This window comes from Canis aureus, chromosome 4 (genome assembly GCF_053574225.1).
Source record: "Canis aureus isolate CA01 chromosome 4, VMU_Caureus_v.1.0, whole genome shotgun sequence".
In the NCBI taxonomy this organism is placed as follows: domain Eukaryota; kingdom Metazoa; phylum Chordata; class Mammalia; order Carnivora; family Canidae; genus Canis; species Canis aureus.
The window spans coordinates 83,689,686-83,833,864 of NC_135614.1; positions in this window are offsets into that span (position 1 = coordinate 83,689,686).

Consider the following 144,179-nt stretch of genomic DNA (forward strand, 5'->3'; position numbering starts at 1 on the left):
AATTACAAAGTGCACAGATTCTTTGAACTAGCAAAACTAATCTGGCCAAATTTTGCCCCTTTTTTTCTTTTCAATTTCTGTTTTCTTTTCAAATGTTATTATATAAATTAACTGGAAATATGCTTGAAAAAATATGTATTCAAGCATATGGTTTATCTATAAACTAATGCACAACTCAAATATTATCTTTAACTAATTGTAAAATTTATTTGATCCTGAGAGTCACAGGCTACTACCTGACCTAACCAAAGTTTTTATATATTATTTTTTTCTCTAAGTTGATGGAGATTTACCAGTCTAAATTTAAGTTCTATTGCCTGAAGTGAAGTTATAAACCCTTGAACTTAATTTTCTTTTAAAGAAAATATTTCCTCAATAGAGTTGAATTTGTCAATCAAATCTAACTTTTTTTTTTGTTTCTTTTTCCTCTGTCCTTGGAATAACTTTTCTTCTATAAGTATCTATAGAGCTATTGAGTCAAAACAGACCATCACTATGCAAAACTTTCTGGTGATACAAGTGATGAAGCAAAAGAAATATGCAATGTTATAATTCATTTTATTATAAGCCATATGGTATGATAGATTTTTTTTTAATATTGGTTTATACCATTGTTTTTTTTTAAGATTTTGTTTATTTGAAGGAGAGAGAAAGAGTGGGGAGCAGAAGGGGCAGAGGGAGAAGGAGAAAAAGACTCCCTTCTGAGCAGGGAGCATAACATGGAGATCCCACCCCAGGACCCTGAGATCATGACCTGAGCTAAAGGCAGATGCTTGACCAACTGAGCCACCCAGGTGTCCCTATACCATTTTTTAAAATTCTAAATCAGTAGAATAATATAATGAAAATAGATTGCTTAAATGTTAAAACTATAACCTCTTATAATCTGTAAAATAATTAAAATAAAAAAATATATGTGCCTCAGTACTTTCTGCTCCTTTATTTTATGGCCAGGAAAATCCACAGATAATACTTTGTTACATAAACTTCTAGATTTTTTCAATATAAATACATAATATATAAATACATAATTTCATTTGTAGAAGTGCATAACCACACATACAGAGACACACACACACATACCTGGAGAATTATGATAATCATGCTCTTCAAGTGGTCCTGAAGCTTTTTTTCCCACTGAACAGTAAAAATGGTTATATTTCAGATCAGTATACATATATGCATCTAATTCTTTAGTACATTTTATGTTGTAATGACAGATTATTCTACATTTTACTCAACCATATGCTTTTAATGTTCATTTTAGTTTTTTCCAAGTGTTTACAATTGTAAACAAAATCTAATGTATCCTAGGTGTATTTAAATTTTTGGTTTTTATATAGAATATAGATCTAAAATATGTTTCTTAGGTGTAATAATATGTACTTACTTAATATCAATTGATACTGTCAGTTTCTACTCCAAAACATTTGCATACTCTTCCCCAAGTCAGGTGTGTGTAAGAGTGGCTGTTGATCATCAATGTCTTCAAAATATAATGTTTATTGACCCACTAGAACAATGTGGTCTGCTTTTATCTTTATGCTTCTCTGATTATGGAGAATTTGAGGATCTTTGTTATAAATCCATTTGCCATATATCTTTCTTTTTTCATAAATTGATTTCTTCATAACCTGTTTTGGATTTTTATTACTAAATTGTGTTAGCTTTTTATATATTCAGCTTCATTAATTTTGTCTTCAAAATTATTGTCAGTATTTTCCCTCAGGATCTATTTAATTTTTTAAAAATGTCTTTCATTATATAATAGTTTATTTTAAAAGTTTTTATTATTTACTTTTATTTCTTTTTTAATTTCAAGTGTTTATTTAAATTCCAGTTAGTTAACATAGTGTAATGTTAGTTTCAGGAGTAGAATTCAGTGATTCATCACTTACGTATAAAACCCAGTGCTCATCCCAACAAATGCCCTCCTTAACACCTATCACTCATTTAACCCATCTCTCCGACCACCACCCCTCCAGCATAAATGTTTTCTGTTACCAAGTGGTTAACTTTAATGCCCATTATCTTAATCAAACACACATGAGAATATTCTTTTGTTTTGGAAAATGACTTTGGAATGTAGCCTTCTTTCCATTTCAAAATGAAATCTTCCTTCTTACAAAATGTCAATGGAGAAGGACAGAGTGCACAAAAAAGGCAAAAATATGTCTATACCCACAGGAACATTTGGTTAGAGGTAACCAGTTGTACCTTCAAAATCCCTCCACAGGGGATCCCTGAGTGGCTCAGCGGTTTGGTGCCTGCCTTTGGCTCAGGGCGTGGTCCTGGAGTCCCAGGATCAAGTCCCAGGATCGAGTCCCACATCAGGCTCCCTGCATGGAGCCTGCTTCTCCCTCTGCCTGTGTCTTTGCCTCTCTCTCTCTCTCTCTCTCTCTCTCTCTCTCTCTCTGTGTCTCTCATGAATAAAGAAATTCTTTAAAAAAAATCCCTCCACATACATATCCATGTAATATACATCTAGCAAATGTATTTTAAAATATGTATCCTCACCTGAAACTAATATAACACTGTATGTTAACTGTACTAGAATTAACATTTAAAAAAAGAAAAATACATAAAAAAAGGTAATTCTTCTGTCTTGTCAAAAAAAATATGTATCCTATATATACAATCTAAATTAAATAATTCTGGAATGCATCAAAATTTTGTTTATCACTATAAAACCTGCAAAAACTAAAATGGATATAAATCTTACATATTTGTTTATTAAATATTAAAATTTACAAGTCAAATTGAAAGGGAATCAATGTCTGCAATTTTTCTGAGCAATTTAATAAACCAAGAAAGACTTACAAGCACCCTTTCTGCTAAGCTGGAAGTTTTTGTGGGGTGTTATTTCCTGAAATATTTTAACATTAATCATTTTAGCACTGTTTGTTTTGCTGGTCTTTTCATTCAGCACCATTCCCTTTATCTGACGTTTTATCTTGGATTCAGTTTTCACATATTTTGTTTTATTTGCTGGAGTGCATCCTGTAATAATTTTTTCAGGTATTTTTGAATTCGGTAAATCTGAATCCTTATTTCTCTCTCTTTACCTGCCATATTTTTATTCACATATTATAGTCATCCTCATTACATGAAATATTCAGCTCATTACCATTGAAGTGGAAGGCAAATTATTATCTACCATGAGCCTCCTTATCTTCAGTTAGCCTATCACTAAAGCATACAAAGGAATTGATAGATATATAACATTCATCTAATGGCTGAGTTGAATGGAAATAAGGTCAATTTTATTACATCAGAGTTAAAAGTAGAAAAAATGCAAACTTACCCCCCCAAAGTTTTCTATTAGATCTATTTCGCAAAGCCAAATTTAGAAAATATGGTTTCATATCAAGCACACACTGCATTCATCATATAGAAGACATCAATTGGGTGGAAGCCCATGGCAAAAGTGTCCCACCATGAAGACTTCTGTCAAAGATATGGGAAAGTCACTAATGTCTTTTAGCACATTGTGCATTGACCCAGTGTCTATCGCGTGAAGAATAATGGGTGAAAGAATGACATTAAAGCAGAGGCATTTTTCTAGGCTAATTGGGGAATGACAGTGATTTAGTGAAATCCTCATCTTGACTGTGAAATTTCAAAGAAACTTTACCTTGGGACTTTTCCAGCTCTAGAGAAATAATGTACATTAGGAGAGTGGCACTGGCTGTCAGTTCACTTCATCCATGCCAAAGGAGGCATTTTTCAGATAAAATGTTGGGAGAAGATTCTGTAGGTGGCTGTGTACTGTTCAGTTATAGACACTTCACTACACATCCTCCAGGAATGCACCCACAAAGACCCTCGCAAAAGAAATCACAGCCCACTTCACCCCTCACCTTTCCATCTCTCCTCATGTGAATTCTCTCCACCTGCTTCTCTCACGCTGTTACTCCTGCACTGATAGCATAATCTGGCTCTATGTGAAATTATTAGTTCTTAGCCTTCTTTCTGAGAACATTCCATCGGTCGGCCTATATGCTGGTGGGTTTTGTTTGTTTGTTTTGTTTGAATGTTTGATCCTGGTGATCATTTCTGCCGTGTTTAATTAGTTGTTTTTCTTACAATCCGTTCCACTTTTATGTTCCTTAGTATGCTGGTAAATGTATTGTTTATTAAAGACAATAACACAAATGAGTTTTCCTTTCATCTTAGTTTTGTTTGATATTGAAGGGAAAATTACTGCTTCTCTTTGAAGGTGATTGCTTGCTTCTTGATTCATAGTTTTATATTTATCATTGAGTTAGAGGTTGCTTGACGCAGTCTCTGTTTTCTGTTTATAGAAGTAGAGGTATGCTCTGTCGCTGTGAGGAACATGATCATGGTTGATTGTTCACTTGGTACAGATGTGTCATTTTTCCTGCTTGCCTCCAGCCATTCGGAGCCCAGTCTCCCTCTTTGTCTCAAGATTCATGTCAGTTTCTCAAAACTAAGGCAAATATGATCTAGACTCTGGTGTTCTAGCAATGAAAATAGTGTCTAAAATATGACCAAATAAACTAGATGCTCCATATTTAATGGTCCAGATGAATATTGGTAGTTGCCTTCGGGCAACTTTTCTGATCTTATACCCACTATTAAGCAAGCTGTGGACACTTGGAACTCATCATTCCTTTCTCTCTCTCTCCTCAGCTGTGCATGATTTATAGAGTGGTTTTCCTCCATAGATTGGATTGGATTGTTTTCTGTTGCTGTATAACAGATGGCCATATACTTAGCCACTTAAAAATCATCCATTTATTTCTCACAATATTATTGTTCAGAAGTCTGAGTAGGTCTGACTGGATACTCAGCTTTGGTCTCACAAGCCTGACATCAGTATGGTAGCTAGGTCATGTTTTTTCTGAAGGCTCTGGGGAGAATCCCCTTCCAAACTCTTTCAGGCTATTGGCAGAATGTAATTCTCTGAGGGTTGGGGCTAAACTCCCATTTGCTCTTTGGAAATCATTCATGGCCATTCTTGGCTTCAAGGGATCACCTATATTTTTTGAATCATGACCTTCTTCATCTTCAAAATCAGTAATGGTACCTTGAATCTTTTTTTGTGCTTCATATCTCTTGGACTCTGTCTTCTGCCCCAAGAAAGAGAAAGTGTACTGCTCTTAAGGGTTCAGGTTATTGCAATGGACCCACCCAGGATAATCTTTTTATTTTATGGTCTGCTGCATCATATAGCACAGTAACGCAGTTATGGGGGTGATATCTCATCACTCACAGGTTCTGGACATGAAGACAGGACATCTTTTGAGTGGGCAATTTAGAAATTCAACCTACCATACTAACTTACCATGCTTTCTCACTTTCAAAAATTCTTCCTAATAATGGTTCACCAACAGGAACTATTCCTGTTTTTTTGGCATTGATACGGATACATTTAATTAGAAGTGGATGAGAAGGGCTGTTAACAGTTTGCAGCTAAATAAGAGAAGGGCTTATTGCCAAGATCTAACAAGGGAACTCTAACTTTTAGCCAAGAAGATGCCAGCAAAGCAAAATGTGCTCAACCTGCCACAGGGACACAAAATTAAATTATTTCTTTGGGCATTCAAATGTGAAATGTGATTTGGTATCATTTATATCATATGCTTGGTAATGAAGGGAAAAATAAAATTATTCTATTGACTAAAGAAGAGATGCCAATCACCAAAAATTTAAAATTCACATAAATTTAATATTTTTGAATATTAATTAGAAAATTGAATATTTTTAATCCTTAACTTTTTAATGGGGATGACCTTTGTTTATTTTTCTATCTGTCATTGTCATGATGTTTGGTTAAAATCTTCCATAACTTAAAAAAAATGTACAAATAATTAAAACACAAACAAATGTGCACACACACACAGAGGATAGTTTATGCTTCTTATCATTCTGTGATTTCCCCTATTCTTTCTACAGGCTATTTTAAGCAATAATTTTCTAAATATTGCACCTTCTCTGCTGCAATTCTGATAGGCTAATAAAGAATTGCATCTATAAAGTGGTATAATTCCACTTTAAGGCCACTGTCTTTATTTTCTTTAAAAAATGAATATCATCAAGTTAATCGGATGATAGGTTTTAAAAAAATGCAAACAGGAAATGTATGCTATTGAAAATTTACTCAAAGCCACACAGGCGACAAGTAATTGAAGCCATATTTGAAAAGCTATTTGAATTCTTGCCACCTTAGTATAATAAGAATATTATGAAAATTGAGAAAGCCCAGGAAACAGCAATCTTCTTGAAAATATTATCTCCTCAAAATGTTGAGGAAATTGCATTTATAGTTCTCATGATAGCAAATTATGTGAATACCTTGGTGAATGTGGCAGAAGGGCATGGAAGATAATCAATAAAAGTTTGCTAATATAACTTTGAAAGTATAAACAGGATATTATAAACATTTAAATTCAAGCCTTAAGACAATTATCTCGTCTTTGCGGATGCTACTTGAAACTGTAGCAAAAGGAAATGTGCTCTTCAAAGATTCTGATTCATATACCCTAGAATGGGAGGTAAGAAACTTGATTACAATATTATATATCTCAAATACTCTAGAAAAAGAACATAAGGAACCATTTTTGTTAAACACCAACCTAAGACAATTGAAGAAAACATTGGTGTATTCAATACCGCTCAAATGCAACCAAAGTTAATATAACATTTCCAAATCCTCAATGGTAACCAGGAAAACCTGATAAGGATGATGTTAGTGACCACAAATAAGTATAATTTTCACACTATTTATAATCATATAAATAGATATAGGTATTGATTATAAAATTATTTTAATTGTGAAAATAAAAAGAAATGAACCAATTAAGTTTTAAGTTCTTGAAAATAGGAGCTGGAGAAAATGGATGATAAGTTCTTTTTTTTATAAGATTTTATTCATTTATTTATTTTTAGAATGAGAGAGCAGGGGGAGAGGCAGGGGTAGACAGAGAATCTCAAGCAGACTCAGCACTGAGCACGGAACCCTACCAGGGCTCCATCTCACAACCCTGAGATCATGACTCGAGCCAAAATCACGAGTCTCACATTTAACTGACTGAATCATGCAGGCGTCCTGGATGGTGAGTTTTATACACAAATTATAAAATGTCTGTTAGAGAAATAAGTGTATTTGATAGAGGATACAGAAGCCTTGAGAGAGGAGAGAAAGAGAGAGATAGAGAGGAAGAGGGGGGGGCAGGGATAGAGAAAGAGAATCGCAAAAATTACAAAGCGCCCAGAGAAAGACAGACATTTCTAGAGAACTGGGATCTACTCACTACTCAATTGTTGGCAAGAATCGAAAGGAAGATAAAAATCCTCAGACACTCACCAAAGCTGCCTTAAGTGCAAACTTCAGTTGGGGGAATTCTGCTTAATGATGCATTTTTAAAAACCATTTGTAGCTTTTACCATAAACTTATTGAAAAAGTGGTTGTTGTTGCTAGTGGTGACGGTGATCGTGGGTGTGATAGTATTATATTCTCTTTTTGAACAAAGTGTCTTAAGGAAAATACATTAAGCTGTTTTTCACCCATTTCTCTCATTTCATTAATGTATTTAGAATCATACTTTTCTAAATAAGATCCCACTCTCATCATCAGTCTTTCCCTACCACATAGAATCTATATGTGCATTCTACAATATATATAGTATTGTGTGTGTGTGTGTGTGTGTGTGTGTGTGTGTGTGTGTGTGTTTTAGGGACACAGAGAGAGAGAGAGTGAGGGGTGAGGGGCAGAAGAAGAGGGAGAGAGAGAATCTTAAGCAGGCTCCATACCCAGCATGGAACCCAATGCAGGGCTCAGTCTCACAATCCTGAGTTCATGACCTCATCAGGAGTTGGACCTTAACCAACTGAGCCCCCCAGTTGGCCCCACTTTTCTTATATTGTAGTAAGTTATTCAAATTACGGAAAGGAAGGGCACCATACTGATGTACGTGACATAGTTTTATAAGGTTGCAGCCCTCAGCATACTTGCTTCTGATTATGGAAACATGAGTGCAGAGAGTTTCAGCTCCTCTTTTGATCCCAATGCTTTCACTCCTTCCAAGACTCAGGACAGAACTAGTCTCAGTTTCCTCTCAATGGTTTTCATGAGTGTTTCAATAAGGCTAATTCACACCAATTCACCCACAATGTTTCCAATTTAATATGAATTGTACCAGCACGGGTCAGTTGGCCGTGCCTCATCGCTGTGTTTTGTGTACCTTTGTTCACACAAAGAGCTTTTGTTCACTCCTTTCAATGGCTCTATACTACTTTTGTATATATATATAAAAAAAAAATCACACCATACTATTCGATTCTTTATGCCATGAATTTTAAGTTGCTTCCACGTTTGGTTATTACAGACATTGATAGCAACGGACATTTTGTTTATCAGAAATCTTCGGTTCTATACATAGCTGAGGATTTGCCATATCAAAAATGTGCACAATTCAACTTTACTAAATGTTGATGATAGGCCACCAAAATTATACATATTTATGCTTCCGTCAGCAGCTTATGACAGTTCACATTGCTACAGTCTCATGAAAATTTTATTTTGGCTGACTTACTTTTTTTTTTTTATCTGATGTGCAATAATATCTAATTTTTAAGGCTGACATTTTGCGGATTACTGATGAAATTATGTGTTTATTAGAAATTCAGGTTTCCATGTATATAAACTTTTTAAAGATTTCTTTCACGTTTTTTGTTAGTTTTCATTTTTCTAATTAATTTGAGGCATTATTTATAAATTATGAAGGCTCAGCTTTCACTGGTTATATATTTTAAAAATATCTTTTCTCTTTTGTGCTGGTCTGTTTTCTATGATTATAGTTTTAAATTCAGGACTATTCTGATTGGTCGATCAGATATTTCACCATCACTATCCTGAAAAATGAGATGTCACATCATTGGCAGGTGCAAAAAAAAAAAAATGCATGTAGTAAGAGCTTTAAAATATATAAAAAAAAGTTTTATAAAATGAGAATATTTGAGGAAGATATAAATGTAACAGTTTCCTACTATACTAATTTCCTGAATTTTAAAAATTCATTTTACACCAAAGAGTATTGAATATGCAGTTTCAGGATTTTTAGATTCGTGCTGAAATACATTCCCAAATTTAATCACCTGGTTAATATTTACTAAGCCCCTCTTACATCTGTCTTAAGAGCTGCTCTTCTGTTTTATGTTCAGTGCTCATCGATAAGGATGCAGTCATGCACCAATCATACCCAGTCCCTGTCTTCACAAAGCTAAAAGTCTAAGAGATGGCCTAATTAGATAGCATGAGAGATATTAATAACTAATCTCAGAAGTATATAAATATAAACTGAAGATCCTATGGGTAATACAAGATCCGGTTTATTTGTATTCATCATGTTTTCAAGGCAAACCCTAAATTCAAATACAAAAAAATAAATCATAGAAAGGTAAAACAACCTTCCCTTTTTCAAGCATATAGATCTTTGTAGGAATAATCAATTGCTTATAATCTTCTAAGTACCATTGCCTCATAAGAACAAAAGAAGAGCAACAGCAAAAAGAAAAGTAAAATGTTATAAAGAAAAATAAAATGAGTAACATCAGAATACTGTGGTAAAGTTTCATGTTCCAAAAATTTCATCCTTTCTTTTAATCAATTAAAAACCAGCAAAAGCCTGAGTGAATAGATATACTATAGCATTCCATTAAATCACGAATATTTTTTAACCTTTAATTTTTTAATAGAGGACACTCCAATTTTATTCTATATTGTTTGTCTTCTTATGAGGATCTTTAGATTTTTTTTAAGTTCAGGGAAATTATATTTATTTCATAGTACACTATAATTTTCTCCAGATGTCCCTATAAGCTATGAAAAGTATAGGAAGATGGTCCACTTTAAGAACATCTCTCTCTCTCTCTCTCTCTCTCTCTCTCTCTCTAGTTTTGGATGTTATATTTATTATTTTATGAGTTTAGATCACCTCTTCAGACCATCAGTCTTTTGTTTAAAATCCGGGAAATCAAATATAGCTGATATTTCTGAATGAAGATTTTTGTAAGTTAAGGAAAGGAAAATAATATAGAAGAGTGTGGGTCTCTACAGATGTCCATCCAGATGAAAGGTGTATTGAGATCATTGAGATCAACCCCAGGCATCTTCTACTGATTCCTTCAGCAAATATTTAATGAGCACTTATTATGCATCATGTATTCACCTGCAATTTAAAAATATGCAATTTATACAAATATATATGTACATTACATACACATATATGCAAATCTTCAGAGCTTGTCTTGAATACACATGTATTAATGGGCAAAAGAGACAATAAAACAGTTGTGATAAAATGGTGCATGTTTTAAATCGAGGCTATGTTATGGTGCTTCAATATATTGCAATGTAATATCTAGACATTGGACTAATGGGTACGATTCCTTAAGAAAGTGACAATGAATCCAGTGATAATGTGAGTTTGCCTGGTGTGGTAGATGAGATTATTGCCCCAAGTCTTCAACACCTTCTTGTAATAAAATTCTATGTCATTTGACATATGATTTTAAAGTGACCCCAGGAAAGAATGCAAACCTTAAAAGCCAAGTACCACATGGATGAAGGCTGGGCCAGATGATTACTGTGGCCAATGATAGGAGGTTCAGAGACATGGCATGAACTTCCACTTAAAATGTGCTTTTGTTGCTCTAAGTACGTGCTTCAGTTTAGCTCTTATCTTTCTACCATCTACCTTGAAAAGAGCACAACCCAAGGTGCTGTGAATCCCAGAATGAGTGACTTGTGGAGCACACCTAAACCAAATATGGACCCATAGTGAGAAAGATAAATGCTTGTAGTTGTATGCCATGCCGTTGAGATTCGGATTTGTTGTGAAACGTTATCATTGTGGAAATCTACTAAAAGTCAACTGTAACATCGATGTTACAGAAAATTCTGTAATAAATAATGTGGGGGAGGGAATTGAACTTTGTAAAGAAAGGGTAGGGTAGAGAGAAAAAATCAGATAATAAGTTCTATCATGAGATATGATAAATATAATGTTATTATTTACTGAATGCTTGCCATATGCCAACATAGTTTAAAGTGTTTTTACATATTACTAAGCATGGTCTATTTGTACTAGTGTTCTCATTACATATCTTTTTTCCACCTTATTTAACATATCTTAGATTTATATGGAAGTCATAATAGTTATAGGCAGCATAAAATTGCTTTCTTTCTAAATACACTACGATAACCTTTTTCTTTTAGTTGGTGGCTTAACTCATTTGAATTAATTTAATTCATTTATAAAATTACTCCAATTACTGATACATTTGTGTTTAAATGTACTGTTTTATTATTATGTTTGATGATTTTTCCCCTCCTTTCCTCCATTCTTTAGGATGTTCTATTTTTTTTTCCATTTTCTTTTTGGATAACTTGTTAGTTATCAATCATTTTACTTTGAGTTACCTTATTTATCTAAAATTGATAAGACACAATCTTGACTCATTAAAGATAAAATAAAATTAACACTTTTCCACATTGCAGACAATGCAAGTATATTAAAATTCTTATATATATATGCATTTAAAATAATATATACATAAATATAAATAAAGCTCCATGAGACAGGATTATTGTTGTTAATTTTTTGATCCACTGTCTTATCTGCTCAGCCCATCACTCCGCCTTCCTCTATCACCATGGTTCTCTCTGTCATTTTTTTCCAATGCCAGAAAATCTTCCTGGAGCATTTCCTTTATCAGAGCCTTACACAGCTGACTTCTCCCAGTTTTTCTTTCTCAGAATTTACTTTGTCTTCATTTACGAATGATATTTTCCCAGGGTATTGAATTCGAGGTCGGCATTTCAAAGATGTCACTCCATTGTCTGCTGCTTCTATTGTTTCTTTCAGGGAGTCTTTGAAGGCAATTGCCTTTTTACTGGCTTCTTTTATATTATTTTCTGGCTGCCTTTATAATTTTTCTTTTGTCTTTGTTTCTGGCAGTTTTGCTATGATATTTTGGTTCCTGCGCTGCTTTTTTTTCTCCTTTTTGGTTTGCTTTTAGTTATTTTCTTGTTGCATGCCTGATTATTTTTGCCTAAGACCCAGAAATTATATATGAAACATCGCATGACAATTTAAAACTCTAATTGTGTTTTCCTCCAAAAATGCTTGTTGAGAGACTCCGATGAACAGCTGCAGTTGACCTGAACCAAGACTGACGTGAACCAAGGCTGGCTTCGGTTACTCTGAGTCCTGGCCCACGTTCTGTTCATCACATCTAATGTATATCACTTTAGGGTCCCAAGTGAAAATTTGATGTTTAATCCAGGACCCTCCGCCCAGATTGGCCTCAAATTCCAATTTATGTTCTATCATCAACTGTCTGCAACTGTCCAAAACTCTGGTAAGTTCTTCAATCAGCTTTTTAGATTCCCATTCTCCTTAGAGTGGATCTTTGGATGGAAGAGTGGAGTCAAGAGGTTGCCTCAACTGCTTGGTCTTCCCTTCCCTCCAGGAGAGTGGACTGGTGGGAATTCAGGGACGCAAACTTCAAAATGAGGTATATTTAATAGTATATGCTATTTTGGGGCTGTTTCTGTCCCGTGCCTCATTTCCCTTTAGCTTTTCCCATACAAAACAACAAATCCAAAATGTATAACATTATAACATAGAGATAAGATAATGGTAGACACATGGTTTCTATGTTTTGGTGAGATGTGCATTATGCACTATTACGGAAGAGACGTTCTTTTCCATTATAAAATTAAATTCATAATAAAGTACGGGACTTGCAACGTGCTTTTAACATAGGCTACATTTAAAATTCTAGAAGATACGATAGATATTTAATGAATCATTGTTGAAATAATGTAATTTTAACTGAAAACCCACAAGATCCATACCTAGGCAAACTAATTTCACAGTCATTTGTTTCCAGACTAACTCTAATGCCAGACATCTGTTTCACAGAGGTCTTTGTCACAAAAGTATAGGTTAAATGTTATATCTGGCACAAAGTAAAGGCCTATAACTATTAATGTAATTAATTCATAGTTTTTGGTTAAATGTAGCCTCTCCTATTGCAAGCTTCTCATATCTTAGTCTCATGCCTTATTCTCAATTTATGGATTTAAGCTTAGTTCCCATTTTATGGTTTTGCCTATAGGAAGTGCTTAGTGTTAATTAAAGGAATCTGAGGATAATTTAAGTGAAAATACTAAGACTGTATTGTAGGGTATATTGATGCTTTGGTTTTAAGAAACAAAATTTGGTTTCCTCAAAATAAAATATTGGAATGATAGAGACTAGGAAAACCTTCAAAAATATAGGTATATTTTATTATATCTCCCTTCAGAAAGGACATATAAACTGTGTGAGAAAGGAATTTCTTTCTTTTAGGTACTGGGATCAAAGGGACTTTTCTTCAATGGCCTCCCACTCACATTCAGCTCAAACTCAGGATTCCCAGGACAGAGGGATAGAATCTGATAGTACACACTTGAATCCTGTGACTAGAAATAACATATGCCATCATATGTCTTGCACTGAAACTCAGGAATAGATTATTGTGGACACAGAATATCTGAATATACACAACCATCGTCTTAGTCAATTCTGGCTGTTATAACAAAGTACCGTAGACTAGGTGACTTACAAAGAACAAAAGTTTATTTCTCACAATTCTAGAAGCTGGAAATCCAAAAGCGTGGTACCAGATGGTCACTTTCTGATGACAGCACTGTCTTGGGTTGCCGACCTCTCCTTGTATCCTCACACAGGGGAAAGGGTGAGGGAGCTTCCTTGGGTCTCTTGTAAAAGGGTGCTGATTCCATTCATCGGAGCTCCATCATCATGATGAAATTACGTCCAAGAGGGAATCATGCTTACTCCATTAGGCATGGTCAGCTGTCTCCAAACTTTATTCTGCTTACATTCAAACTATTTTTCTATATAATAATGAGTTTTATTCGAATATAAGAGTAGCCTTAAGCCACCTACAATTAAGTCACATGGGGTGTCTTTTTAAATGTATGTGCCATGGAAATCTGTCTGGTAATTAATAGAATTGATAAAAAAAATAGATCTTAATATTCTGGGAAATATTTAAAATATAATCAATCTGTTCTGGAGGTGATAGAGGGTCACTGGAATCCTGAAATCATAATTCATACAAAGCTACTGGAATATTACTTATTTTCCTTAGACCTTATTTTCCTCACTTGGGAAATGTCACCAGTAATAAAACCTACACCAGAGAACTGTAGAAAGAATTGAGTGAAATACTATTTTTAAGCTGAATAATGTTTGGTATATAGTAAAAATGCATTAAGTTACTATAGCTAAGTTAAATATTTAACTTAATATGTAATTTAACTATCTTATCATTCCAATTAATTATTTATTTTTTAAAATATGCTTTAATTAGCATTTATTACTAGTATTGTTACTCCTTAATAGTGACAGTTTCTCTGGATACCGAATGATGCCATTGAACTCTTTTCTAATGGGAGTTGTGACTAACCAAATACACCTTACATTATAAATATCATGTTTGCACATCAGTTCTATGTAGTTTCAGGCAAAGATGAAATTCTGCAACGTAGATCCATCAAGCTGAGGTGTTTGATTCTCTAATACATGTACATGGATCTCACACATGAAATCGCATTTTCTAATTCTCTTCCTGGACAGTGCTATCACATGCTCTCATCATCAGACACCAAATAGACATTTATACTTCATGGAGTTTTTAATACATGTATGCTCCTAACAAGAGAGTGTGGCCCATATTAGGGCAAAATAGGTAGAAACAAGCTAACTATTAAATATCAAGAGCAGTTGTTTCTATAATGTGCAATGCAGAGAAAACGTAAAAAGATACCAGCTTTAAGTACAAGACCAGTATTTGAACTCACAATGAAGGTTCTAAATGCCAGTAACTCATTGAATCAGGTGGACCATTTGATATCTGACAACTTTAAGGTGGTGTTAAACCACAGGAAATTGAAACATTAAACTTTCTGGTAGTTACAAGCCATGATAGCCCTAACAAATCACCACAGGATATTTCAAATGACATGTAATAGCTCATAATTCGTACACCTGGAAGTAGAAGGAGCTGAGGCTTTTGTTGTTGCTGCTTGTGTTTTAATGGTCTGCATGTTCTCTTATCCTTTTGCACTTGTACAGAGAAATGCATGTAGCTACCGCATACTTAGTGCATGAGGAAGGTGGTTTTGAGACATTAATACACTAGAAGCCAAATTTGTTTTGTAATGCAGGTGATCTTGGGTGAAAAGTTATGCTTAAAAGATTCTTGGTTTTATTCTTTTTGGGGGGGCAGACCTAATATAAACGTGGTGTCTTCAGAAATCCACACAATAAAAAAAAAAAAAACAGATTTCATTTCCTAAAACTAGGTGCACAGATTTATAAATAAATGGTTTAGGAGACAATTTTTGTACAATAGTCATTTTAAAAACAAAAAGATGTTCTGTGCATCATCTCCGTCTACCACAGTAATGTTTCTCCATCTGAGTTCTTTATTATTGTTCTTTTAACATTAATAATAATATTATTATTATCAGCCCATCTTATATAGTAAAGCTTTATAACCAATGGAACTCGGGATGTTTTAATAGAAATCACACAGTCTTGTTTTATATCAATCACAGAAAAGAATGATTTATGCACTATATCTCATAATCTAATGTTTCAAAATTTCAGTAACTATGATTAGATCCCTATGCAAATCATGCCTGAAACTCAAAGACACTTTTCAGCTCAAATTATGTTACACCCTATAAAACTCATTTAAAGTATATTCTTCCTTCATTCTGTTGTTTCTTTCATATAAGACCTTGGGGATAATAACTAAAGAGTCTGTATTTATTTATTTATTTATTTATTTATTTATTTATTTATTTATTTCTACACAAGAGTCTTAGGATTTTAGAGTCTGATAATTTGGGGCTTTTTGACACTTATTCTAATTTTTCTGGAACTTAATCTGCTATGTAGCAAGAAAGAGATGTAGAAACAAGCTACTTTCAGAAAATACTTTGAGCGAGTAAAAGGAAATAGCAGGAGATATTATTTTTCATGATTGAAATTGGGAAGAGTTCACATCCAGACAACTGTGTGTACACAGTGAGAAAATATGTATTTAATTTTAATACTACTATTTGCAACATATTAATTTCTTATAATGAAGATTTTAGACTATTTTTATTCACACATTTAAAACCAAAAGTGTAATACACATTTTTGTGAGACAGAATGAAAAATATTGCCTCACAGTCTTCAATATGTCCTTGAATATTAATTTAAGGGGGATCTTTTAAAGAAGACAAAAAATAAAACATTCAAGGGTAATGAGTAATAATTTTTGTGGAAAAAAAAATACCACATTATTTTTAACCACACAGAGCAGCAAAGTACCATTTCTCAAAACAAATAAAACTTTAGGAAGGAGATTGCCCTTATAAATATTTATCAGCACACTTAATGAAACGTTTGTTTAATAAAAAATAAAATAGTTTATGTCAATGAATATGAAATATTTCAACTTTGCAGATAATTACATTTCAAAATATCTTAAGGTCAATCAAAGCACTTTCTGCAAAATCCTGTTGTCTATCTTCAGTCCCTAACAAATATTTCTGCAACCACTTAAAATATTAGCAATGCTTCTTGGATATAAATACTCACATAAAAATAAATCAATCAAATAATTGATTTTAGTGAAGGGGCTACATTTGAATAGTGCTAAATTCAGTACTAGCTTTGGCAGCACATATCCTAAAATTGAATAGTACAAAATTCAGCTCATGAGTATAAGAGCTCTTTTGTCATAAGAAATCCATGAGAAAAAAAAAAAGAAAAGGAAATCCATGAGAAACACACTACCCTGGGGCAAGCAGCTATTGAGGGGCATGGCCCTATTGAGAAAACAGAATTTAATCAGCTGGGATGGTTGTGTCCACCTGGGCATTTTGGAAGACCTGTGGCAGAAGAGGGATGATGGCTGGGAAGAGTGTGTTGGGTAGAGAATTATTTACAAAAAAAAAAAAAGTCCCAATTAAAACAAACAAACAAACAAAAAACAACTTTTATTCAAAGTAGCAATCACAAGATTGCCAAAGTTAGCAGGTTTCTAAGAATTATTTATGATGAAAATAAGAATTTCTGACGTAATTATTAACATATCTGCATTGGTGTTCGCCTACGATTAGACATCAACATTACAGAAGTCAAGAGTCCAGTTGGTTTACAAAGTCTAACTTGGGGGGAAGGTACCAAGCTGCATGGACCTATGTAGGGGCATCTAGGTGGCTCAGCACCTGAGCATATCTGCCTTTGGTTCAGGTCATGATCCTGGGGTCCTGGGATCAAATCCCATATCAGGTTCCCTATGGGGAGCCTGCTTCTCCCTCTGCCTGTGTCTCTGCCTCTTTCTCTCTCTGTGTGTGTGTGTGTGTGTGTGTGTGTGTGTGTGTGTCATGAATAAATAAGTAGAATCTTAAAAGGAAAAAAAAAAGACCAATGTAATTAGACAGAATAGCCTTGTATTCTCTTGTTTCAGGGTGCTCCTGTGGGTTTGCTGACTGAGCTACATTACACTTTACCATCCATAAAGGCAGCAAAGGAAGTTTTCTGGTTTTGTTTCTCCTCAGTCTCCCTTGCCTTGGCCTCTCTGGAGCCCTCACAGCACAGGGTCATTACTCCTTCTGGAACCACAGTGTTTCTTTCAGTTTCTATGACAACATCCCCTTCAATTAGCCTCTTACCTCTACCCACTTCTCTTCTGTTTTTCTTGTTTTTCTGTCTCTCCTGATCCATGAGTCTGTTTTAGCTTTTGTTTGGTTCTGTTTGGATTTTTGTTTTGCAGTTAATGAATTTTTGTTTGCTTTTAGGTCTCAATTCTCATCTAATGGGCAAACACTTCATGAGACATGGGCCTTGTTCTTTACATAAATGAAATCAAACTTATTTTGTCTTTTGCATCTGGTTCATTTTGTTCGATATTTGGGATATCTGCCTGTTTTGCTGCGTGCAGTAAGAGATCATTTGTTTTGATTGATATATAGTATTCCATTCTGGGAATAACTAGTCTATTTTACAGTCGGGTATTTGGAGAAGTTGCAATTTTTTTGGCTATTCTGAATATTACGCTGTGGACATTCCAAAATATGCCGTGGTAAACACGTGTTTTTACATGTGGATCTATATCTCCATGTGGGATTTCTGATTCATATATTCTGCTTTAGTAGATACAATCAGGGAGCCTTCCAATGTGGCTACACATCTACCCACCACCAAAGTAAGAGAATTTTGGCTTTTCCATCTCCTCCCTAAACTTGGCTTTGGCTCTCTTTTTCATTCTTTGGCACTCATATGAGTGGGCGGTGGTACATCCTTGTATTTTCAATTTGCCTTTTCCTCAGAACTATGTTAACCCTTTGTCCTTTGCCCATGTCCCTATTGGGTTTTCCATCTTTTTCTCATTCATTTGTTGAAATCCTTTGTATAGTCTGGATATACTGTGTTAGAAACAAAACAGCAGGGATCCCTGGGTGGCGCAGTGGTTTACTGCCTGCCTTTGGCCCGGGGCGCGATCCTGGAGATCCGGGATCGAATCCCACGTCGGGCTCCCGGTGCATGGAGCCTGCTTCTCCCTCTGCCTGTGTCTCTGCCTCTCTCTCTCTCACTGTGTGCCTATCATAAATAAATAAAAAAAAAAAAAAATTAAAAAAAAAAAAAAAGAAACAAAACAGCATCATTGTCCCCAAGTTATGCCTTACCTTTTACTCTTCCAGTTTTGTCTTTTGATAAGAAAGTTTAAACCTTAATGCAGTGCATTTTATCAATTATTTTTCTTTTCAGGTTGGCATTTTGTGTTTTCTGCTTAAGAACATTTTGTCTACTGCAGGACCATAAAAATATTATATTTTCCTCCCAGTCATCGTTATTTACTTATCACATCTAGGTCTAAATCCACCTGGAATTAACTTTTTTGTATATGGGATGAAGTAGTGGCCAAGGTAGGAATTTGTTTTCCTTTTTTTTGCCATATGGATATCTAATTGGCTCAGCCCTATTTATTGGAAACACCACCATTCCCTTACAGCACTACATTGTCACCTTTATCATTAATCAGGACTGACATATAGAGTCCTCTTCTTTAGAGTTGGAGAGTGTTGGTTTAAGAACTCACATTTAATTATGTCACAAAGTATAGTCTGAAGAGTAGATCTAATTGAGAAAGCACACAAGTAAGGGACCATCACCCACAGAGCACATAGCATGATGGTAATTGGAGTGAGATGGTGAGGAGAGATGGATGTTATGTATTTAAACCTCAATTCTAGTGTGATTTAAGAACACAGCAGATACAGGAGAGGAGCAAGAAGTGCAACAAAAAAAATGAAGCAGTGAGTAACTTAAGATTGGTACAGCAAAAGAGGAAAGTTGATTTTAAAATGCTTAATGAGCACGGTAAGTTTTATGTATGGTGTGTATAAGTTTCTTTCAATAGCGTAAGTGGGGTTGTCCCAGATCAATTTGAAAACACAATGCCCTGAACTGGAATTAGAGATCATTTCCGTAGAAAGGATTATTGAAGTTTTGAGAGTGGATGAAATTCTGAAATTCAGGACTAAATATAGTAAAACAAGAGCATCAAAATAACCATTCTTGTACTCATTCATTTTTCACAAATAATAATTAACATAGTCAAGTCTAACTCGCATGAGGATGGTTATACATCACCTATTAATCAATTAGGGATGATTTTATTTTCCATTTCATATTTGCCACATAAACCACTATGCATAGAGCAGTAGCCATGATTATCAAAGGGAGGGAGTTTATCTAGAAATCTAGCACATCACTTAAATTTCAAGTCTAATTCTATTTATTTCAACCTTGCCAGTAAAAAACACTACCACCAATAATGACAAAAAGTATTTTGTTTGCTATCATTCTTAGAAGAACTTGAACTCAAAATATTTCCATTCCTTGAGTGACTTGTAGCTTCTGGGATTGATGTGTGCATTATTAGAGGAGGCAGCTGCTCTATTAATGTGATTTAAAGAAATCTGAGGAAGTCTCTCTTGAATAAATTAACTCCCAGTTGGATCTTTTTAAATTTCCAGCATTAGTGGTTTTCCCTGTGGTCTTTTTAGAGGAGACGTATACAGAGAGTTAGGCATTACATTTCCTTGGAGAGGGAACACATTAGCTAGCTAATGAATTAATAGAGAACAATTGGTTGCATTTAGCATCACTATCCGTATTTGTACATTCGATGGCTGGATTCTGGAGGGAGTGCTAAAGGACAAAGCTGGGGATCCATAAGCAACAAGAAAAGGCAGGAAAGTCAGAGAGTTAAAAGGCAGAATTTTTCACCTGGATGTTGAAGTTACAGCAAGAAATGTGTGTTCACATCTGTGTATACACAAACACATGTGCACACATATAAATTTGCTTATAATTCTTTCATCTCATCCTATATACTGACACAAAATCTTATTTTTATCAACATATTATAAATGTATGATATTTATATCCACCTAAAATTTTGCAGTTTCTAAGTATGTATACATTAGGTACAATTTTTGCATATTTGAAAGTCGTGCACTAAATTGTAATCTAAAATATAAATTGGGGGTGCCTACTTCAGCAGCAAGCAATTACATAAATCTTCCCTTATACAATTTCACTTGATTAACTCTTTTGCTTTTTTATGTTTTTTTTTTTTTTTTTTTCCTTTAAATTCAGTGAAGCTTTTCAGCTCTGGTCGAATGCCCCTCCTCATAGTAATTCCATAGTTCACTTTAAAATAATACTCTGTTCAAAGAAAATGGATAGCAATTAATCGTTTAAAGGATTGGCACTTTTCCTTAAAGGAATATTATGACAAACTTTAAAATTTTACATCTGACATAAAATACCTCATTTTGCTGGACGTAGAAGAGATTTTCTCTTCTTTGTACATTCCTATATAGCTATTCTGAGAAAACAAAACAAAACAAAAACATTTGTCAGCATCATATTTTCCTATTGTTCCAATGGTAATTTATTATAATGTCTTTTTTTTTCTTATTTCCTCCTTCTCTGCTAAAACTTACAATTTTGAAGGACTAGGTTTTGGGTTTGGTTTACTACCCTTCTTCATCTATACTTTCTTCCTATAATATCTCATAAAGGCAAATGGTCTTAAAAGATCTTTGTTGATCACAACCTCCAGATGTATATGCTTACTTTTGAATTCCCTCTTGATTTATGAATATCTATCTCTGCCTATTTGAAATATCTACTTAGATGACAAAATCGAAGACTCCCTAGAGCTCTCTACTTTTTTCCATGACTTCAACTTCCACTTCAACTTCCTCCCAATCTTCCCCATTATAGTAATCTGCACTATCATCTTTCAAGGTGCCCTGCCCCCCCCATCAAATTTCTCTTTTAATACCCTATTACCTTTTTCCTATTTTGAATTAGTCAACAGTTCCTGTTGGAAAGTTCTCACATGAAAATGTTTCATCATTCTCTCTGCTTTTTCTTTTATCCAAGCCTTCATTGTATCCAATTGCAGTATCCTACTACCCATTGCATTTGTTTCACCCTTTTTTATGCAGTGGCATGATTCCAGCAAAAGAAATATAAATATATAGATAAATGTCTGACAGCAAAGACAATGATATTTGAGGGTAGAAGAATTAATTTTGTTATGCCATGGTGAAATATTTGGATATATCCCTACCTGTGTTAAGTTGAGAAGCAAATAATAAATCTTAAGCTAAGAAGAACTTGTAGCTCTGGGAGTAAATGGTGGAAAGCACAATTTTAGCACCATTGGCAACTACAGTCAATTCATACTACAAGGTACAATAAGAAAGGGGGACTCTGAGAATGAAAGAAAGAAACTGGGGGAAGAAAGAAAAAGAGAAAGAAAGAAAGAAAGAAGAAAGAAAGAAAGAAAGAAAGAAAGAGAAAGAAAGAAAGAAAGAAAGAAAGAAAGAAGAAAGAAAGAAAGAAAGAGAGAAAGAGAGAAAGAAAGAAAGAGAAAGAAAGAAAGAGAGAAAGAAAGAGAGAGAGAAAGAGAGAGAGAAAGAGAGAGAGAAAGAGAGAGAGAAAGAGAGAGAGAAAGAGAGAGAGAAAGAAAAGAAAAGGGAAAGGGAAAGGGAAAGGGAAAGGGAAAGGGAAAGGGAAAGGGAAAGGGAAAGGGAAAGGGAAAGGGAAAGGGAAAGGGAAAGGAAGAGAAGGGGGGAGGGAGGGAGGAAGGACCAGTTTGGAATCAGATATGATGGCAAGGAAGTAGAGTCAGTCTAGTCATTAAGGATTGAAAAAAAAGACTAATTCTTATCCTCAATCAGTAAAAAATTAAACTGAGAATGTCTTTGAACCTGTGACTCAGTCTTATGACAGGATCCAAAAATCATATGCCCATCATACCCACTGATAAGACTTCTGAATGGATTGTTCTCTGTAAATTTTTCTCTTTTTCTCTCTCTCTCTAGTATAACTGACTATGGCCAACCATATCCTTGTGTCAGGAGTAATATGAAAGAAATAATTTGAAAGAATTGACATTTGGGATTGTGGAACAGACTCTATCAAAATTTTAGCCATAACCCCATAACCCCCTTGCCATTACTATTTTAATACACCCTGGCTTATCTTTCAAATTCCAGCACCTCATCGGAGGCCCTGTAGCCTACTCGACCCCTGTGTGAGTCAGGCTACATGTGTGAAAACTAACATTTTCTCAGAACAGCCTACACACGACAACATACAGTGGTTTGCACACCAATGTTCCAAATTCCTTGGATGAATGACTCTGAAGATCATGTTGGATGCCATCTCTCATTTTTTTTTTTAAATGGGATTAAGCTCCAATTGTAATTTTCCCCATTAGATAGGCTTGTACTTGCTTCTTTCCTTACATATATCACTTATTCCCCTGTTGGTATTTCCCGGGAACTCCACCCCAATAAACTACTTCAATCTTTTCATCAAGGTCCACTTCTAGGAAATTCTAGACAATGGCAATTGGTAATAGGAAGTGATCCAAGAGATCCAAATGTCACAATAACATTATGGAATTTAATCTATGGCCAGCCAGATAAGAAGAAAGGACATATTGCTAGTAGTGAGTGAAGTGACAAATTCCATAGGATTACAATTACTAAAACGTCCCATGTGGTAAATTTACCACTAGCTTGTGACAAATTGGGTTCTGATCCACCCAGGTGGATATGTACTGGCTCATGCGACATGTCCAACGTTTGAGAAAAATAGGAGTAAAGTGAATAATGTGAACCTATTGATTTTTTTTCAAATATTTTATTTATTGTGCAGCCCGGGTGGCTCAGTGGTTTAGCGCTGCCTTCAGTCCAGGGCATGATCCTGGAGTCCCAGGATCGAGTCCCACATCGGGCTCCCTGCATGGAGCCTGCTTCTCCCTCTGTCTGTGTCTCTGCCTCTCTCTCTCTCTCTCCTGAATAAATAAAATATTAAAAAATATATTTTATTTATTTATTTGAGAGAGAGAGAGCACAAACAAGGGGAGGTACGGGGGAGAGGGACAAGCAGACTCTAATGAGTGTGGAGCCCCACTTTGGAGCCAAGGCTGGATGCCACAGCCTCAAGATCATGACCTGAGCCAAGAGGTGGATGCCTAACCGACTGAGCCACCAGGCACCCTGAATTTATTGATTTTTAATCAAATTGTGAAGTTAAGATTTTTAAAAAAGAGTAATATTGCTACTCTAATGATAGTGGATTCCTCCACAGAATTTTTGTGTTTGTCCTTGATTCTGCTAGGAAGTTTAGGATAAAAGCCAGCAAGTTAGGCTATAAGTAGACCAGATTCATCTGATTAGCAAGAGACATAATTGGGAATTTTTATTTCAGTCTTCATGTGAGTTTTTCTATTTCTAATTTACCTACCTTGTAGATTTTTAATTTGCAGTGTTCACCCAGGCATATTATTCTTGTTCAACTTTTCAACCACTCATATCATTTTGTAAATCAGTAAAGTTCTCCAGAGGAAACAGTGGTTGAAGTTATCTTTTACTTTCCATCTTTTGAAGCTCTTGATCCCTGAAGTCTTTATTGTTTCAGAAGCTCCCTGATGAGTTCAAAGAGATATTCTGTATATTATGTATAATATATAATTATACGTTTTAAATATGTATAAATGCTAAAATATAAGATTTATCATAGTTACACTATTTTTATAATTGTTATGCTTATTCAATGGGTATGAATACCTATACCTAATCCCTTTTTTGCAAGGTCAAGCAATTAATATCCAATATTAATCAAATTTCTTTCTTAACTAGGACATTTCAGGTATTTTTGAAAACAAAATTACGAGTTATATGTAAATAACTAAAATACATGTACATTTTTAAACATTTTATTGAACTATAAAAGTAATGAATGGATATAATATTTACCAAATAGAATATATGAACTTTTCCTTGAAAGTGTACTACCTGATGTTAATACCCATAAAGTTGTTATAGCAAAGGTAAACCTAAAAAACAAGATATATCTGGTATTATGCATCCTGTAGTTATAGCACTAAAGCTTATACTTTTGTGCCACTTCGGTTTTGAGTGCATCTGTCCCCCATACAGCTGAAATATTTTCCTTGTAAGAAGAAAGGATTTTTCTTTCAATTCTATACTTTTTAGAAATGACCACAGACTACACTGATAATTTTTTTTTAATTTGAAGTGTATGTCTGCATTCTTAGCAAAGCTCACAACATAATTAAAAAAGTAACTTGAGCTTCACAAATGACAGACCATCCTAAATGATCTAATTCTATAATTGGCTATTGTGAATTTTCCTTTCTTTTTACAAAAGTGACAGAAGTAGGACAATTCTGAGATTATTCTGATATTGTGTCTTGCCCTATGGACAAAATCCCAATTCTTCTGAATTTGTAAACCTAATTGCCTTTCAGAGTTGGCTTTCATTTAAAAAGCAAATCCCTATATATTCCTAAAAGAATCTGAGATTAGATTTTTTAGGTGAATTGGTTAGGTGTCATTAAAACTGAAATTAAGTAAAAAATAACCAAAATATTTATTTGCTATTCCATTACGTGAATGCAACCATATTAATCATCTCTTAAGTTAGAATGTTAACAAAACTTATCTTTTAACTACTTACATTCATTATTTTATTTTGCCTTGAAGAACTAATATGAACAAATAGAGAAAGTATTTGTTTAGAAATAAGATTTTGGGGGCCCCTGGGTGGCTCAGTATCCAATCTTGGTTTTAATCCCCCCCCCCAAGGGTCCTGTTATGAAGCCTCTTATCAGGCTCTGTGTTTAATGCAAAGTTCACTTGATATGCTCTCTCTCCCTCTCTCCCTGCCCCTCCCTCTGCTTGCTCTCTCTCTCTCTCTCTCTCAAATAAATAAATCTTAGAAAAACAAAATAAAATTTTCATAAATTGCCTTTTTACTACTACTGATTGATATCTGGAATAAATATGTGAACTTTAAAATTTTTATTTGAAATCTTACTGTAAATTATTCAAGTGGGTTTGATGAAAATACAGTTATCTTATATCTAGTCATACAATCCTGTTTCTTTTTTTTTTTTAAACAAAGAACAGGTTCTTTTTTTTTTTTAAAAGATTTTATTTATTTATTCATGATAGTCACAGAGAGAGAGAGAGAGAGGCAGAGACACAGGCAGAGGGAGAAGCAGGCTCCATGCACCGGGAGCCTGACGTGGGATTTGATCCTGGGTCCCCAGGATCGCACCCTGGGCCAAAGGCAGGCGCCAAACCGCTGCGCCACCCAGGGATCCCCAATCTTGTTTCTTATTGAAATTTCAGAGGTTGGTATTAAAAGGAAGTTATGAGGAACACATTTATATTTCATTATCTCTTTGTACTTTTGAGGCTTATCAAAGATACATATATTTTACTATTAATTTCTGTATACACTAATGAAGAGAAACATTAGTGGGAATCATATGCACTGAGGGGGTAAGCTTTCACTGATTCTCAGTTGACATTCTAAGACATAGGAATAGGAATTTTTTTTTTTAAATAGCAGGATCCTGATAGAATTACAAAAAAATAAATTATATAATGATAACTTTCATTTCTAAAAGCACTCCTTTTATATTTCTAATCTGTGCTATTTGAAGAAGCACCACCTGGCCCTTTACAAAGATCTATCATTATTAATTACTAGTTGAGTATAAAATCTGTAATTTCCTGAGGAGCAATTTGGGAGTCTCTATTATTATTATTAAAAAGAAATCAAATTCAGTGTTTAGATATTTTATAAGCATAATCAGAAATACTCATAAAGCTGTTTGTGTAGCGACACTGTAGGGTTAGTAGATAACATCCTGAAAATAAAATAATGTACAACAAATATGGATATATCTATTATAGTATATTATTAGTTTCCTGAGGCTGCTGTAACAAACTATCACAAACCATATTGTTTAAAACAGCATAAATCTACTCTCTCATATTTCTGGAGCCCAGAATTCCAAAATCAAGACACTGGCACAAATTGTTCCTTCCAGTGGTTCTGAAGGAGAACCTATCCCAGACCTTCTTCTGGGGGAAGCTGCAATCCTTAGTATTCCTTGGTCTGTAAATGTATGGTTCCTCCAGTCTCAGCTGCAGTCTTCACAATGCCTCCTTTTGTGTGTGTCTCCTTGTCTTCTCTCCTAGGACATGTGTCTCTGGATTTAGAGCCCACCCAGTTAATCCATGATAATCTCCTCTCAAGATCCTTAACAAAATGATACCTACAAAAAGACTCCTTTTCCAAATAATGTCACGTTCACAGGACATATATTTGGGAGAGGCTGTTACTCAATCTTTACAGATACCATATAATACAGCTTTTAAAGTTTTTGAGTAATATTAACAATATGGGAAAATAGGTACTGTAGAATGTTCCACTAAAAATGGACATTGATTATAAATACATTATGGAGATTTTTGAGGTACCAATGTGTATCATACACATTATGCAGTACTTTATATATAAATTATGGGACAGAAATACAAAGAATTGATAATGATAGGTAGTCTCAGTGGGGATAGGTAATTGTTTTCCCTTTGTGTTTTCCAAGTGTCCTCAGATGACCATGACTTATTCCTATAATGATATGTTATAAATTAATGAACTGCTATATGTCTTCAGTGTCATTCACTATACTTATTTGCTTAGTTTTCTTAATTTGAAAAATAAAGCAAACATTTATATAACATGGTATGCTTAATTGTAGTCACAACCAAAGTCACAATAAAACCACAAGAAAAGACTAGAAATGGAAATTTTCATTTGTCTTGGGACCACTTTGAGATATATTTGTCCCTAGAAAATTATTTTTCATTAAATGTGTCCTAATATTTTTAGGTCCTATTTGAAAATTAGAGACCTTGTTGTGGCTATTTGCTATCTATTTTTTAGTTCAACAAAAATACTGTATAGTGAGAGTCCAATAATACTTCCCACTTTGACCACATATTAAAACTACTTTTTATGATTTTGGATAACACTTGAAAATCTGACTTTTTTCTGAAAGAAGAATTTATGTAATATGAAGTTCCACTTCACTTCAATAATTTGTATGGAGTTTTACAAACCTTACATTTGTCTGAATGCCAATGATAAGCTGAAGACTTAAGCTCAAATTCATTTTTTATGGATTATAGGATATATGACCTTGGGTCATTCATTTCTTGATTAGTGAAATAGGGGTAATGTTTGTTAAAGTTTATGGGGCTCAATATGTGACATTATCCTCCAATTTGAATTCAGTAAAGAAATATGAGAGGAGATAAAGCTTGATGAAAATGTAATCTATAATAATGATAAAACTAACTGGATAAAAAGGATTGAGAAACTCTGTCAAACGGATGAGCTAACTACTTCTCCTGAATTAAAGTCAACTGTCTCACATCTTACAGGTCTCCCGAAAACAAAGCCTGTTTCAGCAAGTTTGCATCTTAGAAGAAGAGTCGAACATACCCTTTTAGGAAGTTGGCCGACATGAGAGAGAGAAGCTGGAAACATCTGCTAGAGGATGAGGTTCTCAGTTGGTCTCCCATCCTGGAGAAGCCTCTGGGGAGGCCTGTGTACGACTCCACTCTTGCCTTTCTTTCTCTTTTCTTCTATCTCCTTTCCATGGAAATATAAAATGAGCGCTATAAGCATTCTTCCTCCTGCAGGATTGGCTACTCTTGCCCCTGAGGTGAATGTGAGGCTCCAATAAGGGGTCAGTTTGCATTCCCACCACTCATTACCAACCATGGAAAATTGATAACAGAAATCCACCAAACTTACATTTCTAAAATATGCACTGTCCTTCAAAAATTTTGCTTTTGTTCATATTATGCTCTCATTGCTCCTGTTTGATTTTGCCCCCCCCCTTTTTTTAATTACAGGTTTGTCTGCTTTGTCCACATTATACAAGCAAAGTTAATTATTTTCCTTTATTTCCAGATAATCCTCTTTCCATCTTCGTAGTAGCATGCAGCCAATTAATATTGGAATTCTAAGCGATGATGGGCATTTATTCTGATTGGCCAGTACCCGCTGGCTAAATACTTTAAATATCTCCCCTACTTATTTCATTACACATTGTGATAGTTTAATAGTTAATTAATGTAATTAGAAGTACCTTAAGCCTGGGCTTTGATTTATATCTATATTGTATCTGCGGGTGTATGTCTGTATGTTTATGTTCATCATGTGCATAATATGCAAGTTATATAGTATAAAATGCTTCATGAAAAACAAAGTGATACATAGAAATAAGGCATTTAAACTCACCTGAAATTGAGCATTATTGACTATTTTAAAGAAAACAAATTCCAAATAGTATAATACATAGGGGATTTAAAACATTCTCAGACCTGGGCTTAAGGAGGGAAATATATATATATAAATATATTTACTTTCTATAACTTGTATTTAAATTTATGGAAACACATAAATATATTTAGGCTAATGACCTCCAATGGAAGAACCAGAAAACATTGCTAATATCTCTCTCTCTTCCATCTAATTTATTTCTAACAAATATCAGTAGATCCATTGCAATAGGTAAGCTGATAGAGTTCTCTCCTTTTTGCTTCTCTGTCTCAACTCACATATGCAAAAGTCTTTGCTAAGTATGTTTAACACTTTCTGAACTTATTTCCCTTCATATTATGGATAGAAGGTCTACTATGCTCCTCATCTGTTTTTCTAGTCCTGTCTCTAGTAGGTTCTAAGTGAGACAAAAACATCCTCTTCTAAATATCATACCGTGTTACCACTTTTACTACTCATGTCAATTAACAGAAGGATTTATACAAAAAATCAGTCTTGCTTTCAGAAATCCTGAGCAAGAGAAGTAGCCAGCAATGGGTACCAGAAGTGATGAGTGGAGGGATGGGTAGTATCTGGGGGTCCTTTTACAGACAAGATTTTATACAAGCCAGTTGTTTTAACTTAAATAGACCTATCACAAAGCGTTCCTCAAGATGTGACCCACTGGCCCCCTGCCGCATAATTGCCTGGGATGATTGCTAAATATGAAAATCCCTGGGCCTTGGTGCAAAACTGAATTTGGGGGATTGGATCCTGAGGATCTGCATTTTTCAGACTGCTCTGATTAATGTTTGTACTTAATTAAGTCTTAAAACCACCATTTGGTGGCACATTAGCCACTTGTTTCTCAAGGTTTCTCAAGGTTTAGTCTATCAGGCTGTCTTGAAATCCACTCTCCATTGTTTGTGAAAAGGATGACTTCTACATTCTGTTGATGATTCCAGCCTTTTATTTAATTTCAGTATAACTTGTTTTTGACAATGATGAAACTGTTAAAGTCTAAAAATGATTAATAAGACGTTTTCAAAAAGTAGGGGCTTAAAATTCTTGAACCAGATCTCAGTCTGTAATCCATTAGCTCTGTCTGGAACTTGACACTTGCTGAGCTTCCCGAAGGGATTTCCATCTCTGGGACTATCAGCACTTTGTTATAAATGAGTTGTGCTTAGGAAGATTTCTGAGAAAGCTTTCAACATTATTATGCTAATGTAAACCTTGGCCTACACATAGGGATTCTATCATTCTCTCTTTGGTTGTCTTCTTAGACTTTCCAAATAATAACATTTACTGTTGCTAGAACAAATGGCACTCACTGTGATTCAGGAGTCCTGTGCCCATCTTTCAACTGGTTACAAGTGTTATTTGGCAACCTAATTTGTCTTCAATCCAGTTTTAACATTATCCATCATAACGAAGTCTCAACACAGACAATAGTTTTAGCTCTGTTAACTCCAGTATTACATAGTTTCTATAAGGTATAGAATAGTTTCTAGTAAGTACAATTGTGTTGAAAAATATGACAACACAAGAAATTGCCCAAACAGACCCCCTTATCCATAGTTTCAGTTATCTATGGTCAATCGCCATCCAGAAACAGATGATCCTCCTTCTGATTTATTGTCAAGAGGTCAATAGTAGCCTAACGCTATCACAGTGAGGTCATTCACCTCACTCCATCTCATCACATAGACATTTTATCATCTCACATCATCACATGAAGAGTGAATACAGTACAGTAAGATACTTTGAGAGAGAAGACCACATTCACATAATTTTTGTTATATTGTTATAATTATCCATTTTATCATTGGTTATTGCTGTTAATCTCTTACTATGCCTAATTTAGGAATCAAATTTTATCACAGATATGTGTGTATAAGGAAAAAAAAAACAGTATGGTTACGGTTTAGGCATCCATGGTTTGAGCATTTAAGGGTATTGGAAAGTATCTTTCCCTGTGGATCAGGAGGTGAGTACTGTACAACTGTAATAAATAATTTAAGTGTTACATTCATTGTAAAATTATTCACATTCATGTTTCCAAGTAAAACGAATAATCTAAGGTAAGTGTTATTTTTTAAATGAATGGCTTATGGCCATATATCCATGTAGGGTTATGAGGTAAAAAATAAGCATACTAAAATAGACACTTCAATTATACCAACAACATTGTGTTAAAATGGTTAAAGCCTTAAAATCAAACTACACTGGAGAGTTATTACTACGTTAAAACAACACAAGAAGTCATTGCTAAATATTATGTTCTCTTTCTCAGTGTTTATCTATTCAGGAACACATTGTATAATGAAATTATAAGTTATTATTTTTTAAAAAGTTGCCATTTATGTTTTCCGGCAGTTCTTATTTTAACACTGCTTTTCTTTGTGAGACCATTGTGGCCAATCATGTTTGCCAGGATTTCGATGGTGCTTCACACAAAAGTCCTGGAAGGAAACAGCTGTAATGCATTATTGGTCCTTGTGTTGCAACGGTGACTGCTCTAGAATAAAACCTCATGTGGGTTCCAAATGTTCATCACTCTAAAGATGTTTTCATTTTATTGAAACTCCAGCTATAAAACTAGACACACTAAAGAACATCTTTTGGGTCCTGGGGCACCTGGGTGGCTCAGTGGTTGAGCATCTGCCTTTGATTCAGGTCATAATCCCAAGGTCCTTGGATCAAGTCTTGCATCGGGCTCCCAGCATGGAGCCTGCTACTCCCTCTGCCTGTGTCTTTGCCTCTCTGTGTGTGTCTCTCATGAATAAATAAGTAAAATCTTAAAAAAAAAAAAAAAAAAGAATTTCCGGTCCTTAATATACCACTTCATGAAAATGATACTTTCATTTTATTCTTTACGAGCAATAAAGTTTAGCTCAGTAAGTTTTTAAAAGAATACATTGAACCACATTTCTCCCCTTTATTGAATAAACTAGCAACTTTCAGGATAAGTTGACTATATCATATGTACACATTAAATCTGGATTTAAGTGATACATTGACTGTTTTCTTTCTTCCTTAAAACGCATTTTGAAGTTCGTTTGTATTTTCAGCTACAATAACAGTGAATTCTTAAAATGAAAGTATGCTAAAAAGTGAAATAATGTTTTCATTAAAAAGCTCTTCATTGTCTAATGAAGACAGCTGTACTATATGTCTGCCTCATACATTACTAATTTGGAATTTTTGTATAAAGAGATCATGTACATAATCGTAATATAAATAATACTGCAAAGAATATTTACAAGTAGAGGAAACTCAAGCTGTCTTCAGGAATTACTGCTATTATAGAAAACCCATTTAATATTATAACAATAAAAAATTATATGTAATTATAAAAAAGGCTGACCCCATTTCTATAACTATTATGTATCAGAACATAGAGATTAAATAGATGAAATAGATGTACATACGATAAGAAGCATTTTGTTATAAAAAGCAAGATTTCTGGATAATAAAAGACTATTTTTAAAATTTGAATCACATTATATTCTTAGTTTAACAGTATATATATGCGTTTTAACCTCTCCACAACAATTTCCAGGCAACAGTCCCCTAGTTTTTGTGTTGCGTTACAGATGACCTTCAGTAATTCATTGGATATCTGTGTTGCTTTCCCTAAAAGTACTTGAAGCACGTTTATTTTTCACAACGGCAGCCACTAATGGGATTTTGCCTTATTTGAATCCCAAGCTTTTTGATGACTTTGGGTACCTCGTGTTACTACAAATCCAAGTGATTTACAACTACTTATTTATAATTACTTATTAATTTATGATTATGAAAATAATTATACTTATTTTATTTAAAATGATTCAGATTTAGAATGATGCTATAGAATAAGTTTGCTTTAACAGTGAAATCAAAGAGACGACTAATACAAGATTACTATTACGTGGAATCGAGAGTCAACGAAGAAGCTATCCAAAGAAATAGTAATGGTGCTACCCCAGGTTTTGGGGTGAAAACTTCAGGTAATACCCTCCAAGTACTTTCAGAAAAGTTGATACAGTCACAAGATGTTTCTCAAGCTAAACCTTTAAATCCCAAGTTGATCTTGACATTGGATAGTCAGGTAACCTCAAGATGTATTAAGATGAGGACAAGTTACTTAAAAGGAATGAACCTAAAGAACCCAATTGTAACCTCAAAGAAAGGGCCTCAAATGTCTTTTCTGTCCACAGTGGTTGCAGCCGAGAAACATATAGCTTATGACCCACATGGTAGTTTTACACATGAAAGATGGGAGCAGTGAGTGTGCAACAGAAACAGGAAAAAAAGGCTTGCCTTCAGCAACTGTTGGCCTGCCTGTAAAATGGCAATCCACAAGGCCTTCCAGATCTTAAGTTTATTGGTACATCTTTATGGATGCATCATCCAAATCATAAATAGGAAAAATATGACAAATCAGATTTTCCCTACATCAAAAAGAACTTCAGGGGACACCTGGGTGGCTCAGTGGTTGACCACCTGCCTTCGGCCCAGGGCATAATCCAGGAGACTCGGGATCCAGTCCCACCTCAGGCTCCCTGCATGGAGCCTGCATCTCCCTCTGTCTATGCCTCTGCCTCTCTCTCTCTCTCTTTCTGTGTCTCTCATGAACAAATAAATAAAATATTTTTTTTTTAAAAAAGGAATCTCAGTATTACAATTTTTAGAAAAGAGCTAATCATATTGCAATATATAAGCTTATCAAATCAACACATTAGACTCTTTAAACTTAATGCCAAGAAAAATAAATGTAATGCCATGTTATATGTCAATTATATCTCAATAAAGCAGGAAAAAAAGCAGCTAATGACGTCAGTTCCACATTTTAATAATTATCTTTGCCATTTCCTGTTTGTTTATAAAGAAAGTGAAATATTGTTTTTATTATCTAAAATACTATAGATTTAACAGTTTATGAAATCTGACTCTTAGTTTTACCATCTGGTGATTATTATGACCCAACATGCCTTAATATGAAAATTCAGCCTCAAACCTATCTAAAACCCAGACCTACCAGAATCTCTTGAATTTTTGAAAAAGTTTTCATTTACAGATAAAAACTAACCTAGGGATCTTGTCCAATCTTTCAAAGTTGGGATATGTGATTTTATTACAAAGGTTTTCTCTCCAATGTGTGTGATTTTTTTTCAAATGTGTGAATTTATTAAGCAGTGTTTTATTTTTTTTAAATTTTTTTTTAAAGACTTTTTTTTTTAAAGACTTTTTTTTTTATTTATGATAGTCACAGAGAGAGAGAGAGAGAGAGAGGCAGAGACACAGGCAAAGGGAGAAGCAGGCTCCATGCACCGGGAGCCTGATGTGGGATTCGATCCCGGGTTTCCAGGATCGCGCCCTGGGCCAAAGGCAGGCGCCAAACTGCTGTGCCACCCAGGGATCCCTAAGCAGTGTTTTAATATGGGTTGTTATTCTCTTACTATGAAAAAGGGAGCAGCTAAATTTTATTATAGTGCAAGGCAAAAAAAAGATAGGGGTGTGCAATTTTTGTCCTGAATTTTAACAATATTTGCATACTTATAATTGTCAGCACAATGTTTTTCAACCTTTGTCATAGATTTATGCGCAAATCCAGGAAGACTTATTTATAAAGGTGCAGAGAACATCCAGTTCCCTGTAGATTCATTAGAGGTGAATCTCAGCATGTAACATGCCTTCTGGTGGTCTGAGCATCAGAAAATACTACTTAATTATACTACAGCCTCTCCTGAACCCTGCTATCCCCATGATGCTGATGACTCTTCTCACTGTTCTTACTGCTCTTTGGTTAGATCAGTTGGTTTCTGGGAGAAAATGTGGGGAGCTTTGAATCCTCTTACCTTCTCAAGAATAAGATTACATTTCAATAATTAAAGACTTTTGGAGAGAATGCAGATAAAACCAATTTTTAATCAATTCTCCTTATGCAAATAATAGTGTTTATCAACAACCAAGAGCCTAAAGAATGAAAAATACGAAGGCATGGGTTTTACATCAAAATAATTCACCTTTTAACTGGGTTGAAAGACCAAAGAGCTTATGTAAATATTTAAAATACGAAGTAATAATTGACAAAAATAAAAACTTGGGATCAAAAGTAATCCCCCCTAAGGTTTCAGGAAATGCATGTAGGTTGGATAGTACCGGAAGAAACCGAGTCTTGAGGAAATATTATTTCCTTTGGATATTGTGAAAAGGAAAATAAAACAAATTATGATCTGTTCTATTATAACCCTAGAAATAAAAATAACTTAAATCTTATAATGATTCGATGAGACCATTTTACACATGTTAAGACTTAAAACTTTTTTTTTAGTAATTTGAGAGCTCACAAAAGTGCCTCTAAAATAACAAGGATTACAAACAGTAGGATCACACTATTGGCTGCCAATTACCGTGCAGTGGTAGCGGCTTGTCTTGATGTGACACAGCATGAGTTTTTTTTTCCCCCAGTGGATAATAAAGGTGATTTTTTTCCCCTGTTTTTTGTTGGTGGATATATACAGTATTAACTCAGGATCTGTGTTGTGGAACTGAAAGTTACTTTGTTTTCAACCTCAATTTCTCTATAAGCTATTTCCATTCCCATCTTGTTTCCAAGATATTTAAAATCATAAACTAAAAATCTGAATTGCTTTCCTCTAATTACTGTTACTCTTTTTTTTTTTTTAAATAAGTCAAGGTAATATTGATGGTAATTGAAACTATTTCTTTACCTGAATATAATCACATTTATTTTTATGAGCCATTAAAAAAACAAAAAACTTAGTTGCTGGAATTAGCTAATTATAAAATGATAGAAAAACAAGTATTACACAATTATTGGGAATGTATTTGAGGAAACTCAGTAATGTTCTCAGTTATATTAAAATATAATGATCCTGATATTGTTTTTGTTGAGGAAAATAAAATTTCATGTTGGACATAAATCTGTAGTAAACTTTTAGATTAACAATCTAAAATGAGAATTTAATAAGTTGGATTAATGTTATTTCTATCTTAATAAGGAAAAAGAGATTAGTTTTAAAATAATAAAAACAATGAGGAAATTTTTCTGTTACCTATGTCAGTGGTCTCAAATTTTAACATTGCATCAGAATCCAACCGGTGGGATAGTTTAAGAAAAATTGCTAGGCCCCATCCTCAGGGCAACTTATTCAGTATATCTAGGGTGGTGCCCAAGAATTTGCATTTCCAAAATGTTTCCAGGTGAGGCAGAGACCACCCACACTTGGAGAATGACTGGTAGATGGATTACTTAAAAGATTATCTGCAAACAATAAACAAAACAACAATGGGAACAGTTTAAAATGTTATCCCTTGCTTTGCATTTTCACCCACACAATGACAATTCTAAACAATGTCAAAGTTAGATTAACTCTTCCCAAGGAGTTTTCATAGCTCCCATTAAGCAACACTTTTTCCCCCAGCTCCCACCCCGCCATTTTGAAAAAAAGACCAAGAAATAGAGGAGAGGACATGAAGAGAGACTGATAAAGACAAAGATAAATAGCAGGAATTTAGGTTTGTCTGGTGTACACTCTACTGTTTCCAACGCTGGCCTGTTTTGTGGAAAAAAAAATATGTGTACATATATCAAACATGACAGCTTGATTACACCATACAAATGGGTTAGGGTAAAATTCCAAATGGAGAATATATGGTCTTTAAAATCCAATATGCACCTCAGAGCATTGTGACTCCTTTCATGGTAGAAGTAAGATATATAATGATTGGACTGCATGGCCCAGACCATTGGCTTTCTAAGCATTTCACTGATATGACAGCCCCGAAACTTTGTAGGGTTCAGCAGCATATTTGTCCTATAAAGGCCTTTAATGCACTTGTCATTTCCTCCTCATCTGCTGTTTTGCAGTATGTCATCAATACATTGGGTCATTTGGGATGTCCAGACAGAACAACCATCTTCAACTATCTTTACACAAACTAGGAGAGTTGGCATAGCTCGAGAGCAAGATTGGATACTAACACCATTTACCTACCTGCATACATTTCAAGTTTTTTTTTTTTTTTTGATCCCCCTTTGTGATAAAGATGAAAAAAGAATATAACAAGGTTCACATACCGTGTATCTGAGTTTAGGATACTATTCTGTAGTGAAGATACCACATATACGGCATAGCGACCTCAATTAGGGATACAAAGTAGTTGAATCTTTGGTAGTATATTGTCATTCTCTTGTATCTGTCTGGCTTTTGAAGAGCCGGATAAATTCACTCAGGTTCTGGTTAAAGAACATCACCTTTGCATCCTTTTCAAATCTTTCAGGGTAGCACTATTACCTTTTATCTATGTGTACTAAAACTTTATTTTTATTTTACAGTCTTGGCAAAGCACTTCCAACTGTCACTTTGATCTTGCCCACTCTTGCCCCAGTCTAAGAAACCAGTATACAGCTTGTGCTATCTGCTAAGCTCACCCTTTAGGTACTGAGGGGGAAATAAATAAATAAATAAATAAATAAATAAATAAATAAATAAATAAAAAATAAAATAAAATAAAAACACCAACATGAGGGCCTATGAACCCAGTGAACCAAGGGTGAAGTAGAACTAGGTAGACTCAATTTATTACTCAGTTTCCATGTATTTCTCTTTCTAACAAAGGGCCTTGAGGATGCTCCATTTCTCTACTGTCAGTATCAGTTAAAACTGTATCATAGTCCACCAACGTATCAGGAATTTTCCTTTCCTGCCTCACAAAATGGCCCTAGCTCCCACTGGGGAAGAACTGAGGATATCATTACTATATATACTGGCCATAAAGTTTCAGGGCCATTCTTTTGAAGGAACTGGATTATTCTTCATAAAAAGGATTATGGGCCTAAAAAAATGTCTCTGATCTATAAACTGAGCAACAGAATGTGATTTTTTGTTAGTATGGCTTTGTGCAAACTCTGAATCACTCACAGCTCTTGGTTGTATAAATTGACCAGTTTCCTTGTTAGCTTCCTATCTATCATTCCTCTAGGGATGCTGTTTTTTGATTAACTACCTCTACTAGTTCTTGGAGGGTCAGATGGCCTTGGCTGCCACTCCAATCTCATCACTAGTAGTGCTTGTGTCCTCCTTGATTCTCTCAGTTAAGAACTACCACCCGGCTTCTGTAATTGTATCTTCCTTATTGTGATCAGTGAGCCAAGTTTTGAAATGGCATCTCCTACTTTGTCTCTCAAAGAATTGCAGGATCTAGCCAACTTCTGCTGCTAGGATCCAGGAGAACAAATGTAGGTCTGATCAAGGGTAAATGGGATATAAAATTTATCAAAGGAGATACAGATATAGGAATGGGTATGGAGACATAAATATAGGATTTACAGAATATACCACCCAGGAAAGGCATCTCATTGCAGATTGATCACTAAACTTCCCAGTGACACTGGGGACCCTCTCACCAGGACATCCCTTATTAATTTGACCACTAGAATATCTCCTGGGCCCCCTCTTGAGGACATAGTCACCCGGTGGGCAGTCCAGTCTTTATAATCATTCTGCTATCTCCTATCTCTGAACATTTTGATCTATACTTCCATTTTTTGCAGTGGAATAGCTCAGACGTCTACTTCACTTAGTATGGGCCATTGCCAGGCTGAGTTGTGAGGACATAGCACATTTCTACTGTGTCCAGGGTCCTCTCCTGGTCATGTGTTTTGTTAATTATGTATCTATGTATGTATACCTGTACTTCCTTAAGGGCCCCCTGTGCCCTTAATAGACTCAGCACTTCACCAGACATGTTATGTTTTGGCTTACTCCAATTATGAATATGACTTGAAAGGCAGATGGAGGAAGATCTACAGATTTTGAGAAGACTGCCTTGACTCTCAGGGCAGAGAGGTTTGTTTTTTTCCAGTAAGACTACTATGCACTTGAAGGAAGGAATGAGCCATTCCTTGAGATTCAGAAGACTCAAGCTACTGTGGGGATCCAAGAATATTGAATGCATTATCCCAAATATATCCATTTCTTATCACAGAGTCCCATTTTTTTCCCCATTCAGGGCTGGACCTTAGCAAAACATATATATGTTTCGAATGAGAATTTAAATCTCCCTAAAACTCAGTTCTTTCTATGATTAAGTTGTGAGCCTAGCCCTGAACTTTGTTTGCTCTCTAGCTGATGGAGATGAATGTCTCTTAATAAGCTGCCAAATTTATCATTGGCAATTACATAAAGACTTCAAGTAATGATTAATCATCCTCAGCCTTTTTTTGTCTTTCTCCTCATTAGCCATCCATTTCCATTGTCCTTATAATTACTATCTCTGATCTATTTCTCAGATGACTGATAGAGCACAATTGCTAGTGCATGTCCTTCTGATGGCATACCACCATATTTCAACACTGGTGAAAATTTTAAGGAATACACAGCTAACACATGCCAGAAACAAGCACCGTCCACGTTCGACCTACTAGTGATGTCCTCATTACCACCCTGCAAATAGTGACCCTGTTCCAACAGCCTATCTTAATGTCTGTTTTTTCAGTCCACTTTTAGAGCCATCACTGACTATCAGTTTCTAGATGAAAATGAACAGAAAATATATTTATTAGCCAGTGCTCTCAAGATCAACATGTAGGGGGAAGAAAAAAGGCATGATTAGACAGAGGGAGAAATTGGCTTTCAATGCAGTATAAAGAAGTATTTTAGCTGACCCTGCAGGGATATTGAAAATGGATGGCCCTTTAGGGATGTGTTACGTGAGACAAGAGACTAGATTTTCCACTTCCATAAGGATCAGTCACTGGATGCAGAAATGAGGGGGCAATGAGGGAACATAAATTTATGTAGCAGAAGGCCATTCAAAAGGAGGGCTGAAAGCCTAGACACATCATCTGGCTTCATTCCCAGCAGCTGGGAGAAAAATCTTCCCATGCTGAAGGATAATTTGAATGGTGCATTATAGTGTCCACTATTTTGGCACACGGGGGTATCTCTCTGGTCATGCTAAGGAGAAAATAATCAGGGTCCCAAAAACTCTGCTTCAGATGTTCAGGATATATTCTACCATTCTTGCTATGGCTCCAATACTCCAATTAGACAGTTGATTTAGTTTCTCAAGGTTGCTATAAATAAATCATTGAGGGACACCTGAGTGGCTCAGTGGTTGAGCATCTGCCTTTGGCTCAGGCCCTGATCCCAGATCCCTGGGATCGAGTCCCGCATGGGGCTCCCTGCAGGGAGCCTGCTTCTCCTGTTCTGCCTGTGTCTCTGCCTCTCTCTCTGTGTCTCTCATAAATAGATAAATAGAATCTTCAAAAAAAAAAAAAAATCTAAATAAATCTTTGAAGCTATCCAAAGGAGTTTTCTCTAACTTTATACTACCTTCCCCATTCCAAATCTGAAGTAAACAAGACTATGGTGCCTGCTTTGTCTTCCTTTACTTACTTAATAATTGGAATTTTATTCTTTTTTTCTGCTTACAGAAAATATTTTCACCTGAACAATGGATTGATTCTCTTCTCAGGAACCTTACCCTGTGAATTAACCATGTTTATAGTGGATAAATCAGAGCTTTCCATTTCTGCATAACAAATTATCACAGATTTCAGTGCCTATAAAGAGACAAATTTGAGAAAAAAAAAAGCCCACATATGTGTTATTTCTCAATATCCATGGTCTAGGAATCCAAGCGATGGTTAGCTGGGTTGAGATCTCACCTGAGACTTGGGGTGTTCTTCCAAGCTCACGCGACTGTTGTCAGAATTCAGTTTCTGTGATTGCGGGATGAGAGTCCCCATTTTCTTCCCAGCTGGTCTCAGCACCTGAAGACTGCAGTGAATTCTGGCCATGTGTCCTTCTCCACAGAAGCACTCATAGTCGGATAGTTCACCTTTTCAAGGAGGCAGTAGTGCAATTCTCTCTAAACTGCTGCAAAGGAGTCTTAGTGTAACGATTGGAGTGACTATCCTATCATTGTTCTATAACATAATCTAACAATGGGAATGACTCTCCCATGATATTGGCAGACCTCATTCACACGGAAAGGGAGGTGATTGTACAGAAAAAGTACTTTTCAGCACCAAAATTAAAGGGGTCAACTTATAATTCTACTTTGAATATTGTATTAAACTTGTCATGGTTTTCCTTAACCATCTCTTTTTGTGTGATTTTTCTTGTATCCATCTTTCCTTTACAAAGTTTTAGCTAAGACTACCAATCATATCCGTATTATTAAATCTGACTGCATTTACAAATAATTCTAATTACATCCCATCACAAACGGCCGTAAACCATCATCTTCCTTGACCTATTATCAGGATGCAATCTCTTGATCATTCCCGAAACACAACACTCCTTTAATTCATTAAAAAGATGTGTATTATGACACATTCTAAAGCTAATGGGGTCAATGGTAGGACAATACCTAATTATTTGTCTCTCTTTCCAAGCAATGGGTTAGGAGTTTTTCTCAGTATTAGGCAAAAAAACTTCAATCTAACCATACATTTGATATTTTTCACACTACTAATTATTTAGGAAACATATGAAGCTGATCCTTGTTCTTTCACATATGTTAGAGTTATGCCCAATTCTATAGCTTCAGTAGCTGTCCTGGGGTAGATACACATCCTTAAAATTGGGTCCGCTGGGACCTGGATGAACAAGGCCAGAGCTGTTGATAATAAATATGCTATTAAAGTACAATGCAAAAAGTTAAATATGCTTTAAAAAAAAGCTTTGCTTCAGAAACATAGAATCATAAGTGAAAGAAATATATTTGTAGAGATTGATTAAATAGAAAAACAGATATGAAAGATCAGTATATCTTTTGTAAAAAACATTTGCTTTGCCAGGGCTGTCTTAACAGATTCCATAAATCTTGCATATTTGCCTGATGAGCATGAGAAAATGGTCTCAAGGTATTTCTGTACCAAATTTTTATTAAGGTATATCAGAAACAGGCCTAAATTATTTATATAGCCTGATTAGCATTAAAATGATTAAATGTAAGTATATTACATTTATAAATATTACAAATATTTGATTTCATATTTATAATAATATGAAGGCATGCAAAAGCCTTACTAAAAGTGAATCTCCATAGCAAAAAATACTATTAGGAGAGAATTAAGTATATATGTTTTGTTGGGTTCTGATTTCTATTACTCTCTTCTATAACTCATTAGGTAATTCTGCATTCTACCCATTGAAATATTTGTATTTACACACTGCATAAATTACAATTACCGGACATAGTACAACTAATATATATGGTATATGTCCTCATTCAGACTGACCAGGGGAAATATTAGCTGAATTACCAAGTGTGCTAATTATAGTGTTATCACATTAAGCATATATAATTATGAAACCAGGCTAACCAGTAGTAGTCCTTAGAGACAATCCTTCATGTAAAATACTGACATACATTTTACAATTTAATTGCTAATATGCAAATGATAAACCATATCTACTTTTATAAGTACATACATGCAGGTAAATTTTAACATAACACAGAAGCCATATGAATTTATATCCAGAATATGTTATTGCAATCAATTATAGTTTTATTTATACAAAATATGAGGGTATCCATTGTTTATAAGTGTGGGTTAATAATTACAGATCAAATTGAACAATGTTTATCAAGTATGATTCTGTATCAAAAAAGATAAAAAATATCATTTATTATACCTTATTATTCTATGGCAGTTTAATTTCTTTAGGCACAATAGAAACATATTTCTATTCCATTCTTGGTTAAATTTATATTCCTCAGTGATGTGTCTAACCTCTGGAGTTATTACAGAGCTTCAGAAATTCAGAGGAGTTGAGGTGACATCTCAGACTTTAGTCAGAGGTTCTAGTGTCTCAGGATTTGTTTTCCTTTAGTGCCCACCATTCTTGGTCACGCTACTTGTAAGAATGAAGAGGTAGACCAGATGCAGAGTGGTGGGCAGCAAAGTGAAGTTTATTGAGTTATGGTACAAAGCTCCCAAAGAGGGAGGGGACCCGAGAGGGTTCCCACTGGAGTTTCTAAGTCTATGAAATCATTAGTAGAAGTTTTAATCTGATTAACTCCCCAACACCTGTCACCCAGGCAGATTTTTATCCTAACAGGTAGTATTGGGAAAGAGTGGATGGGGAATAACATGACGGGTCTTTTTCCTTTTAAGGATAGTTTCCTCTTAGGACAGAGGGCCCCTTGCCTTTGCCTCTTTCTTCTGGCTATCTTCCATAACTGGTCTGTAATTACTAGGTATCTGTTGCTCCTTCCAAGGCCACTATTTTCCCTTGAATACTGAGCTTTTTGTGTGGGCACAACATTGTGCCTCCAAAATTTGGAGTTTAAATTTTTTGTTTATGGTTTTCCTTTTGATCCTTGAAACATTTAAAATGTTTTTTTTTTCTTTTTTTTTTTTTTTTTTAGATTTTATGTATTTATTCGTGAGAGACACAGAGAGAGGCAGAGACACAGGCAGAGGGAGAAGCAGGCTCCATGCAGGGAGCCCATGTGGAACTCGATCCCAGGACCCAGGGTCATGACCTGAGCCAAAGGCAGACACTCAACCTGTGAGCCACCGGGGAGTCCCTAAAATGCTTTATTGAGACGTAAAATTTATTTGTAAAGAAATACAAGATGTTAGGAACCATATAAAATAAAAAGCATAAGCTTCTATGCTGATAAACATTAACAGTTGGAGCCTACATTTTCAGATCTTTTGTCTGTGAATTAATAAGTCAAATTATGGGCATTCTATATAGATCCTTTTATCACTTTTGTTCAATAATTCTCTATTTTTCTTCAAACGGTTTTTCAATTTGAGTCCACTGCTAGAACAATTGCATAACAAGATTCAAAGAAAATTTTAAAGTAAAATATCGTGTATCCTGTTCATTGCTACTATGATTTTTTTGGCCAAAAACATTTTATCTTACTGGGCTTTGTGTGTATAATTTCTCCAGTAAAACAAAAGGTAAAAAAAATTAAAAAAATTATATATTGTAAACATGCATAAATAATGATGATTTTTTATTCTATTGAGTAATGTAATTATTTTTGTATTATTTATATTCTTTCAAAATCTCTCCCCTAAGGTGAATAACAATAAGTATATGTTTATTTATTTATTCAAAAAGCATTTATGCTATTCATTTAGTTATTTTAATTATCATAAGTATTTCTGTTAGAGAAAAGTATATTCAGAATACAAAAAAATCAAAAAATCACTCCTTTGCTTAAAATTATAAGCATCCAACATTCACTTTTATTTTTTCTCATTATAAATTCATTCTGCCCACAATCATTTTTAAATCACTATCTTCCTTTTCCTGCTATTTGCTTCCAAACTTCTAAACTTATTACCCTTTCTTGCTTTTATCACACATTTACATATTCTATATTGGTATTAATGTGGAATGAGGTTTAAGATGTCTTAAATTCTCTATCACCTATATGCGTGTATTTATTCTATTTTAAATTCTCCCAATAAAATTATACCACCTTTTTGATTTCAATGTTCACTTTTTATATTATCCTGTCTGAGTAAATATTCAAATCTAAGACAGAGTATGATTACATTGCTCCTATTGATTTTTATTTTCTTCAATAATGCTTATAATTGCTTCATTTTTTTCATTTGATAATTTTATGTACTTATTACAAATCCATTTTCAAACATGGATATATATGAAAAATCTCATGACTTTCAAAGACAATACTTTAAGGTTTTCTTTTCTTCTTCCTTCTCCCCTTAGTTTTTTCCCTCTTCTTTCTTTTTTATTCTTCCTTGGGGCTACACCTCCTGGTGTCTTCCTTTGTCAAGCTCCCCAGCTTTGTTCCTGAGCATTTTCATTGTCCATCACTCTGACAGTTCATTTATTTCTATCTTTCGCTGGATCACCCGTTTGCAAGGCCAAGATTCCTTACCTTTCTCTTTCTTAGTTTACTTGCTCTGTTGGATCAAACACCTTTTACAGTGGCTTTTTGAGAACCCTCATGCTGGAGTTAATTAACGCTTTCCCATGACAGATGGCTTTACCACCTCAGTAATTCTTGATTGTAAAGAGTATTCTCTCAGAATTGTAAAGGCTTCTATTCTTTGACAGTCGGTTTCAGTGGTGCTTTTGATGTAGTTTTGGAATGTTGGTGAGGTCCAGAGCCAATGGCCAGAGAGAATTCTTGAGATGCCTTGGTGCAAAAAGGTGAATTATTAATGCATGGGGATAGGATTCCCGGGCAGAAAGAGCTACTTGCACTTGGATTGTGAGGAATGGCTGATTTATATACTTGAGAGGCGGGGGAGGTCAGGAAAAAGAGAGGTGTCCAAAAGGACTTACTGGATGCCTTGCTATATTGTCAGGCTAAGGTTGTTTTTCCCTCTAGCAAAGCATTAACTTGAAGACTATTGGGAACTTCCTGGAGGAGTGTTACACTCTCCTAACACAAGTCCTTGTCAATAGGCTGCAGGTCACACACACACACAAAAAAATTGACTTTGTTTACCTTCCCTTCTGCCTTTGTTTCTCGCATCCCTCAAGGAGGGGAGGGTGAGGTTAGGGCTCTGAGAAATGGAGTTCTGGGCCTCTGGAAGTTAAGCTATTGATAAGAATGCTTTTTTTCCTTGTAAATCACTAAGACATTAGTAAACCGATAGAGATCCCTGTCTTGCAGGACTGTGATCTCTATTAGTTAACCATTTGCTTTTCCTTTCCCTTAGTTTTAGGGCAGCCGGGAGTGTCTGAGGAACGTCACACATACCCCCCCCCCCCATAACTCCCGTAGGGACTTGGGGGGCAGGCATGGAGATTCCAGTCTGTCAGCTAGTGCTTTGTCCTCAGCTTGCCTTCTGCTCCCTCATCACTTTTGAGAAGTTTAAAGACAATCAAATTTCCCTGATTTGATCATTTCAAATTTCACAATGATGTGCCTTGATAGGAGATTGTAAATTCATTGTTTTCTCTTTAGTGGGTTGTTTATTTCTGAATTCTCACTCTATTTCACTGTGAATAGCTTGTATTCTTTAAGACAGCTTTCTTATTTGTTTTATTTTTATTTCCTCTCTCTTTTGTTGTGTTCTGCAACTCATGAGGATGTTGCAGAATGCTGACACTGTTAGTTCACTCTTACTTTAAAAATTTTTTTTTTCTACTCCATTGAGGATTTCCTCAACTTGTATCTCATCATATTTTGCATGTCTCTTTTCTCATTTTTAATTTTCAGAGAGATATTCGTTATTATCTGAATATTCTTTATGTTACTGCCCAATGTGTTTCTGAATTTTTCTATGACTCTAAGGAGATTTCTAGTTTGGATTTTTTTTCTCAAAGTATATGCGTTTTTTCTCTCAATTATTTCTTTCCCTATTATTTGTTTTGATATATGTCTTTCATTAGAGGCTTTCCTCCAATGTCTTGGGAATTTTCATTGTTATATCCGTAAGGATAACTACATTATACTGAAATAAAAAATGTCTCCACAATCTTAGCAATAAGGTAAAGTTTCATTTATGTCTCTTACTATCTGTTCATCAAAGTTGGCTTTGGGGATCTGCTCTATGTCATCATTATGTTCACTCGGTGACCCTGGCTGATGGAGTGGCAGTTATGGATCATAGCCCACGACTATGGCAGAAATAAGCTCTTAATGCGTTTGTCCAGAAAGAAAAAAAAATATCCACTTTACTCGCTGTGTATTGACCAAAGCAATCCTGGGCCATGCTTAAATTCAATCAGTAGGAAAAAGCAATCTTGCCATGTACCAAGCAGAGAAAAAACAAAATGGTTTATGAAAACATGAAACAGTTTTGCCTTCATAGTTAATAATGAAGCACACACAAAAATAAAGACCAGTGGGACTTACTTTTTAAATACAGGGGCCCAAATATCATTTTCTGGAATTCTTTCCCATTGGCAAATTAGCTTTTATAGAAATAAACCTTCCCAACTCTTGTGTTAGGATATGTAGTTAGGGTGTAGATCGAGTTGCAGACTTCCTGGCACTTGGCTAGAGCAAATTGCAGAGCTCTCATTTCTATGTGTAGATCGTGTTTTCATGACGGCATCACACCATCACTTTCAGTTTATCTGTTGCAGGTGAGTACAGAACATGTCTGAATCAACAATTCCACTTGGTTAGAGTTCTGATTGCATTGGGTCTATAACTAATGGAATCTATAACTTTTTCATCTTCTGCTTGGCACTTTGTTGGTGAGGCAGGAAAGAGCACCTGTGCTTCTAAATTCCTCCTTTAAAAAACCTTCAAGCAATCTTATTTTTTCAGCCTCTAGATTACCCAATAAGTACCCTTTCTATGGAACCCGCTAACATTTCTGTTTTCAGCATTTTTCTTACTCTTCTTATTTACATATGATTACATATTTTGATGGTGAATGTATGTGTTCGTTAGCTCAGGCTGCCATAACAAAGTACTATGGACCAGGTGGCCTGAGCAACAGAAATATATTTCTCACAGTCTGACAGCTGGGAAGTCCCAACGTCAGAGAGCTGGCTGACTCAGTTTCTGTTGCAGATGGCGGCCTTCTCGCTGTGTCCTGACATGGAGGAGAGAGTAAGCTCTTTGGTGTCTCTTCTTATGAGGGTACTAATTGTGTCATGAGGTCCCCACTCTCCTGATCTCATCTAACTTAATTAACTCTCCAAAGCTCCACCTTGAAATGTGGTCCCCTTAGAAATTAAGACTTCAACTTATCAGTTTTTAAGGGACACGGATATTCAGTCCATATACTATGTCAACTTGAGTAGGCCACAGGGTGGCCATGTATCTAGAAAACACCCTCTGTCAGGGTGTTTCTAGATGCAATTAGCATTTAAATTAGTAGACTGTGGACTCCTGGGTGGCTCAGAGGTTTAGTGCCTGCCTTCAGCCCAGGGTGTGTCCCTGGAGTTTCGGGATTGAGTCCCACATCAGGCTCTCTGGGTGGAGCCTGCTTCTCCCTCTGCCTATGTCTCTGCCTCTCTCTCCCTCTGTGTGTCTCTCATGAATAAATAAATAAAATATTATAAATAAATAAATAAATAAATAAATAAACAAACAAATAAACTGAGTAAAGAAAATTGCCTTCCATAATGTGGGTATCCCTCATCCAATCAGTTGAAGGCCTGGATAGAACAAAAAGGATGAATCTCTAATAAGAGGAAAGTCCTCCTGTCTGACTGCATGACCTGGACATTGATCTTTTCTGGTCTTTGGACTTGAACTGAAGCATCAACTCTTCCCAGGTCTGGAGCCTGCAGGATTTCAGACCAGCGCATAAATCACTAGCTCTTCTGGGTCATCACTTGCAGACTGCAGATCTTGGGACTTCTCAGCCTCTGTAACTGCATAAGCCAATTCCTTATAAGAAATCTCTTTCTATGGGATCCCTGGTGGCTCAGTGGTTTAGCTCCTGCCTTTGGCCCAGGCCGTGATCCTGGAGTCCCAGGATCGAGTCCCACGTCGGGCTCCCTGCATGGAGCCTGCTTCTCCCTCTGCCTGTGTCTCTGCCTCTCTCTCTCTCTCTCCCTTTGTTTATCATGAATAAATAAATAAATCTTTTTTTTTTTTAAAGAAATATGTTTCTATATCCTGTTCATTCTGTTGCTTTAGATATCTCTAAGTAATATACACATAAAATTACATAATTCTTACCTTGGCTTATCCCCTTAGATTTGGGGAGAGATCCAAAATTTGGAAGTGTTTATTTTGGACCATACATAGGAGATAGAATAAAATGACATTATGTCACTTTGTTGGAGGATGATTAAGTGACCTTGTGACAGGAATGCCAAATGAAACCATTTAATGCTCTCATTAAAACATTAATATAATTTTATTGCCTTGAATGATCTAATACTGCATCTAAAATATATATTCCCTGTGGGCATGTGCTACTGATAAGCTTAAAAATGCTGAATATGCAGTTATGCAAAATGTTAAAATTTGCTGAGAGTAGTTCAGATGGTAAGTCTGGAATTCTCCAATAAGGGCGGGCCATTAATTGGTGATACTCGTACAGTTGGAGCGATTTTAAAAACCTGATTTCAATTGTAAACGTAACACAATTTCATGAGCTATTCACACATGGAATCTGGGTAATCATGGCACACATAAATCTAGATATCACAGAAAGTTAGTTTAGGGAGTTACTGAGCTTGAAGAACACCCGCTTAATAGCATGAAAGTTATATGATGTATTTAAGTCAATTTGTCAATCACCAGCTTTACATGGAGAATGTCATTTTTATAAATCATTTTTAAGGTTTGAAAATTTTCATGGATACCTAGGTTTAATCAAAATATTGTGTTTGGCATTGTCTTCCATGTTTCTAAGCAAGAATTCCATCTCAAATATGTAGGCAGTATGTAATCCGGCATGAATATTCCCGGTATATTGAAGGCGTGATGAGTGTGCAGGTTATACAGCAACCTTCTCAAAGCTGCCAGTCACCTTTTTATATGGTTTTTTGATGCTGGGCCTAGTGTTCTCCATATCGTATTCCCCTTATGTCAACAGACTCAACCCAAGGCTCTTCCAACGGGAGGCGATACCAGGAACAGAAGGCTCTTTGCTCCCTATTTCTCTCAGCCTTACCTGAGCTATTGCTCTTTACCTGGACAATGACAGCTGTTTCCAGTAGTTGTCAATTCCAATTTCCTCTCTCTGCCAATTCACGGGACAATCTAATTTCCCTGTATACAAAGATGTTAGAACAGGTTGATCTGGGCTGAGGGGGAGCCTCATGAGAGGTCTGAGTCCCAGCTACCTTGACCTTTTAATAATCACCAACTTCTTTTTTTCCCCTGGCAGACCTAGGAATCCTGGCTGCTTCCTGCAGTTATTAAGTCTGTGGTAACTATTGGTTCCTTTTTTTTTTTTTTTTTTTGCCTTTTTATTCCTCCCATGCATGATTAAACACTTCTTTATAGAAAATCCTCTGTCTAAATAACTGGAATTATTTGTTTTTAAGGAGGTGAATAAGGATTTAAGTCATATAAGGCTTAATAAGGACTTTAAAAATTCAGTGCCCTTTGAAAAGTGATTAAGATTTGGTTGTCAGAGAAAAGAAGGGGGTGACGTGGACCAAGAAACAATGAGAAAAACAAATTAATTAGAACAGAAGACATGTATTAGAAACTAAATTGTACAGGTGTGACAGTTGAAAAGTTTGTTGATAACTCCTTTTATGGGACATATATGGCTTTATAATAAAACAAAGGACACCTGGGTATCTCAGTGGTTGAGTGTCTGTCTTTGGCTCAGGACATGATCCCCAGATCCTGGGATCGAGTCCCCACACCAGGTTCCCCGCAGGGAGCCTGCTCCTCCTTCTGCCTGTGTCTCTACCTCTCTCTGTGTGTCTCTCCTGAATGAATAAAATCCTTAAAAATTAAACTAAGTGACATGTATTACACAGATATAGAAGGCCTTGAAAGCTAGTGAGATGCCTCTTAAAGGCTATAATATATTGCTATTACAAGTTGATAAGCCAGCAGCAAGATTTGCATAAATAGAAGAAAAAAAAAAACCTTTATTTCTGAATTTCTTTGTAGCTATGGCTGTGGTTAGTTTGAGAAAGTATGAGTATAGAATATCTGACACTGAAATAAAAAGATATTGAAGATATATTATCTATTGAGACTGTAAGAAACTCAGCTGTCAAAAGTGACTTTATTACTTTAGCCCGCTATTGGAATTGCGGTACTACTCACAGAAATGAGATATTAGGTTGAAAAGTGATTCCAGGAAGACAGGAGATAGGAGGAATGAGGAGGTGAGGATTTGAATTTTGATTGTGTTGTGTTAGCAAGCCCTTTAAAAGGAACGTCATACAAGTTATATTCCTCTTTTATTGTAGGAGAGAGAGAAAAACGGGTGTGAAAGGATGCTAAAATGGAAGGCGTTTGTACAATGCTTGTGCGATAATGTGGACGGTGCTTAGAAATGAATCATCTTCTAGGGAAATCGAAGACTAGAAATATTTTCCCTAGAATTGGAAGTTTAGAAAAATCAAAGATTCATTAATGTGAAGAAAGTATAAGACAATATAGCAAAATACTACTATTTGCATGTATATGTAAATCTGTTTTATTGAAGTATCTCAACTTACATGAGTATCTATATATTGGTTTTATATTTTTGAGGTACAAATTTTGACTGTTTTTCATTTTCTTTTTCTTTTTTCTTTCTTTCTTTCTTTCTTTCTTTCTTTCTTTCTTTCTTTTTTTTTTTTCTTTTTTTTTTTTTTTTTTTGGTCACTCATTATGTTGGCAGGTTCCATAGCATTCTAGCCACTTCCCTTCTTTGAAATGTAGTCTCTGCACAGACTTGATTTGTGAACAAGTTACCTGAAGGGCAGAGAAGAGTATGTTCTGGGTTATGGTGAGCGCTCCTCACACTCCAACAGCTTGGCACCCTGGAGGATGTGTCTTTCCTGAAGGGAACTTCTCCCCCTTGTGTTCATTGGATCAAGCACTTCCAGTGTTTTGGGGGAGGAAGTGTGGGATAGGGGAGCCAGAGATTTTCTTCTATAAGTAGTCACTGCCAGGGGAGGGGAGTCTCTGGTCTTATTAGAATTTATTCTGTCCCCTGCTGGCCACTCAGGCTGTTTAGGTGGGGCTTTGTGCATCTTTGCCAGGGGTCACTTCAGCAGCCCTACCCCCTGCCTCCTCCTCTAGCTCCCTGGACCCTTCAGTATGTGGACATGGAAACACTAAGGTGTCGTTTAGACCCTCGAGGAACTGTAGAGAGTGGCTGACAGGTTTGGGTATGTGGTTTCCATCACACTTTTCCTCTCAGGTCCTTATACACCAGGATAATATGTGTCTCTTCTTCTTAAACCTGCAGACAAGTAATTAGGCACTAGTCCCTTCAATCTGTGTCCACAATACCAGGGGTCACATGTCAAGCTCCCTCTAGAAGTCTCATGCTATTGCTTCTTCGTGCTCAATTGCCTTGCTGGGGACGTTCTGAAACCCCAGTGGGCTTGGACCAGGGAGCAACGTGACAGACTCTTGCTTCACACAAGGACGGCTGCCCATGTCTGCAAAGGATTCTTCTAAACAGTCTGTCCTTACTGTTTAATGAGCAATAGTACACACTGAATCCCTTATATCATATGTCTAACTAGGTACAAGTTTCAAATTAAGAAAAATGGCTGTAAAATATATTATGTTCCCTTCTCCCACTGTGATAAATATGCCTTCATAAAGATAACTAAAACATCATGTGTAAAGCAACAGACCCGATCGCATGTTCCCTCAGCCTTTTTCCAATCACTTGGGAAAATCTTTGGGATAAGCACTGATTGTCTTTCTTTGGGGGGGTGGGGATGGCTCTTTCCATTTCTTCCTGATGCCTGATTGTTTTCCTACCTTTATCCTGCTTCCACCCTCACCCTCAGCGACATCAAGGACAGCACTCTCTCAAAGTTTCTCCTCACTTCAAGTCCCAAGCCAACCAATGTCTGACTCCCAGGGATCCCACAGGAGTCATCCCCTCTTACTTTTGGGTTTTGATAGGAATCTAGGACTGTAGGCTAAGTTTGAACTTAAAGTTTTCCTGCTCCTAGGAGTTGAAACGTGGCAGGGAGGAGACAGTCCCATCTGGACCAGGAGAAGCCATCTTCCTCTCTTACACTCAAGCTACTTCCAGCACTTAGAGGGCCCTCGTGAGTCTAAGAAAACAGCTTTGCGTGCAAAAGCCCTTCCAAAATACACAAGCTTTGGACACCTAACATACTTCAGCTTGTGCACCTGGCTCTACAATCTGCCCTTGGGAAGTAAACTGTTCATAGAGGTTTGGGGATTTTGTGCTGAAAATTAAATGGCTCCAGCTTCTTCAAATATGGTCAAGAAGGAGTCAGGTGGGTGTTCAAAAAATATCATTAAAAACAAAATATCTTCCCAATCAAGAAAATATCTCACAAGTGGTAGAAGAAGAAAGTTGAAGTACTGAATAAACATTAATCTGGGTATGATGTGCATCCCAAGCAACCCACTAAGAGATTGCAAAGGCAAGTTCTCAAGGTCAACGGTAACTGGTCCTCAAGTAAGAGAACTTGAAAGCATCATTTGTCACTTATAGTTCATCCTGAGCTCACTTAGCAGTTGTGACCATCTGCATTAGCTAATTGGCTTTTGCCAAAGGGGAAACAAACTTTTGAGAAGGGGTAGTTTTGCAACTTGGAGTAAGGCAACTACAGAAGTCAGGCTCCCACCCTACTCCAGAAAACAAGAGCTAAGGGTGCTATATTTCTTGATGACTGTATTTCAAATGAGGGTCCCAGATCCCTGAGAAAGATATCCCTGGATCCTAAAGCTGGAAAGAGGCTCATTTAGCTTTTAAAAAGATTTACACATATTTCAAAGAGACTAAGAACGTAGACTTTTTCTAAAGTATAAATGCTCCAAGAAAAGTGATAGGTATCTCCTCCCTTACTTTTAACAAGGAGAATTTCTTTTTCTTTTTTTTCTTTTTCTTTTTCAATTTGTATTTACTTCAAGGTTGAATTGGAAATGCTCCCTAGGCACAGACTCCAGGATCAGACTCCAGGGTGTGTGTGTGTGTATGTGTGTGTGTGTCTGTCTGTGTCTGTCTGTGCATAGGTGTTTTGGACACTGGGTGTGTGTGTGGGGGGGTGGGCAAATTACTTCAAGGGGGACCAGAGGAGACTCTAAAAATTACATGGCCTTCTGGGCAGACAACACACTTGTAGCTTAGGGACAGTACTTGCCTTTGGGGCTTCCTTCTTCCACTTGCTCAACCTCCATCCATTCTGGAGAGTGGAAGGAGTTGACAGCAATGCTCTGGAGAGTGTGTGGGACCCAAACCCTTTATTCTCATTTTAATTTGGCTGTGAGTCACAATGCAAGAAGGAAGTTCTCCCCCAAAATTCAATCGCATGTCCATAGAAGATAAACTGGAGGATTATCTTCATCCAGACTTGAACCATGTCCATTTCTGAAGAGTTGGTTTTTATGCGATGTTTCCCTTTTATTTATTTTCATGTCTTAAGAATTGACCAATATCTTTTGTCTTTTAAAGAAGCAAGGATTGCCATTCTAGAGTGGCAATTTTTTTTTTGGAGTGGCAAAATTTTTTTATTGAATTAAGAACCATTGGGAATTGTGACTGATACATTGACTAGCACATATGTATGTGTGTGTGTGTGTGTGTGTGTGTGTGTATTTACTTATTTAACCTAATGACGACCTAGGGCTGTGATAAGCAGTCTTTGATGAACAGAACTAAAAAGGGCTGTATTAAGCTCAGAGAAGAAATCAGAACAATTCAGTTGTATATGATAATTTGGACTGTTACCTCAGTGGAAGGGGGGATCTGTGGGGGCAGGTGGAAGAGTGAGAGAGACGGAATTTGTTTGGTAAGAGCATAGGGAGAAGTTTCTGGAAACAGATGTAGTTACCCGAGACACATCTTACTGTGTTTCTTACTAGAAAGTTATCCTTCATTGCTCAAGAAATACCCTTGAAATGAATAAATCTGCCCTTGCCCTTTTCTTCGCCTCAGGTACTTTAAAGCTAATCTGGTCCTCCTTAGTACACTTGGTTTCAGAAATGTTCCTTTAGGATTTGTTTTTACATTAATCTTCTTAGAATTCATTCGTGAAGAGTTAGACTTTATTTTTCCTGCTGCTATTTCTTTTAAACTGGTCTCTTCTTTAGGGGAAGGGCTAAAAATTCATAGCATTAATTTGTGTTATGGGAAAAAAATGTATGTGAAAATGGAAGTCACAAGTATAACAATAAGTTTTACAAGTTGTTACCATTTCTAAAATAATGAAATATTTTATATGTATTTTAATTACTAAAATACCAGTTTGGAAAATATAAGATTTAATATATCTCCTGTATATGTATATACATTTCAAAGACTTCATTTTTTAGTCTATTTTAAACTATTTTATTTTATAACAAGTCAAATATTTTATTTCACATTCTGAAATCAATATCTTTAATTAAATTGTGTTGGTCAAAACATTTCCACGATTCATGATAAAAAATCTTTTGAGAAAAAAAAATTAAGGAATTTTTTTTACATATGTAAATTAAACCAATAATTATTCTTCATTTATATACTGCCTCCATCCTTACCAACCATGCCACTTTGGGTGCAAGGGCCCTTGAGCCAGAATCAAATCGGATTAAGAAAGATGCTCATTAACATGTGCAGGATAAACCCTACCTCTCCACCAGAACTCCTGGCTATCAATTTTTCAATGCTGTTCTTTCAAATTCCTGACCAAATAGTCAGCATTTTAGCAATTGTTTATAGATCAGTAAAGATCAATACATCAGGCCACCTCTCCTAATTAAGTGGATACTTGGTTGTGTCATCTGAAGTTGTGGCCAGTGGGGACTGTTTTCCTTCCGCATGCTCTTTCTGGGTCATCCTACAGGTAGGATGAAGAACAGTAGAACCTATCTCTAGGTAGTGCTTGTTTACCATGCAGGGACACGTGGGAAGACGTGCAGATGAACAAGGTGGTGATTTTTCTCCTCACTTAATAAGTCATAGCAAACTCCCCCAGGAGGTTATAGATGTGAGATAGGGAAGATGTGAAGCAGTATGGAAAAAATGCGATGGGCAAGTTGGCTACCCCTCAAGCAAAGGCTTTTTTAGCTTCTACGCCTTCTCGTGCTGGTCCTGGCCAGCTGGATTTTAGTCTTTGTTAGAGCAGGCCTGCTTTGGTTGCAAGTATTGTCATAGGGTGTGTTCCTCTATCCTGTAGCTTTGGCCTTCCTAAACCTCACCTCATTGAATGTCTTCCTGCAGTCAGCCTGGACACCTAACAGCCTCAGCTCTGCTCCACCTCTGTTTCCACTGTTCAGTGCTCAGGTTCATAGGTGGTTTCTGCTGTGTTTTACAATCTTATGTGGTGCCTGCTGATCCTGCTCCCCAGCCAGGCAGCTGAGATGAATCTTCATGCAGACTTCTGGAACCATCTCCCTTCTCCCTCTCAGCTCCCTGTGCCATTCCACCTTTCCGTTTCGGTTACTCTGCCCTGCAAATTATACCTTCATCACCAGCCAGTCACTGGGATCTCTACCTCCCTAACTGAATGAGACGCCAGGTATTGCCTGAACTCCTCCAAATATCAGGTTATCCTAGTGCTTTTCCTTGCATTTCCTTCCTGCACTGTGTGTTGCTGAAAGCCTGTGACCACGAGGGCCTCAAGGTCTCCCTCAGCTGACTAAACCTTTAAAAAGATCCTTCCTGACTTCAGGCTCCTGTCCTTTGCTATGGAAATACATTTTAAAAGCCTCTTGCCAGTGTTATAGCCCAGGAATGAATATCTTTCTCAAGGAAGTAGGAACCATCTCTTTTGAAATGTCATCATCAAAGAAGATAGATCCTTTATTTCCCTATCTCACTAGGAGGGTAGAAGCCTAACTTCTGTGGGGAAAGTGGGGCACTTGGCTCAACATTGTAAAACTACCTACTGTCAGAAGATAGAAAAAGTGTATCCTCCCTTTGGATAAGCCAATTAGTGACCACAGATGGCCTAAATCTCGCCCTGCCCTCAGCTCTTAAAAGCCCTATTGTCGGTGGAGTTGAGCTCAGATTCTTTACTAATATTTCTCTCTTATTGCAGAAGCTTTGAATAATAAAGTGTTCCTTGCTTGCTTTTGTCCAGTATACTCTTTGCTTTGACATTTGAAAAAATGTGTCCCACATATTTCCCATGTTTACATTGTTTTCTTTGGGAGGGCTTAGACTACCATGCTTGAAGTGAAAATCTAGAGAGAAACTCTGAGGGGTTTTGTTCTACAGGAGGATATAAAATTTTGATTGGTAGCTCAAGGACATAGGTTACAGGAAGGTGCTTTTATTTTAAGCTGGGTATATTGGTATTACCATATCTTTGAATGGTTATGGAAATGATACATAAAAGGAAAAAAAAAAGATCACTCAAGAGAATGATGATTGCAAGTTCAAAGGCTTTGAGTAAAAAAGAAAGGTTGAGTTCTTTATAAAATTAGAAGTCTGGTCTTCCAGCCCAGAGATATAAGTTCACACATAAGCATGGCATATTGGTACAGGTACTGATATGTTGGTGGATTTGGCGGTGGAAAGCTGACTAGGTTCCCTACAACTATATATTTATTTCCTCCATAAATAGAAAAAAAAAAGTCTCTTTCTGGGAGTAAGGATGAAGGTGTTGGTATTGGAGAGCTGAAGCGATCGCCTACATGAGACGCATTGAGAGTTGGGTTTAATCGGGTTTAAATTTTGACTAGATAAGGATGATAATAAAACACAAAGACAAATGGTAAAGGTATATTCAAGGAAGAGACAAGGAGGTCAGATGATGTTAAAAAATAAGAGGGATAGAAGTGGTATAATCCAATTGTGTGTAAATCACAGGAGGAATAAGGGATAAATCATTTTGAGAGATAAGGAAAGACAAATAATCTGCTGGTGAGGAGCAAGTAGTATAACTAGTCCACATATAGACCCAGCATTTTGTGTGGCAGAGAAGGAATTAGGGGGGAAAAGTATAGTAAACCAATTAAGAGTACAGGATCGTGCACATACTGCCTGGGTTCGTAGCCGGGCTTTCCCATGCTGCATGGCATTGTGGCTGCTACATGAACATGAACTTGCTGTGGCTCAGATTTCTCATATATTAACTGGAAATAACAGTAATACTTGTCTCATAAGGCTTTTGTGAAGAACGAGTTATCTAATACATATAGAGAACTTAGAATACCTCATGGTGTTTACTATACATTCACGAATATTCAACAAAACTAGACAGGACGAGACAATTTGGTCAGAGAAGTCTGATGCCATAGATGATTGTTCTCAATGGTTAAGTAATGGGATCCAGAAAGTGTCTTGAAAGATTGAGAGAGAAGAATCTGGGGAGAAACTAAGTCTTACCCCGGGAAATATAGGAGTATGAATTTGGCTGACAGTGAATGACTTGAGAAGCAGGGACTTCTGGGACATGGAAGACTGATTAGAACTCTGTGTCAGGCATCTGCAAACATTTTCTATAAAGGGACAGATAATAAATATTTTAGGGTCGCAAAGTCTCAGTTCTCCCTTTTAGTGTGAAAGAATCCATAGATAATATGTAAACAAATTTCGGTGGGTGTCTTTCAATAAAACTTTATTTATAAATGCAGGCAGTGGGCCAGACGTGGCCTATGGGCCATAAGTTGTTCTATTAGTTACTATTAGGGCTATTGTAACAAAATGGCACAAAGTTAAGTAGGTAACTTCAACAACAGAACTCTTTTCTCACAGTTGTGGAGACTAGAATTCTGGGATCAAAGTGTTGGTAGGTTTGGTTTCTTCTGAGGGCTCTGAGGGAAGAAGTTATTCTGGTCAGGCCTCTCCTCTTGGCTTGGAGATGGAGCCTTCTCCTTGTGTCTCTCTCTTTTTTTTTTTTTTTTTTTTTAAGATTTTATTTATTCATGAGAGAGAGAGAGAGAGAGAGGCAGAGACACAGAGGAGAAGCAGGCTCCATTCAGGAAGCCTGATGTGGGACCCCATCCTGGGACTCCAGGATCACACCTCGGGCTGAAGGCAGGCGCCAAACCACTGAGCCACCCAGCCACCCAGGCTGAAGGCAGGCGCCAAACCACTGAGCCACCCAGAGAGACCCCCCTCTCCTGGTGTCTCTTTACATAGCATTCTCCCTGGGTACATTTCTGTCCCCAAATTTCCCCTTTATATAAAAATGCCAGTCGTATCAGACAGGGTCTCCACTGATGGCCTCATCTTAACTTGATTAAGATGATGAACAAATCTATAAAGCCCCTTCCCCAAATAAATTCATATTCCAAAGTACTTTGGCATTAGCATTTCTACATATGGATTTAGGGGGGCACGATTCAATCCATAATAGCGGCTGACTCTTGCTCAAAGATAAAGAGCCATATGCAGTTCTAATGATCACCTTCTCCTTGTTGTTGGTTGCGTAGGCCACGTAGGGACCAGTGATGTTATTTCTTTATAAAGTCTTTCCTTTTTTTTTTTTTTTTTTTTAAGTTTTAAGTTAGGAACAGAAAGTTAGTCTGTGTCAACGGTAGTACGGGCATCCCGATCCCTACGTTGATGTTGTTGCTTCACCTAGATGTAAATGGAACTTTGCCTTATGCTTTGAGTCTGATGGATGCTATTAGGAAACCAGGCCTCAACTCTAAGAAGTGGCTAGATTACAGAAATCAGAGTCACTGTGGCTGGCCAGGTCAAGAGATTCAGGGCTGCACCTTGGCCACAAGGACCATATACTTCATCCCTTTGATAACGGCCACCTGAGGAAGACCTACAGAACACCACCAGTTGCTGCAATGAAAATGCTCTGGTGCTCTCCTGAAGACAGCCACTTGCCCAACAGTAACATCCCCTGGGTGTGATGTCAGTGCAGCGTGATGGAAATGCAGAGCTCCGTGTGTTCCTCCTGCCACCTCTCCACTTCCTCCCTCTTCCCATGATGCCACCCCACCCTTCTCCTCCCCGCCGCCCCCGAAGAGACCATTTGCAGGAAAGACAAGTTCTATTTTTCTGAAGATGTGAACATCAAAGATGGGTGTGAAGAGAACTATGACAGGGCGGCCTCTGTGTGTGTGTGTGTGTGTGTGTGTGTGTGTGTGTGTAACACATGCATACCTGCTGTTTCATGGTTGCAGGTGAACATATGATGTTGACAAGGGTGAGGTCACATAGGGAAGGTGGGGAAGCCACAGGAAGTGAAAGACCAAACTCAAGACTAAAAGAGCTAAATTTGACTGCAATGAAAGCATCTACATTTTTGTCACATTTATGCATGCATTCAAAATTATGCAATTGTGTGAAGATATATATATTTGCATATACATATATATACACATATACGTATATATACATATATTTAAAAAGCTTTAAAAGGTGGTGAGGGGAATGTAAAGGTCTGGAAACTAAAGGAGCAGTTTTGCCTACTTCACAGTTTGCATCAGGCTATGTTAAGCATGCGGTTGCTTCGGAGAGTTCCAGGAAGCTTGTAAGAAGCAAAAATAGTTTTTCCACTTAACATTTTACTTGTAGTCAAATTTCTTCACAGTGTATTATAAATGATTTAGAGAAGTTATGATAATTTTCTTATGTAAGAGAAAAACTGCTATATCCTGATGCCCCCAATTGGAATTATTAGGGTATAAAAGCCAATGTTGGCAAGTTTACAACAATCATGTATAATAAGACCCAGCCTTTATTTAGCTCTTACTATGTGCGAGTGCTTTTGAAGTCATTTTAATGTATTTACTCCCTTAATCCTCTCAGGGAACCTATGAGGCAAATACTGTTTTTAACCACATTTCAGGATGCAAGAAAATTACATTTGTTTTCCAGGCTGGGCAACCAACTTCCACAAACTTAGCAGCTTGAAATAACACGAATTTATAATGTCCCCGTCTCTGAGGGTCGGAGTCTAAGCAGCACAGTTTGACAGGATCCATTGCTCAGAGACTCACATGGTTAAAATTACAGTGTTACCATGCTGTGGTCTCACCTGGAGCTCTGAGTCCTCTCGGAAGTTCACTCAAGTATTAATAGAATTCTGTTCCTTATGGTTGCGAGGCCAAGGCCTCCAGCTCCTAGAGGCTAACCCTCTCCAGAGACCATTTGCAAGATGGTTATTTACTTCTCCTTTACCAGGCCAAAAGGAAAATAGCTGTTGCTGCTCTGAATCATTTTGACACTTCTTTATTCTGACTTCAAGGTTACCTTTAAAATGGTTCACCAGATTCCATTAGGTCCACCCAGGATGACCCTCTTTTTTATTAACTTAACGACAACTGATTAATGACTTAATAATGGAAATAAAGTCCCATTATATTCACAAGTCTCTCTTGCACTCAAGGGGAGAGGGTTAAAGAGAACATCCATACCAAAGGCAGACATCTTAGATTCACGTGGGCCACAAAACCCATGGCAAAAAGGAAGTTATAAGTACCTGGAACTCAGGCAATCTGTATTTGTTTTTTTTTTTTTTTTAAGATTTTATTTATTTTGACAGAGAGAGCAGAAATGAGGGGAGGGGAGAGACAATCCCAAGCAGACTCCACCCAGATCTCAAGATCCTGAGATTAAAACCTGAGCCAAAATCGAGAGGGATGCTTGCCTCAGTTCCTACAAGGTGACACAAAGAGGGCCACAGGATATCTGCACCTGCATTAGATATTGTGTTACAGGAGGAGAAACTCTCATTTATGGAACCAGGTCTCTTGTATTGGACAGAAGTGTCCCTGATGTTTGCCACAAAGGGAGATAATATCTCTATAATACTAGACGGTAAGCAAACCTGCTCTTTTCTCCATAGGAAGATATTACCTCTATGTTCCAAGGCAGTTTACTATGCAGCCATCGTTGAAAAGATAGCCCTCAACACAAGCAGTCAAGGTTTTGTTTTTCAAAGTGTTCAGAAATGTGAGAAATGTGGGAAGAATTGTTGCCCAAACTATACACCTCTTGTATCTACACTATCTTGGGTTCTAATGATTTTTCCCACAGATACCTTGGTCTCTCTGATTAATCTTACTGATAAAGACTGGGGCACAAAAATAAAAGACTGGGGCAAAATCCACTCAATTTGTTCCATAAATTACTTAATAAATTTACTACCAATAATACTGCAAAGAGCAGGATGAAGCCAATCTGCAGTATTGGCCTCAAAGGTGTCCTGCAGGACTGTCAATCTCACCAACTGAACAAATTTCACAAATCATGAGGGCCGGTCTTAACAAAGCAGGTTAAGACCTGCTTCCTCAAGTTTTTCCGTTGACCTTCCCACTTCTCTATCAATCAAGGAAAAGCAGGATGTGTTAGTGATTGTGCAGATTCCAACTTATTTAGCAAGAAGAAAGTCTAAATGTTTTCTCTTGCCCATCACAACACTGGTCAGAGAGTTGAGGGTGACCCGAATTCCCTCTAAGGCCAAAGCGCTGTCTTGATCACTTGGGCTAAAGTCAAGAACAAATTCTTACAATCTTTTTCCAAATGATTGATTCCCATTAATGGAAAAATTGCTATAGCGTGCACATAAATGAGTCAGTTGTGCTCTGGAAGGTTCTCTGAGTAAGTGAAGATAGTTTGATTATGGAGAAATGTATGTACATTTTTTGAAGGCTTCAGGATCTACTGGTGATGTTTAATCAAATACTCGTAGGTGCTTCACAATTACTATTAAGGTGCAAGTCACTGTCTCTTCAGAAGGGAAGATAGTTAATATCTACCAACCACACAAGAAGCAGAGTCCTAGGGATGCACACAGTGACCTTATAAAAAAAAAAAAAAAAAAAGGTATCATTTAAAGGTGTTAAAGGTCACACACACACACACACTTCGTTTTTAAGAATGCCACCTTAATCCAGGACATCTGCTGCTCTATGTTCATAATAACATCTCACAAAGTTTTGCTTTTTTTCAATTTAAGGGCTAGGCGATTCTTCTGAGCTGTAGGGCTAATACTAAGAACTTAGATAGAATTCAGTTGTTCATTCTCTACTGGCTCATTGGGGCAGGAAGAGCTTGAACACAAATCAACTCTTACTCTATGGCTTCCCAAAGGACTTTTTCTGTCTCAAGGAAATCTCTCCTAAGAGCCACATATCCCTTATAGCAGTGACAGTCCACTGAAAAAAAAAAAAAAAAAAAAAAAGCGTGTGTGGTGGGGGACTTTTTTACTGTCATACTTGGAAGGATCTAAAGTGGCTTGGTAGAAACCAGGTGACCTGATTATGGCCTGCAAGAACCTACACAGTTCTTCTCACTAACAGGCAAGAGTGAAGAACCATTCATTGTACAATGGTGGACTATAAAATTTAGCTAACACATTTCCATGAACTTTTTCCAAATTCTGATAACTGGCTCTCAAATGCTCATCTCTTCTCTTCCAGAAACCCATGTCTCTACTGATTATTTTGTTAAAATTATCAAGAACTGTGAAAGATCAGATACTTCACCTACTTGAACTCTGAAAAGTTTGCCTTCACATTTTCATGGATTTTGGCAGAAAGCATGAAACTTCCAAGTCAGAGACAAAGGACGGTTTATTACATATACAACTGGCAGTTGCAGAGAATTAGCATTTCTGTCTATTATCTCCAGTTCTAAAGTGTTGGGTTGCATTACCAGGGAGGCGGACCCCAAACATAAAAAATCCAAATTTTTTATAATGGTTCAAGATCCTACCTGTCCTCTATTGTAGAGGGAATGATCACACTTATTATACTAGTCAGTAAACAGACCTGCTGTTTCCTCTAGAAAAGCGGTTTCCTCTCTATCTTTTAAGGCTATAGACTATATAAAATCCCCGAAAGACAATCCAGAATAAAAGCAGCCCACGCCTTTGCTCACCAAACAGGCAGAAAGATGGGATTCATGGAGATTTTTCTCCAATATTTTTTATTTCTTCATAACCACTTTCTTCTTTCAGTTAGAAATGTACTAACTTTCCTTAAGAGAACATAATTTTACACATAACTATATATTTCATAGTCACAAAAGTGCCACGTTTACCCTTTATCAGGCAGGCACTGATTTAGTTTTTTTATATATATATTTTACATATATTAGCTCATTTAATCTTTGCTACATCCCCATGAGGTAACCGTTATTATTTTAAGACCTGTAGTAACCTATATGATTGCAAGTTTATTTTTATGAAAAAGAAGCAGTTGAAATAAATTTAATATAGAGAGCAAAAACATGCATAAGGGCACTGGTGATTTAAAATATGTTTAATAAATGGATGAGTAAAAAAGAATACAATGAAAAAAGGAATATAATAAAATTTTGTGATATGTACTCATCTGTTAGGAACTTTATTTCTCTTTAATTAGAATTAAATTGGGTGATTATGGGAGGAATGAGCAAAATGTTGTATGAATGTTATTTAATACAGCTCCTCTTAAGGATAAAATAATAAATGGTAGCAAATATTTAGTGTAGTTCAAATAATTTCTTTGGGATTCTATAATAGAGTATTGCATTTGCTGTTAGGAATATACACATGAGTAAAACATAGTTTCTGGGTCCCCTGACTGGCTCAGTCAGTAGAGCATGTGACTCTTGATCTTGGGGTCATGAATTTGAGACCCACATTGTATGTAGACATACCTTTTTTTAAAGATTTTATTTATTTATTCATGAGAGGCCCAGAGAGAGAGGCAGAGACATAGGCAGATGCTCAACTACTGAGTCACCCAGGGGCCTCACAATTAGCTTTTATAAAAAAAGGGTTTTTTTAAGGTTTTATTTTAATTTCAGTTAGTTAATATAGCAGTGTTGTATTAGTTTCATGTGTACAATATAGTAATTTTTGGTAGATTACTTTAGTGGTTTCAAGATAAACAATTTGAAGAGGACAAATTGAAAAGCAGGTAGATAAATCGGGGGGATCATCTATTCATTTATACAGAAAAAGAAAAAAGAGCCCTGCTAAATAAGGGGATACAGAGTACAAGAAAAACAGATAGAGTTCTTTGAACTCTACATTATTCCAGAAAATCAAAAGGTAACAGAGAAGTCCATGTGTATTGTTTTTAATAAGTTCAAGGTACTATAATGGCAAATACGTGCTAACCTAACATAGACTGGTGAACCAGGGAAAGCTTGAGAGGAATGATACTTGTACTTAGACCAAATAAGTAGAAATCATGTGGGTGAAGCCTGAAAGTAAAATAGAACAGAGATTTCAAGGTAGAGGAAACATAATCACTACAAGCCCGAAGGCACAAAAGAACATGGTCCTTTGCAGTAATTCAGTAATTTTTAATTTTTTTTTTCTGCAGAAGTTCTTTAATAGTAGAATATAATTATAGAAATCCTCTTAAGAATTTAAGAATTCTTGTCATTTTATGTGGGGTATCATAAATTATAGGGAACTTTTTTTAATTAAAATTTGTATTGTGAATGTGTTTTAATAAAATAATTTACAGCAATATAAATACAATGTACTGATACATATTTTAGATAAGCACCTTTGAGCCATTTAAAAACAAGAAAGCATATTGTTGACTTTAAATAATTAAGAAAATATGAGAATAATTTGGTAACGAATAATATATTGGGCCTAGATTATCGCAGGGAGGTGTAGGACTAGCTATACAATAAAATGTAGACTGAAATATAATTATCCTTTATGGTGTCTAACATAGATAAAACGCTTTCATAAGCTGTTGTTTTTGCTTCTTGCATTTTTATTCTTTTTTGGCTAAAATAAATGAGTGTTTCATCTGAATGTTTACATTTGGTTTCTAAATAATGAGATAGTGGAGAGGTTGTTAGATTGCTATTTAAAAGCACAAATAGCACATTAACACCTCATAGATGCATACCTTTTATTGCCAAGAAATATATAAATATAATCACTGTTTTTTTCTCTCATTAACACTGGCATTGACTTTAAAAGTTAGGATGTATTGATATGATGTACCTGATTTTAATAAAATGAATGCAACGTATAGATATGACAGTCATTCTGTTGTTTAATTACACAGTAATTATTAGCTTATTATAATTCAAAATGATCATTGTTTATGCATTCTATCTTCAACCAGCTGTTCGATATGGAAATAAATTAAAATATATTAAAAAGAGAGAAATAACACAAACTAATATCTTAAAAAAGGGTACAGATAACAAAACAGCTCAGATGAATTACTAGGTCACTAGCAAGTTTATCCGAAGTCAACAAACCCTTACATAAGTTTACTTAATATTCACTCAGGTTGCATATCACTATATTTTTAAGTGGTTTTATATTATTTTTGAGAAATATAAATTAAGGGAGATATAATTATCATCCTTAGAAGCATGGACTCAGTGAAAGAAGTTTGCAAAATATCTGGGTGTGAGGAAAAACCATAGACTCAGAAACACTGGAATATGGAGAAATTGAACGGAATCCCATGATGTAGAGACAGAGGAAGGTGACAGAAAGCAGGAGAGAGGGGAAAGAAACTTAAAGCTTCTAGAGATTTTTTTTTTAATTCTAGTCTTTTCTCCTGTAACCGTAATGAAATTATGTAAGACATGAATCTGAAACTGGTATAATTAGCTAAGAATGAATACAAGAAGCTTTGAAAAATTTCAGGTAAAATTTGATGGAAGATAGACTTTTACACTGGTGTGGATTGAAGAGAATTAAATAGATTTTTAAAAAGTTTAGAATAAAGCATCTCTGTGATTGTTCAGATGTTAGAGAGAAAGGGATATCTAATTTCTGGGTTGATCAAGGAGATGGAGATTAGTGATGTTTTATGTTTTTTGGAAAAGGGAAGTTTGAAGGAGAATGTACAAGATGGAGAGTATTACTATTGAGTTGGTGGTCATGCTTATTGTTACTTTTTTTTTTTTACTTTTTATAATGGAATAGACTTGAAAATATATAAATGCTGATGAGAAGGGATGGATGCAGAGGAAGACACTGAAGTGGTAAGATAAGGAAATAGATGTTGCTATAAAATAGAAATTCATTTTATATAAGAATGTAACCATGAGATACTTTATGATAGCAATAAAATGAAAAAAAAACGGTATGGGGCATATCAGAAAAAAATTACGTGGAGCAACAATTTTATGCAAATAGTGACACATTGATACTATCTCCAAATAGCTTATATTTAAAGGTGTGGCAGGTAATGAAGTCAGAGAATAACATGTTGGAGATTTGAGAAGCATGGAGAGCATTTCCAAAATCCTTGGTAGCAAATATGAGACTAGAATTGCCTTGTTGAGTTCCTACTTGAGGTTGAAAGACCTAGAATTCGTTTGTGTACCACACTGCTTAATTGTGTGATTTTTCTCTCAGGCAGCCTTCAGAGGTTGAGAGGTAGTTGTGGAGAAGGTGGGATACCTGAGTGCCAAGAGTATAAATTTTGCTAAGACAGTTTGGCCACAGAACAAAGAGGCAAAATATTGGCAAAGTGATTCAAATGGAAAAAAAATTAAAAAGGCAAGCATTGTTGAAAGAAATGATGAAGCTCTGTAGTCTCTGCCACATATATTAGATCTGAGAATTATTTATTTTATTTTAATATCATTTTTTTTGGATCTGAGAATTATCCTAAAGTTGACAGAACCCAAGGACCGAGTGGGTGAATGTGTGTGTGTGTGTGTGTGTGTGTGTGTACAGATACTTCTATATCATGTGAGAATATGGCTCAATTAAGAGGAAGCAACAGAAATTAAATTCCACTCAAGGCTTATTTCTTGGATGGCTAGCAATACAGGAAAAAGAAACTCCAACTTTCTTGCCCTTAGATTATTAGTTTAATTTTGAACTTGTGAAGAAGGTGTAGGTATCTGTGGATGCATCATTTAGGGTTCCACTACAGGACAGAAACCACACTGTATTTGGAAAGGGTAAGATTAATACAAATAGCTTTTCTAGACCAAAGGTTTAAGTTCACAGGGAATATACTGCTAGGAAGAGAGAATCTGAAGAGTACAGGAATAGGAGATTCAAGGCTCATTCACTACATCATTACACCCAGATGGGGCTAGAGCACACATGGAAGAGTCTCTCTACTAAAATCCCCCATAGTGGAGATCCAGATCTCAATAAAAAGGGCAAGGCTTTGGACTCTTGGTATCAAATGCCAAAGGGATCTGAGGAACCGTCCTTGCAGAAATTGCTGGAAATTGGCCCTCTTTGGTTCTGGAGCAAACTGACCAGCAGGAGGTGCCATATGTTGGAACTCTTAACAAAACTATGCAATATTTTGCTGAGCTCAACAGCTGGCTGCCTCCCACTGCAGGAACTGGTGCGGAAAAAGCCATTTACTAAAGCAACTGAATGCCAGAGAAACTTCATGGCAGGAACCTGGGCAGAGAGTACCCTTGAAGTTAGATACCCATTTTTCCTTTGCTGTTCCACTGGTAGCTTCTGATAAAGTTCAAAATTGTGACAGCCAACAAAGTACAGATATTTGAAGGGCCCAGCTGTATTTTCAGAGGAGGAAATAAAGGGTACATTTGGGACTGAGATAATAATTTGACAAATGGCAACTGCACAGGATAATTTATTGTAGAATCAGTCCCCATGACTTAGCATTGAAGAAAACATAAAGTTGGAGAAAGGAGCATTGTTAATGTATAAGTGTTGGAATGAGAAAGAAAACCTGGCAAAAGAAATGGAACTGAGACAACTAAGATACAGAAACATAACTGGGAGAGTTGAAAAAGTCCAGGGTATTTTGAAATGAGAGAGTGGTCATCATGAAATGATTCTGAGAAATCCAGTAAAATGGAGAATGTAAAAAAAAAAAAAATGCCATTTCAGTTAGAAGACACCATGCTAATGGGCATAATGAGAGGAAGCCTGGTTTTACAGAAGATGCACGGGGTTTGCAGTAAGTGAGCTGATGCTCACATTCCCATCCTGCCATTTATCGCTGATGCCTTTGAAGGAGTTAAAAAAAAAAAATCTTTCTGAACCTCAGTTTTACCTGGAAAATAGAATGTTAAAATAGATGTTGCAAAGACCATCATTAAAGATCAAGTAATCCTGAAGTAGTGTTAACTGCATCTGAAATTTCTAGTTTGCAGCAATTGGTATTGTTTGTGATGGTGCCGAAGACTGAAAGCAAGAGTGAGAGCACATGGAGGCTATAAATGTAGAAGCGTATTTCAGGAAGTTTGACATTTATAGGAGGGAAAAAAAATCTATTTAAGTTAAGTGGGGCAGGTTGGAGGTTGGGGTTCCAGTAGCTCCAAGTTAGTGAGCAAGGCAAGTATTTAAAGCAATAGGAAACTTCTTTGCATAAATCACCCAGACCAAGAAGTACTGAATGCTATTTACATTTGTTAATCAGCAGATACTCAGAGTTTAAACTGCCATAGATAATACAGCATGCAAAACAGTTAACATACCCCTACCTAAATCCACTACTCTGAGCTTAATCATGCTATTTAATTGCCAAGCTTAATTTGAAAATAATTGTTCACAGCAATTAAGTAAATGCCCCAATTTCATTAACAGACTTTCTAATTAGAACCTACAACTTAAAAGTGCTAATGTTGCTTCATTAGCTTTGATTTACTGTTTCTAATACTACCTTTTTTTTTTATTATTCTCTTCTTCAAATCTGAAACTGTGTTTTAGGGTTAATTATGTCTGGTTCTTGCAAATATCAAGGGATAATTATTCCAGGATTAAAGTATAGAAATATATTAAAATATCATTTTAACTTTTCACATTAAACACATATTGGGATCAACATTTTAAAACCTCCTTATTGTAGAATAGTTTAAAGCAATTAGTGAGAATTGCATTTGGCTTGAATGGTAAGCAAACAGGTTTTTCAAAATTGAATATGCTCCTTCACATATGGTATCTGATTGTAAAAGAGAACAGTTAAAAAAAAAAACAAAACACGTTGGGTTGTTACATAGCCCACTATTGCAACTTTTTAAAATTGGCAGTTGAAGGAACTGAATGAAAGGTGACTTAGGTTAGTAATAATATTTTAATCTCAGATGACACCATTTAAAATCCTCAAATGTATTCACTACTGTCTTCTAAAGAAAAAAAATAATAAAGGATTGGTTAATTTTTCTCTTCTGGCTTCTGTCTTTGCTAAAAGAAAAGAACTTGGCTATGTTTTCAAACCATACCTGTTAACAGCCGGATTACATTAAACCAGAAAAAATGTACTGCTTCCTTCACTTGGCACTAAGATGCCAAGGCAAGCATTTAAAGCAAAAGGAAAAAAATAAAAAATAAAAAAAATAAAGCAAAAGGAAACTTTAATTATCAATAGGTTCTGATAATAGGGGAATCTTGAACATTGTAAGTAGGATTATAGTTGTACAGTGAGGGAAGCAGAGCCCAGAGATCCTCCGGTCCAACTCCATTGCCTATGGTGGTGAGTGTGCGTGCTTTATATGCCCTACTATAGGATGATCTACAATATGTGGGACACTTTGCTAAGTTACTAAGTCCTGAGATGCTGCAACAAACTATGCTGTGCAGTTGTCCCACTGTTGTGTAGATGGACCTGAAATGAGTGGCTACAATATAGATATTCTGATGCTTTTTTAGTTTCATCGAACTGTGTTTGTTGTCTTTAGTATGCATTGTAATTTTTTGGTTGTTGAAAGGCAGACATGATATTCTGGGTAAAAAAAAAAAAAAATAACTAGGGCAAATAGATTTTTAGTAATGTCGTGGTAAAGCACAGGACGAGAGGAAGCATCCTGAAGTCCTGTGATGAGACATCAGTCTTTCCGTGAGCCTGACCCCTGCACTGTGAACCTCGCCGGTGTTTCTCAGTTGAGTCCCTCTCCTCAGTTGGCAAAGACAGGATGACTGGAGCGGGCTAGAGTTGGGTATTTCCCCTTCCCCAGTTAGTTTAATTCTGATAAAGCCCCAGGAGGTTAGGAACTGTTAAAACAATTTCTCCTGAGGGAAATCCTTTTTTCAGAACAGAATCCTCTGGAGATTTCAAAATGCTTCCTCTTCCCTTCCCACTGTCAGAAATATGAAAAGATTTTTCTCTGAGAGTCACATTGAGGATTTTGTAGAGCTCCAGGAGGTGAAACTAACAAAAGTATGGCATGCCCCGATGACTGAGACTCCCTGGATGTCTAACGGTCAGACTTGTGCACACTGGGCCTCCAGTGATCCGTCAGGTATAGTTCAGTTTCCTATCCCAGCACTGGTTCCTGCGGAGGATTCTTCTGTTCAGGCATTTCTGCTCAGGTAAATTTTGATTTTCTATCTCTGCCCATCTGTCTCTACAATTTTGGGGGCAACACTCTACCCTATGGCCTCACGTGTCTGCTGGACCTAAGAAGTATTATCAATATCGTTCAGTTTGTCCAGTTTTCACCTGCTACTGGGATGGGGTGATGATTTCTAAGTTCCTTACATGCCAGATCAGAAATTAGAGGTCCACCTACTAAATTTAAAAACTCGACATAAACTCTAAGAGAGATCAAGGAGGAAGTCAGGAAGGGATTGTGATTTGTGTTGCAGGCTAAGAATGCTTATAGTGACTCAAAAGAATTGATTGTGCCCATCCCTTCCAAACTCTAAGTTCACTGACATCATGTGAGTTGCTTGAAATTGGTCATGTCATAAGCACTTATTATTTGCAGAAAGTGACTTATGCTACAGATCAACCCCCCACCCCCACCCCCCCACACAAACACATGGATATTTGACGTAATGGAATGCTTGAGGGTTCTTAGTGACCAGCTTTCAGGGAGACAGATATGATCTGTTCACATCTGCATTGCAATCTTTCCATTTCAAGTGACACAGAATTCAGTGCAATCAGGTTTAAGCAGGAAAAAAAAAAGTATTGGTTCAGAAACTAAAAAAATCTGTATGTAGTCCTAGTTTCAGATACCATCATATTCAGGAGCCAAATTTTGTCATCAAGGCAGTTTCTGTGATTCTCTAAACTCTGATTTCTATGGTATATTCTTTCGATGGTGGCTGAGCAAATCAATGTTAATAGCCTCCTGCATTCAGAGCCGAATACAAGGAAAGCTTGTGTGTATGTGTGTGTGTGTGTGTGTGCGTGTGTGTGTGTGAAATGCACTGGATAATTAGACTACGTCACATGCTTCACACTTGGGGCTAGAGACGTAGTCCCCCTCATGGCTCACAACCCTACTGTGTGGAAGAGAATGGCCCTGCAAGACAATTTCCGGTGCATCCATCACCTGCAGCAACATGTGGCAGGATACTGGAAAGAAAAGACACAACAGATGGTTACTACTTCCTACAATAGAGCAGACACAACAGAGAGTAGATAAGACATAAGAGAAAAGTCTACCTGTAAAGCAGAAACAAATGGAGCTGTGCTAACTTCTCCAAGAATTTCGTCAAAGGGTCTTTAAGGACGATAATTATTAGTGTGGCATTTGAATTATTTCCCATTTTGGCCCTAAATGGAATTCTTGCCAAACTGTATTGAGGTAGGAGTTGTGGAAAATTGAGAATTTGGTAAGAAATAACAATACTAGAAGTAACTAAACCCCGGCTTCCAGGTCCCCCTAAGGAAGCCTTGTGTCTGGTGGGAGAAGGCTGTCTCCATTAACAGAGCTTACTGCTCGATGCCAGTGGGGCTCTCTAAATCACCCCTCGGAGCTCAAGATAACAACAAACACCAAAGCCACTACAAAGGCCATCAGATATTATCCATATTTATTTAAGTGGCAGGAGTAGTTGCCCTACAAGTGCCAGTAGGGGTGTTATGGGGCATTGTCTCCTGAAGAGAACTCATGGAGGTGGAGCCTGAAATAGCATCTTAGAAAAGAATGAACTTCAGAGAGCAGAGCAGCACCCCGGCACCCGGAGGTGGAGAGCACTCCCTCTGCCCCACTCCTTGCTTGTACTTCCCTTCAGGTGCCAGAACAGTTGCAGATAAAAGGGTAAAATTCAGGCTAGGACTTTTGGCTCCAGTCCAGAAAAAAAATGGAAAAACCAACAATTTACTAAATGTGAGTTCCATTTTCAATTTTACAGTTAAGGGTAAACATGTGAAATTAAGTAAGTTCCATGTCTTTTCGTGTGTAGGTACTATATTTAGCTGTTTGTCACGTTAAATAAAACTTGTGCTTTATAGAGTTGACTGTGTTAAATATAATTTTTGAGGAATTATATTAGAAATGAGTTGGATGCATGCCCCTTAATGGACATCCCAATATATCTTTCTTCTTCTTCTTTTTAATCACTCTGCTTCCTCTCTTTCCTTTTGCTGTCTTAATGGCAATTAAATAGACTCTTTCATTTTACACACTCAATGATTTCTGCAGAGTAGACATTCCATCAATGTTTGGAAATAAAATTTAAAAGTGGTTTCAAAAAGAATTTTTTTTTTCAAAAAGAATTTTTAATGCAATTGTTAGAAGTCGATATCATAATGTATAACTTTTCATCTACTTTATTAATTTCAAAATCATGCTCCCTGATAATCAAACATTCGAAAACTGTTTTTTTTCTCTCTCTTTTTTAAATTTATTTTTTATTGGTGTTCAATTTACCAACATACAGAATAACCCCCAGTGCCCATCACCCATTCACTCCCACCCCCCGCCCTCCTCCCCTTCTACCACCCCTAGTTCATTTCCCAGAGTTAGCAGTCTTTACGTTCTGTCTCCCTTTCTGATATTTCCCACACATTTCTTCTCCCTTCCCTTATATTCCCTTTCACTATTATTTATATTCCCCAAATGAATAAGAACATATAATATTTGTCCTTCTCCGACTGACTTACTTCACTCAGCTCGAAAACTATTTTTTGACTAAAGCTTCTTGAGATGCTCCTGTGTACTACGTGTCCAAGCTGAAATAATCACTACTTAATATATGTCCCTATTAATGCTTCAATTATAATCATATCCATACCCCTAGAAGAGAATTCAAACTAAAGTTATTTTCACAATGATAAATACATAATGAGCAAAGTACTTATCAGATTAGGAATAATTAGCTTTGCTTGTGAACTTGTAACATGGAAATACATTTTAAATTATGGACTCGTAGGAAGAATTTCAGCTGAAAGGCATCAGTTACTTGACTAGATAATGACTACAGAGTGATTATGAAAAAGACAATGACTACAGGAAAAATACATACAATCTTAGCTGTAATATGAACTCCTATTAGATAAAAATGTGAATTAAATCTACCTGGTAGAAAAAAACTTTAAAAGAACATTTTTTGAAGAATATCTGAGAAATAAGTTATTCAACACAATTATTAAATAACCTAATTTGGTTCCTAACATGGCTCTAGTGGGTTTTCCTTATATGGAGCTGAAATCTACCACATATATTTGGTTTCATGGACACTGAGGAGCGTAGAATTGGTTATGTGATTGTTTTTTCTATTCCCAGGTGATATAACAAATAAAATGAGGTTCTTCTGATAATGAAAGTTTCAGTTAAGGAAAATAAAATCCCACAAATGTATGTCATAAGTCTGCAAAGCTTTTCTACAAAGGACCAGTTAGTAAATATTTTAGGTTCTGTGGGCTAAATCATCTCTGTCACAACTATTCACCTCTGTCATTGTAAACCAAAATGGTCAAAGACAGTATATAAATGAATGTGCATCCTTTGTTCTAGTAAAATATTATTTACAAAAAGTGGTTACTTTTTTGTATCAGTTACTTTGTTCTATTAGCCTTGAATCCCACCATCATTATTCTGTCTTTTAAAATTCTTTTTTGTAAAGATTTTGTTTATTTATTCATGAGAGACACAGAGAGAGAAAAAGACATTCCATTTTACAGTCAAAGGCCTCCAGAGGGAGAAACCGGCTGCCTGCGGGAAGCCTGACGCAGGACTCGATCCCAGGACCCCGGGATCATGACCCGAGCCAAAGGCAGAGGCTCAACCACTGAGCCACCTAGGGATCCCTAAAGTCCTTTGGATTATTCTTTTCTGAGAATAAAATTGGCATTGTCTTCCTATGGAATTTTAATGACACTTCTATAACTGACACTTATATTCAGAATATGGTAATAGATTTTGTAAGGGTAAGACCACCTAAAACATAATAGAAAATGACAGTAAGGAAATTTCTGGACAGCTTTTCATGAAAGAAGATATTGAAAATACTGTGACTTTTTAGCTTAAAAAAAAGAATCAAAATATATAATTTCAACTTCCTTTAAAGTGTTTAGGGACATGAGATAAAGAGAAAATGTAGTTTAGTTCTTCATCAATTAAAAAAAAAAAAAAAACTAGCTTCACTGGTCTCTAGTCCATTCACTCATAGGTGTGTGTTCCTCACACTCTCTTGGCTCAGCTCTCATGAGATGGAGACCCTCAGAGCTGTACTTTCTGAGCTCTCATGCCAGGTGGTCATTACTGGGTTTAAACAGGGAAGGCAGGACTATTTGGTGCATGCTTCTGCCATGAGTTCTCTCTTCCCTTTTGTCCTCTAGTTCAACAGTAGTTGCTTCTGATCTGTATTAACTCCTTGCCCTCCATTCATCTTGGATCTGCCATGACCAAGGTAACCCCTGCATTAAATTCCCACCGTTTCAAATATTTTCTCTATTCTGCTTGGAAGCCTCTGATTCATACACACGCACACAATAAAAAGATGAAAAAATTTAGTTAGGCATAACTAATTGCATATCTATATCTACTTGCATATATTGCTACTCAATATAGGGAAAGACTATCTTCATTGGAGCCATGTGAACTATCTAAATTAGGTTACCTTGCAACGGTGCTAAATAACTTAATTATCAGGAAGTCTTTTAAAAAGTGTGTTTATTTTTCTACCTGGTGGGTTAAGTTACTGCAGACCATTATTAGAAGCATAGATTTTTACATAAAATATTATTAAGAATTGTAAAACTACCTTAAAAATAAACTAAGTTTATAAAATTATCCGTATATTCTATACCATTTCTACTTTATTTTAAAAAATCAATTTATTAAAACATGATATAATGCTTTAGTAACCATAATATAGTTTTGTTGTAACGAACTCTTAATTCAAGATCACACTTTGCTGTGGTTAACTAACTCTGTTAAAAAAAAGCATTATGATCAACTTCTTCATAAAATATATGCAGGAGGCTATCACACAATTAACTTCTAGTGTTGTATTTCAGGAACAAGTTAACCCAATTTGATGTTACGAAGAGTAAGCTGCGTCACAGCCAAGCTGTCATAGATTGCATAGCTGAGTTTCTCTAAGCAATCATTTATATCTTACATAATATTAATAAGCAATGGGTGTATTAAATAATTAAATGAGATAATACATGTAAATCACCTGGCACAAAATTTAGTACTCAATAGATCTTGGTTTTCTTCCTCTAAAGCAGATTCTCTTGGTAATGGTAATTTCTAACTCGAAGTAATAAAAGTCTAAGTGTTGAATTTTTTATTCAACTAGAACTAACACCAAGGTTGTATTTGTTTGTTTTGCTCAAAGTAAAGTTATTAGGCAAATCACATAAGTCATTTTCAGATCAGAATGTACCGACATTTCTGAAATATGAAAATAGTCATTCTTGGGGGATTTTATTTAAATCATATCAAGTTTGTCTTATAAGTACAAAGTAAGCCTACAATTTCTGAAAATATTCTCAAAATATTTTTTCTGTGATTTTATTCTAATTCTTAGCTCTTGTAAGGTTATTTTAAATCAAGCAGATTAAACCTATATATAAAACATGTTTTAAAAAGGGAAAGTCCTCTGGACTTATTAAATTCTAAAATAAGCGCTGTAGGCTGCAGAACAGTCTACTGATAAAGATATTTTTTATCTAACATTTAATAAGTTTATTAAATGAAAGTTCTTTAATGCCTACTCTCACTTCAGTTCTACTCTATATAATCAACTCTAGTAATCATATTCCAAATTGGACATTTTTAAAAGAATTGCCATGGCAAATGTATTCAATAGCCACATGGCCTATATTAAAATCACATCATTATGCATACCCCTGAAGCTAGCAATGAGTCTAAATACAAATACATTTAATCAATAGGCATTTGGTACTAAGGGGAGGGTGACACAGAACTAGTTTCTAATTTTCTATCTCCTCCAAAATATTCCTGAAATATTTTTAAAAGAAGCAAAAATAAAAAAGACATTTTCATCAATGCTGAAACTAGGTAACAGTGACAACCACGTACTATGATATATTTATACAACATTTTGTAGAATTCACTCTGAAATGAAGAATACCCATAGCCAATCCATGGCACCCATTCACAAGAAAATGGGTCATGTTGTAAGAATTAATCATCAGCCATCTGAAAAAAATGTATATTTCCAATATTCTTCCAAATATGACTAAAAACCATTGTGAATTAAGAAGTCAGCTTCCTAGCTTTAGAACTGTAGAGACAGAGCAGCCTGGGTGGCTCAGCGATTTTAGCACCACCTTCAGCCCAGGATATGATCCTGGAGACCCAGGATCAAGTCCTGCATCCAGCTCCCTGCATGGAGCCTGCTCCTCCCTCTGCCTGTGTCTCTGCCTCTCTCTCTCTCTCTCTCTCTCTCTGTGTGTCTCTCATAAATAAATAGAACTGTAGAGAGAGACAGAGAGAAAATACACCGAAATGTCACACCAGTTTCCTCTAATCTGGCCTATTCACTGGAAGAATAGGTCACTCTAAATTAGACTTCTAGTCCTGAAGGTGTGTTGAGGAACACAATCAAGATTGTAAATTAATTAGATTTTGCAAAAGCAGACAAACTTATCCTTTACATCTCATATTTCTACGTTCTTTCTCGCCTCAGTAATTGTCCTCATCATTTTCTCAGTTGTTCGAATGAGAAAACATGTTGCTAGCTTTGATCCTTACCATTAGCTTATTCTATAGAACTTAGTTCTGATCAAATCCTATTGGTTCCACTTCTAAACTACGCCTCACGGCCATTAACATTGTTCCATCTCCCTTTGTTCTGGCATAATCATCTCCACAGCATTCAGGGAAAAAACCCTCCATCTGGTCTTGCTGTTTAAATATTTGCCTCCTCTAACTAATTGCTTGCACAAAAGCTTACGTCAATTTGAAATAAATAAATAAATAAACAAAAAAAACAAATAAATAAATTCCTACCTTCAACTTTATGGTCAATTAATATTTGACAAAGCAGGAAAGACTATCCACTGGAAAAAGTCTCTTCAATAAATGGTGCTGGGAAAATTGGACATCGACATGCAGAAGAATGAAACTAGACCACTCTCTTTCACCATACACCAAGATAAACTCAAAATGGATGAAAGATCTAAATATGAGAAAAGAATCCATCAAAATTCTAAAGGAGAACACAGGCAACACCCTTTTTGAACTTGGCCACAGCAACTTCTTGCAAGATACATCCATGAAGACAAGGGAAACAAAAACAAAAAGGAACTATTGGGACTTCATCAAGATAAAAAGCTTCTGCACAGCAAAAGAAACAGTTGGCAAAACTAAAAGACAACCTACAGAATGGGAGGAGATGTTTGCAAATGATGTATCAGATAAAGGGCTAGTTTCCAAGATCTATAAAGAACTTATTAAACTCAACACCAAAGAAACAAAAAATCCAATCATGAAATGGGCAAAAGACATGAACAGAAATCTCACAGAGGAAGACATAGACATGGCCAACACGCACATGAGAAAATGCTCCGCATCACTTGCCGACAGGGAAATACAAATCAAAACCACAATGAGATACCACCTCACACCAGTGAGAATGGGAAAAATTAACAAGGCAGGAAACAACAAATGTTGGAGAGGATGTGGAGAAAGGGGAACCCTCTTGCACTGTTGGTGGGAATGTGAACGGGTGCAGCCACTCTGGAAAACTGTGTGGAGGTTCCTCAAAGAGTTACAAATAGACCTGCCCTACGACCCAGCAATTGCACTGCTGGGGATTTACCCCAAAGATACAGATGCAATGAAACGCCAGGACACCTGCACCCCAATGTTTCTAGCAGCAATGTCCACAATAGCCAAACTGTGGAAGGAGCCTCGGTGTCCATCGAAAGATGAATGGATAAAGAAGATGTGGTTTATGTATACAATGGAATATTACTCAAGCATTAGAAACGACAAATACCCACCATTTGCTTCGACATGGAGGGACCTGGAGCATGTTATGCTGAGTGAAATAAGTCAATCGGAGAAGGACAAACATTATATGGTCTCATTCATTTGGGGAATATAAAAATTAGTGAAAGGGAATAAAGGGAAAGGAGAGAAAATGAGTGAAAATATCAGAGAGGGTGACAGCACATGAGAGACACCTAACTCTGGGAAATGAACAAAGGGTAGTAGAAAGGGAAGTGGGCAGGGGGTTGGGTTGACTGGGTAATCGACACTGAGGGAGGCACTTGATGGGATGAGCACTGGGTGTTATGCTATATGTTGGCAAATTGAACTCCAATAAAAAATAAAAAAAATAAAAATAAAGAAATTCCTATCTCTCTGCTTAAAACCCTTCAAAATTGATTCAGAGGGAACACTTCCAAGTTAGTCTGTAATGCCAAAATGACCCTGATACAGAAACCAGACAAAAACATTACAAGAAAGCTATAAAAATCTGATAAAGATCGATGCAAAAATACTCAACAAAATTTAAGCAAGTTGAATCCAGCAATGTGAAAAATCATTATATACCCTGACCACGTGGGTTTATCCCGGGTATGTAAGGCTGGCTCAATTTTTGAAAATCAAGTAATGTAAGTTATCACATGAATAGGATAAAGAAAAAAAAGTCATATGATCATGTGGATAGATGGAAAACCACAAAAAAAAAAAAAGCCAAAAACTACAAAAACAAACTAAAAAACAAATACAAAATAAAATGACTCGAGAAAACTTTTGTACATGACGAACATATCTATTGCTTTGATCGCCGTGAAGGTTTCACAAGTATATCTGTATGTCCAAACTCATCTATACATTATAGACACTAAAAGTGTGTAGTTTTTTATATGAATTATACCTCAGTAAAGCTTTTTCATTTTTTTAAAAAAAGGCACTCCAAGTCACTGTCACTTTCCTTATTACTGCCCTCATCCCAGCTAACTAAGAATCTTTGGCACAGTTTGTAACACAAATAAAGGACTCAGATGAGATTAAAAACAAAAACAGGCATTTGGAAAGGTTCAACATTCATGATAGGCGAGTGAACCAGGGATAGAGGGTATCTTCCTCAACTAAAGAGCTTCTACAAAACATGTTTTGAGACTATTCTTATATAATTTCCTCTTCCTTACCTCTACATTGTTATTTTTTCTAGATTTTGGCATAGTGACTACTGCGTTAAAGAATTCTATCGATATTTATTGAATCAATAATGAATAAAAGACTGAATATTATAGAACTGTTTTTGAAATTGTGTGTGACAATTCTATAACCTGCCAAGTTAGTATAATATAGAGACATTTTGAATATTTTCTAAAATAGGGAAGAGGCTGCATGTATAACAACATTTAGGGGATCCCTGGGTGGCTCAGCAGTTTAGCGCCGCCTTCGGCCCAGGGCGTGATCCTGGAGTTTCAGGATCGAGTCCCACATCAGGCTCCTTGCATGGAGCCTGCTTCTCCCTCTGCCTGTTTCTCTGCCCCTCTCTCTCTCTGTGTGTTTCATGTGAATAAATGAATAAAACCTTTAAAATAAAATAAAATAATAAAATAAAATAAAATAAAATAAAATAAAATAAAATAAAATAAAATAAAAAAGTCTACTTGATTGTGAGTTCTATTGGTTAACTGAGAAATTGATCATGATAAGAATCCACCATAGGAAAGTTTTATTAAAATGTATTTTTTAAAGATTTTATTTATTTATTCATGAGAGAAGAGAGAGAGAGAGAGAGAGAGAGAGAGGCAGAGACACAGGCAGAGGGAGAAGTAGGCTTCCTACTTCCTACACCCAGGTGTCCCTATTAAAATGGTTTTGAAAACGAGCATGGCAATCATTTAAATACAAAAATATATTCTAGAAATAGCTATTAAATATTGCTACAAAATAAATGATAAATTATGAATAGATAAGACAATGTAAAATAATAAGTAGAATCATTTTTTATTTTTATTTTACTTTTTGAGCTGTGAAGAAAAATTCAAGATCATACCAACAAAAGATGTGCCTTATAGGCAGGTGTTGGAAGGGTAAGTATCCAAAATATTTTTTTCATAAGGAGACATTGATACTGTTTTATTTTAAAATTTGACATTAATAAATTAAATGTCAATAAATTTTTGAAATTAATAAATTGACATTAATAGATTTACATTAAAGTATAAAAACAAGTACTGGTAAAATTATGATAGTTACGTTTTTCAAATCACTAGATGTGTGCAGAGTATATGGTAATATTAAAAAGCAAGGCAGATTCCATCAATAGTAGAAAGTAAAAATATTTAAAGAAAACCCTTAAAATAGAAATACAAATCAAGATGACAGCTATGACACTATAGGCACTATTTCTTCACTTTAAATTAAATCTATTAACAGTAGGGATCACTATAATGAAGTTAATATTCTGAAATCGCAAACAGATTTTACAGAGAAAAAGAAAGTTGTATTAAAAACCAATGAGAAAAAAACACTCTCTTTCTTCTTCAAGTAGGGGCAATTTGGCTTAAGAGTGAAATTTATGCCCTTAATTTGGGAGGGTATATGGGATCAATATTAAATATAGTAGGTATTTGGAAATGATTTTTAGAGGGAAATACATAATAAACTATTTTGTTTTATATGTGTATTTAACAGAAATATGAACTATTAATCTAAACCATATTATACACACACTAGAGAAAGTTTATTAGTACAATATAGACCATTCCATCTGTAATGCATAACGTATATTAAATACACATAAAGTTCATCAAGTTGATATTTTTCAATTGAACACGTGCCAGCCAGGAAGTTACCATGAGCAGTGAAGAAGAAGCCGCAGCGATACTACAGTCTTGCTATCTCACAACTGAGGTGACCCCAGACAGGGCTGGGTTTTGACCTATTGGAGCGTAAGCTAGCGAGATCCCCCTTTGAATATTGATTCCTACCATACAGCCATCCCGGGGTGAAGGTAAGGCCACCTGTGGTCTAGTTAGCTCAGAGTCAAGGCCAAATGTGGGAAAATAATTTGCAAGTAGAATTTAGACCTTGTACAAAGAATAATTGGAAGGGGTTGGGCCATGAATACAAAGGAGAACCTTCCAGCTTATTGCAGAGTTGCTGTTTAGCTTGCTAACAGGGTCCTAACCAGGAAAAGTGAACTGAATGGTGGTGAATCTCTTTTACCTACCTGTTGCCACTGCAAGCATCACCACTCGCAAGAAAGTCTTCAGTGGGGGAAACAGTCCTCCTCTTGGGATATTTGGAAGATGCCATTGAAATCTAGACTTGACGGGTTGAGCACTGGGTGCAAATCGAACTTCAATAAAATATGTATATAAGAAATGTAGACTTTGCACAGACTGGACTGTTCTTCTGGCCACTCCTGCTAAGTAGATGTCCCGAGTTTGCCTCAAGAAAACAAACTGGAGGCTTAACATGAACCACAAAGTTTGTGCTGTAATCTCTCCAGATCTATCGGATACTGCTCTTATCAATTGATTTGTTCTGAGTGGCAAGTGAAACAAAAGCCTGCTGTGCTGATGAAGTGGGGGAAGGTGTGGATCTCAGTGTCAGACAGATGACGGAGAAAAAAACAGGCACCACACTGGGTTGCACTCCCAGATTATCGGAGTGTGCATGAAATGGGGTAAGAGATTGGAGTTTCGGCCTCTTGTATATCCCTGAGCTCTTCACTGGAAGGATCCAACGTGCATTAGTTTTAGAGTTTAAAACCCAAAGTAAAAGAGAAGAAAGAACGATAGTTCTCCCAAACAACGGAATTGAAATAAAATTGTGGCTCATTAAACTTGAAAAATTGGGTATCTTCCTCTTTTTTGCCAGCTATGTGATCTAAAATCGATAGAGTATGCATTCAATTAATGATAAAACCATGATTTAGAATAATACATACATTGCGTTGGTTTGTGCCTAAGCAGCAATATAGGACTAGAGCTTTTATAATAACTTTCCGTTTGCTTGCTGAGAGTACTGCTTGCCCTAATAACATGTGAATCTATTATCTGTCTTTTCCATATTCAATTTATGCACAGATTTTCAGGAAAGGTATGTAAAACTTAATGGACTGCTTATAATCATCAATATATTCTCCAGGGTAATATCTGCAAATCAGCAAATTATTGAGTCTCTTCCAATCATTCCACTTACACTTTTGTCTAGGGATAAGTCTCACAGAAATGATTTATTTTTATCCGCTGCACCAAATACCAAGCTACTGCATGCCACCGCACTTAATGTTTATTTAATTCTCTGTTCATCATCTCTAAACATTAGGGAGTTTTATTTCATTTATGTATTTATTCTGACTGAAAAACCGGCCACCACACTGTACACATCTTCTGATAGATTTGAGCACCTCGTATGTAATATGTTATGCAAAATTTAAAAATTGGAAGAAGCTCAAGGAACTCTTTGACTGAATAGAAATCAGATTTATCCATGCATGGTGCTTTTTTTACTTCAAAGGGGTGCACACTACCGTAGCTATGTGCCTGGAGTTTTTCTGTTCTGCAATGTGAGATGCTTTGTGAAGTGGTTTTTGTGGTTGTTTTTTAGATAAACAGAAATGTCAGAGCATGAAAAGTTAGAATTAAGCTTAAACTGTGGAGAAGTTATCAAGGTTGCCTCTCTCAAAGAGATACTATTCTTTTTCATTTTTTTAATACTTCCAACCGAGGTGTACTTTCATTTGTCCTCATTCTTGGCCCACTTCTCTTTTACTTCCGCCTCCCTTACTCTGTTCAGTGGCTGGAGCTACTCATAAGTCATTGCAAAAGCTTGTTCGACGTGGAGGAAACAATGGTTGTCTACGTTATAATAATAGAAGGAATAGCTCTGAAAATTGGGGGTGCTACCTGCATGTACCTGATTAAAATTTTAAATATTTTTATAAATAAATATAAATATTAGGCACCTGCCTGTGCCTGATAAAATTATAGTTATTTGCTTCCTTGCTTTAGGCCAGACATCATGCCAAACACTGCATATGTATTACATGATTGAATTGTATCAATAGCCTGATGAGGTAGTTCAAAATTATCATTCCTATCTTATCAATAAAGAAACTGAAGCATATAAGGCTAAATAATTGTGACAGTTTACGTTGGGATGTAAATTCCCAATGTACTAGTTGAAGCAGCCGTGGTCACAAACAGGGGAGTCGTGGCTGGGAACACTGGAGCTCAGGTGAGGCATGCTTTGAGGCCCTGGTACAGTCATTTTCTACAACGAGTGGATAGGAGATTGTATCTCACTGAGGTATGAATCTGGTACAGGGCCTGGCCTGAGTCTGCAATACAAATTTCGTTGGGTTCATTCATCAAAATCAAAATATGGATGTTAAACCCAACATATTGCTAACGCCATGGTTTTCTTGTTTAATTCTTCTCCACGGTTGAGTATGGGAGGAATCATAACCAAATCAAAGCTGAGGATATCTAAAAAAAAATAAAAATAAAAAAATAAAAACCTGAGGATATAGCAGACATTAGAAAATCAATCAGATAAATATATTTATGAACTGTAGATACGTTTTTCAAAATAATCCTATTGCTAATCTACTCACCACAATGTCTAATTCCAAACACTTTGTAGTTACCACAACTGTGTACAAACACTCAGTAAAAATAGTTTAGCAAGTATATGGCCTTGTGTATAGGAGTAAGCGTTATTGATATGGATTTTGATGTCTATTTCAAGTGTCCCAGAGCACCTATTGCTTTTATGGTATAATTAGTTTGACACTCATTTCGGGTAGTTTCTTATGTTCATAAGGTATTATTTTGTTCAAAAATACTTTTGACTTTTAGAAAGTATTTTCGTGTACTCCACCTGCTTATACCTACCTGGTCAGGGCCCCAACCAGATCATAATTGGTACAACTCAGCTATATTAAAACATCTGGCTTTAAGTGAAATGACACATTGAGTCTGCTTTTGTGAGTTTCAATATTTGAATGCTGGGAGTCAGTCTCTCATACTACGCTTTTGTCATCTAAACTCAAGGGGTTAGGTATCGTCTTGAGGCAACAAATTTGAGATAAAGAACAGGGCACTAATAGTGCATTGCTGGTGAGCAGTAGCCCTAGTTTCTGAATCCAGAAAGCCAAAGTAGAACCATGGGAAATCTTAGGAACAACAATGATGAAAACAAGACAATTAAGGCAACAAGATACTCTCTTTAGGAGGCTTTTGCGCCTCCTACAGCTTGATCGAAGCTGAATCCCATGGAAAGTTCCTTTATTTAGGTGAGAGGCCTGGGTGGCCTGTATGGAAACAAGGCAAGACAGGCTGCCTTTGGCCCATTTCCCTTAGGGCTAAATTCAAATATCCCTCTCCTTTTGCTGATGGTGAGGGCAGGCGCGTGTGGCAAAACTCCCTGTGGAACAGGCAAGGCAGAAAGGAACTGCACCGCACCTGCAATCTGTGCTCTTTCCTCCTTTGGTTCATTCTCTGTGAGTGCAGCACAGTGAGAAGAACGAGCAGGGGTCAGAGCAGATAAAGAATGAAAAGAAAGAAGATTATTCTTCTGAACTTGAAATTAAACTTTAAGTCCTACTGGAAAGAGGCAGGACAAGAGGAAGAGCTGGGGGATTCAGGCAAGAGAGATGTTTAAAGGAAAGAATACTGAAGAGGAGAGAAGATGGAAATGAGGTCAAAAAAAAAAAAAAAAAGAAGTAGAGGCCAGACTGTCACAAGGGAATGCAAGAAACGGTCAGGACCTAAGCTGGGAAGTCAGAAGTTAAAAAGATGCTTTTCTTTTTTTTTCTCTCTCTTCTTCTTCTTCTTCTTTTTTAACATTTTATTTGTTTGTTTGTTTGTTTATTTATTTGTTTGTTTTAAGATTTTATTTATTCACGAGAGACACAGAGAGAGAGAGAGAGGCAGAGACATAGGCGGAGGGGGAAGCAGGCTCCCTGCAGGGAACCCGATGCAGGAATCGATCCCAAGAACCTGGGATCAGGCCCTGAGCCGAAGGCAGATGCCTAACCACTCGAGCCACCCAGGCACCCAAAAGGATGCTCTCCTTATTGGCTTTCTCTTAAATAAGTAACTGCTTCTGGAACCACCAGAGAGGTACTGCACCCCATGGCCTTGCAGATAAGGGTTTGGATCTGGCTCTGTAATTTATTAGCTCTACCTCCCTCATGAGTTGACTTGTTTTCTCTCTACCTCATTTCCTGTTAGAAATGATAGCAGATACAATTCAAGAGGAGTGTTGTGGATGTTAAATGGGGTAGAAGTTTTCCTGTCACCTAAGTGCCCAATAAATATTAGCTATTAGTAATATATTACTCCTCCCGCCTGTCCTAAATTCTTCTTTATAAGAGCGAGGCATCTAAATCACACCCTAACCTCTCACTCCTCTGCTCCATCGACACTCTGATATAACAAGAATGATTAAAAGCCAGTACACTACCTCTTCCAGGTTTTGGCTGCTTCCTTATTTTCCATCTGAAACATGCTTGGAGCACCTGCTCCTGCAGCATAAACCACTAACAATCCCCTGCAGGAATGTTGCTGCCCCCCATCTCCTTGCCGTGTTAACTATGTTGTGCTTGGACCTTTGCTCTTCTCCACATGTTTACTCCCATCAATAAACTCCACCATTCACTCAACATCTTGATCAATATTATTAATATTACATAAAAATCTGCATTTGTTATCTATTAACGCATAACAAACTACCAAAAAGGTAGCCACTTAAAAATTCCCCCCCACGCTGAATATCTCACAGTTTCTGTGGACTCAGCTTAGGGAAGTCCACTGCTCCCGGTCTTTGCTAAGGCTATATCAAAGTGTCAGCTGGGACTGCATTCAACCCAAGGCTCACCTGGGAAAAGCTCAGTTTTCCAATTCACCTGTTTGTTGACACAATTGAGTTTCTTTTTGGGTGTTGGAGTGGGTGTCTCGGTTTCTAGCTAGGTCATGGCAAGAGGCCACTCTTCACTCCTGGTCGTGTGGACCTCCACAGCACTGCAACGTGCTTCATGAAAGGCAAGAGGGAGCCTACTAGCAAGATGGAGGTTATGGTCTTCTTAAGACCTCTCTTTCTGGAAGGTCCCCTACTTGTCCAAAGGAGACAAAAGCAATTGAAATTGTTATGTTATTTTATAGCCCTTTGATGTGCATGTCTTGCCCCAGGGTTTGCAAGAAATCAGAGTCTGTGTCTTTATCCCTTTATGTTTGCAGTACTGCGATGAGCATAGCGTAATCACTGACAATATGTGTTTAATCAATCCAGGAATTAAATCTATGGATGGATAGTCACTCAATTTTTGATGAATGAAAACTATTTTTTTCTGTCACATAAAACAAATTCCCTTCAAGCACACAGAAGGGATAGTTTCAGTCTGTGCAGATGGTGGGTGTATATGGCATTGGACACCAACTAGAACAGAGCAGCACGGCTCTTGTTACAGAGAATGGCTTTCCAGGTCCAGCTGAGAAACCTTGAAGTGTCAATTCAAGGGCATCTAAACAAATGCGTTATCGTTGAAAGGAGAGTCTCAACAGATGCCAGCATTCAGGAATCCACTACGGTGTAGTGTCCACACAGAACTTTGTACAGAGTTAGGCTCTTGGTATTATGAGAACTGCGCTGGCACACAAAACATGCTTCTTGAACTCTGAGAAAGCATCTTGTGAAATATTGCTATTGAAGAGATAGTGAGAACCAGGAGTCAAAATGGAAAACCACATTGTGAGCATATACAGAGAGAAAAGAGTGTGACTTTTTCCCCTCTGTACTGTATTTCTGAGAAAGCGTCAACAGTTATAAATTGTCTTACAATGGAATTGTTAAATTGGATCACTTTATATAATTTGTCACTGAAATCCTTCAGAGCAATTACCAGCTCCTGTAGGAAAATAAGGGTAGCGATCACAATGTGTTGGATTTAACAATCAGTATTTATAACATAAAACTTTAGAGTTCAAGCTGAATGTCACAATTAGAGTTTAAAATTATTCCTATCTGAATAAGGTATGAGTTTTGAACTGTACAAAGATAATTATCTAGTTGGTTCAAAGACAGTTTTGAATTCTTACATAATTAAATAAGAAAGGCTGTATTTTCCCCGAACTATCTTAAATCGTTTCCATGTTCTCAAAACATTTTCTCTGACCCCCATGTAGAAAATTTCACTTGGCCCTGAATTAAACCTGAATTACCAGGACATATCAACCGACACCTTTTCCAAGTAAGGCTGTAGGTGCCATATTTTCTGACTCACACCATGTGTGTCCCCTTTTGAAAACCCATATGCCAGTATGCTTGAAACTGCTGGGGTTTCCCCTCTACTGTTGCTCCTCAGAGTAGCCTCATACCCTTGAAGCCTTGGAATTGGCCTCTCCCGCTTATCCCCTTTGAAGCAGTTTCTTCAGAATCTGCCTTCCTGTTGCATTTCAGACAAAAAGAGAGAGCTTTTAATTCTCCCCAAAGTCATTATTTTTTACTTGAAAAATATTTCATTTAATATTAAGACATAAAATTCAACTTTTTTTTCATTCCTAAAATAATTCATAGAAGAAGAGAACTTGGGCTACCTGGGTGTTTCAGTTAAGTGTCTGACTCTTGGTTTCAGCTCAGGTCATGATCTCAAGGTCCTGAGACTGAGACCCAAGTCTGGCTCTGCACTCAGCATGGAGTCTGCTTACCCCTCTCCCTCTGACCCTACCCCCTCTTGCAGGCTCCTTCTTGCTTCTTCTCTCAAATAAATAAATAAATCTTTAAAAAAGAAGAAGAAGAAAAGGGCTATTTGCCTTCTTTTTTGGAGGTTAATTGTTAAATACAAATTGGTGAAAAAGCAAAAAAAAAATCACCTTCTGTTACTAATCTGTTTATGAATGAATTTTATAATATCATGCGATTACAAAATGTGAATTATTTTCAAATGTGTTTTCAAAGCCTACAATTCTCCAGTCACATTTCCACAGTGGCACATTTTCCACTGTTCTGCAGCATTGTGTTTTAATTTATTTTCAATAATGTGTTAAAGAAGTGAAATAAATTCTTTCTCATTTTGCACCTGATTTCATACAGTGAATAATCCAGCCATCATTGTCACGGTGAAAAATAGTAATGCAGTCTATAGTTTCTCTAGAAAATCATGTCAGTCAACCAAACACAGGAATGTGAAATGCTTCTTCACCAAATGAATCAGAGTTGCAGCTGAGTTTCAATAATCTTTTAGGAATGAAATCAACTTTACAGATATTGACAGTACTCTAAATATTACTGCTTATTTCTCAGCTGTACAATCTAGATAGATATCATTTTGATGAAATAATCATCTAGATTTTAACATTTTAAAAGGAGTACTTTTTAAACAAAGGAAGATTTGGTATGTTGGTTTGTTGAAGGGAGAAACAAGAGTAGCAATCAAATTTGTTTTTATCAATGAGCTCAACAGAAACTCAAAAAATCAAATGATAGATAAAATCTGTATTTAATTCAATTTTGATACTGAAATATGGAATTAAACTTTAAAATTTATTTAAAGCTTATTTTGGAGGTTGAATAATTTTATGCCATCCTTTTTTTTTAAAGATATTATTTATTTATTCATGAGAGACACAGAGACAGAGAGAGGCAGAGACACAGGCAGAGAGAGAAGCAGGCTCCATGCAGGGAGCCCAACGTGGGACTCGACTCTGGGTCTTCAGGATCAGGCCCTGGGATGAAGGCAGACACTCAACCACTGAGTCACCCAGGCGTCCCTTATGCCATTCTTAAGTATAAGAAATTAGATTTGCTCAGTTATTAATCTTTAATAACTCAATCATTAAACAGAAACTATTATCAAATAGAGTAAAACCACTGATTTCTTACTATATTATTTTATTATTTGGAGTAGTATTTATCACACTGTAACCATTTCCAATGTGGGTTGCTTCTCTTTGTCACCACACACACACACACACACACACACACACACACAGTGGCCTTTGTATCTTTTTAATAGATTCTCGCAGTGTTTGTTTTTTTTTTAAAGATTTTATTTATTTATGTGACAGAGAGAGAAAACAAGCAGGAGGAGCAGCTGGCAGAGGTAGAGAGAGAAGCAGATTCCCTGCCAAGCAAGGAGCCAGTGTGGGGTTCGATCCCAGAACCCGGGGACCATGACCTAAGCTGAAGGCCGACACCCAACCGACTGAGCCACCCAGGTGCCCCTGCAGTGTTTCCCTTAGTGACTCCTTTAACCTAGGTGCTACTGACCAAATAGAAATTTTTCAGTATTCATTCTACACAATTTGCATGTTTATGATGATTTTATTAATTGTACTGACTTCCCATAAGATGTGCCATATTTTATTCTAATATATTGCCTCTCCTTAAAGTATTTACAATTATTAAACAAAATATTTAATTTTCTTCAGTTTACTTTGTTGCTAATTGATCAATTTCGAAAAGCACTGCAAAATAAAAAACAACATACCCAAACATTCAGACACTTAACTCTCTTATTTTGTATAACTATTTTTATCATCCAACTCAAAAGTTTAACAAGTTAAGAAATAAATAAGATTCTTAGAAAATATAAACTACTTCATGGTATTTAAAAATATATAGGTTTAAATAAAGGTGAGAATGTTCTACTTCTTGTTTCAGTGCATTAATTTTAAATTGTAGAGTTTGGAAGATATTTTGTGATTAACATTTTCATGATGTGTGTTATTTTTCAGTTGTCTGGTTTCAATTTCCACCTGAAATATGATACTGTTCAACAATGTCATTTTAAAGAAGATTAAGTATCCTAGTGTGTGACAAAGAGAACTCAATTTTTAAATTATGAACATTGAAATAACGAAAACAAAATAAAATGGAAACTCTATTTGTCAGGAACTAGCTACCTAGTATGTAAATCATTCCCAACACGCGGCTCCTTTTCTCACTACTCATTTTTTTGCATTTACTTGAGTATTTTATTACATTTAGCCATTTCTTAAGTTCTCTGTTTAGACGCTTAGTGCAGAGGCATAGCACAACTGGTAAATAACCACCTAAAATCCTAGCTAAATTTTATTTATATATTTGGTTGGTTTACTAGTTCAAGATACAAAAAAAAAAAGAAAAGAAAACAATAAACAAAAAAACAAAACCTGATGTGTCAGGTGGCAAGATTATCAAAATTTATTTAGGTCTCTTTGGTGCTTTATTTGAATCTATTTGGTGGATCTAAATTAAAGTCAGGTGTTGCTTCCCTTAGAACTTTCCAAAGAAAGAATTGTTTTCATTATTGTTGTTGGTGGTTAACAGCTATGTTTTATGACCAACAAAATAAAAGCAAAGCCTAATTTTATGCTAATAATTGAGTAATGATACATATGCCTTTGCCTAGGATATTTCCTTTTATGCCTCATATCCTATGACATGTTAAGTAGTGCTACCTTTATCTCAAAAGTATTCTGGCTCAGGTGATCAATTTTGTGCACCCTTGATAGTACTATTAACCAACGTCTCACATTTTCATTTCTAAGTTACCTCTCGCAGGAACACTTCTGTTCCTAACAAAAGGTCTTCAAAGTGACTGCTGTAATTCTAAATTATCCTTGGTGAAATTGTAACCTTTAGAAAGATATCCCCACAAATTGGAATTATAGTGGGATACATGCAAGTGAGAGGTGTCTGGCACAGGGGGAGCTCAGAGTTAGATTTATAGATACATCATTAGCATTGCACCAATCAAGAACAGTGGTGCTTGTCCAACATCACGTCTTTGGAATCTAATCCCGAGACTAGCCAAGACCAGTCAAAATCTCAACAAAACTCTTAACTCCTGACAGACACTGAGCAAGTAGTTCTCAGAGACACACAGACAAGACTGATGAAAGTGTGTCCAGGTGATGTATGACTAGACTTTCTTCACCAATTTAAGGGACAGACTTCTTGGCCCTTTGTTTATCTTCATAAACGCTCGTAGACTAGACCACAAAGTAACAAGAATATATGGGAATAAGACCTGTCTTCACCAAAGATTAAGTTTTCAAACTTGATAAAATGACCACACCATAAGAGGAAGCGATCCTATTTCCTAGGGAACAAAATTCATTTAGCATTTGGAATCTTGATGAAAATAATGCAAAATTCAGAACCAACGTGAATGTTATCCCACTCTCATCATGAGAAAGTTCTGTGAGGTTGAGGTCAAGTTGAGTTTGCGGTTTCAAAATTGAAGAAATTGAGCTATGACAGCAAGTCAGTCTCATTAATTTTGGCAAAACTGCATATTGCTGAACTTCCCCAAATACCACCAGACAACCTATGAATGAAACAAAACTAAATTTAATGAAATATATTCCACTGAATGAGAGAGAACATTGCTGCAGTCCTAGTCAGAAACTCTTAAGTCTCAGGATACTCTGAGAAGTGGGATATTCCTATAAATATAGGAAGGAGGGACTGGGATCAAATAGCTTAAAGGAGACTTTTCAGTCAAAGAGCTGATTGGGACAGGGCGAAGGTCAAGACAAAATTTAAGATGCGTGTGTGTCTAGTCAGAAGAGGTTCTTCAAGTGGAACCTAAGAAGTGAGCTATTGTTGACTGTGTTGGTCTGATAGAGTTGACATAACAAAATGTCAAAGACTAAGTAGCTTAAACAAAAGAGATGATTTGCTTACAATTCAGAAGGCTTAGAAACCCTACATCAAGGTGTTGGCAGGATTGTTTCTTCAAAGGAGCCTCTCTTAATTTGTAAATGGCCGTCTTCTCACCGTGGCCTTTATTCTGGGTATGTCTGTGTCCTAATCTCTTCTTACAGAGATGCCAGTCCTATCAGATTAGGGCCCATCCTCATAACCTCATTTGTCCTTAATGAATTAATGTATCCTTAATTAGTTCCTCTTAAAGGACCTTATCTCCAAATATAGTCACATTCCGAGATACTAAGGGTCAGGACTTGAACACACAAATTATGGGGGTGGGGGGACAAAAGTCCACCTACAACATTAATAAAGAAGCTGTTAAGTAAGCAGATTATTGTTTTAGATGAATTGACTTGCTGGCATTTTCTGAAGCAAATAGTTGTGTTTTGCAGTCTTATGTTTCCTGTGAAATGTGTTCGTGTGACACAGGTGGTCACCTTTCTACTAATTGATTTAATGTGTTTGGCTTTGGTGTTACTTGTCCATGCTTTTATTTCTGCCATCACATGGTGTGAATTTGGAGAAGTTATTTGGCCTTATGAAGCTCTTCTTTGAAGATATGAGCAACATCTATTTCATGATACAAATAACAAAATTCCTGCAAAGCTCTTAGCAGAGTATCTGACATTAAATGTAAGCTACGATGCTGCTGCTGACATTGATAATGGTGCTACTGTTGCTACAGAATTGTACATCTCAGAGTCAAGTTCAAAAAAGAAAATAACATGGGGAGGCTTTAAGATTAGGGCTTCCTCTTTTGGTGAGAGTGATAGATGGCAAACTGAGACTTTCTGATCTCATAATTTGATTTTGTGAAATCTGATATGATTTAAGACCTACTAACCAAGCAATTATTATATGGAGACTTATCATTTTATCTCTTAAATGAGTCAGTAAAATGGCTTATTTCTACTTCACTATGAGAAAAAAGGAAGCTCAGAGATTAAATTTAAACTGTTCAAGCTTATTCAAGTTGGGAATGAAAGAATCAGGAATTGAACCCAGACATGTCTAATTCAAAAGTCCATGTTCTTAGGTAACATTTTATTAAACCATCCATTTGACCAATACTTGAAGGGAAGCTATAATAATAAACTATTTTTATCCCTTGAGCTCACATTTGCTTTTTCATTAAAAGATATTTAGACTTATTTTAACTAGACAAGAAGCCACAAGAGAAACACCCAGATAAAAGTTTGACTGCCTGATTATGCACACGTGCAACATGCCATAACACTGGAATCTGGTCACCATTTCAAAGATGCAATCTGACACAGCATAGTAGCAGAGGGAATAAAAAATCCTTACCACTATGGAATAAACTCCCATCTTTTCTAAGGAGCCTGGGGGAGATGCATCTATAATTGATTATTCGAGTTCCAGCTGTTCTCGGAACTGTGTCATTGAAGTCATGAATTATTTGCTGAATCTAATATGTGGCTAACAGTTAAATCAGCAGAGTGAGTTTGTCTGTTGCATAATCTCTTTTATAAACATGCTTGTCCAAACAGAAGATATATATTCATCAAAGAAATTAGTCTAAAATTATTGAAAAAATATGAACAGTACAAAGCAAATATGTACAGATGTACATATGGGATAACATTATGAAATGGATGTCAAGACAGTTTCACAAAATTTTCAGAGACATTTGTTTGGAGGATACTTGTAAACATCTCCCAGATGACTTTCTTCACTTGGTTCACTTATCTTCTTAGGTGTTATTATTTTGAATCCAACTCCCTGAATTACAAATTAACTCTGAAAAAGTGAGTGGGGATTTGTATTCCCAACTGATGAGAGCAGTTCTTGCCAACTTTCCCTAATAAGAATTTCCTGCAGGCCTCATTATATATCTCTTTAGAACAGTACTTCTCACCTTTAATGTGCATGTGAATCACCCAAAGATCTTTTTAAAATTTAGTAGGTTTGGGGTCAGGGCTGAGATTCCACAGTTCTCTCAGGCTTCCAACTGATGCTGATACTGTTGGTCCAAGAACCACTTTTGAAGTAGCAATGCATGGACCTACACTGTCCAATAATGTAGCCACTAGTCATATGGCTGGTGAGGTCTTGAAATGTAGTCAGAATAGAACTGTATGATAGTCTAAAATAGATTTTGAATGCATAGTATGTGGGGCGCCTGGGTGGCTCAGCGGTTGAGCATCTGCCTTTGGCTCAGGTTGTGATTCCGGGGTCCTGGAATCAAGTCCCACATTGGGCTCCCTAAGGGGAGTCTGCTTCTCCCTCTGCCTGTGTCTCTGCCTCTCTCTCTGTCTCTCATGAATAAATAAATAAAATCTTAAAAAAACAAACTGTAGTATGAAAAAAGAACATAAAATATATTGATGAAAAGGTCTTTTTTTTTTAAAAGGTCTTTTAAATAATGACTGAATGTTGAAGAGACAATATTTTGGATATGTTGGGTTAAATAAAATATATTATTAAAAGTAATATCAGGGGATCCCTGGGTGGCTCAGTGGTTTAGCGCCTGCCTTCGGCCCAGGGCCTGATGCTGGAGTCCTGGGATCGAGTCCCATATCGGGTTTCTTGCAAGGAGCCTGCTTCTCCCTCTGCCTGTGTCTCTGCCTCTCTCTCTCTCCCTCTCTGTGTCTCTCATAAATAAATAAATAAATTAAAAAAAAAACTAATATCATTTGTGGATTTGTGGGTTGTTTTTTTTTAACTTGTCTTTGTAGCTAATAATTTTTAATTGAATATTTGCCTTGCATTAGGTTTCATTTGCAGACCACTGGTCTAAATAGAGGGCCAAGACTAAATTCTGATTCCTGTGACTGAGATGGGGTCACAGTATTGCCTCATGTTATTACTCATGTATTTAATGATATCAATGTATCAGTCTTTCCAACAAGATTGTGAATTTCCTAAACATAGGCAGTCTTTACTCTTATTATAACAAGCAATTAATAGTGTTACTGACAAAGAAAAAATTGTCATGTTGGTTAGATACTAAAACATACCATTTTGAAAGTACAGCCATGCTGTGATCATTACAGTAAGTGATGCAACGGAGGAAAAATATGTCTGGAACACTAGTCTCCTTAAATGTAATATCAGGTGACCTTAAACTAACTTTGTAAAAACTCATAAGGCTTCCTTTATTCTGGTGTTATTATGGGAACGTGTAAAGTCATGTCATAACCCCTGCTCAAACATATGATTATCTTACCTGAAACCCAAGGAAAGATAAAATGCAGTTTGTAGGAGTTTTGCACAGGGAATCTTGAGATGATAAAATGTCTTGTAATTCTCAGTTATGAATGACTCCATTGCAATGGAAAGTTTACTTTCCACAAAGTAATACTCTTCAAACACACAGGGACTTCTTTTGCTTCTCCAATCTATCATGAAATATACTGTATTATCAGGACCTGTGTAGCATGCAACGGAGCATGTCTTTATGTGTGCACAGGAACAATAGATTTGAGATTGCCCTGGAATAGTATTATTGCTCATTTATCAGATATTAAGTGGTCTCCAAACTTAAGTTTACAAACATTAGAAATAAGGCACTGTGGCCCTTCCTGTGTGTGAGGCTATAGAACGTAGAGAGGAAGATCAAGGTCCCTAGAGCCAAAATGCCCTATGGAATTTATCACTTTCTTTACCAGTTTTCCCACCTCTAAAATGAGGCTAATGATAATACTTATCTCACAGCGTTGTGGTGAAGATCAAGTGAGTTGAAACCCCTAGACTATATAGCACGGTTTGGCATGTAATAAATGTTATTGCTAGATACTGAAATGTTCCTAATTATGTTTTGAGCTAGTGACTGACAGAAAAGATTTAATGGCTCAAAACAAGATCCACATTGTATTTTAGGTACAGGAAAAGTGCATTTCTTTAGTTTTGTTGCACTTCCATTGATGAAAAAACTTGAGGACAACTGATACAGTCTATTGTTTTTAAGCAAATAGCATCGCGATATTTTCAAAATTTATTTGGAAACATTTCTTTTGAATGAAAACAATCTTAATGTTTATCATAGTTCAAGATAAAGCATCGAGTATCATTTCCTCCTATAAAATTGAAAAACAGTATTCCGTGTGTAAAAACTACTTTATCCGAATTTAGAAATATATTATCTTTGGATTTTGGAAAGTGTATTTATATTCTTTTTCAGTTTTAGCCTTGATATTGTTCAATATATAGGATTTCCAATGTAATCTTAAAGATAGGGCTCATGCATTATTTATGTGTCCCAATGTGTTAACACTTTGATAATCCGTTTTCCACCTGTGTAACATGCTTATTTTGTTTCAATATTTTAGCAGTCCAGTGTGTGATGTATTCTCTTATATTCCGTATCTTAAAATTACTAAAATACACTTGGGAAGGAGACACAATAACTAAATGTGATATGGCGTATTGGGTGGGATCTGGGACTAGAAAAGGACATTCGGTAAAAATTAAGGAAATCTTAATAACATATGGACTTTGTTTAATTATACTGAATTAATACTGGCTCATTATTTGAGACAATAATATCGTAGTGAGGTAACATGTTAATAATAGGAAACAACTTGGGCATGGTATACTCTATAATATTATTGCAACTTTTCTGTCAGTTTAAAAGAAATCTGGCCAAGTTTATTAACTGTCAAAAATACATTTCGAACTTCATGAAATTTCTAAAACTAAAACTCTTCTGTCTTCATTCTCCAGCTCCCTAACCCTCCACCCCACCCTCTCCTGTCCCTTACTGTTTCAATTATTATTCACTGCAGTATTCTTCTGAAGGAATTAAAATTATAAAATCGTAGAAGCCTACATTGTATATCTATATGTCTGAGTAAAAGTTTGATAGTGCAAAAATATAGAAGAATTATATTTATTTATAAATATACAAGCAGGATCTTATTTAAAAATAAAATCTGCGTACTTACGCTTACTCTCCATACGGGTGATACCTATAATGTTAAGAAAACAAAGTTTAATGGTCCAGGTCTGTACATATCTACAAATATTTCTAAATCTATGTAAATGACAAAATGATCAATGAAGGTGGCTTCTGGAATAGAAAAATAACATCTAGTCACCATGCTCATCTACCTTCCTGCCTTCCTAGGAAAGATATTTGTATGAATTGGAATTATAAATAAAGAATTTTTATCATGAGTCTTATAAAAGCTACTTCATAAAATTTAAGTAATTACGTTTACTTTATCTCATAAATTCAGTTACTCAATTTAACTATTTTATTTTCTTCTAAAAACGTATTTATTAAACCATACTACTTTGAGGGGTTTTTGTGTGTTTGTTTGTTTGTTTTACTTTTTTTTTTTTTTTTTACTTTGAGGTTTTATAGTCTTTTCTGACACATGAGCAAATTTTGATTCAGATTAAGGTCAAACAAATGCATTTTTGCAATTTTTTTGAAGAAAACCTGTAGTATTTGTCTCCTTATGCCAGGACTCAAGTGTTCTAACCATTTCCAATATGACTTTAAGAGAGAGTGGGGACAGGGTGTGAATCAGTGTATCTCAGGGAAATCACAGCACATCTGTGTTACTATAATGCCTAAGTTCTATCATGAAATTTGTCCATTTAATTTTGTACCTTCTCAAAAAACACCCAATCCATATCAAAGATTGTAGCACTTACTAACATTTAACACCCAAATACCATTACAGTGTAGTACGTAATTTTATAAATTTTAAAGTTATTTAAAACTTATGTTTGCTAATTTTCATGTTTCATATGGAGTCACACGGTCAAATGACACATATCTTCAAAAACTATATGTGATTTTTAATTTTTATCATCATACACTACAAAATTATTCCCTAATGGAATCACAAATGTTAGCCAATTTTCAGTCTCATACCAAATGATGGGCTGCTGAGGTACATCAAAAAGGTAGCAGTGACCCGTGGAAGTCAAAATTAGACCCTTGTAGAAGGGGTCAGATGAGAGGTCAAAGAGTAAGCCTGAGACAGGAAGGCACAAACTGGTCAGGACTAGAGCGATGAGGAAAAGCAATAAAAAAAGCAAAGGGACTGTGCTTCAAGTTGTCTTTGACTAGGACTGTTTTAGAGTAAATACATATGGAGCCTTCAAGCTCCGGTTAGCATGGCTCCCATGAAGGCCCATTCCGGCATCAGATCCTACTCTTGGCTCTAGTTGTTCTGCATTGCCTCTGCCTTATTTTCCCAATCTAGCTCTTTCCTCTCAGATCCTCTGAGGGCGATGACCTCTCGTCATCACTCCCATCCCCAGAAAGTCAAGAAGGGTTTCTGTCATTGGAAAGTTCATCCCTATTTTGGCACCAGAGCCGTAAAGTACGCCTCAGGCAAATCCCAGAAATGAGAGACTGTGGGTGTAATTTGTACCACATTTTTAAACACTGCTTTTTTGGTAAATCATGTAGATGTTTACTGTGAAACAAAATAATTACATTAGTTATTGACCCGTTCCCTTTTCTTTCTTGAGATGTGTGCACAAAACTATGCTTTCATACATAATGTATGTTACAAGATCACAGCTAAGAGTATCCTCCCCCCCACCCCCCAAAAAAGCCCTGGATCTAAAGACTTATTTGGATTTTCCTGGGAAGGAACATTCCACACAGAGCTTTGTAGCTCATTACCAGAAACGAAGTGCTCTTGTGTGACCTCAGAGAAAAAATACCCTACATAGCCTGTGCTGACCTCTATGGACTCCTTTTGGACTCACATCCTTTTCCTGCTGCTTTTATTCGTCCTTTGCTGTAGTAAATCTTAACAGTGAGTTTTACCTTCTACCTCAAAAAGTCCAACTGAAATGGAAATTTTCAGCCCCACCCCCAAAAAAAAAAATCAGGCCAGAAGTGACTTCCTTTGATTAATTGCTTTGCTACAGTTTGAGACAAATATGCTGTAAAGTTAAAAAAAAAAAAAAAAAGTGAATGAATTATCAAGAATTCATCTCTACCTTTTTCCCCACAATTCAACTAAGGTTGTCTTCACCTGCCAATTTAAACACAGTATTGATAGTGCATAATTATCCTGCAGTACAGCATAAAGAATAACAAATGTGGTGATGTCATACATGTACAAAGCCTAAATACATCCTCCTATCTTTGGCATAGAACTTACGAACACTCCTGGATAAAATTAACCAAACTCAAACTGATGTTTGTCTCTTATGCTTTCACACACAGAGAAAAGAAAAAAACAAGACATCTCAGGAAAATTCCAGAACATAACTATCTTCAAGAACACACAATGAGTCGCCACAGACCTATCTCTGGGAAATGCAAATTTTTTTAGCTTTTTAAAGACATGATATTAAATGTTGAGAAAATTAGTGCATTATCAATGTTGTGTTTGAAGCATTTAGATGATTCAGATGATTTATGTCTAAGATGTTTGCAGTATATCAAAAATGTGCAAGTCAAAGAGTGAAATACAAAAAAGGATAAGACTACGAGTTTTTTCACTGGGATTTTAAGTTTTTGGAAATGTTGACTGTTGATTCTCCACAAAGACTAAGGGATAATCCTGTTGATTCAAGCAAGGCTTAGTTAATTTAACCCAATGCCATAAAGAAGAACATCATTTTGTCATTTTCTTAAAAGAAAGAAATTGAAAAAAGTTCATTATTAGAATTTGGGGTCTGGGCTGCAGTGTTCTGAGATGAGTCTTTCAAAGGGACTAGAAACTAGCTGGTATTAAAGCAAATGTTATAAAATCTATGATCAGTAGACAACAATGAGGCCAGGGTCCTGAAACCAGACTCACAAGGCAAATAAGTCCCAGATAAGCATGTGGTTTTCCTACAGAAGTTTCGTATGAAAATTTCCTGAACTAGCACCGTTACTTATTGGCTAACCATCCTATCTTTCTGAACAAGAATTTTCTGGAACACTTAACTCATGTTGTCATAGGAAGTTTAAGGTCTCACTAGAGATATATAATTCATAGTAAAGATGACCTCTTACAGTAGAAAGTACTACGAGTCTTCAACTCAAACTCAATCATTCACAGATTTTGACGATCTGGTACATGGCACAGGCTGAGTTAGGTGCTGTCTTCTGCGTGTTAACATTAGAGACATAGCCCCTCACTTCACACACCTTAGAGTCTGGTGAATGATGCAGGCAAATAAAAAGGCAATTTGGTGTGGGGTGACAAGTGTTTGACAGCATTATATACAGGGGTACAATGGTAGCACATTGGAGGGACACATAACTCAAATTTAGAAGGTTCTCAGAAGCCTCTTGGGGAAAGTAATGGCTTGAATAAAATTTTGTAATGGAAGATGAGGGACTTGATATAAGGAAAGAAAATATAAGAAATATGAGAACAGAACTTTGGAGAAGGGCAACTTGTGAAATAACAGCACTTAACCACCGAACATTGATTGCTTTAAAATATAAGGAAAGTTAAAGCTCCTCATCCAGAAAATTTATATAAATATATGCATGTTATATTAGAAATATTAGAAACCTCTGGGCTGCCTGGCTGGCTCAGTCAGAGAAGTAGGCAATTTCTGATCTCAGGCTTTTGAGTTCAAACCCCACGTTGGGTGTAGACAGTGATTAAAACATAAAATCTTTGAAAACAAATAGAAATTTATTCCTGTTTCTCCCACATGTCATAACATTTATATGTATCATTATATATTTTTTCTATTCCACTAAAATCAACTTTATGATCTATAGCTATCAAAATAGTACACATAAAACTAAATTTAATTCTGCTTTGATTTAATTTTAAGTGAAGGCTACTGTTGTTTAGTTTTAATTCGAAGTTGGCATTTCTGAAGGGTCATTGAAGTGGCAGTGTGTATATCATCTTTTGAACCAATCAATTCATCTTTGATAGTCTGATAACACTAAAAATATATTAAATTCAAGAGATTCCCTTGCAATCCAGTGGATCAAACTTAAATTCAGGAATATTAAGATTCTCTAAGACAGAGTTAAATGCAAGTTGCATCTCTTTCTTTGTCCTCAATTCATTCAGATTATGCTTAGGATGGGCGGCATTTTTTATGCCATTGTGCCAACATGGAAACTAATAAGAATATGTTTCCTTATTGGTAATTTTTTCTAAGAACTCTCAGAAGAGTTTCTCAGTTTTTCTTAGTGATTATAGATTTTTTTTTGTAAAAACACAGACAAAGCTTTATTAATCTTAACCCAATTACATGGGGATACTTCCCCTAGCAATAGAAAATTCATATATTCATATATATCCATTCTTTCCTTATAGTTTAGTAGCTCTAATTTTAGAAAACTCTAATTTTTAGAAAATATTCCATATTAATGAGTCCCAGGCCTTTAATTAAACAAAATATCATCTTATCCTAATGTCCATAATACAGTCACCCCCTCCCCAGGCTGCCAAGAAATAAACTTATTTTTTGTCTAATTATATTGAATTTGAGTTTTTTTTTTCTTGCTCAAAGACACAACTCAAGAAAATTCATAATAATTTTATCTCAAGTTCAAAGACTGAAAGATTAATCTCTCTATAATCATATCTCTGTTGTATAGAACATGAATTCTGATTCATTATTTTGAACACTTTTTAAAATATTATTTTTCTGTTATAGATGACAATTTTTAGAAAAGAAGATGAGATTCTCTGAGGATCACCGATGATTTCTTAGATGTGGGATGAATGAATTTTGTTTGGAGCTTCTACCTTCACCAAAAGAGAAAAACTATCATCAAGAGTGTTCTGTGAGGAGAATACCAAGATTTTCTTTATTATTTTTAACTCAGTCTTCTTTTTTCTTCTTTTTTCTTGGCAGAGAAATGTGCCACCATATCAAGAGACATCTATGGCCTTTCAAGTATTTAAAAAGAACTCAAAATTTGAAATGTTTCTTTGATGCTGTCAGCATGCTCACAGTGGATGACAAGCAACTGGCTTCACTGAGAAATATCTATAAACTTCCACCCAAACGCAAGCCAGAAATGGCAGCAGTGATAATTGCTAATTCTTATGCACCTGTTTCAAAATATTAGTAGAAACAGTAAAGTTTCTGGAGTGGGACCCATTATCTGATGATAAAAATGGTTCAGTTTTTATTTTTTCCTCTCTTTTTATACCAAAACAACCAGGGCATATAATTTAATTATATGCCCTCAGATTGTGGTTGTTTATTTTTTTTTTCAGTAATATTAAGTAGTTGTTAATCTGCTTTATGAAGGAGAGTTTAGTTGGGATAGAAATGAAACTTCCTTTCCTGGTAAATGTATAGATTGTATAATATAAAGCATAAATGGTACATTAGGTCAAAGATAGAGGAAAGAAACATCAGACCACAGTTCGGAAAAAAAATTAAAAGCATTGCCAGCAGGGACTACACTATTAAAAGACTCCACTGAGCTTATTTACATGGTGGGCAGTTGAGATCTTTTTTTTTTTCCTTTCTTTCAAGTTTTTTTTTTTTAATTTTTATTTATTTATGATAGTCACACAGAGAGAGAGAGAGAGAGAGGCAGAGACACAGGCAGAGGGAGAAGCAGGCTCCATGCACCAGGAGCCCGACGTGGGATTCCATCCCGGGTCTCCAGGATCGTGCCCTGGGTCAAAGGCAGGCGCCAAACCGCTGCGCCACCCAGGGATCCCTCTTTCAAGTTTTTATTTAAGTTCCAATTAGTTACATACAGTGTAATATTAATTTAAGTTGAGATTTCTTTATAATCAATTCCTATAATCTGAAGATGGTAAAGCAAGTCTTGTATGCTGAAGAGTGGATAGGAAGTGAAAAACAGAAAATTTTCAAGAAGCCAGGAGAGAGATAAAAGGAGCTTTATTTGATGGAAACAGGATGACAGAAAATGTAAACCTTTATGATGAAAGAGAGTCAAGCCAGTTTGCAATAAGGAAGAACCAATGAAGAAGGAGATAACTAGAGAGATTAATTGTTGGAGATTTAAGATCCCTGGGATAAGGTTAAAATTTTGTGGAGTGGAGATGGTTTGAAATAGCTAATAGAGCTTGAGAGGAAAAATTAACCACACAAATATACAAGGATGGCCATAAAGTGTTGAAGATTTAATTAAGAGAAAGGAGCATATATTTATCATGGCATCAAATTTTGAGACCATATGTTTCTCTAATGATTTTTCTTTCATCACATATAGCAGTGTAGATATTGATAGAGAATGTACAGATATACACCAATTAGTATATTTGGATTCTAAAAATATACAAGGCACTGCATGGAGTAGAAAAAAAAAAGTCCTTGCCTTTATAGAATTATAATTCAGTTGAGCATAATTAGCTAAAATTTGTTGTAAATACACGGAGTTCAAAACAGCAATGAATAATTGATCTCCATATTCTGTACCTAGATAAAAGGAAATTCTGTGATTTAGTTTAGTTTTTGGACAAACTCCCTCTCCCCTCACTAATTTTTCATAGATAATTCTCCACTCTCAATAATGTATAAATGTACCTTCAAGTTTTTCAAAAGAAAAAAAAAATGCTTTCTTCACGTGTATGCAACAGTATTTACTGAAAACACTACTTTACCAAGAGGTTTTGTCTATCTGGCTTTAGTTGTGAGCCGGGTCCTTTCTGGCTAAGATCCAGATATAACCAGGTTGAGAGGGAGAGAGAGAGAGAGAGAGAGAGAGAGAGAGAAAGAGAAAGAGAAAAGGAGAGCAGGCACTCATGCGTGTGTGTGCTGGTGGGCAGGAAAGGCTGAGGGAGAGGGAGAGAATCTTAAGCAGACTCCACACCCATCCCCAGCCCCAAGCAATGAGGAGAAATCTTGGTAACAAAGGGCTCCGAGGTGGAGTTCTAGGTTACTACCATAAGATGGTGGTAGTATTAGGTGCAGAGCATTTAATCTCTCAGACTAAATCCAACCTGATTTAATCAAACTGACTTTTGAAAATAACTCATAAAAAATTAAAATAGAGTCTCCATGACTGTTATAGTCAGTTACCTACACTCTAAGAGTTTTTTTAAATTATTGAAATATAATTAACAAAGTATTATATTAGTTTCAGGCATATAGTGTGATGATCCAATGATTGTGTACATCACTTGTGCTCATCAAGACGGCCCTAAAGTATTAATGGAACAATGAAAATTCAGATTCTCTTATGCCTCTTATGCCTCTAAGTATTTCTTGCTGTTCTTGGTAACCACCATGGGTTGATTTATCTGGCGGTGCAAACAAGAATTTGGTCATCCCTACTTGCTCTATTATGGTTTTTCTTGAAAATTTGAGATTTGACTAAAGCCAGTCAAGTGTCAATGTGTTTCTGCTCTCCCAATGCCCTACTTAAACTGTTGGTTGTGTGTGTGTTTCTAAATAATGATCAGATCCTCTCTGTGTGACGGGAAGAATCTTTTTTAGAGCTCCAGTCAGATAATAGATAATGAAGTGGGTTTAACACTCTGTTTGCTTTTGTAAGACAGTCCTGTAAGGAAAATCCTGAAAACTGAATTAAATTCTCTTCACAAAAGGAGCCTTTAAGTTATGTACCTTTTTAATTCTTATAAAAACTTGTGTAATGCTATTATAATGATTTAATAAGTTAATTATATTAATAAAATATATTTTTGAACATTAAAATTCAATGCTAGTGTTCTCATACATATTTTGCATATATATGGGTGAATGCAAATATGTTTTGAAAATTACTACCTTATGTAATAGCAATAATAGTGAGCACTTACTATGTGTTTCACACTATAGTGTGTTTAAGTAATTAAATCTAATTTATCATTTACGTCTCACAGTAAACGGAAGGGGTCAGTTTTATAAGCCCCATTTTACAGATGATAAAATGGATGTTGAGCATGATTTTTGACGGTTATATAGCCAATGAAGGCCTTTGCTGTGTTTCAAACCGAGGTTAATCTATTTATGCTTCTGTGGGTGCTACTATCCTATGAAAACATGGCCTCCTCAATCTTCATGACCCTTTTTTGTCTTCTTGGTGGAGATGGCAAAGCTAAATATTATTCCATTCCTCATTGATTCCATGTCATTGTCACACAATTGAAGATCTCCTTATTATCATCTATCATTTAACACATACTATGTGTTCAATGTGAAAACAGTTGCTCACTGGGCCGCTCACTCCAAAATCTTCTCACTTTAAAGACTAATTTTAAATATAATTCAAGTTTCTTTTTTTTAATTTATTTTTATTGGTGTTCAATTTACTAACATACAGAATAACCCCCAGTGCCCGTCACCCATTCACTCCCACCCCCCCGCCCTCCTCCCCTTCTACCACCCCTAGTTCGTTTCCCAGAGTTAGCAGTCTTTACGTTCTGTCTCCCTTTCTGATATTTCCCACACATTTCTTCTCCCTTCCCTTATATTCCCTTTCACTATTATTTATATTCCCCAAATGAATGAGAACATATAATGTTTGTCCTTCTCCGACTGACTTACTTCACTCAGCATAATACCCTCCAGTTCCATCCACGTTGAAGCAAATGGTGGGTATTTGTCATTTCTAATAGCTGAGGAATATTCCATTGTATACATAAACCACATCTTCTTTATCCATTCATCTTTCGATGGACACCGAGGCTCCTTCCACAGTTTGGCTATTGTGGCCATTGCTGCTAGAAACATCGAGGTGCAGGTGTCCCAGCATTTCATTGCATCTGAATCTTTGGGGTAAATCCCCAACAGTGCGATTGCTGGGTCGTAGGGCAGGTCTATTTTTAACTCTTTGAGGAACCTCCACACAGTTTTCCAGAGTGGCTGCACCAGTTCACATTCCCACCAACAGTGTAAGAGGGTTCACTTTTCTCCGCATCCTCTCCAACATTTGTGGTTTCCTGCCTTGTTAATTTTCCCTATTCTTACTGGGGTGAGGTGGGATCTCATTGTGGTTTTGATTTGTATTTCCCTGATGGCAAGTGATGCAGAGCATTTTCTCATGTGCTTGTTGGCCATGTCTATGTCTTCCGCTGTGAGATTTCTCTTCATGTCTTTTGCCCATTTCATGATTGGATTGTTTGTTTCTTTGGTGTTGAGTTTAAGAAGTTCTTTATAGATCTTGGAAACTAGCCCTTTATCTGATATTTGCAAATATCTTCTCCCATTCTGTAGGTTGTCTTTTAGTTTTGTTGACTGTATCCTTTGCTGTGCAAAAGCTTCTTATCTTGATGAAGTCCCAATAGTTCATTTTTGCTTTTGATTCTTTTGCCTTCGTGGATGTATCTTGCAAGAAGTTACTGTGGCCGAGTTCAAAAAGGGTGTTGCCTGTGTTCTTCTCTAGGATTTTGATGGAATCTTGTCTCACATTTAGATCTTTCATCCATTTTGAGTTTATCTTTGTGTGCGGTGAAAGAGAGTGGTCTAGTTTCATTCTTCTGCATGTGGATGTCCAATTTTCCCAGCACCATTTATTGAAGATACTGTCTTTCTTCCAATGGATAGTCTTTCCTCCTTTATCGAATATTAGTTGACCATAAAGTTCAGGGTCCACTTCTGGGTTCTCTATTCTGTTCCATTGATCTATGTGTCTGTTTTTGTGCCAGTACCACACCGTCTTAATGACCACAGCTTTGTAGTACAACCTGAAATCTGGCATTGTGATGCCATCAGATATGGTTTTCTTTTTTAAAATTCCCCTGGCTATTCGGGGTCTTTTCTGATTCCACACAAATCTTAAAATACCAAGTAGGATTTATCCCCGGGATGCAAGGCTGGTTCAACACCCGTAAAACAATCAATGTGATTCATCATATCAGCAAGAGAAAAACCAAGAACCATATGATCCTCTCATTAGATGCAGAGAAAGCATTTGACAAAATACAGCATCCATTTCTGATCAAAACTCTTCAGAGTGTAGGGATAGAGGGAACATTCCTCAACAACTTAAAAGCCATCTACGAAAAGCCCACAGCAAATATCATTCTCAATGGGGAAGCACTGGGAGCCTTTCCCCTAAGATCAGGAACAAGACAGGGATGTCCACTCTCACCACTGCTGTTCAACATAGTACTGGAAGTCCTAGCCTCAGCAATCAGACAACAAAAAGACATTAAAGGCATTCAAATTGGCAAAGAAGAAGTCAAACTCTCCCTCTTCGCCGATGACATGATACTCTACATAGAAAATCCAAAAGTCTCCACCCCAAGATTTCTAGAACTCATACAGCAATTCGGTAGCGTGGCAGGATACAAAATCAATGCCCAGAAGTCAATGGCATTTCTATACACTAACAATGAGACTGAAGAAAGAGAAATTAAGGAGTCATTCCCATTTACAATTGCACCCAAAAGCATAAGATACCTAGGAATAAACCTAACCAAAGAGGTAAAGGATCTATACCCTCAAAACTATAGAACACTTCTGAAAGAAATTGAGGAAGACACAAAGAGATGGAAACATATTCCATGCTCATGGATTGGCAGAATTAATATTGTGAAAATGTCAATGTTACCCAGGGCAATATACACGTTTAATGCAATCCCTATCAAAATACCATGGACTTTCTTCAGAGAGCTAATTCAAGTTTCTATTATTTCAATAAATTAATATAGGGGCAGAGTATGATTTGATAGATTTAAAAGCCATTTTGTTTGCTTTTAATTTAAGCTTTAATTATCAAAGGACAGATGTTACAGAACCTCTGGGTACCATTTCTTAACACTGAACAATACAATACTGTTGGTGCAATAATCTCTATTAATCCTATAGATTAATATTAACAGGGTACAGTTTTATTAAAATATGTTTTGGTTTTCTATTTTTTTTAAAGATCTGTATGTTTATTTTAAAGAGAGAGAGAGAGCATGCACAAGCTGAGGGAGGGGCAGAGGGAGAGGGAGAGAGAATCTCAAGTAGACTTTTTGTTGCGCAGGGAGCTCCATGTGGGATTTGATCTTAAGAAACTGAGGTCATGACCTGAGCCTAAACGAAGAGTCTAACACTTAACTGACTAAGCCACCCAGGCACCCCAATGTGTTTAGTTTTCATAGTTTGGTTCAATATTTATATAAATTTCAAATTTTATAACTGTACCCTTTGGTCTCCTTTACCCATTTCACCACATGTCCCCAAAATGTTACTATATTGACTTCAACAGTTCCTTATAATTGTCATTTATAAATAGAAGTGTAGTTAAACCAGTTTAAATGCCTATTCAGCTTTAATTTTTGTTACTCTAAGCAGATCTAAATTGTGTAATTAGAGAGATTTCCAAGGTTAATATGTTGATTATAAATGTCATGTAATGAATAGAATGTGTTTTTATCTGATTCATGAGATAAAATTTCCTTGGGGAAGTCTAATTAGGAAAAGATTAATTGTTCAGATACATAAGAATACCAAAATTAAGCAATACAAATTGTTTCTAGGGAGGAGGCTTCTAGAGACTTAGATTCTTGGACATTCTAGCACATTCAAAGAAATGAGAAAAATGTGTATAGCTAAGGTTAGCATATTATGCATTATTTTAAAGTTATATGAAGCTCTTTTTAGCAGTACCTATGCTAAAATAAACTCTTGACAAGCCCTTCTTTTCTGATTCTAGGGACACAATAGTTTCAATGTGGGTATTTTGCAGATACAAATGTTATTCTGGATGAGGCATATTTTTTTTAAGTTTATATTTATTTATTTGACTTAGAGCAGGAAAGAGCACAAGCAGGGAAGAGAGGGAGAAGCAGGCTCCTAAGCAGGGAACCCAATCTAGGGCTTGATTTTAGGACCCCAGGTTCATGACCTGAGCCGAAGGCAGACGCTTAACTGACTGAGCCACCCAGGCGCCCCAAGGCATATATATATATATATATATATATTTTATATGATGCCTCATGGGTGAACAGCATGGCTTCATTTATTGTTATGATTTTTTTCTTTTTCTGGAAAAAGCACATGCTCTGATAATATCTAGCCAAAAGATTGCTAGGCCAGCTAGCCAGCTAGATTGATAGATAGATACAGACAGATATAGATGATACAGATATTAGTATCCCTCTCTGCGTGTAGGCCTACCTATGATGAGATGACCTGCTTACTCTGCTTTTTTTTCTCTTTCCTTTAAAAAAGCACTACTTTTGACACCCCAAGTGACACCTTCATATTAATATTCAGCAGGTATCATTCCTAACATCTGTGTCTGAGTTTAATACCCATTTAAATTTAAATTTAAATTTATTTCCTACTGGCAATGTATATTTTCCTTCTTTTGCTCAAACAGAAATTCCTAAAAGTCATTTTACTCTCAAGACTTTGTCCCGTGTTTTCTGCCTCTTTCATTTGTTTGCCAATTACTTCTGTTAGAAACCCATTGGCTATTTCTACCTTTTTTTTTTTTTTTATTTAAAATTTAATTATTTTAGAGAGTGCATGAGCAAGGAAGGTGGGGAGCAGAGAGAGAGAGAGAATCCTGAAGCAGTGTCCCTGCTTATCGAGGAGCCAGATTCAAGACTTGATCCCAGGACCCCGAGATCAGGACCTGATATTGTCAAATTTGAAACTTTGAGATTGAGCTTTTTTTTTTCTTCTTATGAGGCAAAGTGTGTGCGATTTTGTCCACCACACTCCCCAACCAGTGGGTCTTGGAGACTTTCTGGGCTCCACATGATTTTATGACTCATCTTTATCTTTCCTACCTACTATCTTTACATATTTTTTTTTAAAAAAGATTTATCTATTTGCTTTAGAGAGAGGGAGTATAAATTGGGAGGAGGGGCAGAAGGAGGGAAAGAATCTTAAGCAGGCTCCACACTCAGCTTAGGGCCCGATCACGGGCTTAATCTCACATCCCTGAGATCATGACCTGAGCTGAAACCAAGAGTTGGACACTTAACTGACTGAGCCCCCCATGTGCCCCTCTTTTGCACATTCTATATTCAGTTTCCACAACACCTAATTTCATTTCCTCAATTAGAAATTAAAAGATCTGTTTCCAGCAGTCTTGTACCATTAATTAACTCAGTGTCTTATAAATGTGACTTGTTTATTGGCTTTCTTATATGTAAATAAACATTGGACTAGGTCATTTATAGGACTTTTTCCATTTTTTAAATTATAGTATATATATGTGTGTGTGTGTGAAATATATAAGATAATTAATTATAATTGACTTTGATCATCAACCGTAAATAATGCATATTAATAATCACCCTTAAAAGTATTATGCATATAGTTAAAATTTGATTTGAATAAAATATCTTTTCTTCAGTTATATAAGAAATTGAAGTCTCTTCCAGGAGTGTTTCTCTTGAGCCAAAGGGATGAGGTAAGATGATATTATTTTTACTGTGTTAAAAATAATCCTTGAGTCTTCTGTTTAGAGGAAAAGAAAGCTTTGGATTCATTTTCCAAACTTTTTCTAGGACATTCTTCATTAAAATACTACTATAGTGTTTGGCAATATTAACTAATATAAGAGACAATTACTACATATAGTATTTCTCTGTAGGTTATGTTTAAAGTGATAATTTGGCTACTACAATAAAATATTCAATTATTTAAAAATGTTGTGACTACTGGGAGGCAGTAATATGATAGAAATTCAAAATTCTATTTAGCAAATTTTTGACATTTTGCATTTTTTTTTTCTGATACTTACAAGAATCCCCTGTGAAACAATCTCTAAACTAGATCTAGATTCTTCATTAAAACTTTACATAGGGGTGCCTGGGTGGCTCAGCCAGTTAAGCATCTGTCTTTGGCTCAGGTCATGATCTCAGAGTTCTTGGATCTAGCCGGGCATCAGACTCCTTGCTGAGCAGTGAATCTGCTTCTTCCTCTCCTTCTGCTATTCCCCACTAAGGCATGCATGTGGGCTCTATCTCTTGCTCTCTCAGTCATTTCTCTCTCAAATATAAATAAAATAGTAAAAAAATAAAACTTTTCATGAATCTTATGAATATCTACAGCTTATTAACATGCATATGTAAAATAATTATGCTGCCCTTTTTAACATGTATTTATTTATCTCTAAATAGTTATAATGCACATTTGCCATGTGTAAATATTTTTAAATGAAAACTTCCCAAGCTGCCACATAAATATTACATGCTGGCCAAATATCTCAGAAAAACAAAAGGAATCATGAAATATGTGATTGGAATCAAAATTGTAATAATCCATTCATCTGTTATTGTTAAACATCTGTATGACTCTTCTCTGTACTGTTGGTTATGGATTAACAGAAACAGAATTGATTTTTTTTAAGTAAGAAATAGACATCTTGGAATGCAGACATAATGATATCCCAGAGATTTTTCATCATCTAGTATTAAAAGTAATACACAAAGTCCACGAAGACCCAAAAACTAAAGTGAATGACATCTTTTAAGTCATAAAAATGAAATTACTGACATAAGGAAAAAAATCAGTCAGCAATAATATATATCCAAGGACAGTGAACACATAGATAAACAGAAAGAAAACCTAGTAAAATGTGAACAGTAAAATTATAGCTCTCACAAAATAGAGATGCAATGTAAAATGCATGTGAACTGTAATCATGATCTAACCAAAATAGAAATCCTCCTAAAATATAAAAATGAGAGACATTTATGTCATAGTTTGTCACATAAAATCATCAGCTCAAAAAAAGCATAAGGATATTTAAAAACTTTTTTTTTTGCAATTCCTTGGTTATAAATATAATTTGGTACATTTAAAATAAGTATTTGAAAGCCAGCAGGACAATTACACATGAAAAAAAAATGAGTCATATTAAAATGATTTGTAATGAAATAATACCACACCCATTGTGGAAGAAATGTGTTGCTATTTTAGAATCTTCAGGCAGGAGCTTTGCTATTTTAGGCTCCCCAAAAGGCAAAAGCGAGGTCATAGCACAGAAAGAATTAAAGGACAAACTGTATGATACCTGCATTTTCATGGCTATGCAGTGACGAGGTAGATGGCCTGCAGCTATGGCAGTGAAGCTAATCAAACATGTACATCTGATTAATTCTGATGTGTTAGAGGCATTTGACCTCCTGAAGAGAGAAGTCATGAATTCCATAATGAGACCCAAAATGGAACAAATATAGCCACAGCCCTGAGAATATTGTGCTCTGAAAATACTTTCCTTCTCGAAAAGTACTGTTTCTCTTACCTTTTGGCATTTATTTAAAATCATAGATTTGATAGACCCCACTCCATAAAAGATTTATCTCTTAAGTAATTTGAAGAAATAGAAGGAAATTTTTTCACCAAAAATGGAATATCAGTTGAAAGACTAATATATGACTTGCCCACTATAATTTACAACAATAAGATTGTTAATATATCATCCCTTCATGTCTAGGACAGTAATAGCTCTTGATGAATTGTCTGCTTAGGAATTCTTAATCAAATAGCTACATTCTCTATCTTTCCTCTTTCACAATTTTAGTTACTCAGAGAAAAAAAATACTCAAGTTGGTTATTATGAGAATTGTTAATCTATATAAAAACAAACATATAATTGTTAAAATTCCAGTATAGTTTTCATACATTATTAAGCAAATCTGAGATGTTTTAAATGTGCTGTTGTATTTACTACAGAAATTTACTTCATGGATGTTCTGGAATAAATGATGACCTCAACTGAAGACAGTTGTTTTTGCATTTTCCTGATAAGATAATTTTTTTAAAGTTTTGAGATACATTATTTAAACTTTTAGAGAAACATATTTATAGGACAAATGCATATGACAATTTTGTATTTACATAGTCCCATCTATATCAGTTCTGTGTATAAAACTATATGTATAAATTTAGCAATATTATTTTTATCTATTCACAAACTTCATGTAAATATTTTATACAAACTCTTTACATGAATCTTTGATACTGCCTTCTATTTTTACAGCTAATTTTATATCATGAAGTATTTTTCCAAAGCTTATAATCTTACTGTCATCCAAATTTCTTAAGAAAATATATAAAATATTTCTGGAAATGTTATGCGCAATATTATTGCAGGTTATTAAGATATATTATTGTTACTTATTTTATTTCTTTATTTTTTTAAGAGTTGTGGGGAGGAAGGGAGAAGGAGAAAGAGAAAGAATCCCAAGCTGTCTCCATGCCCAGCATTGAGCCCAAAATGAGGCTCCAATCTCACAAACCTGAGATCGTGACCTGAGCCAAAATTAAGAATCGGACCCTTAACTGATTGAGCCACCCAGGCACCCCAAGATGTATTATATTTAAATTTTACTTTGAGGTACATATTTGTGGTTGCTAAACCTTAATCACTTTCAATGTAAGGTTTTACTTTCACATATAAATTTAACTTCGTCTAAATGTATTTTTTTACATATTTTTTTCTGTTTTATAATGGTTTGCTAAGTTATATCTAAAGTCCTAAATTTTTAAGATTTTCAGCCAATACAGTTTGTTGAAAATAAGATACTGATAAAGTTTCATATAAAATGAGAAACTTAATAAAATTAGAGTTTAAGAAGATGTCCTTGGTTATAGGGGCTACTCGTCTTTTATGAGGATAAATGGCCCGTAGAAGAAGAAGTATAATGTTAGAGATAGGATAGAAGAGGTTTTATTCTTTATTTTTAAAACTTTATTATTTTAACCTTTGTTATTTTTTTCAAATTCATTTCTGTCAGACAAAAAAAAAAGAAACCCACACTGAACTCTGTATTTTAATTTTGTTTAATTTTCAAACTTTCACAATAAATATTTTATTTAGTATATCCATATATTAGATTCGATAAGATAATTTTCCTAAGAACCTATAATTCGAAACTGGGTCCTCTGGGGAAAAAAAATTATCCGGGATAATTTTTTTTTTATGACGAATGTTTGAATCATTATCTGTAGAGTGAAAACTAAAATGTCACAGAAGTAAATTTTAACAGTCTTAAATGAATGGAGAGCTATCCCATGTCCACACATCAGCAGTCTCAATAATATCAAGACTTCCAAGTCTTCTCATACTCAACACAATCCTATTTATGATCATACCTGGTTGATCTAGAGAAACTTACAAGATACCTTGGGAAAAAAATTTACATGGAAAAGCAAAGGTACTAGAATAGCCAAAGGAAATCTTAGAAAGAACAACAATGTTAGAGAATTCATTCTACTGGGTTTCATGCTTACCCTAAAAACTTTAATGATCAAAACAATGCGATATTGGCAAAAGATGAATATGTTGGTAAATGAAACAATATAAACTCCAGAAATGACTCACACATATATATTCAGTTGATTTTCAACATGTGTCAAGGTACTTCAATAGAGACAGAAAGGTTTTTCCAAAGACGGTACTGAAAGGAAAGAAATCAGAGAGGGAGACAAACCACGAGAGGTTCTTAACTATGAGAAAGAAACAGTTGCTGAGGGCAGGTGGGTGGAGAAGTGGGGTAACTGGGTGATGGGCATTAAGGAGGGCACTGGGCGTTATACGCTAAATCTACATCTGAAAATAATGATGTACTATATGTTGGCTAATTAATTAAAATTTAAATAAATAAATAAATAAACAAATAAATAAATAAGTACTGAGACAATTGGATATCTATATAAAAAAGGACTTCAACTATTTCTACATAATCTACAACTGTTAAATTGAAAATAAATAATTGCCAAAACATAAAAACTAAAACTATAAAACTTTTGAGGAAGATGCAAAGCAGGAGAAGAAAACCTTTCAATACTTGAGAAAAGCCAAGATTCTTAAACTGTACACAAAATATAGAAGCAATAAAAGAAAAAAAAAGTTACATTGAAACCTATCAAAATTAATTTTGTTTTGCTCTTCAATCATTTAAAAATGGAAAGGTTAATACCTTTCAATACTGGTTAATTTAAAAAATTTAATACCAAGTATTGGCTTTGGGGATCACCTAGAATTCTCATTCTTTGCTCATGGGTGTGCAGAAATGTAATAGCCACACTATTACATATTTAGAGAGTTGCGCATAAAGTTAAACCTACACTTATATTACATTATAGAGATTACTTCTAAATAGTTATCCAAGAGAAATTAAAACATATAACCCTATGGTGCACTTATTTGGAAAATATGATAGTAAATAAATGATATCTTAATAAATCTGACCTTAAAAAATCAAGAGAAACAATGGGAAATAAAAACATTCTTGAGAATAAATTTTAAAATGGAATGTAAGGCATGAATGTTAAAATAGCAATGTCACATGTGTTCAATGAATACAATTCTATATAGAGATTTATACAGAAGCTGGAAGATAGGAGAAGGAATAGCAGAGAGATTGTAATACTATTAGAAAAGAGTAAATAAAAAGCATGATAAAAGAACATGATGTAGAACACAGAAACATGTGGAAATGGAGTAGAAACTATGTTTAAGAGGTAATTTGGAGAATTTTCTATTACCAATGAAATAAATCAGGACATAGATTTATAAAATCCTATACATCCTAAAGTTATTTAACTACTTATCCTCTATCTTATAATGGTACAATTTTGTATAGCCACATGAAAAATAAGAATATTAAAATCAGAGAAAAAAATAATTTTATTTAACTGACAGCTGATCCTTCAAAAGGAACACTGGAATTGAAGACGATAGAATAGTATCTTTAAAATACTAAGAGAAAGTAATTACTGACACAGGATTCCATATTCTGTGTAAATATCCCTTAAGAATGAATGAGAAATGAAGATATTTCCTTTTTTTATAAATATTTTATTTATTTATTCTTGAGAAACACACACGCAAACAGAGAGAGAGAGAGAGAGAGACAAAGACACAGGCAGAGGGAGAAGCAGGCTCCATGCAGGGACTCGATCCTTGGTCTCCCAGATCAGGCCCTGGGCTGAAGGCGGCCCCAAACCGCTGGGCCACCTGGGCTGTCCGTGAAGAGATTTTCTAAAAAGAAAATTGAAATATTTCATCAGCATCAGACTTGCCAGTGCCCTTCAATACAAAAAAAAAAAAAAAAAAAGCACTTAGAAGCTCATTAATTTATAATAATCTTTTATAAATCAAAGGACTATATAGAGACTAAGGCCTTCACTAAAAAGCTATTTTCAAAAACTGTAAATTATGTACCAACTTCCAGCTATAAAATAAGTAAGTCACAAGGATGAAAAGTACAGCATAGGGCATACAGTCCATGATATTGTAATAATGTTGTAGGGTGACAGACGTTCACTACACTTTCCAGGGTCGGCTTAGCATAATGTACAAGATTGTTGAGTCATCATGTCGCACATCTGAAACTAACATAACATTGTCAACTATAATTTTAAAAAGTACTTGGTTATCTGGATTTAAAAAATGCAAATTATCAAGCTAATAGTAACATAAAATAGTAAAATATAATCTAAAAGAAAGGCAAAATGTTAGAATTTATAAAAACATACTAATTCAAGGAAACAATTAGGAAACAAAATGATTCTTTTCAAAGCTAAGTAAAGCATTATTTTCCTCAAATGAAATAGACTAACTGTGCCAAACAAAAGAGAAAAACAAGTTTTCAGATTGGACATAAAACATGAACCTACTAATATTTTCCTTATAGATGAAACATAAAATAGCAGAGTACAAGACTGAAAAGAAAAGTGTGGAAAGAGACATAGCACACTAACATTACTTAAGCACAACTGGTGTGGCCAGATGCAAAGATATTGAAGTTTCTGTTAGATAAAGCATCTTTCACCGAAATAACAAATAGTGTTAAAGCCAGTGGTTTGCCAAAAGTTTATTTCTCGAGCTTGCTACGTGAATCTTTATAGTCCAGGGCAAAAGAGACCCCTGGTATATCTTATGTTGTCAATTTAAAGACTGAGATCAGAAGCGATGATCTGATTACGGCTCATTGGCCAGAATTATCCCAACTACATTACATGGAAACTGTGAAGTGAGTATCTCAGATATCTGGCTCACTAATAGCTAACACATAAAGATAAAAAAAAAAATGCATAGTGTAGAATTTCCATAAATCTTTTCATAAAGAGTTCAAAAAGAAGCAAAATAAAATATATAGTTAGAAGATCAGTATAATGGGAGCTTTGTGTAGAAGAAAGGAAAGAAAGGATCACCTGGGTGTTCATATTGTGGTACGTTATTGAGTTATAATTTTATATTTTGTTCCTTTTATATGCCATTATATTTCAATAAAACTGTAACCAAAGGTTTTTTTTTTTTTTTTTTTTTTTTTTTTTTTTTTTTTTTTTAAGGAACAGAAGAAAAACAAAAACAAAAAACAAAAAAACCCACTAATGAATCAGACTCCGGGAAGACTGGGAAGGGAGAATGAAAAAAAGAGTTTCAGCAAAAGTAAAGGATATAGCCTTGCAGAGGACAGATACTCTTCTTAAGCATCTAATAAAATTTTCTTTGGAATGTAAATTTTTATTTTTATCAGGAATCATTTTAGTTCCATGCAAAGGGATGCAACCCCAGCTTGCTGAATCCCAATGTGAAAGCTTTGGTTCGTGGACGGCAATCTAGAGATTGCTCTGCATTCGGGCTCTGCCAGATGTCAGTACCCCAATCCTGCTATTAGCCATGGATTGTTCATTTCTATCTCTCAACCTTCATTATGTATGTGTTTCTTTAAATCTGCAGTCTCCCCCCTGATGGTAGGAAAGATGAATTTTGGAAGACTCAGAGATTCATGGTTCTTCTACTAGCTAATTTCGTAGGAGAAAAATCAATCTATCCGAAGAGCCTATAAGGATTACCCTTAAAGGATATCCTAACTGACTTGCTTGGACTACACTGTCACCCATATGACCAATGTACCAGAACCACATAGGTGGGAGGAAGATGTGGGTCCATAATTAAGGGGATGGAAGGAGACAAATATATCCCATTACATTTCCCATATAGCGACCGTTTTAACCTGATTCCTATTTGATCAACCAAGCTTCTTAAGAGAGTTCATGGTTCTTGTTGCAAATACACCCTTATCTCGCACTCTCCTCGTCCCAGATGATCCAGCTTGTGTTATCGTGTCCTCGTAGGCACTTCATTGCCAAAGCAATCAATGGCTCCATGTAAGTGAACTCAGAGACATTTTATTGTTTACTTATTTGAGTCTTCTATATTTCCATTTTTTTTTTCTAGAGGAAAAGAATTCTCTTGATTTCCTCAAGGATTTTTGTTGCTATTTATCCTCACACATTTGTGTCACCTCTTAGTTCTTTAAACGTCCTGCCTTTGGTTAAGGAGATGTTCACAATCCTCAGGAATCTGTCGTATTTGTTGAAACCCAATCAGGCTGACCCTTGTGTCTGGATGTACTTACCACTTGGTATTAATCAGTATAACTCAAGTTTGCCATTAAAATTTAGATCAGGTGTGTTCCTGTGAATCAAAGTTAGAAAAAGCCTCTGGTGCATTTTGGCGTACCCCTAACATAACACATACATGCCACTGAACTGGGATTACCTTTTTGTGTCTCTCCTAAAGCACTTAAATTACTTTCGTTTGGGGTCTATAAATGTTTGTGCCAACTTCCTGGAGAATGGGAGGTGCTCAACACCCAAAGCAAGAAGGAAAGGTGGAAAATTAAGAGTGTGCTTCTGTTTGACAGGCCCAATTTCATTTGTGTAACAGGGAACTCAGTCATCGATTGATAGAAAAGTCTAGAGCTAATTTAGAGTGGAGAAGACTTAGCACTTTTAAAAAATTGATAAGGAACAAAATCTATTCCATTGGCTCCTCCAATGTTCTCATTCCTGGGTCCTAGGCAAGGGCACAATGGCATGACCTTCACTGATACTCCTCACCGCAGGGGGAGAGGACCCCGGAGTGGGTTTGATCAGAGAGTGTTGAGCGGATGGACTGTTAGAGGATAAAGAACAAGATCGTGAGGGTTGAGGTGTCTTCCAAGAGAGTCATTGCACTGTAACAATGTAGAGTGGCTTGCTGAGAAAAACTGAACAGACGGAAGGGAAGGTAAAGACTGGACGACATGTTAATGAAGCCAAACCCTGTGAAAAAAAATGTAAGGGAAGAAAAAGACTAGGTTTGTTTTTCCTTTCATCTACCATGACATTTCTGAAAAATACATATATACTTGCTTCTCCATCTACCATTCTCCACCTACACTTATAAATTCTAATGTTTTTTTGAGATTTCATTTATTTATTCATGAGAGACTCAGAGAGAGAGGCAGAGACACAGGCAGAGGGAGAAGCAGGCTCCATGCAGGGACCCCAATGTGAGACTCGATCTTGGGACCCCGAGATCACGACCTGAACTGAAGGCAGACGCTCAACCGCTGAGCCACCCAGCTGCCCCTAAACTATAATATTGAATTTTTCCCTTGGAAATTTTCTCTCTTTTTCCATGCCTCGTTTTCCTTTCTGAATTGGTTCCACTCCAGTTACTTAAGAAAGGATCACAAGACTCCTGATAGCCGATCAGTGTGATTCTATCGTCTAGCCTATAGAAGTTACTCCAAGGAAGAGTATTTTTATCAAGTGGATGCAAGCTTAGGTGATGCTCAGGAGTTCATTAAAAAAAAAAAAAAAAAAAAAAAAAAAAAAGACAAAAAAAACTTCTTTCTAATGTGCGTGGAGTAGATAAGAATTATGTGAGCCTGGAGCTACTGGCGGGGGGCGACTAATTATAATCTGAAAACAAGCCAACTTTATTAAAAATGCAGCAGAAAGTAGGGCTAGAAACATCATAATGATGTTGTTTGAACCCATCACCAAACCCTGTTTGAATTTGGCAATAACTGTGGACCGTGCACTTATGTGAGCCAACAAATCTCTTTTGTCATTTAGGGGAAGTATATGTGGGGCTTTTGTCACTTGCAGCAGAGAGTAGTAAACATGAGTCTGACACAACCAGGGTCTTAAACAATTTTACAGATCCTACCTTTCTCAAGTTTTCTGTGCTTTTCATATATGACGATGTTTTGTATTTTCCTAGCACTGCTCATCCCATCCTTCCTGCCATCTGTTGTCAGGTTAATGTATCCAAAACCTCTGTTTTGTTTTGTTTTTAGCATTAATCTGCACAAACCTTGATGGACTCCCAGTGGGATTTTTTTGTTGTTTTTTTGGAGTTTTTTTTTAATTTATTTTTTTTATTTTGAGAGAGGGTGTATGTGAGTAGGAGTGTGGGGGTGGGTGGGGAGGTAAGTAGAGGGAGAGAGAAAGAATCTGAAGCAGACTCCACGCTCTGTGCGGCACCTGAATCAGGCTCCATCTCATGGCCCTGAGATCATGGTCTGAGCCAAAATCAAGAATCCAACTTAACTGAGCCACCCAGGTTTCCGGGTCTCTTCCAGGTTTATACAGAATGAAGAAGACAGTTATTTAGAAACCAAGCTCATTTATCGTCTCCCTTCCTTTTTGTCCTTCCACTCTTCCTTTCTTCTTTCCTTCCTTCCTCGCTCCTTCTCCTTCTTTTCTTTCTTTCTTTCTTTTCTTTCTTCTTTCTTTCTTTCTTTCTTTCTTTCTTTCTTTCTTTCTTTCTTTCTTTCTTTCTTTCTTTCTTTCTTTCTTTCTTTCTTTCTTTCTTTCTTTCTTTCTTCTTTCTTTCTTTCTTTCTTTCTTTCTTTCTTTCTTTCTTTCTTTCTTTCTTTCTTTTTCTTCTTTCCTTCTCTCTTTCTCAGAAATGTCCATCTTATCCTCTATAATAATCCTAAAGGAATGTTAATAGAATATATTCCCATTTTCCATACAGTCCACCCTCTGTCTTGGTGTTTAGGTATTCCCTGGAACATAAATGTCCTTTCTAGTTGTGCCATCTCCCCATTCATTTACTCAGAAATATTTAGAATTTACTCCATGTAAACTTTCTGTCATTTTTTTTTTAATTCTTAATTTGTATGATGAGATTTTAACAATGAGGATCTGGGAAAAGTTGATGTTAGTTATAAGAAGCAGTTTCTTTAAAAAAAAAAAAGAAATATGTTATTTGTTTATTTGAGAAAGATAGCAATAAAGGAACACGAGCAGGGGAGAGAGGGAGAAGCAGGCTCCTGCTGAGCAGGGAACTGGGTGAGGGACTCAATCCCAGGACCCTAGGATCCTGACCTGAGCCATCCAGGTGCCCCCAGAAGCAGTTTCATTTGTTCTTGATGATAATTATACTTCAGGAAAAAGAGAGAAACACGTTTTACTACTGTTCAAATCTTTATTTTATTTTTCTGAACATAGTTAGAATCTTTGCAATTAGGCCTTACTTTCATCATCCTTAAATCTAATGATTATGATATTCAGCTTCTCCTTTTAGGAAGTCCTGTAATTCCTGCCCACGAATAAATTAAGACTAGGGTTTTAAATATGTTTTCATCTCAAACTATCTATCTTAATTAACTTGATACAATTAAAATAAGATTAGTTGGCCTCCATCTTATCTTAACCCAAAACCAAAATCAAACGCACAAATAAGATCACTGAAATTGCATACTAGCAGCATCTTATTATCTTTAATCAAATGTTCAAGGGCATGCTATTATTATTCTTCATACAAAGAAATGCAGAACGTTAAAACATTTAAAACATTTTTTCTGTGGTGTTGCCAACCTTGGTTTGAAAAAACAGAATCGGCTTAATACTGTTTCATATCATAATTTTAACTCCTAGATGTCATGAACCAATTTGATGAGATGGATTTTTATCTTTATGTAATAGGCCTGCTTTGTCTTTTTTTAAGTTTTTAAGTGAATTTTTGGAAAATTTGTGACTTTGGGCAAGTTTTTAAAAAAGAAGTTTGTGTTCTCTACATTTATATAGTGGTTGCTTGGAAATAGCAAAACAAATGTATCAGGTTGTCATAGATTCCAACTAACAGAAAAACTACCACGCAGATGATATAGCAAGAAAAACATTACTATCTCACTTAAAAAGAAGTATTTCTTTTCATCTTGCTGCTCTTTCATACCAGATGTTGACTGATTTTCAGGGCTGCTCACTTCACAATTTATTTTATATATTTTTTTGTATATTTTTTTAATTGGAGTTCGATCTGCCAACCTGTAGTATAACACCCAGGGCTCACTTCAAAATTTAAAGACGGCTTCCCCTGTAACCACCGCAAGTCGACAAAGCAGCCTAAGGCAAAATAGTCTTTCTGGAGCATCTTTTTTAAAATTTTAATTTCTCAGTAATATTCTAGAATGCATAAGGCTCGGCAATTAACAAAAAAGACAACCTAACTAGCTAAATTTCCGAACTCATTGCATTTATTTTCAACTTATGACTTTTTTCAGACCACGGGTTTAGGTATTCTCCTCATATTCAGACATAATAATTAAATAAGTGTTTAAGTAATTTTGTGATTTATCAAATGGCAGATGTAGACATAGAGGGGGAAAGTAATCATCCTTGATTATGGCAGTTCTGAGAATTCTTTCACTTCTTTGAATCTTTAGGCAAATGGTAAATCAGACCTTATGGGTCTAGGTTCACTGAATATAAGGGATAAGTGTGGGAATCAGACCATTGAGTCTTTTTCTCTGCACGTAGAGAAAAACTATTTCTAATAAGCCCTTCAGTGTAATGTCTCCTCTGCCGTATTATTTGCCTCTTGAGAGGAAGTTTCTTCTTTTTCCACGAGGAATCCAGATTCCTTATTCAGTAGTTCTCAACAACATAGTCTTGGCCTTAATTGCACTTCTCCTAAATTTCTTCCCATTATTCCTAATTGCACTTCCTTGATGAACACTGAGTAACTGCTGGCTTTCCTTAATGTTTCTTATAAACTTTTTCATCCTGTTACTTAAGCAGGAAATAAAATTACCTAATAATCCCACACTTATCCTATTTTAATAATATTTTCTTTGAATTCACTTTATTTAGATGGTAACTTTCAAATATAAATATTTTAATCACATCAAATACCTATAAAAAAAGTCTTTTATAAATATAATGTCATTTGTTTCACTTACATTTTGCTAAAACATTGCTTCTATTCTGTAACAAACCCTACTTTTCTTCTATATTTTTCTGTTCCATCAATCTAAAGATAATTGATATCTGCAATTTAAGCCAAGAAGCTCAAAATGAATTATCAATTTAAGAAATGAATGTGTTTTCTCCCATTTCTTATACATTAGGAATGTTTCCTGTCACTTGTATAATAGCTTCTACTCTAATATGATTTAGAAATTACATTATAAATCTTTTTTTTTTTTTACTTATAAAGCATCAGAAAATGTAAAAAAAAAAATCCAGAATATTATTCTGATATTACCACTCTGGATAAAAAAAATCATATTATTCCTTATATGTATGTGTATAAATACAATCATATTCAAATAAAATTTGTTTAAGGATTTATTGCCAACTTTACTTGGCTTAATTTCAGTGTCCAATTAATAAATTAGTTTTGTTGAAGTGCATATATACATTGTTTGGATTTTAGTCGTGGAAGAGTTTTAATTCTACTTTTCCAATATGCAAGTTTTTTAAAATAATGTTGCCCAGTAATTCTGACTATGAATGTCTGGATGCATATTCTTGAAATTGGATCTCAGATACTCTTTCATTGACTTCTGTCCCATATATGTAATAATCCTCACCCCATCCCATGCTTACAATAGTCTGTGTATACTGTGTATTTGAGACATTGTTTCATTTAAACTACTGTATATTGAGGTAGGTTATGCTATCTACAGATTTCATTTCAGGATAATAAAATAACCAAAATAAGTCTTTGGATCTACACCATTAGTGGGTATACTAATAATCATTGGACCTGCTTGCCAAATGTAGCAGTCCCAATTGTTAAACAGAGTCAAGAGTTTTATATGCTTACATCTACTATCGATCAGAATGGTATCTATAATTCCTTAGTACATCTATTCTCAAGGTTATTACCTTGGAGGCTGGATAAACATAAGCTCAAATATTTTATTTTATTTGTGCTTCAAATGCATATTTCTAGGAGAGTAGTCCTAACTTGGACTCTCGTTACTTTAAAGTTTTAATTTACCCAGATTTTAGCTATAGAATAAATATAATAGTGTGCCAAAAATGTTCCTTTACAATCTGCTCTCAATTTCTCTTTCCAGATGCCTGACTACTTCCTACACCCACCCAATATTTCAATGACACTGGATTAGTTGACAGTCTTCAAATAGCTAAGCAATTTCAATCTCTACAATTCTGCTGCTTCTTTCTCTTGGAATATCTTTCACCACTTCCTTCAACTGGAGAAAAACTCTTTTTTAGATAGTTTTTAATGTGTCTGGCTTACAAATGAAAATGCAAGTTCCTCAGTCATTTGCAAGATATAAACACACAAAAAAATCCCCAAAATGTAGATATTTGGAATTGCTTACAAAAATAGGTACATATTTTTGACCCCCAAAAGACCCCCAAAATTGCTCTCTTATTTGAGCTTTCCAAATTCTCAGGAGTTATTATTTACTAAAAATAATTTTCTAAAATAATTATTTTGTTTAAAAAGATTTAAAAATTACTTTTGAGTTTGTTATAGATACAAAATAAAAAAAATTGCTGCAAACTTTGAGAAGCACAAGTGTAGGGGGGTACATTATTAAGGGAGATAACAGGAGGATTACTTAGAGAAACAGGTGCACACTTTATTCCCATCTACCATAGTGACCTCTGTGGCTTTATATGCCCATTCTGTCCCATGATAATACGCCTTTCCTCACGTGTAGAATTGCTTTCTTTAACTCTCATTCCAGAAATAAGAAGTATATATTCTGGAAAGTGCATCTTAATGTCACTTCTTCTGGGGAAGCTTTCCTGGGTCATTTTCTTGGCTAATTTAAGCGTTGCTCTTCTCTGTCCCTTGCTGCACCTCTTCTATAGCTTCCATCTGGTTTTTTAGTAGAAAAAAACTATTCATTGTCTTTTCCCTCCTACATTTTGACCTTCATAAGGAAAGTACTTTTAATTCACTTGAACGTTAGTAGCATAACAAGTAAACACTTGTTTTGTGGTGGTGGTGGCTGAACAAGGAAAACAAATCCTACAACAGCTCAAATTCTGCTAGAATGTGAATTTCACAAGGGCAGGCTTTGTGTGTATTTTGCCAGCTATGTTTTGCACACACATACACACACACAGATTGCTTGGGATTCACTAATTGCTTTGAATGGATAATATTTTGAAGGATTGAGTAATATGATTTTATTCTCAAGATTTCGTACTATACTTATGCATTCTTCTAATCAATCATGGAGGTATTCTGCATATATTACCTCAAGTAGGACAGTGCACAGAAAGAAAAATTCAAAAAGAAAAACATATGAATTGAATAATTCTTTCTGAAACTTTTGTATTTCCATATCATTAAACCCCGAGAGAAGCCAAAGGCATCATACACCAACAACAAAAAAAAAAGGTGGTTATAGAAACACATGTGAAATTTTTAAAAATAACACACTTTTAAGCCATATTGCCAAGATGAAACATGATTCCCAAGATCAGAGAAGAAAAAAGAATATACATGGATGGGAGAGGTCTACCATATACGTGATAGATCTTGGGAAGAAGATCTAGGTCTTGGTGAACTTCTGTTGTCACTTCTACATCACTAAGCAGAGTGCAGTCAAGATCCAGGAGCCATCAGGTCACCATGTTGCATCCATAGACTTTCCGTTCGAATACTTGAGTGGGCCTGCTTTCAGGAGTTGTCCCTGGCAGCATATTACATATTGACTTCCTGCATAATTAATGCCCAACTTGTTCCCTAAAAAATTAATATAGTTTCATCCAAATTCCACATGAACAAATTCCTTTTCAGAAATGGAGGATATGTATCCCAAATTTAGAGCTACAGAATTGATTTAGAAGAATGATTATGATACAAAAAAGGAGATCATCAAATTACAAATTTAGTTGGGAGGAAATCAATGGAACCAACTCAATATCTACTCCAGAACTAGAGAAAATGTAAAACACACCCAAGTCTACAGTAGAATAGACAAGTCAACAAGCCAACAAATGATTGTATTGTCTATGTGGTGTTCAGTGCTATGAGGACAGAAAAAAAAAAAAAAAGTATGGAAAAAGCTAATCAGAAAGGCAAAGACAAAAAGAGTCAACCAGTCAGAGTTAATTTTAAATTTGAATGCACATTAATGTAGGACATAATCTAAAATGAACAGAACAGTGGGGAGTATGTTAACCACTCATTCCAAAAAAATGTGTTCTAGATAGAAGTAATAATGTGTCATATTAAGTTCCCCAAAAGTAATCTTTGCAAAAACACATGGGGTTTGCTGCACTGAAAGATGACTGCAACTTAAAATATCATCTTGAAATCTTAATAGAATGATTAAAAACAGATTAGCTTAATGAAGGTAAATAAAACTATAAAGTACACCCAGAGTTCACTTTGGTGCATTTTTGTGTTTCTTGTGTTACAAGTTATAAATTAATCTAAGAATCCAAACACACAATGTAATAAGCAGTTGTAAATTAGATTAAATATTTAAGGGTTAAAGAAAAGATGTACCTAATGAGAATTATAAGTGATCTCTAAAAATAGTGGTGGGGCACCTAGGTGGCTCAGGGCTAAGCATCTGACTCTTGATTTCTATGCTGGGCATAGAGCCTGGTTAAGATTCTCTCTCTCCTCTCTCTGCTCTTCCCTTGACTCATGCTTTCTCCATATAAAATTAATTAATTAACTAATTAATTAATTAATTTAAAAATCTTCTTAAGAAATAAGAAACATAGTAGTAATAGGGGCACCTGGGTGGCTCAGTGGTTTAGTGTCTGCCTTTGGATCAGGTCATGATCCTGGGGTCCCGGGATCATGAGTCCCACATTGGGCTTTCCATGGGGAGCCTGCTTCTCCCTCTGCCTATGTCTCTGCCTCTCTCCATGTCTCTCATGAATGAATAAATAAAATCTTTAAAAAAAATAAACATAGGAGTAACAAAATCCTTTTTAGAATAGTAAAAGCCAAAATATGACTTGACTGCCAAAAATTTGCAATTTTTGTCACCTAAAGTCACCTTAAAAATCAGAATTTTATCACAACTCTAAATTACTTTCCACATATATACAAAGAGTATACATTATCAATACATAAAATAATTTGATAAATCAGTATTTGTCTCCTAACAGAAAAGGTCAACAAAGCCCATAAAACTCAATTCATTAAGAGTTTGATGGTGGTGATGGACCAACAAACAAAACAAAACAGACAAAAATCGTATTTACTCTACTAACAACCAGATAATTAAAATTATCACATAGTATGGTGGCATTTTTTTAACCTTCCAAACTGTCAAAAAATTAAAACATGGCACTCCATGTTATTGAGACTTCTGAGAAATCACTATTAAAAATATTAAAAACAGGTAATTAATTAGCAGTGATCAAATTTTAAAAATGTATTAAGAATATTTAATTGTGGATACAAGGCAGCCCGGGTGGCTCAGCGATTTAGCGCCACCTTCAATCCAGGGCATGATCCTGGAGACCCGGGATGGAGTCCCATGTCAGCTCCCTGCATTGAGTCTGCTTCTCCCTCTGTCTGTCTCTGCCTCTCTCTCTCTCTCTCTCTCTCATGAATAAATAAATAAAATCTTTGTTTAAAAAAAGAATATTTAATTGTGGATGCAAAGGGAAAAAAATAAATCCTAGCAGATCCTCAAAATGTTTTCCATAATAACAAAAATGCAGAAACATAAGTGAAACATTAGGGTGGAAGTTAAATATATTAAAGTGCAATTTTTATGTGATGAATTATATCATTTAGTCATTCATCATCAATTTATTTGCTATAAGGTGATTACTATATGTCAAGCTCTGTGCCAGGCATTAGAGATACATCTTGAACTAGAGAATTACTGCTCACAGTCAACTGAGAAAACATTAGTAAACCCCCCCCCCCAAAAAAAAGAAAAGAAAGAGTAAGATAAGCTGACATTGATTGGTGCTATAAAATAAAACACTTAAGTGCAAAAGGATGAGGAAGGAGAATATGAAAAAGAATTTCTCCATTGAGAAAAAAGGGGGAAAAAACTAGGTCAAGAGAAAAGACCTGTAGACAGTAGCCTTAAGATAATCCACTATAAGAAAGCCAGTTCACCTCCTTGTGACTCCACAATCATGGCCTCCAGTGAGTAGAGCTCCCCGACCCTTATACACAGAGCCTCCAATCAGTTCCAATCCATTTTTAAGGGCCTCACTCTTTTGTTCTAACAAAAAAATGTACAAAATGTTCATTTTGAAGCAGGGGAAAGAGTGAATGTTCATCAAAAGAGGCTCCTTTTTCTTTGCAGAGGGCTATCGTGCACAGCTTGGGGCCTAACCACTCGTGCCTTACTGGAGTGGTCTACGTTGCTCCATGGCCAATGCCTCTCTCCACGCATGCCACTGACATATTTACCCTGGACTACTCACTATGCTCCCAGCCACTGTCTCCTTGTCTGGGTTTCTTCTGCACCCATCTCCAAAAAGGCAGTCAGGGAGTTATTCTAAAACACCTATCTAATCATGTCACTGCTTGGCTCAGAACCCTCCAGTGGCTACCAGACTCCTATCCATGGCCTATGAAGCCCCGTGCCTAGCCTTCCAAGTACAGCTCCCACTCATATCCCTTTCACTGATTCTATTCCAGGTAAGGGGCATAGGCCTTTTTATATCTTGAAAAGCCTGTCTCAGAGATTGCACCCTTGTTGTTCCCTTCTCTTGCCTGGGCTTTTCCCCCAGTCCCCCCCCAAATTGGGGCTCCTTTTCATCCTTCTCTCATCTTGTTAAAGTGGCTTTTTATTTTTCTTAAGATTTTATTTATTCATGAGAGACACACACACAGAGAGGCGGAGACACAGGCAGAGAGAGGGGCGGGTTCCATGCAGGGAGCCCGATGCGGGACTCTATCCTGGGTCTCCAGGATCATGTCCTGGACCAAAGGCGGTGCTAAACCACTGAGCCACCCAGACTGCCCTTAAAGTAGCTTTTTAAAACTCGTCTATAGTAATTCTTCCTCGATGCTAAAGTTTCATCTTTTTGTCTTCACACTGACCATGATTTGCAATGACACAATTTTTTTTCCTTGAGTTACTGTCCATTCCCCCATTGACTGTAAGGACCACTGGAGCAGGATTCACTATGACATTCACTGCAGAATGCCCTGTGTCTGGTGCAAGGGTTGGTCCAGAAAGGGCCTTCCAGAAATGGCTCTGAATGAAAGGGGATGGTGGCATCAGTATTAGGGTACAGAGTACTTGATGTACATACAGTGTGTCTATGTGTGTGGTTGGGGTGAGCAGGGGCAGGCTTATGGACAAATAAAATCTGAGTGTTTCTCTGCCCCACTGTCAACTCTTCTGCCTTCCCTCTGTAGCATTTCTATCCCCTTGCCCCACCTCTGAGTCTCTGGGCTGAGCACTACAGCAAAGGCAGAGAAACTGGATAAAAGGGAGAGGACTGTGTCCTGTGTATTGAGCAAGGTTCCTGGAGAAAGCAGGAGACCAAAGGGGCTACAGAGAAAGAATACCACCTCACACCAGTGAGAATGGTGAAAATTAACAAGGCAGGAAACCACAAATGTTGGAGAGGATGCGGAGAAAAGGGAACCCTCTTACACTGTTGGTGGGAATGTGAACTGGTGCAGCCACTCTGGAAAACTGTGTGGAGGTTCCTCAAAGAGTTACAAATAGACCTGCCCTACGACCCAGCAATTGCTCTGCTGGGGATTTACCCCAAAGATACAGATGCAGTGAAACGCCGGGACACCTGCCCCCCGATGTTTCTAGCAGCAATGGCCACAATAGCCACACTGTGGAAGGAGCCTCGGTGTCCATCGAAAGATGATGGATAAAGAAGCTGTGGTCTATGTATACAATGGAATATTCCTCAGCCATTAGAAACGACAAATACCCACCATTTGCTTCCACGTGGAGGGACCTGGAGGGTATTATGCAGAGTGAAAGGAATCAGTCGGAGCAGGACAAACATTATATGGCCTCATTCATAAAAAAATAGTGAAAGGGAATAAAGGGAAAGAAGAGAAAATGAGTGAAAATATCAGTGAGGGTGACAAAACATGAGAGACATCTAACTCTGGGAAATGAACAAGGGGTAGTGGAAGGGAGGGTAGGCAGGGGGTTGGGGTGACTGGGTGATGGGCACTGAGGGAGACACTTGATGGGATGAGCACTGGGTGTTATGCTATATGTTGGCAAATTGAACTCCAATAAAAAGAATTTTTAAAGAAAAAAAAAACATTAGGAAGGATATAAACAAATATTTTCTACAAGAACAAGAGGAAGATGGCTTCTCAGACCTAAGACCATCAAAGGGAAATGATCTTGGCAACTTTTAAGCCTGCTAAAATCTTTCTATGACCTTGATCATATTTGAAATGAGGAGCCCACAAGAGATTTGGCATATAACCAGCAGGTGAACTATTACTCCCTATGTAGTCATTAAAATGATGATAAAGAAAGTTCACAAAAGATTAATGCATTTAAAATTTAATGCAAACCATAACGTAAGGTATAGTTCTGTTCTAGAATAGAAGCTTTCTATTAAGTTTGTGTGCCATTATCTAAAGTGAGGTACATAACCTCTACACTAGCTTGCAAAATACATGACTAAAACAGAGGGTTTTTTCTTTTTATCTCTATCTGATCATCCAACTCCAGTCCAATACTGAGTTTGGGGAGATCAACAAAATATTGGGAAATTATAGGATACTTTGAGTTGGGGTGTTAAGGGAAAAGGTGGATAATCAGACCATTGAGAGAACAAAATAGGTTTCCTCTAGGGATTGAGGGGTGCAGAGGATTGTCCTGAGTGACACTTGAGGAGTCCAAAAGTGAAACTAGTTGTACTGATACCACACTGTCAGAGACATGGCTGACTGAGGGTGGAAAGGATGCTTGGGAATTTTTGCATGAGTAATTGGATTAGAGCTTCCCATTGATCATGCGTGGGCCATAATCAGGAAAAGAAAAGTGGTTTGGGGGTTGTTTCAGCTTCTGTTCCAGAAGCCCACTCACCTGAATGGGCAAAATGATGCCAATAGATATAAAGTGGAGGTGCATCTAAATGACTAAGGTTGGAAAAAGAAGACGTGTATAAATGTAAGGCACCCTTAAAAGAATTTCACTGAAAGATCTTCAATAATAGGGACAAATTCCTTAAAAAAAAAAAAAAAAAAAAAACTATTCAAATATCTGATAAACATGCCAGCCTCCACCATCACAATGGTCCCACCAAACTTCTGTGAGTACATACTGAGTGAGCAATTCCATTAGTTCTCAGAAAACCTTCCATCTTTGGCTTGCCGTGAGGTCAAGGAAATGTATTCTTCTAGGAGGAGAGGGGAATGACCAGGAATTGTTATTGAATAAACAAAGCTTTAGTACCTATGTGTTTTTTATCAGTAAAATGTTCATTTTCCTTCATATAAGGCAAGCAGCAGTCTTTGGTTAAAAAAAAAAAATATATATATATATATTTCTTAGCTTTCCTGCTAGATATTTAGTACCTATTATCCTCAGCTGATTAAGCCCCCATAAAAAAAATCTTGAGCAGGAAAATTGTTATATATGTGCACACACATGCTAGTGCACACGAACACACACATACTTCTTATTAAAATATATTCCCATGAGACATATTTTATTTTTGGTCTCTTTCCCTATATTACCAGTGTCCGGCTCATGGTATACTCAATAAATGCCTGTTGAATGAAGTTAGCCAAGGTTTGCTCCTAAAACATTCTCAACTAAATTAGGAACAATATAAGAAAACCCACAACTTTTACCAATATTGTTACTAATACGGTTAGGAATTTATGACAAATGTAACTAAACGAGAGAAAGGCAGAGCACATCTCTATTTCTAACTTCCTATTTATATTTTTATGGCAAAATGGCACACATTTAATTTTGCCAATTATATGTATACATACTTAGAAAAAACAAAGGAATCAACTAAAATATGAGAAATAAAAAAACTCATCAAGGTGATGGATTAAAAAAGATATTTATGTATAGTTATAAATATAAATATATATAAATAATATAAATATAAATATAAATATAAACATAAATATGAATATAAATATAAATATAAATATAAATAAATATATTAATCCTGTTAGTGGGGCACCTGGGTGGCTCAGTCAGTTAGGTGTCTGACTTCGGCTCAGTTCATGATCTCAGGGTCCTGGGATTGAGCCGGATGTTGGGCTCCCTGCTCAGCTTACCCCTCTCCTTCTGCTCCTCCACCCTTCTCAGTTCTCTCTCTTAAGTAAATAAATAAAATCTTTTTTAAAATCTTGTTAGAAATAATATTGGCATTCAAAAATAAGCTACGTAGTTAGCCTTCTTAGTAGTAAACAGCACAAGAATCAGGACATCACTGGGGTCCCCTGACCCCCTCTACTCCACTTCATGCCAATCTCCTCATCTCCCTCAGGCTCCTAAAATCAGTGAATTCATCTCCAGGATCTTTGTAGGGACCTATCCTTCTGTTACAAAGGTGTTTTATATTTCCTTTCATCCATTCACCCATGTTTCATTGAGTTATTGTCTGCTTAACTTTCACATTTCAAGGAGGGCTTTCCTGATTCTCTTAGGCCATATCAGGTCAAACTGTTGGATGGCTTTTTTTGGTTCTTATTGTTTTTCTCAACATGAGAATTCCTTTCATATTAATGGGTCTTCACATTCGTTATGAAATGTAAATTTGCATTTATGTGATTATTTGACCAGGTTATCTCTACAACTGGAAGCAGACCACAAGAACAGAACTATCTGTAAGTAAACAAATGAGAGCCCAGGGCTTAGCATAGCACCTACTGTATACTGCACAATAGAGATTTAATAAATATTGGGAGAATGAATGAACACATGAACTGATACCAATGAATAAATAAATGAATCAATGACAAACCATAGTAGATAAAAGACCAGGAGTGAGAGTCCTTCCAGAGCATTAAGAATACCAACTGAGACAGAGGGGGTACATCAGTGGTCACATGGGAGGATCATTAGTTCCATACCCTGGCTAGGAATATACATGGCTTGAATGGCCACCAAGTCTATGACCGATAAAATTTTATTTTATTTTTTTAAAAGATTTTTTAAGATTTATTTGTTCATAGAGACAGAGAGAGAGAGGCAGAGACACAGGTAGAGGGAGAAGCAGGCATCTACAGAGAGCCTGACGTGGGACTCGATCCAGGGTCTCCAGGATCACGCCCTGGGCTGCAGGCGGTGCTAAACCACTGCGCCACCGGGGCTGCCCAAAATTTTAAACACTTAAGCCAACTTTCATGTGAAATATTTCTATTGATCCAAAATGAAAATGATACAAAAGATTTGCTGTGAAAAGCCAACCAAAAGGAAAACAAGCATAGTACTTGGATGTTTTTATTTCTGCACTGCATGAGAACTGAGTATCTTTGTCTTTCATAGTAAGTTTCTAATTCAGTTATTCTGTTGTATGATATTTTATGGTTGGACTAATTGAGATAAAACATAGACCTCATGCTGTATGTCCAAATGATATATAATTTGAATGGTTCAGAATAGCTTGTCTTTTAATGGCAACATTAAATGCAATTCTTATGAGGCTTATAATAATTATCTAATTTAGAAATTGCTGAAAATGTAAAAAAAAAAAACAATTTCTTCATCTACTTTTTTTAAGACTGATTTTTAGAAACTTTAACAATTTTTTTCCCAGATATTTCCAAGTTATTTTATTTACTTCCCAGAAAGGCTGCCTTTACCAGAATAAAAGTTGACTGGTATTAATCACTAGGGATCATTCAGTTTCATAATTCTCACTATGCCTTACTAGAAATTTCTCAACTTAAAAATAATTTATTTTTCAGATAGTTCCTTGAGAGCTGACATTTTCTTCATTTTAATTTGTTATGGTACATCACTTTTATTGACTGTCTTTATATGGATTACAGGTGAAACATAAAATGGAATTATATTTTACTTATTTTTGAATGAGAAAAAAATATTGTTTTGTAATTAGAAAAAAACCCTACGATTTTTGTTAGGATTAAAAGAAAATCTCAGCCTGTCCTCTTTCATCTTCTTACACCAAGCAAACTCAGATAAATTGACTTAAAGTACAAAAGAATGAATAATGTGCAGCTGGAATAATCCTCTATAAGATGAATGAAAGCTGACAACTTCAGTTACAATTTGAACTGTCTCTTTGTGTATGAATGTGATTTAATGGAAATCTGATATTCAATAAACCTGACTTTCTTTATGATTTATAATAGCTAGCCTTAGGTTACCCGGATACATTTTATAGTGTAAAATGGCACAATGCCCTCTTCCAGTGATATGCAAAATTTTCTATCAACCAAGAATCAAAGTATATTTTTTTTATCAAAAAGAGGCATATGGGTGACTCTATTGAACTGAAATTTTACTACACACTCTGATCCCCACCCCAGAACCCTCTCTTTTATTTATTGAAGCAACACAAAGAATCTGTTGACATCTTGTCCAATGATTCTTCTGCATCCCATTTAATGTCTTCCACCTCAAAGTGTTTAAGGCAGAATGAAGAGAAATATATCCTAAGAAACATTTTCCTGAAACCTGATATCTGTACAGATGACCCAACCTGGAAGTCATAAGTATTTTTCTATCCTACTTAAGGAAGCTTATTACAGATTAAGCCTTCTTCAAAAGCCTAATTAAAGCGTAATGCAGGTTAAGAATGTATTGGAACCATAACTCTAGAAGTATTTATATGCATATTTTTCTCTGAAAAAAAAAACTATTAGAAAATATTACAACATGTTATGACTTTATCTAGCTCCAAGATAAGTACCATACTCTGAATCTATATCCAAAAAAAAAAAATCCATTCTCATTTGATTTAAAAAATATAAAAGAAGATAAATGATAAGTGTTCCAAGAAGGACATTCAGAGATTAACATGATTCATCTCATGACTTTTAAGAGCAATGATGTTGGCACTTACTATTACCACCATTTTAAAAATGAAGATTTTTAGATTTACAGAGGGTAAATAACTTCCCCAATTTATATAATTAGTGAGTGATACTATCAGGATGCAAACTAACATCTCCATAATAAAAGATGGCTATATACATATTATATTTGGAGGACAAAATTATGAGTTTGTATAAGATCTTGATTTAATTCAACTTGGTTACTGAGTATTTGCTGAATAAGTATCTGGCTGTCTATGATTACAGGTTGTTTTCTGGAATTTGACTGTGACACTTAGATTAGCATGCAGAATGTTTATCGGGGTATGCTTTTAGGAACAAAACACATGGAGAGGAAAAGAAAGAAGTGTGACAGTACCCTGATATCTACGGTGTGGGAGTATCCTATCCCTGGTGTGAATAAGGAGAAAATAACTCAACAGTGGTGGTTGAGATGGAGAACTATCACTGCTTTGGCACTGCCTGGACCTCTCACAACCATTATTCTGAAGGTTGGTGGCAATGACAAGCCTACTTTCATATCACTTTCATGATTAAATATACCTTACAGAGGGGCTGAAAGTCAGAAACACCAGAGATGTTGACGGATGCTACAGAAGGAAGAACAAACAGCTTATGCTGTGTAACTACACTGCATACACAAGAATTCTCAGAAATTACAATGACTTATAAATACACGCAGGCAGTCTACAATGTACTTCCAGGTAGATAATAGTGCGCCTCCAGCCTCCTCCTCCTCCTCCTCCCCAAAAAAGCCATATAAAAAGAAATCCTGGATCAGTCTAACCTTTCTTGCCCGTTCTCCCCATTTGCCTCCGTTCAAGTCATCACCATCACTTCCTATTCAGTGGTGTAATTTTTTCTTCCATTAACTTTAATAGGCTTTATACCAATGTTAAGCAATGGGATCATTTTACACTGACTGGGTTGATGAGAAATACCTCCACTCAATTAGTTTCTCAATACTGGAATATTTTGAAATGAAGAAGGAATAGGCAATCTGAAAACCCTAAGCTGAAAATGAGGTAAAAGTTTCACTCTCCTTACATTCCATGAGGTTTGAAAAAGTTGCTATATTTCTACGGTAACAATGGGGAAAATGTATTCTGTAAACTCCGGAGAATAGTAGATCATGAACTGTCTTTCACACATGGAATATTTGTGAAAATGCACAAGCAATTTAAAAAATGTTTCACTTCGCCTCGGATAAAGTTCCATATATTTGGAATTTTGTATTTTACCGTAATGGTTTCTCTCACACTCAGGGAAAATATTTTATCTAATGTAAAATTGAGATCAGAATATCATTTAGATGTATTAGTTTACAGGAATTGTGCTCATTCTTGCTAAAATGTAAGCTTCAGGTATTTCTTACCTCTAATATATTAAAATATTGTTTGAACATCAGTTGTATTCCAATGTTTATGAAAATCGATCACATTAGAAAGAGTTGAATGGGGAAAAACAAAGCCTATTTTTAGCCATTGTAGTCCAAAGCTATATATTAACCTTCAACTTCTCAAGTAGGTAGAGGTTTGTAATATTGCAAGAAAAAAGAATATGCAGTAAATTTTACTGGAGACAAAAGTGCTCATTTAATATAAAGTATATTAATTTCCATGTCACCAATTAAAAACATTTGTTATTCCTATCTATCTATGTACACTGCATATTTATGCTCACATACCCACATGCACACAAACACAATTACAAAGTTGGATGCATTCAATAAATTTGCCCAAGTTTCAGTGAATCACTCTGAATATCTGTATGCTCCCACTTGATTCAAGTGAATCAAAATGCCAAAGAATTCTTCTTGAAAAGCTGGGGATGAGGGAGATTGCTCCATGTTATATTACTTCCCCATGAATAGGATGAAAGTATAATCATCTATACAGGTTTCCTGTAGGTAATAGAAATGTGTTTTTTAAAATTCCACTTTGTATGGTATTCTCATCTTTCTATGTGTAATAGGTAAATGGTAGAAAAACGGAGTAGAGAATATTAATGTCTTATCTTGGTTGTTCAGAAATTATAAAACATAATTTTTTATTCTTGTGCCTTACTTCACACGGTTTTAGAGAAATGATTCTACATCTACAAATCTACAGGTAATGGGTCTGACAGTTGAAGGAAGACTTCATATCAACTATTTATAAAGAAGAAGAAATCCCAAAAGCAAGGTGAAAGAACAACAAAAACTTAAGAAGAGAAGTTGCAAAAGAGAATGATGAGTTTCTAAAGGGGGAAACTATTAGAAGCTATAGTATCAAAAGAGAATCATCCTGTATAACCTCATGGCCCTCACCGTCTCATTTACCACACAAGGGTCAGACTACACGATCCCTAAAGTCAGTTCAGAATCTGGTACCCCATTCTCTGTCTAATCATTTCAATATCCACAAAACTCTTTTTTTTCCTCTTTAGTGAAAGACACTTGTTGAATAAAAATCACAATTCTTTACCAAGTAGTTATAGTTAAGTCAAAAGAGACTTTACATATTTAATTTCATAGACTTTCCTTCCCATATCTGTGTGTCATAGAAAGCGCAGAGAGGCCAATCTGTGACCATGATTTATGATCACAAGATAACACCCAGTGGAGCACCTGCATAGCTCAGTGGTTGAGCACCTGCCTTCAGCTCAAGGAGTCCCACATCGGGGTCCTTGTAGGGAGCCTGCTTCTCCCTCTGCCTGTGTCTCTGCCTCTCTGTGTCCCTCACGAATAAAAAAAAAAAAAAAAAAAAAGGATAACATCTACTGGAGGCGCTAATCCCTGACACCACAGGTCAGCAGGTCCTTTACATTTTAAGGGTTATAGTTTGCTTCTGAAGATACTTTCCCAGGGCTGTGACACATAAGTGCTGTCTCATACTGTAGGTTCACATAGCCTGAGAAGACACAAAGCAGAAAGGAGTAATGTACTGGGGGCGGTATAGGGCACTGTACCTATTATATAGGCTTTGAAAACCATGGTCACATTGCTCCCCAAATATTCTGGTGTGACTTATCCTAGAATTTAAAATGGAATCTGAAATATCTCTGTTATGATGTACTCTCTTCAATAAATGAAGAAGGAAACTTCTGATGGGAAGTTTCCATTCTGCAGCAAAACTATGGTCAAAGCATGCATTTCTCTCAGTGCATTAGTAAAGTTCTTTCCCAGGTTTGAACAGCAATCGTTACTAGAAAAGCTAAGCTAAATAAATATTTTAATGTATACTATGGTTATCAAATTTATGGCTGACATTTTATATGTCGTTCAGAATTAAATTTAGAAATACCATATATTCTAACTAAATGTTAGACATACTATATGCAATTTTAAAAATGGCACAAAAGAATTAAAAACTAGAGATGGCATTGTTCGAAGTATAATATCAATGAGAAAAATTGTAGGAAAAAAATTTCTAAAATAAAAAAATGCATCATAACACATACAAAAAATATTATGTTCACATTTTCAAATATATACGTAGTAACATCAAAAACTTTAATGACTGCTAACTGACAGACTAATTAAACTAGAAAACTTCAGGATTATTTGCTTTTACCTAACTAATATCACCTTTTGTTTGTTGGGAAAAGGAAGTTCCAGATTGAAATATATAGATATTAGGCTTTATTGCAGAGAAATGGACTCTTTAATGTATTGCAAAAGTAAATGCAATTTGGTATAAACTTTCTGTAATGTAATTTGGAAAATATAGTGCAAAAGTCTAGAAAAAGGTCTAAATCTAATGATTCCAGTTCTAAGACTCCAGGACTAAGGAGTGATTTAATTACATTTTAAAAATATTTTATTTATTTATTTGAGAGAGAGAGACCAACCAAGATAGCAGGAGCAGGGGAAAGGACAGAGGGAGAGAGAGAAAGAAAAGTAAATCCCCCATGAGCAGGGAGCCCAATGCTCGGCTGGATCCCAGGACCCTGGAATCCTGACCTAAGCCAAAGGCAGATGCTTCACTGAATGAGCCGCCTAGGTACCCCTTAATAATATTTTATAAGCACTCGTTGTCTTTAACCTACTATTTTTAGTAAAATTTTGTTTGTAAAGGCCAGAACTAAAAACTTAATTAAAATCGGAAAAAAAAAAAAAAAACAAACCTTAAATATCCTGCAAGATATAGCCAAATGCACTCATCCACTAAAATCTAAGTATTTGAATAGCATTTAATGTTATGGAACAATATCCATGAAATATATAGCTAAATTAAAATCAACAAAAATAGCAGGCCAATCACACACATATAGTCAAAATTCTATCTTGTATATATTTGCATATGCTTACATGTCTCTATATTTATTGATAATCTGAACACAATTAAAAGTGAAATTGTGTTAAACATGCAGATTAATATTAAGCTACATGTTACATGATCTTCTCCATTTTCCCTGTTTTTCATATTATAATGTGTCTGGATGGATTTTGTAGGGACTGCTGCACTCTCCAACCAGCATTGCAGGGGGACCTTTCTCTGGGTGTCCCTGATCCTTCCTGTGAAATCCTGGATATTTCTGGGAAAAAAGCATGCAGATGGGTGGCATGCCCCATTACTGCAGTCCCTGGGAGCTACAGACTCTCATACAAACTCATATTTAACCTCCTCAAATTCATCACATCCTGTAGTTTAATGTTCCCACCGACTATTATGGTGTCTGGCACTTTGTGACCAAGATAAGCAAATGATTTTGTCCTTTGACTTCTGTACTCTTATGAGTTCTTGCAAAGTAATTCATTTGCTGCTTGAACAATATTTTTCTTGTAGCTAAGTATAGTTGCTTCTTGTTCAGTTCTTTAGAACGTTCAAGATAGAATCAGAAGTGATTGCTATATTATACAATAAGCAAGCCATACCATAGTAAGTTGCTTAATCTTATTCTAGAGAAAGACATCTTTCATGTAACCAAATTAAATTGAGAAAATTGAAAGTACTAATTTCCAAAGCTAAAAATGATAATGAACTATTTTTAAATAATAATTACTTACTTTATTTAAATACATGTGTGCACAGCTTCTAGTTAATTGAGTGTATTTTATCTTTCTTAGCCCTTTGACCCCATGGAATAATTAAAGTAAGAAAATGAAGCATATGCAAAGGAAACTGTAATCTAAGGCTGGAATGTATTGTTTCAAACATGAGTGTTCTTTTTGAAGTTAAAAAAAATAGGAATAAGATTAACTGGGAGTGGAGGATTGCTCCCCCCTCAGAAAAAGTGCTTTGTGTGTTTAAGAAAATTCCTTGCATGAATTGGTTTGCTAGGTCTGGTCAAAAGTATAAAATTGGAAGTAAAGATAACAATGCTGATAACGTTGAAGATGATGGTAATGATAATGATGATAATTCTAGTGATAGTGGTGACTCGAGTTCCAACCCTCTGAAAAGAAAATATTCCATGAGATTTCCTTACCATGAGGTATTTCAATTTATATGTTTCTCTCTTTTTTTAAGATTTTATTTATTTATTCATGAGAGGCAGAGAGATTGAGAGAGAGAGAGAGAGAGAGAGAGAAAGAGAGAGAGGCAGAGACACAGGCAGAGGAAGAAGCACGTTCCATGCAGAGAGACTGATGCGAGACTCGAGCCCAGGACCCTGGGATCACACCCTGAGCCGAAGGCAGATGCTCAACCGCTGAGCCACTCAGGCATCCCTATATGTTTCTCAAATAAAAATCATCATCATTGTCATCATCACAGATTCTTATACCATTTTACTAGAAACTTTGCATGCATTCACTTATTTAATGTTCTCCAAACTCCTGCAAAGTCTCCATAATTATTCCCCACTTGGAGATACTGAGCAAGGACTTATAGATATTAGCTCATTTCCTTTAAGTTACAAATCTAAGAAGCAGATCAAACTTTGGCCCAGCAACTGCAAAACTCTATTATTTTACAGTTTTCCTCCTTAAAATCTGCAACCATAGAAAAAATATTATATACTGAATATATGCCAGACACTGTTTGAAACCTTCAAAATATTTAATCGACGTAAATATGTATTATGTACTATCATTATCACCTCCATTTCATAAATGAGAAAATAAAGGAACAGGGTAGTCATAGCTAGTATGAGAGAATTCAAACACAGGGTGTCCTTCACAGGATGTGCTGCCATGGGAACCAGTATTTGCTTGGGGAGTATAACTAGATTTAGATATAGACACCTATGTCTGTCTGTCTGTCTATCTATCTATCTATCTATCTATCTTATCCACCTATCTATCATCATAATCATCTATCATCGTAATCATAATCATCATCATATCTATGGAAAATCTATCTACATATTTGCAAAACTCTTAATGTTCACAAATAATGATATAAAATCATCATTCCAATATTCCAAAATCTCACCTTTTACCTTTTAAAGACAAACATAGTAAATATTTTCATGGCATTTTTTTCTTGACACATATCTTGTTGTTTTATGCAACTAACATCATACCTTGAGTTGTCTTATAATATCCTTTAAGTCATTATATTTTAACTCTTAAATGGTGTAGACCATGCTATCCAATTTTGCTGCTTATAGGTGTTTTGTTGTTGTTTTTGTTTGTTTGTTTCTGAAAAAGAAGCACAGAAACCATGAGAATAAAAGTCCTAACAAAATCTGATGTAAGTCCACTGAATTTGGTGGGGGGTTGGGGGGGCTGCAACTAAACATACGGGAGATGTGTGCTTCAGATACCCCTTCAGGAAAGAACTTGGATGAGTGGGGTTAGCGACAGCTTTGAGCATTATTCCTTCAAATGCATCTCAGTTTTTGAGCCAAATCATGCTCTTTTTGACGAGGCCTCACATAATGTCTAAGAGTCTAAGGCCTTCACCACATTTCCTCAAGTGGAGACTCCCCTTTGGAGCAAAGTTTAGTCTGTAATTCCCTGTTGGCTGATAAAGTCCTTATCATTCCTGCCTCATGCTTTGACTGTTGCCATGCTTAATCCTGCTTTCTCCATTTTCATTTTCAGGTGTTAATCCTCACAATATTGTCTACCTCCAACTTGGTCTCAGAGACTATTTCCCTAAAGAGCTGACTGGCATAATGGTCATGGAGTGATGCCTAAATGAGCAGGTGGTAAGAAGAGGTTTTGGAACCACTTCACTCAGGACACGGATAGTCCTCTGACACAAGACGGGTGCCCAATTGCTAGTTTTTTCACTAGTGCTCACTTGGGAAAATGTTCTGGTAGGGAGACATCCTAACCAGTGTGACAATTCAGACATTTGAAAAACATGGGGGAATAAAACATGCTGGGAAATGGAATTGGCTAGTTACTGTAAAGTCGCATTGCCACTATTCTGAGGGATAGTGAAAAACCTAATGGCCTAGGAAAGTAAGTGTGTTGGTTAGGGGACGGCTTTAGTAGCTTACAAAGAGAACCCTTATCTCCAATAGAAGGAGAGGAAAAAACTGAAAGGTAATTGAATACTCAACTGAGAAAGACTTATTATTCCAAAGTTAGAATGCTGTTTTGGAGAAACCTGAGATCCTGGCATATCTTGTGGGGACATTTCACTCCTCAAACACCTATGAACCCTCAGAGACTGCAGAGGTGGCCCATCCCTGCTTATTTAAGAGCTAGGACAATCCACCATGAAGGAAGACCTTTTAGAAGAAAGAAGATTCCCCCTAAACATTTGTACCCACCTCCTCTCCTGTCTTCCTTCTTAATAACTGGAGTTAAGTCTCAGGATCCCTCAGGATACCTGGGATGGGCTGTGCCCAAGAACGATGTATTGGTAGGAGCCAGTGAGTCAGAACCACAGACCCGTGGGTGTGGATTATAATTACACGGTCAAGGGGGCCAGAATATAAGATTAATGAAGGGTAAATCTGCCAATTTGGGAATGCATAATAAAGAATTTCATTTACCCAAAAAAAGGTATGGCCTTTGCCCTTGGCTACTATTAGATAATCTGTAGGTCCATGGAGTTTCCTGCCTGAGAGGAGTGTCTGTGTCTTTCTGGGAGCTTTAGCCTTAGGACAATCTAACAACGTCATGTTCAATGGCTTTGAACCAAACCTTATGAGTTCAGACCTTCAGAGGAAGTGGCTCACCTCTCAGGGGAGGGTCAAGAGAGGTGGAGCTGGAGACTAGAGTTTAGCCACAGAGGTAGTCTGCAACTGAATACTAGTTGGTGATATTCTTTCAGTATCACCACATTTTAATCTTGAAAGTGTAATAGGTCCCTGAGCATGATAAAAGCTTCAAGCTTGGGTCCTCACAGATTCCACCCTACCTCGCTCTTCATTTGGCTACTTTTACTGTGTGTCCTTTGCCTTGGCCTGTTGTGAAAATGAGGCTCTGAGAACAATAGCTCTCAGAGAGTTCTGTGACTCATTATAGTGAATTATTGAATCTGAGGGAGTCTGTGGAGACCCATGAATTTATGGCCAGCTAGTCAGAAGTGAGGGTGGCCATAGGGACCCCAAAAATGATGGCTAGTATCTGAAGTGAGAGTAATCTTGTGGGGACTATTCTCTCCTACTGTGCAGTTTGCCCAACATATTTGTAAGAGAATTCTCTCAGCATATAGAATTTAATACACTAGCAAAGAGTCCAGTGATGGATCCAGACTCACTGCCAGATTGGCTTCTAGAAGCTTGGAGAAAACAAGAGCCCAGCCTGAGTGAAGCTAAAAAGCTTTAATTGCCATAGCAGATGGCAAAGACAGAAAAAAAAAAACAAAAAAAAACAAATGAGAGGAATATACATGTTAGAATGGATATATTATATGAAGCCACAAATCCCACCAGCTAATTTTGTTTCATGGGAAGGCCCAGAGGACACACCATCTACCTAGGTCATCATGGATTAACTGGTAAGAGGGGCACAAGCATCATTAACAAGCTCCATGACAACTCTTGGCAGGCTAAAGCTGAGGGTGAGGAAGGTCACGGAGCTCATCTGATTAATAGCAAAATGGAGGATAGTTTATTTAAGGACCACCAGAAGCCTCAGGAAGAGGCAATTTTGTAAAGACTGTCAAGATCAGAATGATAGTCAGGAGGAGTTTAAGCTTCAAGGTGCTATGGAAACTGATAATGAAACACGACATCTCCAGGAGAAAAAGGTAGAGGTACTGTCTAACCCCATCATATTATGCCATATTATTAACTAAAGTAATAATGAAAGGATAGGAGGCTAAGAGAAGTAACCCAGTAATTGTCATAATACAGTTCCCTTAGTTTTTATCTTGGGAACATATGCCTGGAGAGATTTCCAGATCCATAGAAAGAAGGACCCAACAGCATCATGGCAAGAATATGCTCGATAATTGTACAAGTTCTTTTCCAAACCACTCATAGCTGTTTGCTTGGATGACAGTACAATGTTCCAAGCAA